Here is a 144,179-nt window from a genome sequence, read left to right as displayed (position 1 = left end):
TCTTTGATGTAGAACACAAAGATTGAAAATGTGATGCTGTTGCCTAGTGGGAAACTTTAATCTAGATTAGGATTCAAGAGTTCCTAGAAAGAGTCAACAAAGGAAAAAACAAAAACAAAAACAAAAACAAAAAACCTTAGTCCAGTATCTTAAAACAAAACAGGAACCTGACAAGCTAAGAAAAGGCGAGCAAGTAAGACTTATCTTGGATTTAGCAGCAGAGCCATCTGAAGCACTGAGTGCCGTTTTATTGTGGGGGGGTGTTGGGATGGGGGTACATGTGAAATCCGCTGCTACGAATGCACTCAGCTACTGAAAGAAAATTGCCCTAGTGTTGGGGAAAAATCTTTCATTTAAAACAAGTTAAAATTAACCATCACATTAATTTTTAAAATCCTTCTTTGTACCACAGTAAGGGATAAAAAAAATTATATATTGTTCACTAATTTTTCCTGGTACTGTATTAATGTTATCTAAACATTGCTGACTTATGCATTTGAACCTTAATACATAAAATGATCTCAAATATTTTTATCATTTAGACATCACGTGATGTCTAAAAACACACACAAATGTTTCATAATTGAAGCCCTAATTCACCATACCTTTCCTTTTCTTCTTGCACCAGATCCTGGGACACAGGCTGCTTTCTTGTTCATCCTTCATCCCTGCCCCCCTGGTCATAATCATGTTTGTTTTGAGGAATTTTACCCACGATCACTCTAGAAAACCTATTTCATCTCTGTTCTCTCCTCAGGCTCCCAAGTAAGCTCCTTCAGTGTTCCCCATGTTCACTGTCCCCATTTCTTTTTTTCTCTTCAATTTCCAATCTGACCTAGAACCTCACCATCCACTGAAATGACTTTCTTATGGCCAAAGCCAGTGGATTTGAAAGAGGCAAGACTGCAGGCAGGTAGCTGAATAACTTAGGAGGCTATTACCTGAAACCCAGGTAGAGAAAATGGCATCTGGAAACAGTGATGTCTGAGAGGGCCAACAAGAAAGGCTGGATTCCAGGTGAATGAGAAAGAAGTCACGGGTGACTGAGTGGGGTGATGCTGCCACTTCCTGATGTTAGGAATGGCAAGTTTGTGTTGGCGAGGGGAGGAGAAAGAAAGGGTCTTATTAAACTGGTTCTGTACAGGGAAGGTCATACTAAAGAGGAATGAGGACTCTCCCAAGCCTGGTGTCAGACTGATGGATTCCTCCTTCACAATAGGCAGGACAGTTTGGCCCCTTAAAGATTTCTGAAAAGTAAAACAAGCAACCAAACCTTCTTTTCTCTAATCAAAGATGTTATTTCAAACCAAAGAATAAAATGCAATATCAAAGCAATACGCGTGAGTGGCAATGACTGAGGCTGGAATTTTCTCAGTCCAGACGTGCTGAACTGCTTCTGCTTCAGAAGACTATTTTGCCCTATGAATAACAGATATCATTTTTGAACTTTTTATATACTAGAACTTAAAAGAGCATACTAAGAATTTTTCATACATTGGCTCATTCTTCATAGCAGTTGTACAAGATACAAAATTAATGTAATCTCCATTTTAGAGATGAGGATACTAAAACACACACACACAAAAATAAGTTAAATACTTGGCTGAGGTCACTCAGCTGGCAAGTGATGGAGCTAAAAGTTGAATCCAGGCAATCTAAAGCCAGAACCCACCCTCCTAATTGCCCAGGTGTCTGAGTGTCAGTCACCAATTTCTGGGACTTGGTTTCTTGGAGGCGGTCTAAAATGATCACAAGCTCCTCTAATGAGATAGCTCTGCAGATAAGGAGGAAGGATCTGAAATCTGGGGAGCCTGACTATGGGTCAAACCTAAGAAAGTGAAGTGAACAAGATTACTAAAAAGCTTCCTATTGCATCCTGGACAATGGGATCCTCTCCGGTTTTAAGGGGGGCTCCACTGGTTTCCCTGCTTAGTGAGAAGAACAAAAGAGCTATCCAATCAGAGAATATTGGGAGGGGGCAGTGTCTCAGTGTATCAGAGCAGGGGTGAAGGGGCAGTTCCCAAATGCAAGGTCTCACTGATCAAGGAAGATAAAATCAGACCTTTCACAGCAAGAGAGAGTAAATGGTTATACTGAGAGAGAGCTGAGGTCTCAACAAAATGATGACTCCTTAAGGTTTACAGGACTGTGACTCCATTCAAATGCATGTTTCAGCTTCTTTTTAAAGCAGCATTTTTTTTACATTTATTAATATGATTATAAATAAGGCCCACTTTCTCCTTCCCTGATGAATATCACAAAATTTTCTCTCTCCTTCCTAAGTGTTAAGAGACTCTCTTCTCCTTACTTAAGAGTCCCAAGGCTACAACTTCCCTACTGACCAGAGGATCTCAGGTTGTCCTTTTGAGGATAAAAGAAACCTTATAATCTTGGTGTGTTAATGAATTGGGGTGTGGTGGTCCTCTGACTACTGGTTAGTGAGCATTTCTCCTCCCTTACTGCCATGCAGTTGTCGGAAATAACAAAGATTTATTTTTAAGTTTTGTGTCTGTGGTCTTTTTATCATACCAATTGGACATCAGCTTGGCAGAATCTGGAGCAACGCAGAACCTGATAGTGGCGGACGTAGGCTATGGAATGTCCTCTTTACATTGTTTCTACCACCCAGGATGCCATAGTTAAGTTCTGCCCCTAAGCTGTTTTCAGATCAGAAAGACTTGATTTTTCTGGCAGGGATCATAAACTGGAGGTGTCTGTCCAGAATCTATGTCAGCTCTCTCTGCTTCTTGTCTCTTTCCTAACTCTTAAAAATGTGGCAACTGTTTTTGTCTGTAGGGTAAAGTGACTTTCTGTAGAAACTCTTCAATCCAAGAGTCAAGAAGGAAGGTCTACTCTGAGCTCATTTTGTTTTAAAGCAACATGGAGCAAGGAGAACCCTAGTGGCCAGAATGTATTTTCTACACATCTTTCTTCGTTAAAAGGAACTCTGGCTCCTTGGAGGAGTGGCTGATTCCGGAGACTACCAGGTTCATATCAAAAGAATTCGGAAGCCTTCTAGAACAAGCTTTCATGGCCAAGAATGGTCAATTTGAGCATCACTAAGAATAATAATTTCAACATTAAAACATACCAAATGTATTTAAGCCTTGTATTTAAAATGATACTTTTAAAACATCCAACTAATTGGTCACTTTTGGTAGGTGCTAGTGAACTGATTCATTAAGTTTGAAAACTGGTAAATAGGGCAAAGAATTAATCATTACTCCTGTATTTCCTATCTACACTGTACTGCAGGGTAACCAATACTTGATAAGCCAAGTTTCTTTTTACAGAATTACACATAGAAAGAAGGAACAATATGATTAGAATATCACCATCTTGCAATCTCTAATGAATTAACAGGTTTAGTCAATGATCATCAGTGGCTGCTAACATCACAAAAAACACAATTGGACTTTATGTACCACCTGATAGAAGTACACACAGCACCACTCATAAAATTGTCTTAGAAATTAAAAAGCCCGTGTAAATCCGGTTAATCACTAGATCTAATTTTTTGTCCAATTTAAAGGACAGAAGAACATGTTAAATGACAAGACTGGGATGCAAAATCCAGTGGACAGTGGAAACCATGGGAAATACAACCCAGTTTCTTCAACAACAACAACAACACACACACACACACAAAACTACAAGGGAAAAAAAGAGAGAGAGATACGTGGGTGTGTTAATCAATGTTCTCCAGAGAAACAGAACCAACAGGATTGATAGAGAGACAGAAAGATAGATAGATAGATCGATTGATCTAGAGAAGAGTGAATTATTATAAAGAATTGGCTTACATGAATATGGTGACTGACAAGTCCTCAGATCTGCCGTCAGCAAACTGGAGACCCAGGAGAGCTGATGGTACAGTTCTAGTCCAGAGGCCAGCAGGCTCTAGACCCAGGAGAAGCTGAAGCTTCAATTCGAATCCAAAGGCAGGGAGAAAAAATGATGTTTCAGCTTGAAGGCAGTCAGGCAGAAGGAATTCCTCCTTATTTAGCAGAGGGTCAGCCTTTTGTATTCAGACCTTCAACTGATTGGATGAGGCCCACTCCCATTAAGGAAAGCAATCTGCTCTATCCAGTCTATTGATTTAAATATTAAACTCATCCAAAAAAAATTAAAAACCTAACTGTCACAGAAACAACCAAAATAATATTTGACCAAATGTCTGGGAACCCATTAAAAAAATAAATTAAAAGAAAAATCAGTGGATGTTAAAAAAAAATGGGTAATGGTTGATAGGGAGCTTTATAATGAAGGGATCAAGCTTTCAGTGTGCTGGAAGCCACTTACCAATGTTGTCCATCAAAATGGAATAATGGGACATAATGCACATCCTGATATGATGGATTACGAAGTACATACTACCACCTATGATGTATTCTTGCCAAAAGGACCCTATCAAGTAGTTAGTTCTAATTTCCATCATACAGAACACTTAGAAGCTAGAGAAACAAGTTAAACCACTCATTGAGGAAGCAACTATCCAAATCTTTTTGTTGAACATCCCACAGCACACCTAACAATTTCTTCATCAAATCAATGGTGTAAACGAGTTGGGGAGAGAGGGGAGGAGCATTGTTCTGGATTAAAAATGCTGGAGAGACATAATACCCAAATGTAATATAGTGACCATTGTTTGGGAACAAACTATAAAAAAATATTTGGTAGACAATCAGAGAAATATGAATAAGGAATGGGTATTAGATAACGTTAAGGAATAATTTTTTATTTTGTTAGCTATTAAAGAAAAATCATTATTTTATAAGATGGATTTTGAATTATTTAGGGGTGAAATGATACGATGCCTGAGTTTTGTTTTAAAATATTCTAGACAGAAAAAAAAATGCTTGTTGATAAAAGGTTGTTGAAACTGAGTGAAGAGTACATTCTAATATCCCTCATTTTTTCTATTTCTGCATAATCTTGGAAATTTCCAAAATGAAAACAAACTGAAACATTATGTGCCCATTCTCCATAATTTGGAATTGATTTGGAAAGTTTGAGCCCAAATTGTATTTTCTCTTAATAGATCCAGGGGTCATACTGGACTTCTGTCCTCTGCTTTTCTTGAAGCTGACCCTCTATTAGACTTTAGGTTTTATGATTACTCCTCCTGGCACTAGCCCAGAGATCTAGACACAACAACTGATGTTTATTAAGTGGACATTTTCTTTTTCTTTGAACTTCCAGAGAGAATTCTCTCTCCTCATCTTCAATTTCTCCCTCTCTAATGGATTCTTCTCACCAGCATTTAAGTCTATTAACAGCTTAAAAACTATCCTCTAAAATTAATTAATTAATTAAATAAGAACAATCCTCCTGGGACCAGAGCTTCTTCAGCTTTCATGTACATAAGAGTCACCTGGGCATCTTGTGAAGCAGCAGATTCAAGTTCAGTATATTTGAAATAGGCCCAAGATTCTGTGTTTCTAAGAAGGAGATGAGATGCTGATGTTGCAAATCCTTGAACCAAACTTTGAGGAGAAGAAGCCTAGATCTCATTTCTAACTCTACCTACTGCTTTATTTTCTTCCTTCCCTTTGGAGCCAAACACTCATCTCTATTTCCTTATTTTCCATTCCTGCTTCAGTCCACTCCCCATCACCTGAACAAAACAGTTCCCGCTGAGTGCCACACTACAAATCAGATGTGTATTGTCTGTCAATCTTCATCGTACTGGACCTCTCAGGAGCATCTGTTGTGGATACTCTGAAGTCATTCTCTTCCCCTGATACTGCCACTCTCCTGACTGTCTTCCACTCTCTCAATCAGGGTTTATTCTTCTTTGCCAAATCATCTTTACATATTGGAAATAAATTATTAACACTCAGTCCTGGTTTCCTTTTCTTCTCATTTTGCTGTTTTTTGTCTCTGTCTCTCTCTCTTTTCTTCCCATCTCATAATACCTTATCTTCAATTATTCACATTTCTTTAATGATTTATATGCTGACATCCCAAATTTATATTTCTAGCTCAGACCTCTCTGGTAGTTTTAAAACATGTCTGTCAGTTCTTTGACATGCCTTCTATCAAAGTTGGAGTCTAATTCCCCTTGGCTTAAGTATCGCCTGGCCTTACGACTTTTACCAAAGAGAAAGTGTGTAATAGAATATGTTGGCCGTGACACTGCATAACTTCTGAATTTAAGTTAGAGTAGGTGATATAACTTCCTAAAGGCTGCATGCTTTAGAGTCCTGAACCACTGCACGAGAATTCTGGTACCCTGAAGCTTCCTGGGAAGATGATGAAAAGAAACTCTGGTCACTTCTTTGGACCTTCATTTTCTTGGGAAGATTCTCATGTACGTGTAAAATTCTACTAAAACGTATATGCTTTTCTCTTAGTAAACTGTCTTATATCAGTTTAATTCTTAGGCCAAGCTGGAGATTCTAAGAGACTAGAGGAGAAATTTTTTCTCCCCTCTCTCAGGGGTAATTAGGTTTATGTATTTTATTTTTAATGAAGGTACTGGGGATTGAACCCAGGACCTTGTGCATGCTGAGCACTCACTCTACCACTGAGCTATACCCACCCTCCCAGAACCAAGTGTTAAAATAATTATCTCTGATGAAAGTGGAAGAACCATTAAACTCTGACATGAGTTGTTAGTGAAAGTAATTTTTATTTTCCTTTAAAGGACATTTAAAGAATTAGGTTCACAAACATTTATGAATCTAAGTAGTAAAGACAGTCACTTCTAAAGCTAGGATGATGTTATGGTAGCTCACAGAGAAAAAAGTGACAATGAGTGTGTATATGTCCATGTATGACTGAAAAATTGTGCTGAACACTGGAATTTGACACAACATTGTAAAATGATTATAAATCAATAAAAATGTTAAAAAAATAAAGCTAGGATGAAGGTCTGAATGGCCCATTGTCTGTGAAGAATCTAATTTTAAGGACAGATATAGGCCTGAATTAGAAATATTTGCACCCAAAGCAATGTTTCTGTATATACTCCTCACCTGCTCATTCCTACCAAGAAATAAATGGATACATTTTCTTTGGACTTTATATCTCTTGGCCTTGACTGGCACTAAGGATGGAAAGAGTGAGAGGAATTAAGAGAATCTTTGTCAGAGTAAAGGAAAGAGGGAAGAGCAGAGAGGGGAAAGAAGGACTAGAAATGCCCCAAATCTGCTCCCCAAGACAGGAGGAAACAGAGAGGAAATGACAGACATGTTAAGAGAGGTTATATCTGGGATGAGGTCGTACGGAATCTTCTTTGGGAGTCTTCCATCAGCACACTTCTATCTCAGAAAAAAGAGCTGTTTGCCTTGTCTTGAGAAGAACATTGGTCACAAATGTAAATAAATTTTAAAATGCCATCACAGTGTAACATCTAAATATATAGTTTTATACAGCTCCATGTTAGGATGTGCTAAACCAAAGAATAAATTTCTGAGAAGGAAATACAATAATTAGTGTTTGTGAGAGAGGTGGGGGTGGGCAGAGAGAGAGAAAGTAATCCTTCAGAAATTCTTCTAGAATAAAAGCAAAGAAAGAAAGAAAAGAAAAACCATGTTCAATGTCATCTATACTGCAACATATTGGAACATAAAATAAATCAGTATCTCTGTCTCTAGATATTTTAACACAATAAATAACTCACCTAAGGCAATGCATTTTTAGTAAAAAAAAAAAAAAGGCCCAAACTGAAGCACCAAAGTAATTCAGAATGAACATAAACAGCTTCTGATATTAGGATCATTGAGTGTGATGTGTTTTGAGAAAACAGCTCTCTCTGCTTTTGACAAATACCACATCTGAGATGACATCTGAATAATTAATACATTTAGCCCTGATAATACATTTTCAGAAGGAATGTGTTACCCTGGATACAAATTTTCAAATAGCAAACAGCACTTCTTGTTGTCAGTTCCCATTATGTGTCTTTTATCACCAATTTAGCCAACTGCCGCTATGCAGGCAAAAGCAAACATGTAACAGATGTTCCTAGAACTTAAAGCATGAGGCATTTTCAAACATGGCTAGCTGCACTGCTTAAGGAGGAGAGGTGTCTGTGCTGGAAGATGAGTTTACCTATTAAGAGTAGTTGATAAAGGAATAAAATCTACCACCTGCTAGTTATGTGATGTTAGGCTAAGTTACTTAACTTTCCAAGCCTCAGTATTGTCATCTATAAAATGAGAAATCATCTGTATTAGATAGTTGTTACAATTAAACAAGCTAATCCATGTAAACCCTTAACAACAAACATACTTGGCACCAGGTAAATGTTCAATAGATGTTAGCTATTTATTATTTCATTTTTATTGAAGAGATTTAGAAAGCAAGGAAATGATTTGAAGTAAGCAAGTTGGTTTGGTGCAGTGATTTTCACACTGTGTTCTACAGAGCTTCTGCTTGGTGGCAAAAACAAACAAACAAAAAACCACTGTGTGAGTGTAGCTATAAAACTCTCATCTCAGCTTGAAGCAGAGAAGTTCAACTTTTATCCTTTGTATATTGAAGTTCTGTGTAAAATTTCAATAAAAAATAAATACTACTATTTTACAGTAATTTAAAATAACTGATAATGGGTAGCGCCTCTGACTGCAAATCACTTGGACATGTGGAAATGTGGCTGGAGGCCACCCTCTCTGTGTGGTGAGAAGCAGCTCAGTCTCACAAACGCTACTGAAAAGGAAGCTGCAGGTACAGGTTGAAGGTAGCACAGGAGAGCAAGAACAACCAGCGGACTAAGAAAATCACTTCTCTTCAGGGAAACCATGTTCTCACAGTCTCCCTCTCAGGTATTATGTAAGAAACCACCTCCAGTAGATAAATAATCAACTCCTTTACATTAACGTGTTTAAGTCCTGTCACTCTAGGGTTGGATGTACGCTTAGAGGTCGTATGTTCTAACTGCTCATCCAGGTACATGGAAAGATTGATAGCAGTTTAACTATTAGCATTTCAGACCTTTCAACTGGACTATAGAGTACATCTACTATGTAAGTTAAGCACCTGTTTGTTAGTCTGGGGCAGAGATCTCAGTCCCCTGAAACCTCACCTCTGGGTTTGGGTTATGGGTTCTGCCTGAATTGTTTCACATTGATGGAGATATTTTGCCAGGAGCTTTGGGCCATGTCAAAATGGAGGATCTCAAATCCTCCAAAGTTGTTCCAAGGAAGGAGGGTCAAGTAGAGTAGGGTGACCAACTGCCTTGGTTTGCCTGGGACTGAGAGGGCATCAGGACTGTCTCTCTAGGTGGGACTGAAATCATCTAAAAGCGTACTCATGATATGTCTGGTGGTTGGTGCTGACTATTGGCTGGGAATTTAGCTGAAGTCATCAGCTGGAATACCTTCACATGAACTCTCCATGTGGCTGCCAGAGCATCCTCGCAGCATGACAACTAGGTTCCAAGAACAAGCGTCCTGAGAGAACCAGGTAGAGTTGTGTCACCTTTTATGGCCTAGCCTCAGAAGTCACATCGCATCATCCAGTCACTCAGATTCAGTGGGAAGAAAGGAAAATTATTCTCTCAGATCCTTCTCGCAATCTTTTGCATCTAATAAGTACATTTCTATCCTGTGGGTTTTAGGGTTTTCCCCCTCTTTGGTTTTTGGAATTTTATGGGCTGAAATTCCTAAATGGTGGCAAAGACCGAGAGCAATGTGGCTGGAAGTTCATCTATTCATACAATTCAGGTGAACTTTATAACTTTGGATGACTTTGTATGAATGCATAGTGGGAGCTGGCTACTGATGTGGTAAAGAGACAATCATCTTAGGAGTCAGAAATTCTGTCTCCTTCTGCTGGCATCTCCACTGACTCATCTTGTGACGTCTTGTGACATTGTGTCTCAAGTGCCTCATTTTTTTAAATTATTTTTATTGAGTTACAGTCATTTTATAATGTTGTGTCAAATTCCAGTATAGAGCACAATTTTTCAGTTATACATGAACATACATATTCATTGTCACATTTTTTTGTCACTGTGAGCTACCACAAGATCTTGTATATATTTCCCTGTGCTATACAGTATAATCTTGTGTATCTATTCTACATATGCCTGTCAGTGTCTACAAATTTTGAACTCCCAGTTTATCCCTTCCCATCCCCCACCTTGGCAACTACAAGTTTATATTCTATGTCTATAAGTCTGTTTCTGTTTTGTATTTATGTTCTTTTTTTTTTTTTTAGATTCCACATATGAGCAATCTCATATGGTATTTTTCTTTCTCTTTCTGGCTCACTTCACTTAGAATGACATTCTCCAGGAACATCCATGTTGTTGCAAATGGCATTATGTTGTCTTTTTATGGCTGAATAGTATTCTATTCTATAAATACACCACCTCTTCTTTATCCAGTCATCTGTTGATGGACATTTAGGCTATTTCCATGTCTTGGCTATTGCAAATAGTGCTGCTATGAACATTGGGGTGCAGGTGTCTTTTTGAAGTAGGGTTCCTTCTGGATATATGCCCAGGAGCAGATGACTGGGTCATATGGTAAGTCTATTCCTAGTCTTTTGAGGAATCTCCATACTGTTTTCCACAGTGGCTGCACCAAACTGCATTCCCACCAGCAGTGTAGGAGGGTTCCCTTTTCTCCACAGCCTCTCCAGCATTTGTCATTTGTGGACTTTTGAATGATGGCCATTCTGACTGGTGTGAGGTGATACCTCACTGTAGTTTTCATTTGCATTTCTCTGATAATTAGTGATATGGAGCATTTTTTCATGTGCCTATTGATCATTTGTATGTCTTCCTTGGAGAATTGCTTGTTTAGGTCTTCTGCCCATTTTTGGATTGGGCTTTTTTTTTTTCTTATTAAGTTGTATGGGCTGCTTATATATTCTGGAGATCAAGCCTTTGTCTGTTTCATTAGCAAAAATTTTCTCCCATTCTGTAGGTTGTCGTTTTGTTTTACTTATGGTTTCCTTTGCTGTGCAGAAGCTTGTACGTTTAACTAGGTCCAATTTGTTTATTCTTGCTTTTATTTCTATTGCTTGGGTAGACTGCCCTAGGAGAACATTTTTGAGATGTATGTGAGATAATGTTTTGCCTATGTTTCCTTCTAGGAGCTTTATTGTATCTTGTCTTATGTTCAAGCCTTTGATCCATATTGAGTTTATTTTTGTGTATGGTGTAAGGGAGTGTTCTAGCTTCATTGATTTACATACTGCTGTCCAGTTTTCCCAACACCATTTGCTGAAGAGACTGTCTTTATTCTATTGTATATTCTTGCCTCCTTTGTCAAAGATTAGTTGACCAAAATTTTGTGGGTTCATTTCTGGGCTCTCTATTCTGTTCCATTGGTCCATATGTCTGTTTTGGTACCAATACCATGCTGTCTTGATTACTGTAGCTCTGTAATATTATCTGAAGTCTGGGAGAGTTATTCCTCCAGCCTCTCTTTCTTCAGTAATGCTTTGGCAATTCTAGGTCTTTTATAGCTCCATACAAATTTTATTATGATCTGTTCTAGTTCTGTGAAATATGTCCTGGGTAATTTGATAGGGATTGCATTTAATCTGTAGATTGCCTTGGGCAGTGTGACCATTTTAACAATATTGATTCTTCCAGTCCGGGAGCATGGGATATCTTTCCATTTTTTTAAGTCTTCTTTAATTTCCTTCATCAGTGTTTTATAGTTTTTCATGTATAAGTCTTTCACCTCCTTGGTTAGATTTATTCCTAGGTATTTTATTACCTTGGGTGCTATTTTAAAGGGGATTGTTTCTTTACTTTCTTTCTCTGTTGATTCATCGTTAGTGTAAAGAAATGCAAGTGATTTTTGAATGTTAATCTTGTAACCTGCTACCTTACTGAATTCTTTGATTATTTCTAGTAGTTTTTGTGTGGACCTTTTAGGGTTTTCTATATATAGTATCATGTCATCTGCATATGATGACATTTTTACCTTTTCTATTCCAATTTGGATCCCTTTTATTTTTCTCTCTTGCCTGATTGCTGTGGCTAGGACTTCCAAGACTATGTTGAATAGAAGTGGTGATAGGGGGCAGCCTTGTCTTGTCCCAGATTTTAGTGGGAAGCTTTTGAGTTTTTCACCGTTGAGTACTATGCTGGCTGTAGGTTTGTCATATATAGCTTTTATTACGTTGAGATATGCTCTCTCTATACCCACTTTGGTGAGAGTTTTTATCATAAATGGGTGTTGAATTTTATCAGATGCTTTTTCTGCATCAATTGAGATGATTATGTGGTTTTTGTCCTTTCTCTTGTTGATGTGATGTATTACACTGATTGATTTGCGTTTGTTGAACCACCCTTATGTCCCTGGGATGAACCCCACTTGATCATGATGTATAATCTTTCTTATGTGCTGTTGGATTCTATTTGCTAATATTTTGGTAAGGATTTTTGCATCTATGTTCATCAGTGATATTGGTCTGTAATTCTCTTTTTTGGTGGTGTCTTTGCCTGGTTTTGGTATCAGGGTGATCAAGTGCCTCATTTCTGAAATAAAAGTGATAGCAACACTTGACCCAGTCACTTGAAAACTGTAGGAATCAAATACGGGAAGCATGAGAAACTGCCATGGAAACATAAGGCTTTGCCATACTCTATGAATGTGTCAAGTTTAGCATCTGCTGTCTTCAGGAGGACTAAGTATAGAAGGAAAGGCAGGAACAGTCTTGTATGGGAATGCAATACAGAAGATTTTTGAAGCCCTGTCAGATCTGTAATTAAGACCTTGAACCAACCAATTGCTTATGCCTGACTTATTGAATTAAAAGATTTTTATCAAAATGAGGGCCAACTAACAATTAGATGACAAAGCTGTGTTTAATATATTAATACAGCAAAACTATAGGTACACAGAGGCCCAACTATACTTATTCTTTTTTGAACATAACACAGAAAAAGCATACTTCCTATGTTTTTATACAGTGCAAAGCTTAGCAAACTTTTAAATTTATTCTCATCTTATTTAACCAAAGTTCCACTCTGCTGAAATTCATGATGCAGAATATGGGCCGTATTGTAGAAAAGGCTATACTGAGAAACTCAGACTTGAAAGGTAATGATCACAAGATGCTGTGGAAAATGACTGTAAAGAACTGAATGAAAAATCAGTAACACTAAAAAAGAAGTTAAATCTCCCAAATTAATAATGAGTCTGGTGCCAGAAAGCAAAAGAAAAATACCATACAGTATCACTTGTATGTGGAATCTTAGAAAAAAAAGGACACTATGAACTCATCTACAAAACAGAAACAGACTCACAGACATAGTAATCTTATGGTTACCAGGGAAAGGGGGTGAGAAGGGATAAATTTGGAAGTTTGAGATTTGCAAATGTTAGCCACTATATATATATATATAAATAGATGGAAAAAAACAAGTTTCTTCTGTGTAGCATAGGGAACTATATTCAGTATCTTGTAATTACCTGTAATGAAAAAGAATATGAAAACGAATATATGTATATATATGCAAGACTGGGACACTGTACTGTACACCAGAAATTGACACATTATAACTGACTCTACTTCAATTAAGAAAAAAATGAGTCTGGTAAAGAAGTCACAGATTGAAGGGGTAATGATAACCACATTGATGGATAATGAATTTGACTTCATTTCTGTTCCTACGACAGCAAGTTTATGAACAGCTCGCAGAGGTATGAAAAGCAATTTGAAATATAGCTATCCCTTGGGTTTGGAAAGTTTGCTTTATGCCACTTTGTACCGGTTTTTGCTAACTGAGAGAAATCCGGATAATTTCTGCTTTTACCAAAAAAAAAAAAAGGCAAAAAGTGAAAATAGCATTCAGCGTTTGCCTTGAAGCAAGCAGTTATGGAGGCAGCATGCACCTCAAGCAGCGACAGTAGCACCACCAAGCTCCTTCCTGGGAGTTTACACTCAGCATCTCAGCATCAATCTGCCATAGCTTTGACCTGTGTCTGTGAGCATCCTTGCTTTCCCTCAATTTATTTTGTGCACCCGTTAGCAAGAGAGATGAACTAAGGTAACTGTTTCTTCACCATTTCAATTTAGGAAAGGCTTCATAGCAATGCTCTACTTTTGGATAGTGGGGAAGACCTGTTCAGGGTAAATCAATGCTTGTTTTGTGATTGCTGTGCTAAGGAAATTGCCTACCCAGGAAGAGAGATGCTCTGGGTCTCAGCTTCCAGGATGGGCTTTGAGACCTTCTCATCTGGCTTTTCTCCCAGAATTGCCTCAATCCCCCCGAGGTTTCATTATCACTTTTTTTTTTAATTACATTTTTGTTTGTCTTTCTTTGGAGGGGGGGAGATAATCGGGTTACTTACTTATTTATTTGTTTGTTTAATGGAGGTACTGGGGATTGAACCCAGGACCTCGTGAATGCTAAGCATGCACTCTACCATTGAGCTATACCCTCCCCCTGCCAAGGTTTCAGATTATCACCTTCTCATGGATGTGCCTCTCTTTATCACTAACTTCATCCACTCTGCGAGCTCCAGATTCATGTCACAGATGGCTTACTGATTACAGGGTGACAATCTGTCCCATTTTGCCCAGGAATGAGGGTATCTCCAGGATGTGGACTTTTAGTGCTAAAATTAGGCAAGACCCAAGCAAACTGGGACAAGTTGGTGACCTTAATAATAGATAACTCTACCTGGTCACCTGTGAGGCACCTTATACTCAACATATCCAAAATTCATTGAGCATCTTCCTTTTCAATGTGATTCCTCCCACTATTCCTTCTGGCAGTGGGCAGCACCATTGTCCACACTGACTACCATGTTAGAAACCTTGGAGTTATCACAAATCTCTCTCATTTATCTCCCACACCAAATCAGTTGAGTCCTCTCTATGGCTCTTTTATTGGTTTAACTTCATCATCTTTTGCATGGATTATTGCACAGAATGGAATAGAATAAAAAAAAAGATATCTTAAGTATGTTTAAGTACTTGGCAACATTGGTGAAACATTAACTAATCACAAACTACTCAGTGCCCAAATGTTTTGTGTTGGGCAGTGTGTTCAAAGATCCCATTCATGGCAAATGCAATGAGATCTGAGGTCTAGTGCCAGGTCAACATAAGCTATAAAGTCAAAGACATTCCAGAAGGCCCTTTCTGGCCTAAATGAGGATGTTGGGGGTCCCATGAGCCAAAGTTCTATGGAGGAACAAAAGGATTTGTCAAGCAGGTGCTTATCAAAGTAAAGCTCAGAGCAAATCTAATAAAGACAGAAGTACTAGATGTTGTCTATTGCAACCCAGCCCCCTATTTTCTGAATTTTTTGCATCTCTGACATAAAGAAGTGAAGTCTTGGGTAAATCTATAATAACAGGGTCAACTGAATTTATTTCTTAAAGAAATCAGAACAGACCTGACCTTGCTAACAAGGTCACCCCCAAGTCATTGAAGCGGTGACTAGAGACCAGATAACAGTTAGGCAACAGGGTTGACTCATGAGAAAAGCATCTGTTTTGTGATTTTGAGGCCTCTAACAACTTCCTGCATGGAGATTCACTTCCCAAGGTGTGGGACTGGAATGACAATATGTTGTCCTGATACTACATTTAAGTTTCTATAAAGTCCAAGATCTCAGCCTAAATATACTGCTGCCGCATCCAGACTCTGAACAACCTGACCCTGAATTCTGTCCCATGACCAACCTCAATGCCTACTATTCCTGCAAGCATAGAGGAATGTTCAGCTATGTCTAAATCACCTGCCCAGCACTTAACCCATACTGCCTTTTTATGCCTCCATATTTTTTGCTCATATATTGCTCATATATTGCTTCTACTCGGATCCCCCTTACCGACCGGGCATGCAGGAAACCTCACCTTGCTTGAAATTTATCACAAATGTCTTCTGCTCTCTGAAATCTTTAGTAAATTCTTTTCTAATTCCTCCAGGCAGATTGGCTTTCTCACACAGAACTTGATACAGATTCTTATGACAATTGTTGTTTTTAATTTTGTCTTATTGTTAGTTTTCATGTCTGTCTCCTTTGGTAACTCCTTCAAGGCCAAAGCTTGGTCATATCCATTGTTTGGGTCATTTCATTCCTTTCCTGTAGGCGCCCTTAACCCCTCATAGCTTTGTCCTTCTGCAATACCAGCCTTCCTGTGTCTTGTCCTGCCTGCTCCCAACACCCACACCAGAACTTTTCAAGGAATTTGTTCCCTTCTTATCCAGGTCTTATGCTTTACTAGCTACTACCCTCCATACACTTAGAGTGAGGGAAGAGTAAGGGTAACTCCATCACTCCAGGGCAGAATGCTGGCATGAAGGCAGGAGCCTCCTCGGCACAGTGCACTTTCCTTTAGCACCGCTCAGCTACATGGCTCTTCCAGTTCACTGACGACTGGACCAGGTGTCTGTGGTGCTTAACACTCAGGCTTGTCTGAAACATACACTCATTTCCCTGCTTATTATAACAGACTGGATAGTTTGGGTGTGTGATGGACTCCCTCTGTTAGATGAGGCTATAAACAAGGGCAGGGATGCAACTAGAAGTGGTGGTTGGGGGTAAAAGGCCATTGTGTTACTCAGTGTGATTGCTGGGAATGGACAAAACAGTGAATGACTGGAAGAGACAAGAGCCACACCAGGCCCCACCTGCTGCATGATGCTCATTGGACTAGCCTTGTCCCTCTCTCTCTGGCAGTCTTGCAGGGTGGTCCATGAACTTTATCAAGCAGCTTGAGTTTTCTCCAGGAATAGGATAAAGGGTGGAGCCCTATGGAATGAAAATACTGTGATCTATGCCATGGCTACAGTTAAAGGAGTGTCTGGGTTGTGTAGTAAACTATAGGGCAATTCTGCCAGGGGAATCTGGATAGCCAGTTCTCCCGGCAATGGATGGAGGGAAAGCATAATCAGTTCCTACAATATACCAACCTTTTGCTTTCATTATCTTATTGAATCCTCAAAAGAGTCCAATGAACCAGTTATTACTGCTATTTCATAGATGTGGAAAGTAAAGTCGATTTATTAATTACTGTAACAGCAAATTAGTGACGGAGCCAACACTGAAATTCAGATTCGTCTAACTCCAAAATCACCATGACATAATGACACTCAATGACACCATGACACCCAAACACATATCCAAAACACAGTTCATTCATTTATTCAAAAGGTATTTATTGTGCTCCCACAGGAGGCAGGCACTTGCTGGGGATATATTAATAAGGTAAAACAAAACAAAAACATGCTTGCCTTGTGAAGTGTACAGCCTAATGGAAGAATACACAGTCATCATACAAATAAATGTAAAATTGCAGTTGTGAGTAGTACCATGAGGGAAAAGTCCATGGTGCTACAAGAGTGTGTACTAAGGATCTAACCTAACAGAGTAGACATCTATCTTCCCCTGTCCAACATTTTCCTCTTCTCCTAGAAACTGCCCTTCAATTTCTCTCTGGCAAACCACGCCTTCCCCATCCTCTGACAATGCAGTTCAGGCTGGACTCACCCCGCCACTGACTTCGTTGACAGTCACATGGCCTAGTCCTGATTAGTGAAAGTACAGGCCTTTCTCACTATTGTGCTTCACTTTATAGCATTTCCAGATATGGCATTTTTTTTTTTGTAAATTGAAGGTTTGTAGCAACCCTGCACTGTCAGATGATCAGCCTTTTCCAGGATTATTTTTAATTAGGGCACATTGTTTTTTAAGACTAATGCTATTGCACACTTAATAGACTTCAGTATGGTGTAAACATAACTTTTCCATGCACTAAGAAACCAACAAATTTATCACTTGTTTTATTGCAATATTCACTTTATTGTGGTGGTCTGGAACCAAACCCACAATATCTCTGAGGTATGCCTGGACTGCACCCCCATACCCACAGCGACTGGTTCAAGAATGCTTCATGTGACTCAGGCCAGGCCAACCAGAGTGCTACAAGGGCTTTTCCTGGAACCATTAAGAATAAGATGCACTTCTTCAATTGACCAGAGAAGCTCAAACTATGTACTTGAGGCTGCCGGTGGCCACGACATGAGGAGAACAACCTGAGACAGCAGATACAACCTAAGAATGAAGCTAACGGAGGAGGGTGGAACCAAGAAAGAGAGTCCAAGGATATTAGTTAAACACATGGACCCAGCCTTGTATCAATAAACATTTTAGGGGTGTGAGCCAGCTCAGTCCCCTCTTCCTACTTAAGCTAGTTTGATGAAGTGATTGATTTTTTTCCTTTTTTTCTTCCTTCCTTCCTCTTTCTTTCTTTCTTTCTTTCTTTCTTTCTTTCTTTCTTTCTTTCTTTCTTTCTTTCCTTCCTTCTTTCTTTCTTTCTTTCTTTCTTTTTCTTTCTTTCTTTCTTTCTTTCTTTCTTTCTTTCTTTCTTTCTTTCTTTCTTTCTTTCTTTCTTTCTTTCTTTCTTTCTTTCTTTCCTTCTTTCTTTCTTTCTTTCTTTTCTTTCTTACTTTCTTTCCCTTCTTGTCACTTGGAACTGAAAGAGTAAAGAATCCTATCTGGGCAGTCAGGGATGGCTTCCTTAAGGAACGAAGGTGATCTGAGATCTGAAGGAGAAGCAGAAGTTACTTAGGCAAGGAGAGGAGGGAAGAATGTCCCAGTCAGAGGAAATACTGAACTCTAGAGCGCTGAGTAAGGAAGGAGCATGTGATTGAAAGAGATGGTGAGAAGGCCAGGGTGGGTGGAATATGGTAAAAGTAATGCAATGAAAATGGATAAGCAGTTTCCTGTATACTATGATGAGGATTTTGATCTTTGGATTTAGAACCACAGGACACAACTGAGGGTTTTTAAGCATGGGAGGGGAGGGAAGGGTAGTGGTGATATTATCAGATATAAGTTTTTTTTTAATCACTTGGCTGTCATCCAGAGAATAGATTGAAGGATGTCAAGAGTAGACTGAAGAGTGAAGGATATCATTTCATTTTTATTCCTTCCCTCAATCCTCCTGCCACCCCTTCCCAAAAAAGAACAGATACAGTAAAACAAATTAGAATGCTACTAGTCACCTAGTGAAGGGGCAGCCTGGACTGGGGAAATAGCAGCAGAGAAGGAAAATGTATGGATTTCTTTTAAAAGGTATGAGATAGAATTTACATTTTATGGCAAGGTGAGAAAAATGTAAACATAAAATTTTTCTGTGCCTGTTTGTGTGTGTTGTGCTTCTGTATTAACCAGAACTCCTTAGGAGATAACATTCCTTCTTAATCTTGTAAGGGGCCCCGATGACCCATGACCCACTACCTGCTTTGTATCTGTAGATCTGGATTGTGTAAACTGTCTCTAATACGTCATTTAATGTACAGCCCTCTGACTCAAAAACTTATATAACTATGCTTTGACCTCTAACATAGCTTCCTGAGAGGCTGTTCCTAGAGTTATAATCTTCAGTTTGGCTCAGATAAAGTTTTCCATTTCTTTCATAGACTGATTAATTTTGTCATTGACGAACTGTTAACAAATGTGTGGGTATGGGGAAACCCATGAGGGATAGTGCAGTGATCTATCTACTGCTGGTGGCAGCCTGGATGTAGTTTCCTCAAGTGTAGAGATTTGAGGGGAAGGAGTATTAACTAGAACCAAGAGGAGAGAATCATGTGAAGTTGGCCTCCTTTAGAAAAGATGTGGCCTTCAGTGAGGAACACAACCAGTTCAAGGTCAGCTCACCGGGAGGGAGTCAGGGGAGTCAGTGCCCTGACCTTGGCTCATCCCTGTGTCCTCTTCTGGGATAACCAATGGCTGAAGCCCAGTGGAAGACAGGAACACAGTCCTTGTTCTAGGCCTCCCAGGTCTACCTGCTGGGCCATGAGAGGGGCAGAGCAGGGTGAAGAGTGGACTGAGAAGGACAATCACAGTGCCCAGCACAGGCTTCAAACCTTTTGCATGACCTCTGCTTTGAGGTTCAGTGCAATCTGAATACCATCTACCTGTCTTGCCTCTTCTCTAGTCTCTCACCTGTAAAATGGGAGTACTAGGGGATAACAGTGATCAATTCACAACTATGTAAAAATCCAACGAGTTAAGCTGTGTAGAGCGTTCAACTTGCCATAGCTCTTAGCAACAGTAAGCACTCTAAAATATTATCAGCAAGCCTTTCTGGACATATTCTCTTTTTCTTTTTTTCCTTCCCAAGTACACTAAAAACAAGATCTTTTTCCTTTTTGTTTTGTTATGCTTTGTTTTGGTTGACATCTCCACCATCCTGCACCTGAAAGAAGAGGTTCTCAATAAATGCTTGTTCAGTGAATTAACACTCACTGAGTATCTGTGCAGGCATTTACTCTGCATCATCTCAATTATTACAACAATCTATAAGGTAAGTATCATCCCCGTTTTACAGATGAAGCTAGTTGAGGCTCAGCAATGCTCAAACTTGCCCAAAGCAGATCAGAGATTCAAAGTCAGGCCTGTCTTACTCTAATACCTGTGCTGTCTACCCTATACCACTAGCCTTATGCAAGGAGAGCTTTCTACATAGAATGACCACTGGCCTGTGGCATGCCACCTCGCCACTCACTCCACTGTGAATCACAAAGGATAAGTCTCCACTTACCATAAGCCAGGTGACCACGTGTTCCTCACCTGCCAATAGGCTTTTGAGGCATAAGGTCTCTCTGAATTATCTTTGTGTCCCCACAGGTCACCCCATTGATTGGGTGCTAATTAATGTCTGTTGAATTAAATATATAATAAAAGATACGCTGTCTTCTCCCGCTCTTGCTAATGCCATTTCCAATGCACTTGGTCATTCCTGGGGGTCTGAGGAGTTCAGCCCCCAACACCCAGTCTAGAAAGGCCAGGCTTAACATTCATTAAGCAATTTCATGGCCAGGCATTGCTCTAGGTGCTTTACAGGTAATAACTCAGTTACTCATCTTGACAAGTCTGTGGGGTAAGAATTATCCTTCCCCCTATTTTTAGTTTCAGGAAACAGAAGTTCAGAAGAGTTTAGTGACTTTGTTCAAGGTCACACAGCTTGAGAGAGAGCCAGGATTTTGAATCCAAGCAGTCTGATCCAGAACCGGTACCCTTAAATGTTAATAATGAAGAGCTTACAATTTTCCAGTTGACACCCTAGCCTTTTCTGTCCCCTCCACCTCTTGTCGCTGCGAGCCCTTCCTTCCCTGGTCTTCAGCACTTCCCTGCTCACCATTAGCCTATGGGGCTGCTTTCATGTTATCTCTGCTTACTTATGGCTCACAGTTGAGAGCAAAACAAGGTGAAAGGATCTTGCCAGCATCTTTGTTGCCCACTTGCTTGACAGAGATGAGTCCTTCCCTATCTTTGTCAAGCACATTAGAGATGAAGCAACTGAAAGGGAATTCACTTAAGCTTACCTCCTCCCTGCGCCCAAAGATGTTTGTTCTAGATGCACCTGGTAACAAACCTAAACCCATACCTTTAAAGCAAAGAGCTGTTTACTGAAGACAATGGAAGAAGAGACGTAAAGCAAGCAGCACAAAAGCTAGAATGCTCTGTAAATCTTTGCTGGGCACAATGTTAATTTTATTAAAATGATCACTAACCCAAGTTATTTCATGGAACCAAAACAGTCATAAACTCAATTTTAAATTCATGATACTAATTTATGTTCTTTCACAGTTCAATAATTACTACCTATTTTCCTATCCTACTCCTACATCTTTCCTCCCTTTTATTCTTTCACTTAATTTATATTACAAAATAAACATAATTAATGTGAATTTGACATTTACACTGTCTGTACAAACAGCAGTAAATTTACAGGAAAATAGTAGCTAATTGATATGAAACCTTTTTTAGGTTGGGTTTCCCAGATAGAGACTCTGTGACAGAAATGAGCTAATTTCCTTGTTAGGGCGTGCTCTCAGGATCAACCCCTAAGGAAGGAAAGGCAGAAAGCAGAATTAGGAAATCTAGCTGAGATGCTGGCCCAACAAAGGCCTCAGCTGGCCCATGAGGTTGTTCTGCAGACTGATGGCCCTTCAGAGTTGTCCAGACTTGAGGAGAGAGAGCCTCTATGCTTCACATTTATTAGTTACTGGCTGCAGGCCAGCCCTGAAAGGACAGGTGATCTTAGGCGAGGCAGTTTTCTCAAACCCAGGCAATCACCAGAGAGGGCTGGCAGCTGAGCGCTGACTGCTCACAACACCCGTGGCAGCTGGGGGAATAAGTCCTTCGTTTCTGAAAGGGGCTCTAGGTGGTGCAAGACAGTATCCACCACAGAAACAATATAACCCATTGTCTGGTTTCCAAACTCTAAGAAAAGTCACATTGCTTCATCTCCTAAGTCATTCAAGTCCAATAAGCCTTCCTTTTTCAGCCCTATTCTGAGACCACGGCGGAAGGAACGATCATAAGACAAGACTCCTTTTAAAGCTGAATAATATATTTTGCATATATAGTACATTTTGCTTATCCATTCACCTGTCACACTTGGGTTGCTTCCATCTTTTGGCTGTTGTGAATAATGCTGCTATGTACATAGATGCACAAATATCTTTTGAGTCCCTGCTTTCAATTATTTTGGGCATTAGAAGTGGAATTGCTGAATCATATGGTAATTCTATTTTGAATTTTTTGATGAACCACCATATTGTTTTCAATAATGACTACACTTTACATTTCCACCAACAGCGATTCCAATTTCTCCACGTCCTTGTCAGCATTGGATATTTTCTGATTTTTAGATAACAGCCATTCTCATAGATGTGAAAACCTATCTCAGTGTGGTTTTGATTTACATTTTTGTAATGACTCATGATGTTGAGCATCTTTTCATGTGCTTGTTGGCCATGTAAAGATCTTTTTTGAAGAAATGACTAATCAAGTTCTTTACCCATTTTTAAATCAGATTATTTGTTTTTTCAATTATTGTTGAGTTGTAGAAGTTTTTTAAAAAATATATTCTGGAGATTATTCCCTTATAGGATCTATGATTGGCAAATATTTTATTCCAGTCCATAGGTTGCTATTTTTTTTTTTTAAAAAAGCTAAGTTTGATATATCTATTTCTATTACCTGCCTGGTCCCTTTGGGCATTTGAATTTGAATTTCTGACCCCTAGCTGATATTTTCTTGGTTGCAACATTGAACATGCCTCCCTGAAATTAACACAAGCCTCCTTTTGGATATTTTCCAAATTCTTCAGTTAATAGTTGAACAATTTCTTTGTTATATCATTTATACAAGTGGATGAACTCATCCATTACATTTTGAATCTACCTCATTTCATTTCTCATTAAGTTTAATTTGGAAAGTGTACCTTGCTATAATTCCCATGCAAATGTGATTTTAGCCTTATTGATCGTATTGTATCAGTTCTTTCTATCTTGTTCTAGTTTTCACCCACAATACTTCCATTTTAATCTTTCTCCCCAAAAAAGAAAGAGAGAATTTTCAAACCTGCAATTTCAGTGACACCTGATAAATGCTTGGTTAAATGTATTATAAAATGCATTATAAATATATTTCCATATTTTTAAATTATAAGCCACTAATTCTTTTGGAAGCAAAGTTAAGTGCATGATGGGAAACTGAGGCCATGAGCTAACAGACATGTGATATACTTTTGATGCTATCATTTCTTCTTTAAAAAAATGTTCCTGTGTTCTGTTCTGTTCCATGGAAGGCAAAGGCACAAACAACTCACAAAGCACCTAGCCAAAATAGGTCATAAGGCCAGTACAAATTCAAGGGGAGAGGAAATAAGACTCCACCTCTTGATAGGAGGAGTGGTAAGCACCTCCAGGGATGGGAGGAATTTTGGCTGTCTTTGCAGGCAATCTACCACAAAGATTATATGAGATAATGTTTATATAGTGCTGAGGACAGGGCCTGGCAGACAGTAGGCTCTTCATAATGCATTGGATAAAAGCAGATTTCTGAAAAACAAAACAAATTTCTGGTATTATATAGCTTGTGTTCAAATCCTGACTCTGCCACATACTAGTGGTTTGATGAGGAATAGTTTTTAAATTTTTGTCTCAGTTTTTCATCTATAAAATGATTATGATGATTATACCCACCTTACAGTTATTGTAAAGAGTAAATGAAATACTACATGTAAAATGTTTAGCAGAGTTGATTTAAAAAGGAAAATATCCTTCAGACTTATTGTGGTACATATATAAGGTATGGTTCTAGGTTAATTTTCTCTAGGTTATCATCTAGTTGTCTTATGAAATCATCCTTTCCTCTGCCTTTGTTTCATTTTTATTCTATATTAAATTATGGTATGTAATAATGTTTTATTTCTAAGTTTCTATTCAGTTACATGATCTATTTTGTGCCATTAAATAAATTACTGTTGTATCATTATGTGCTTTAGCATCTTGAAAATTACTTGTCTCCTCTTTGCTCTTCTTTTTGAAGCTAGACGTGCACCTGGGGCTGGCTGATCCAAAATCACTCACAGCTGGGATAGCCAAAATGCCTAGGGGCTGGTTGGGCCTTGAAGCTATTCTTTGATACTTTGACCTGTTTAGTACACTCTAGTGAACTTTCCATCAGCTTTATCTAGTGCTAAGAAAAATCCTATTGATGTTTTGACTGGAATGATGTTAAGTTATAAATTCACTTGGACAGAATAACATTCTTGTGCTATTCGTTTTGTTTTCTTTTTTCCCCTTCCAAAACCCTCTAATTCATATCATCGTTAAATATGCAGTAATGCGGTTGTTTCTAAATGTGTTTGTATTTTAATTATCTATTACTTTAATCATAATATTTGCAAGGTGATTAATGCTGGATAAGCATAAACTGTTTTCATTTATTCGTTTTTTTCCTTTCATATTAGACCTCAGCTACAGAAAATTTAGTTAATCATTCCTCTCAATTCATTGTTTAACATCAAGTCCAGCTATGCAATGCCTATTACTGGTTTATTTTAGTTTCTTTTAACCTCAGTTCAAATCCAGTTTTCCTTTCCTTATTCTAATGTGTTTGATACAGGTTATAAAATATATATGTTCTTGTAAAATACATACTTTTGTATTGCATGTCTCTGTGTTTTAATTTACATCAATGATATGTGTTATGTATTCTGTTCTATTTCTTCTTTCCTCCTCAGTATTAAGTTTTTATGTTTTTATGATCTATCCATATTGCTGTGGGTGTGTGTGTGTGTGGGTGTGTGTGTGTATATAGCTTCTACATGCAGAGCATTTCACATCCACCACGTTTATGTACCCATTCGCTAGCATTCCTCTGGCTCACCACTAACATAAACACTGCAGTGAATATCCTTGTGTAACTCTCCTTCAGATCCCTGCAAGAATTTCTCTGGTATTTGTATACCCTGAGATAACTGAGGCTGAAGCATGCACTAATTTATGTTCACTGAGTTCTGCCAGATGCTTTCCAGAATACCTGTACCAGTTTGCACTTCTTCCTCATAACCTTGCCAAACTGATATGTATCATCCTTTCCAGTTTTTGCCAATTTGATGAGTGTAAAATGGTGTATCATTTTTGCTTTAAATTTTTTTAACCTGCTTACTAGTGAGGTTGAGTATCTTTTCATTATTTGTTAGCCCTTTGGGCTTCCCTTGCTTCAACTTGCCTATTCATATCTTTTATCTCTTTTTCTATTCAGTTTCCAATTTTATTCCTGCTGATTTTCAGGAAATCTTTGTATAGTCTAGTTTTAATGCCCTGTAGATTTTAGTCATTGCTAATATCTTCTCCTAGTCAGTCATCTATCTCCTAAGTTTGTACTTCATTAAATAGGAATCCTTAAATTTTTTGAGGTTATAATAGTTTTTTTTTGGTCTCATGTTTGTATTTTTCGGTCTTGCTTAAATATTTTCCCCTGGTTCATAAAGATAGTCCCTGAATCTTCTATTCCCTTAGTAGGTTGTAAAACCCATTTTGAGTCCCCTTAGCATGTAGTAAAAAAATTCAGGATCAAGCTCGATTTTTCTCTGTATAGTGATCTGGTTTTCTCATGCTACCTAAGAAACAATCTATCCTTTCCACGTTGTTTTGTGATGCCACCTTTGTCAAATATCAAATTTCCCTATATTTCTAAGACCCCTATTCTGTTACATTGGTCCGTTTGTCTTCCTACATGAGCTCTATACTATCGTTATCAGACATTTTCAGTGAAATTATATTACCATTACATTTTCTTTATCCTTGTTGTAATAGGTATAATTTATTTTGTGGAAGGGGAAGTACATAGTGATTAGCACAACTTCTTTAAGAGTGATAGCAGTAAGTTTTATTTAATCACAGTTGTTTCCCTAAAAGGAAAAAATACTACTTATACCATAGGTGTCAGAGCATCTTCAGATCCATATCAAGCAGCTAGGATGTTTACTTAAGTCCTTTTCATGTGGATTTTTCAAGTTTGGGGTTTCTTCCATACGTTTTCTTCAGGCCCCACAACACAGGTGCCAGGAATATGGGCAAGTTTTATCAGGTCCTCTCGTATAATCTGCAGATACTGAAGGCCAACTGTAGTACACCATTTTATATAATGGACTTGAGCATGACCAGATTTTAATATCCACAGGGGGTCCTGGAACCAATACCCCTTGAATACCAAGAGAAGACTATAACTGTGTGGAGTTGGTTGACTATCTTAGCCATTAGCCCCGTTTGGAGGGGGTCTTGTCTCTACTCTTCCTCTCCTTTGATTTGTTTTGGATAGAATTCTTAGTATGCCTCAATTCCCTACAAATGGAATTCCTCTAAGTTTGGAGTTTCCAGACTGAAATTGCCATGTTACTATGGATACTTATTCTCCAAATGTTAATCTCTTCCCTAGGATGCTCCACTTCTATCCCAGTTTGTCTTTCTCCCAGTACCTTCCTACTAAATCTCCCTCACTCTACCTGCCTTGTGCAAAGAAGAGGTAGAAAATGAAATTTACAATCACCAATGTCCTGAGAAGGAGAATAGAGCATGGTAAATAAAAGCCTTTTCATTCTGCTGAATATTTGGATGGGTTTGAATATGCAAAAGTGGGTCTGGACCTTAGCTTGGAAGTAGACACCAGCCAGAACTATGTACTCTGCATAAGAATTTGCATATGGGGCTGCAATCAGGAAGGAGAGTGTGCTAAAGAGAAAGGACCCAGGAGAAAGGAAGAGAAACAAGTCAGCCAGAGTGTTGCTGAGCTTCTATATGGATGGGAAGCCAATAGAACAGCTCCTGGGGAAAGGGCTTTTAAGAAGTGCCTAGTTTTCAAGTGGAAGGAGTTCATTGCTGAGCTGGAAGTATTCATATCACATTTGTCACCCCAAATTTTCACTAAATTCTGATAAAAGGAAAAAGATTTCAAGTTAACAGATATACACACCCATGTGTGTTGGGGGGAGACGGGCGTTGTGGGGTTTTGAGTGTGCATCAACTGAGAAAGGGAATGGAACTCACCAATGGATCCAAGTGGTGCAGAATGTGAAACCCTGAGTAAGAAATGATGAGACAGTGCATTGACTGGCCAGTGTCCAGTGGAAGCAGGAACTCAGAGTCAGAGGTCATCACAGTAATAAAGAGGAGGAGGATGCAAAAGAGAAGGAGAAAGAAGATGAAGAGGGGGAAATAATGATCACCTGTAAAGCGTGCCAAGATTTGTTCCAAATGCTTTGCTTTACATACATAAGGGTGACCACAAGACTGTAATACCCAACACCTGCCTCCTCGCTCCCAGAGATTCACAGAAGTCTCAGAAGGGGCTTTGGACTTCCCACAGTAAGCAGTGAGCATTCAGGCCAATCCTGTCTAGGTTTTGTAACATAGGAGACTCTAGCTACCATCTAGATGGCTTTTAATTGAGCATTAGCCCTTACTCTCAAAAGTACTTCAAGAGAGACTAAAGGCCTGGTACAATGGTATATCACAACTTTCTTCTGGCTTCCATCCCTAAAAGTGCCCCCAAACTCATCATCAGAATGAACCTTTCTTATAATTTCCAGGGTATCATAATGATTGTGAATATTTTAAAGGGAAAATATTTTTTAAAAAATAGAAAGAGCAGCAGGGATAGGAGTGTGTAGAGCTCAGCATATTTAGTGTGCTTAGCATGCACGAGGACCTGGCTTCAATCCCCACAGTACCTCCATTAAAATAATAAAAATAATAGAGAAACTTGTGAGTCAATCTGTTCTTTTCGTGGATCTTGATCTATCATCTCTCTCTTGCCCCTGACTTTGACACATGCCAGCAACTTTCTGCTTTTTCTTACTCTCATTCTGGGATGCTCGGGCTGGTTCTTAGCTTCCTCTGCTAACTTTAATTCCTAGTCTAGTCAAGTTGGAGTTCATTATGCCCCAAATTGGTCTTATATCTCCCCGGGAATTTCCACAATGGACAAGAATGGCTTTCATAGTCACCCTGGGTCTCAGCCCAGTCTCTCCTAAGCTCTTGGCTGCCCTCTTCTGGGATCAGGTCCCTCAGCCACTTATTGTTGACCAGCAACCCCTAATGTCCCAGCTTCCCTTTAAACTGGACAGGTCAGGTAATCACAGCTGTATATTAGGGCTATCTTCTATCTTTGACATAGGATCTTAGCAATGTTATTTTAAATATATATATAGTATACATATCTGTATCTGTTTTTTCATATCTTAAATGTTGTAGCTATTTTACAAACAAGGAAGATTTTGTTGAAGAAAATATAAAGGAAATGCTAAGGCCTCTTAAATAATAAACTATTCAGTGAATTCAATAAAAACAGATAATATTATCCGGTACTATCTGTTAAGTTATCTCTTCTACAAATGTCACATGTAGGCTGCACATCATAACCATCTGTAAATATCTCAGATTTTTTAAATAAAATAATGACTCCCATTATTCTGGGATGGCTAATTTTTTAAGATTACATTGAAATATAAAGAGCAGGGGAATAAGTTCAATGTTCCTAAAGTTCCCAGTTCCTGGTTGGTCCCATAAATTATCTAAGAATACGTGAAGAATACACATTTCCTCTACACACACACACACTCTTTTTCTTTGCGATAGTACTAAGATACTACTAAATTGCTGAGGACCTTCTCAGACTTTCAGTTCCTTCTCTTCTTTAGCTATAACCATAGTTTGTTCCTAAATTAACAGCTCTCTTCTCAATTATATGGGAACAATTATGAGGCTGGGTAAGCAAGGAGGCAAAACAGAAAAAGGAAGAAGCAAAAGAAAAGAGAGTTCTCATACATTGCTGGTGAGAGTGTAAAATTATATAACTACTTCGGCAAACTCTGTGGCAGTTTCTACTCAAGTAAAATATCTGCCACTGTATGACTCAGCATTTTCACTCTTAAGTATTTACCCAAGAGAAAAGAAAACAAATGTTCACATAAAGACTTAACATGAATGTTTAGAGCAGCTTAATTGATAATAGCCCCAACCTAGAAATAACTCAAATGTTCATTAACACTGGAATAGATAAATTCTACCTGCAACAGCCTGGATGAATCTCAAAAAACATTATGCAGAGCAGACACAAAAGAATATACACTGTTTGATTCCTTTTTTTTTTTTAAATAAAGTTATCGAAAAGACAAGGAGGCAGAACTATTCTAGAGTACTAGAAATCAGAAGAGTGGCAAACTTTGGTGAGTGATTGGTGGTTACTGACTGAGAATGGGCATAAGAGAACTATCTGGGGTGATGTAAATATTCCATATCATGCCCAGGCAGTGGTTACATAGGTGTATACATAGGTAAAAAGTCAGTGAGCTGGACACTTAAGACCTGTGCATTTTACTAAATGGTAATTATAATTGTAAACTAGAGACAGAACAGATAAAGAAGAGAAAATTAGAAAATCAAACAATGATAGATAGGGCCATAGAAGAGACCTGCCAGTTAGAAAACGTCTAAGTTCCCCACCCATAATGCTATTGCATAATCCATGCCATTTAGAAATTAAATAATTAAGAAAATTGATTTTAATTCCAAATGATGTCCCCAAATATCGCAGTACTTTCCCAGGCTCTGCCTTTTGCTCAGCACATGATAAACACCCTGAGAAGCTGCATTTGGGCCCTGGAACCAGAATGGGCTTCATAGACTTACAACATACCCAATAGCACAAGACCCTGAGCTCAGAAATGCTCCACACTAGGTTTAATGCTCTGCTGTGCAGTCTTCAAATTCTTAATAATTCTATCTTTGAACTTGTGTTTTGCAAGTGAAGTTTGTTGGCACAAAGAAGCCGCACAGCAACAGAGGAGACATGCACAATATATGTGTCTGCTCTTTACTGCTGTTCCAGTCGCACATACTATTCATGACGCCCACAGGCACAGAATTTCTGTGGATTCACAAGGGGTGGGGGGACAGCTCTATAGACTCCAAGCAAGTGCAAGGCAGCATATCGCATCTATGGCCGAGTAACGAGGAAGGCCATCGCAGCCCCCAGAGGCCATGTTATCTGCTTGAACCAGAATTTGTCTCCAAAACAAAGAAGAAAAAAAAAACAGGCAGTGGTGTTCTAACAAATAAGAATCACCAAGGAACCTTATCATACCCTTTCTTACCTATGTTAATCCTTGTATTAGCCAAGTGAGAATGATGACATGAAAGGGAAATATAGGTAACTCATTTTTTGCTTTTTGCTTTCCTTTTTAGTCATTCCTTAGCCATTGGAAAGCTGAAGGTAGACCATGTTGGTAGAATGTATGTATATGAAAAAGTGAAATAGTTGTGCAGCCATCACCCCTATCTAGTTCTAAGACATTTCTTTCACTCCAAAAGAACCCCTGTACCCAGAGAAGCAGTCATTTGAAACTCTTATCTACATTTGTTCTCTAATTTCTTTAATTTTGGCGGTGGACTGGGCGGTAATTAGGTTTACTTACTTATTTTTAGAGGAGGTACTGGGGATTGAACCCAGGACCTTGTGTATGCTAAACATACACTCTACCACTTGAGCTATACCCTACCCACCTCTAATTTCTGTTTGGAAATGAATAAAAGAATCTGGTGGTTTTTTTTTTTTAATTAATTAATTAATTTTTTATTTTTCATTTAAAAATATGGAATGCTTCACGAATTTGTGCATCATCCTTGTGCAAGGGCCACGCTAATCTCTATATTATTCCAGTTTCAGTATATGTGCTGCCGAGGCGAGCACAAGAATCTGGATTTTAATTACATATTTTTAAAAAAAGAAGTAAAATAAAAACAGTTGAGTTAGTTTTGTTCAGTGTTTCACTGTCTGGTAAGAAAAAAAAACATATGCAAATACAGACCATGAAATATGAATTGTGTAATTTTGGTGATTCTGCATGCAAGTAAATGCTCTTATATTTGCATTTAAAACTAACATTGCATCTACATAAATGAATGGTAAAATTCATGCCAATAATTTATTTTAATTTTTCTTTATTTACAACAATAAAACACCATGATGAGTCAGGAGAGACTGAAGAAAAGAAAATCTTTATATTTTGGTACATTGAAGGGCACTTATTTTTGCTTTTTGATCAAGGGGTCCCACCATTTCTTTTTGCACTGGGCCTCTCAAATTATGTAGTCTGTGTTGCCTGGAGCTGAGGCTCTCAAACAAGATGTGTATTGGGTAAAGATGGCAACAATGAGAAAAATGGGGAGATGGGGTGGGGTGGCACCTAGGGGCCCCTCTTAACCTCACAGACTCAGTGCCTCAACTGCAGGAGGAATTCATCCTGACGCAAGAGGGTTAGAGAACACAAGCAGGGGTGGGGAAGACTGGTAATAGTCAGAGAACAGTTTGATTTTGAGAGTAGTATTGTGTGTTCTTTCTTCCTGTGTCATCTTCTAAGATGATGGCGTTGACCGGATATTGTGAGAAACTAACAGAACACTTCAGAGAAGTCTACAAGAGGACTGTTGTGAGTGGCAGGAGGCACGGTCTAAGGCTTGAGCTCTAACACCACTGTCAATACTGGTGGAGCATGGGGCTGGTGGATCTTTTTCCTTCCCAGAGTGGGATGCTGCTTATGAGGTCTCCAGGGTGTGGATGAGAGGAATAACTTTAGTATGGAGGCAACAACAGAGTCCGAGATCAGCTCATTTAACTGGGAGCCAAAGGGTCAACAAAAGCTGAGGGATCCCAGCTATACAAACCTGGAGATGAACTCTAATAGGTACTGAGGAGGTTTTAAAACATGGTCCCAAATGCTTAGGCACTTTTCCTATTGAGAGGTATGGTTCACGTCCCCACCCCTGAATCTGGGCTCTGGGTTGCTCAACCAATGGGATATGGCAGAGATGATGCTATAACAGTTTCCAGCCCCTGGCAGACTCCACTTCCTGTCTCTTTGAGATGCTGGCCCTTGGAACCTGTCAACTGAAATAAATGTGCGGCCTAAAAGTTGAGAGTTATGTTTTATTTGGCGAGAGAACTCGAGCCAGGATGATAGCCTCTCAGATGGCTCTGAGGGACTGCCCTGAAGAGGCAGGGGAGAAGCTAGGATATATAGGAGCTTTACAACAAATACCAGGTAGCTGGAACAATAAAAGATTATTATCTAAAGAAAACCAGGCATCTCAATTAAAGAATTTAGTGCTTTTCTACATATGGGAGGAAGCAAACATTTGGGCTCATTGAATTCATTCCTTTGACAAGCATCTAGCTATCTAGGGCCAGTATCTTGCCCTTTATTATTCTGAGTTCCCCTCAGAGTGCACCATTGTGAATGGCTGCAGAAGCTGGGCTGCAGGCTTGGCTTCTGGCGGGGCAGCGGCAGGCAGCCGCTGATGACTTGATGGTTTCAGCATTCTTTGTTTACTGATATGGTTTGCAGTATTTTTCATTCACAAACCCATCCATTATGCTATAAGAAAGTTGAAGCAGCTTGTGGAGAGGCATACGTGGAAAGGAACCATGTCCCCCATTTGTCATCCCTAGCTGAATCTTAGCATCAGTCAGCACCAACCAACCAGCCATTAGGATGAGCCATCTTGGAAGTGAATCTTTTAGCTTCTAGATGACCTGTTCTAGTTGGCACTGCATGGAGCAGAGATGAGCCTTTGTTGAACCCTACTCAAACTACAGGCTTGTGAGCCAAATAGAGGACTGTCGTTGCTTATAACCACTGAGTTTTGGCATGGTTTTTAATGAGTCAGTAGATAACTGGTACATTCCTTGGGTTATACTGGGAGAAAGGTGGACATGATTTAGGACTGGGATTCTAACATTTTCACCTATGAGAGGTCTGTAGAGAATAGAGGTTAAGCATATAGACCCTGGAATTAGATTCTCTTGGTTAATATTCCCAGTTCCACTATCTACCAGTCGTGTGACTATAGGCAAGCCATTTATACCTTCTATACCTCAGTTTCTTCATCCATAAAATAGGACAATAATGACAATGATAACCCTACCACATTGTTGTCGAGGTTAAATGAGCACTCGAACAATATCTAGCACATAGTAAGCTGTATACCATTATTTTCAGGAAAAAGGCATCTTCATCATCTTTAAAAATTATTCCTTACTGGTGATTTTACTCTCTGGAGTATCTGGGCTTGAGAAAATACTGTTTTACTTTTTACACATTTAGTACACTTCTGTCTTCAGATTTCACTATCAGTCTGCCTCTTTACATAATGTAATACAAGATAATGTTTTATTTTGTTTATAATTAGAAAAAAATGAGGAAAAAAGTCAGCAGCGCCACGGTTATAGGGCTGGAGCTCACGCTGAAAGCCCACCCAGTGGATTTGAAGCTCTCAGGTAAGCACATCATCTCATGCCTCCATTCCGTAACTGCTACTAATTTAGTATTACTTTGTTAATGATAAATGTTATAAATGAGCTCTGGATTATGGGAACACAGGTATTAGTTATGTTTTTCTTTGCACTTTTCTGTACTTAACATCTTTCAAAAAAGAAAAAAATACATATTTATTACTTAAAACCTGGAAAATACAGAATAGTAAAATAACTTACTCATAATTTGACCACCTAGAGGTTGCTTATCCATTTCTTAGTGAAGGGAAAATGGGTTAACCATCTAAGGGTTTTATGAAGATTAAAGAGGTGCCACCTGCAAGCAGAGGAAAGTACTGCACTTGAAAATAAATGATATCAGATCCTTCAGAATAAATCAGGAGCTATACAGGGGTACTTGACACAGATGCAGAAGGGTAAAATTTTAAGACAATCAGAGTATTACAACACAATGGTAACAATTTATACAACACTTTTAATTCTATATGAACATGTTTCAGAACTTTGACATTCTAATTAGCAGAGCCATTTACTTCAGAAAATATCCACTCTCATAAAACAATTTTACTTTTCTTTTGGGTCTGTAAGTAGCAAAATGCTTTTTGCAAATTTACTTCACCCAATTTATGAGTAATAAAGTTATCTCTACGGAAATTTCTGCAGGTTTGTCTACCTCCTCTGACCCAAGTGGACCTCTCGGGTGACCAAAATTATACTCCTGGTTCTTTCTAGATGGAGGCAAAAGCATGGCGTTTTCACCAGAAGGAAGGGGGTTTCGAATCGTGGTTTGGCCACGTAGCTTGAAGCAAAGGCAGCTGGAAATTTTGCTTCTGCAACAGAAACCCCCAAAATGCAGAGGATGAGGAAAGAGGGTAATAGCTCAGTGGCAGAGCGCACGCTTAGCATGCAAGAGGGTCATGGGTTCAATCCCCAGTATCTGCATTAAACAGACAAACAAACAAAAAACACAGAGGATGCCTGCCCTCCAGCCCCACTCAGTGCTAGCTCACAGCAACACTGTCCTGATAAGGGATCCTCTTGCCTGGCAGTAAAAACTTCCATTCAGCACTCCATCTTGGGTCTCTGTTATTTTCCTCCATGACGAGGTGCCAGGATGCACGCTGCTGTACAGACTTTCGGCAAGTGAGAGAAGCAAGAAAATGGAAGGATCATGTAACTTTACCTCACTGAGGTAGGAACTGAGTTTTTCAGCTAGAGTAATAGACGGGTTAGAAGGCTTCAAGAAAGAAGTAAGGGTTGGGGATCATTCTGAGAGAAACAGGAGAAGCTGACCTGAGAAAAGACATAGATCGAGAACTGAAATTGGAAACTTGTAAATTTGTAATAGGGTCACTCAGCATGTTTCTGGGATTTTTCTACTGGAGAGTCCCTATAGAAAATATAGAGAATCCTCTGAAAATAAAATCACTACAAAGGAATGGTTAAGAACCTGCGAGACTTGGGGAGTTTAAGAGCATTTAAAATACAGTCAAGATTTGGCTTTATTAGACAATCAGATCTAGCAATCTCCTCAATTCATTAGCATTTCTAAGGGAAAAAAATACTACAAAGAAGTCTCTCTTTAGTCCAGGAATTCCCCTTAAGCTAGAAAGGTAGGAGGGAGGGGTAGGCAGGAACTGAGAAGGCCTGAGGGAGGAGAGGATAACCTTCACAGACCTCCCAGGGCAACAATACCCCAGGGCAGGATCATTCCCTGAGGGTGAGCTGGAAATTTCTGAGGGTATTTTTTTTGATTGTTACAAAGATAGTATTTAACAAAAAGTTTCTTCTGTATAGCACAGAGAACTGTATTTAATATCTTGTAACTTCTCATAAAAAATATGAAAAGGAATATATGTATGTATATGTATGAGTGAGACACTATGCTGTACACCAGAAATCGACACATTGTAAACTGACTATATTTCACTTTAAAAAACCAAAAAACAAAAAAAAGAAGAAAAAAATAATAAAGCGTTTAGTAAAGATAGATTTAATCAATGTAACTTCCTTTAAAAGATAAACACTAAATATTTCTTCCTTGGCTTTAATGTACATTGAATTTTCTAAGAATGAAACTAATGAATAAACTGAAGGGAAAATGTACCTCTTTTTATGGAGAACTTTACCAAGAAACATTCAGAACTTTCTAAATAATACCAGTAGTAATATGTCACCTAATGTCATTTAAATCAATATAATACACTTGTTTTCCTCTGCACTTGTACCTTTTGCAGTCAATAATAATACATATGGGAACAGTTAAGAGATAAACTGAAGCATATTAAAAGTTTTTAAGAGTTTGAGCAAAAATTGGTAAGAACTAGGCAGCGTCCAATCTAGCAGACAGAAAGGAGCTCTGAGAAGCTGGACAACGTGGAAGACTTTTAGCAGCAGAAGGGTATGGGAACCAGGAAATTATAAAAGGCAAAAAAGTTGTTTATTGTTGCAAGGTTACTTTCCTTCTATGGATGGCAGTGGTCTACGAGGCAGATTACCTAACTAGTGCTGATCAGGTGATTCCTGACTGACTGGTTTAAGATTCCACTTCTGGGAAAGCAGAAACCATACGTAAGTCTTGGTTTGGCAAGGTGGGCCTTGGCATCAGTGATTCCATTTTGGGCCTGTTTTATTTTTTATCAGTACAGATATATGACTATTTCTTTATGCATTCCATTGAAACTCTGACTAAGCATTTACACATTGAACCATGCTTCATTATAAATTACTTCCAGTTTATCAAAGGTGCAACACAAAATATTTATTATTTTTAAAAGGGAGGAAAAAGATTAAGAAGAATACAGCACCCCAGAAAATACCCTGATTATTGTCACCTTTCTGTTCCATACAGTTTTTCTATAAAACCTCAGGACCCCAACCCCAAGATGGATTCAGGCCCTAAGGCGTTAGCCTGCTGTGACTCCCCTTTGCCAGGCAAAGCAATAAAGCTGTTCTTTCCTAATTCTTAAAAAAAAAAAAAGGAGGAGGGTGTAGGTATGTAGAGCTGAGACCTACTGCCCAAGTGTAAGATCTTTTCACTTTGGGATCAATAGACCCTTTCAGAACATCATGAAAACCAGGAGACTTCATTTAAGTCTACATATAATCATAAACATTTACACAGGCACCCTATGCTTTAATATATGCAAATAGAATCTTTCTTAAGGGGAATTTGGAGGGCGTGTACATAGTTTAATAAATAAGCTAGGCTTGTTAGGGTATAAACAGAAAACAACTTTATTCCTTTGCAGTCTTGTGTATTTAAACCCTCTCTCTAGAATGGTTCTTGCTTGTCTTAGGACAAAATCTTGGGTATGTTCCAGAGTATTTTTACTGTCAATTTCAGATAATAAAAAGGCTAGTGCAGTCCAATGATCTATATTTCAAGCTCTCACCTATTCAAGTTCTCTCCTTCCTCAAGCTCTAATCTTTTCAGGTTTTAAACCTTTGATGGGGGGAGGAGTATAGTTAGTTTCTTCACTACCTTCTACTTCTCTTATCCTTGATGTCAAGGTTGCATTGCCCCTTGTTTTTTTGAGAGGGGTGTTGGGGAGAAGAAACAGGGACAAGGGGCAGGAAGGTCTCATAGTTCTAATCTGGTGTTGTTGCCCTCTGGATTGGACAGATTCCAAATGCTGATTCTCTCCCACAGAATGCTTTTCTAGATACGTAGTAAATCCTTCCCACTTTGAGACACGTTAAAAACCTTATTTGTAGGCTCCAGCTGGCTCCTCTAGCTGGCCATGTGCCATCCTCCCTTGACCCCTGGTTTTGACAAGGATTCTCTCCTTGACCACACTCTAGCCAAGCACCTCTGAACTCTCTCTCAAGTAGGCCTCAACCTTGGCCTATAAAGACTTGAACAAATACATAGTTTCTAAGAGCTCAAGGCCATATCTCTAGGATGAGCCTCGGCCCCTTAAAGTGCCTCCCTAGAAAACTCAGTGCTGCCAAAGAATTAACTGTTCCAGCCAACACCTGAAGATAAAGCCCTGTCTCCCAGTTTCTGCGGAAGGGTAGACATCTAACTGATAAGGGCCAGTTAACAAATACAGATGGGTTTCACAGGAACCAACCCACCCTTCCAGTTCTTTATAATTTTTCATTTCCCTAACTCCACTAAGCCCCTTGCTCTCCCCTCTCCCTATTCCCTCATTCTCCCTTTAAAATGCCCAGTCAATGCACCTTTGTACAAACTCAAAGCTGAGTTCAGTTCACACTGGACTCTTTTCCCTATTGCATTAGGATAGTACTGATTAAAATTTGTCCTTACAAATTTAGTGTCCAATTTTGCTTTTCTTTGGTAGTTTCAGGGATTTCCAGTGACCCATCTCTCTGCTGAAGTCACCACACTCTTCCAGGTGGTCATCTTGGGTCATTCTTTGCACATGGCACAAATTGTGCCAAGCAGATTACAAATTCTCGCCCCTCTTGGGTGGGAATGTTAGCATGGTAATGAAGCAAAGGTAACTCTCAGACACCTACAGGTCTCCTCTGCTCAGGCACATTCCCGTGGTCAAGTCAGAGCTGGCTGGTTCAGAGCAGTTGACCATGGCATAGCTCTTAAAGCACAGCTGCAAAATACCTATGTCAAATACCAGGTGCTTTGGAAACAAGCACAGGGATAAGGTAAGGATCCTTTAGCTCTCATAGGCTGGTATCGATGACAATACAGCAGTGTTAATTATATTTATCATGTTGTACATTACATTCCTAGGACTTACTTATCTTATAACTATAAGTTTTTACCTTTTGACTACCTTCATCCAATTCCCCCTCCCCCTACCTCTCCCACCTCCCACCCCTGGTAACCACAAATCTGATCTTTTTCTATAAGTCTGTTTGTTTTTGAAATACAACTCCTGGTACACAACATGGTGATTCTATATTTCTATACATTTCAAAATGATCACCATGGCCCTTCCAACATGTAAGAAAACAGTGAACCAGGAAGCAGGCTCTCACAAGACACTGAATCTGCTGGTGACTTGATCTTGGACTTCTCAGTCTCTAGGACTTAAGAAATGAATTTCTGTTGTTTATAAGCCACGCAGTCCATGGTATTTTGTTATAATGACCCAAACAAACTAAGACTGGGATTTCAGTTTTTTAATAATTTGTTGAAAATTTCCTTATGGCCTAATATTTGATGATTTTCAGTGATGTTCAAAATATGCTTGAAAGTATGTGTAATACTGCCTTTTTGGGTACAAAGTTATATATAAAGACACATATACATATAATCTATTATATATAATCATATACATATAATCTATATATATATAGATCACATAATCAGGTATCATGATACTAGATTATATTAGTATACAATGTAATATATGTTATATATACATTATGTAAAATACGTAAAAAAATCACTACGGTAAACCTAGTTACCATCTATTAACATACACAGACATTACATAATTACTGACTATACTTTCCACACTGTACTTTTCTTACTCACGACTTATTTTGTAACTGGAAGTTTGTATCTCTTAATTTCCCTCACCTATTTCTGTCCTCTCCTCAACCGTGCCTACAATCAAATTTTGACTTTTATAAATATATATGGAGCCATGGGTATCTTATTCCTTCTTGCATCCTCAGCATTTAGCCCTGTGCCTAGGTCAGAGTAGGCTTTATATGACTTTTTTTTTAAATGAATGAATGAATATGCCATTGGCAAATTTTCTGCATGCAAGTTAAAGCAAAGAATAAAGAAAATTTTAAATAAGGTTATCTTTCTGTTTGTTTTCTTTCTCTCTTACCAATTTTATTTTCTTATTCCAATTCTTCTTTTCTCTCACTCTTTGAGTCACTAACTTTTTGCCTCAAAGCGATTGCCCTCCTTCACCTATTTATTTTACTTCTAGAAGTTTGGCTGAATTCATTCTTTGCAGTAGAAAAGAATGCTAACTGTAGGGAGACTTCCAGAGTCTTTCACAGATTTCCTTTTCATTCTGATGAAGTGAAAAGAGCTTCTGCCCTGGATGATAGAGAAAAATTGGATAGAATAAATTGCTTCCTTTTCAATTTATTTTCCACAAAAGAAATCCTGCTTTAAAGGGAAACTTATTTATAGATAGAATAAGTGACTGTGATTCTTCTTTGGGCCAGCCACAGTGTTGACACAAAAAGAGAGGAAAACACCAGAACTGTTACATTTACCCTATTGGTTGTTTCAGATGGTCAGTTCCTTTACCAGAAACTGAAGCTCTTCCACAATTGACTTTGGCTATCACGAATGAAAGAAAACATTGCATAGTATCAGTCAGCCTAAGGACAAAGACCCTGAATTCATAGCTACTCCTTAGACTGAAAGTGACATAAAAGTAGCACAAACTAGTAAAGTAATATAGGAAATTTATTTGCTTGCCTTACTGTGAAGTCCAGAGATGGTCATTGCTTCAGGAAGGACTCAATCCAAGGACTAAAGGATGTTAGGGCTCTCATTATGACTGCCTTGAGAGTTGGTTGGCAGGATGGAAATTCCAGAGTTTTTCCACTGGAAATTCCAAATTTACACTCTCTCTGGGTTCTAGTAACCCCAATAGAAAGAGTGCTTTTCTGACAGCATCTGTAGAAATGTCTCAGAGAAGATTCTGATGGATCTAGCTTGAGTCAGGTGCTCCAAATCAACACTGAGACCATTGAGATAGTATTCCAATTAGTCAGGTCAAGGCCCCAGATCCACACTTGGAACTGAGGGGTGGGGAGGGGCATGGCTAATGAGGTGGGGCTCACAGAGTGGGTTCCTTCAAGAAACTGACATTCTGTTTTCAAGTGAAACAAGTACTGGTCAGGCCCCTCTCCCAATATTTTTTTTAAAGGTCTCTATTTGAAACATCTTTCAAGTTTGATAACTTTAAAAATGGCAATTCCTCAAACTACTCTCATATCCATTCCAATATTTACTAAATTCCTATCAGAAATCATCTCTTTATTTCCAATCATAATCACTCATGCTCTAATTTATAAGCACATTTACTTTTGTTGGAATCTTGATAGAGATGTCAAACAGCTGTGACGAACTTTGCTTTAAAGACTTTATGGCTTCAAAGAGAATTAGAAAGAAAAAGCAAGAAGAAAAATGGATAAAAAGACACAAATAAAATAGATGTAGAGTTAACTCCAACAGTGAAGAAGCATAGCTATGACTGAGACAATCAATAGCCTTAGTTATCACTGGAGTCAGTGCTGGAAATGACTGAAATTAACACTGGGATTTTAGGGCTTATTATGGAAACTTAGCTGAGTTTTATTTCTTGCCCACTTGAATTTATGTTATGAAATTCATACTCACTTCATGTCCCAAATTGATTCTGCAATTTCCATCTTCCACCTAATTTGTTTCTCTGCCTTGATTTCCTAACTCAGGGAATGCCACCAGCATCAACACAGGTGACCAAATTAGAAACCAGTTTTTTCTTGCCTTATTTTCACAAACATTTAAACATAACATTCTCTGTATCCACTCTTGAATCTGTTCATATCTTTCCCTGTCCATTCACCTATTCACTCACTCAGTTCCTCATGAAATCTAGAGTTCAGTGAGTGAGGCATATATGAAACAAATAGCCATAAAAATAACTGTTTAATTTATAATTATGATCACTGCTATAAGGGAGAATATGGAGGAACTAGGGGATCAGGGAAGACTGCCTAAGGAAGTGACATTTAGGCCGAAATTTGAAAGCTTGTAAGAATTGGTGGCAGAAAGTAGGAGATAAACGTGTTCCTGCCAAAAGGAACTGTTTGTGTGATGATCCTTCACACAACCACGGGGAGTTAAAAGAATCATGGAGAATTACGGTGTACAGGTGAAACTGAAAGATGGCCAGGGCAGTTTCAGGGCATCATCTTTCACCTGGATTACTGCAATAGCATTTTAGCTTTTGTCTTCCTGGAGTTTCATTTTCCTAATCTCTTCTCCAGAGGATCACAAGGAGGCTCTTTGTAAAGTATAAATCCAAACATGTCTCTTTCTTGCTTAAGATAAAGACTCTCCAAAGCCTTCAGTATAAAAGCCTAATCTCCCTAGGTCAAGGCCCATGGGATGTGGTCTCTGCGTTGTTCTCTGGCCCTCCCTCTTGGTTCTCAGCAGTCTATGTGATGGCAGTTGCTTCTTTTGCATATTTGGAAATGCCTTGCTCTAGCTTATTTTCATCCTTGCACCTCTGGCCGTGATGCAGCTTCTAACTGGAAGGCCCTCCCCTCCTGGAATTCTGTTCAACTCATCAGACTCAGCTTTTTAAAAGCCTTCTTCTTGGAAAGCTACCTCACAGCCCTCTGTGCATGCCTCCAACATAGCACTTGGCACAAAGTCTTGAAATCCACTCACCTGACAAATATTGAGTGGTTACTATTGTTAGGCACTGTTCTAGGCACTGGAGGATACAGCAGTGAACAAAAAAGTTATTATGTCATTTTTATCCCTCAGGCTGTAAGAATCTAGAGGACAGATTGTGTCTCAGTCATTTCTGTATCTCCAACAGATAGCATAGCAACAGTACCTAGTACAGTTAAATCAGAATTGAATTAAGCTAGTATTTAAGACCAGGTCTGCCTGATTCCAAAGCCCATGATCTTTCCACTACTATGTGTAATCTAGATAAATCTGAGTCTATTAAAGTAAAAATAGTAATACTATTAAAGAAAAATGGCAGCGTGTATCACATCTAACTAGGACCTGGTTCATTGTAAGTACCCAATAAATAATATTATTTTGCCAAATCTTCCTTTTAAACTACCATTCTCGGCTCAATAGGTCACCCACTGCCATATTACCATAATTTTTCTATCACTTTCCTTTCCTTCCTCTCCAAACACACTTGCTAAATTCAGAAACATTCATTGCTATACAGTTTATAGTAGGAGAAATTAGATATACTCTAAATGTTCTTCCATAAGGCACTGGTTAAATAAGAAATTCTTTCAATGGATTATTACACAAGTCTTAAAAATAAGTTAGCACCAAATGTACTGACTAAGAAGGATGTCCACATATTACTAAGTTGAAAAAAGAAATTGCAGAACAGTATGTATAGACCAATTTTTAAAAAATACATGTGTATGACACATGTATACAGAGGAAAACATCTGCAAGGATCACAGCAAACTTCACAAAAGTTTTAACTCTGAAGGTGTATTAAGGTTTTACTTCTAATTTACAGGCTTTTGTATTGTTTGATTTTATAACAAACTTGCATTAATTTCATAATTAAAATAGGAAGAAAAAAGTGAAAATACAAAGATACCCTAATAACATAAACTATTACTATATTAATTCCTATGAATTTTAAGAAAAGCCAGCGGTTAGTGTGAACACAGCTTCTAGTCTTAGTGAAGTTGAAGTAATCTATGATTACTCTAATTCTGAAAATTAAAGGCTGAATAACAGGTATCAAAAGGAGAAATCTTTAGTTTTACTTCCATATCTGATATACTTTGATTGGCTTTTGATCATGACATTTAACCTCCAGTCTGTAACCCTATATGCTCATTAGGCAATTAGACTCAGTATTACAAGAGGCATTGATGCACTTAAGTAGAATGATTTGGCAGGACTGCCACTCAGTTGCACTAGGAAGCTGTTGATTCACTGAAGTTTCTAAAGTACATGATGGATTTCCTATCATAAAATGGGTATTCAGAGCCCAAAGTGGAGAGTGCTCCCCAAAAATGAACTTAGAAATCTAAGAGGATAATACTAGGGAAATTCCATCACAGAGACTATTCCTAAGCAGTGTCCCACATATTTATTGTACCTAGAGTCAGGAGGTAGCAAAAGTAGCCCAGCTCTTGACTCAAGTTTCTCTCATCTCACCCAGTCATTAACAAGGTGCAGGGGGTGGTGGAAATTACATCTCTAGGGTTCCTTGTATTCCATTTCCAACGATGACAGGGGAAACAATATGTTGAAATAGATCACAATTTTTTAAAAAACACTGCAAAACGTTTTCTTCACTTTATCTACTACAATTTACATACATTATATTCCTACTGTAGCTTTAAAATTATAGATGTCACAAGAAGAGGCTGTGTTTTAAATGTCACATATTGAAGAGAATATTTAAAAATTTTGTTGATAGTTGTGCTCATGCTAATGGTGTTCCTCCATACCTCCTAGTAAAGAGGGAGAAACACAGATGTGGAAGTGCCAATTAGGGAAACTGGGCCCCCTATAACTGGAGCCAGGAGGAATATTTGTCAACCCACACATCGACTTTGATTATGAAGTAAGTGGTCAATTCTCCAGAAATGAGTTCTACACACAATTGAAAAAATCATCAAAAGGAGAAAATGCTTGGTAAATTTAAATTTATAATCATGGTTAAATTGAGTGGAGCTTAAGAGGATCAGAAACCTTTTCTAGTGGAAGGCAGGTTAGAAAAGTAGCTCAAAAATAATAAAGATCAGAGAGGAATTAAATACAATAGAGATTAACAAGACCATAGAAAAAATCAACCAAACCAAAAGCTGGTTTTTTGAAAAAGTAAATAAAATCGACAAACCTCTGGCCAAACTCACAAAGAAGAAAAAAGAGAGAGCACAAATTAGCAAAATAAGAAAGGAAAATGGAGAAATTACAACAAACAAAATAGAAATACAGAATATCATACGAGAATATTATGAAAAACTCTATGGAACCAAACTGGATAACCTAGAGGAGATGGACAAGTTTCTGGAAACATACTGTCCACCAAAATTGAATCAAGAAGAAACTGAACACTTGAACAATCCGATCACTAGAAAGGAAATAGAAATAGCAATTAAAAACCTCCCTACAAATAAAAGTCCAGGACCGGATGGCTTCACCGGGGAATTCTACCAAACATACAAAGAAGAACTCATACCAGTCCTTCTCAAACTCTTCCAGACGATTGAAAAGGAGGGAACACTCCCAAACTCATTCTATGAAGCCACCATCACCCTGATACCAAAACCAGGCAAAGACACTACAAAAAAAGAGAATTATAGGCCAATATCACTGATGAACATAGACGCCAAAATCCTCACCAAAATTTTAGCAAATAGAATCCAACAACACATAAAAAAGATTATACATCATGACCAAGTGGGGTTCATCCCAGGGACACAAGGCTGGTTCAACATATGCAAATCAATCAATGTAATACATCACATCAACAAGAGAAAGGACAAAAACCACATGATCATCTCAATCGATGCAGAAAAAGCATTTGATAAAATTCAACACCCATTTATGATAAAAACTCTCGCCAAAGTGGGTATAGAGGGAACATATCTCAACATAATAAAAGCTATATATGACAAACCTATAGCCAGCATAGTTCTCAACGGTGAAAAACTCAAAAGCTTCCCACTAAAATCTGGGACAAGACAAGGATGCCCACTATCACCACTCCTATTCAATATAGTCCTGGAAGTCCTAGCCACAGCAATCAGGCAAGAGAAAGAAATAAAAGGGATCCAAATTGGAAAAGAAGAGGTAAAAGTGTCATTATATGCTGACGACATGTTACTATATATAGAAAACCCTAAAAGGTCCACAAAAAAGCTACTAGAGCTGATCGCAGAATTCAGCAAGGTAGCAGGTTACAAAATTAATGTTCAAAAATCAGTTGCCTTTCTTTACACTAACGATAAATCAACAGAAAAAGAAAGTAAAGAAACAATCCCCTTTAAAATAGCACCCAAAGTAATAAAATATCTGGGAATAAATCTAACCAAGGAGGCGAAAGAATTATACACAGAAAACTATAAACCATTGATGAAGGAAATTAAAGAAGACTTTAAAAAAATGGAAAGATATTCCATGCTCTTGGATTGGAAGAATCAATATTGTTAAAATGGTCACACTGCCCAAGGCAATCTACAGATTTAATGCAATCCCTATCCAATTACCCAGGACATATTTCACAGAACTAGAACAAATCATAATAAAATTTATATGGAACCATCAAAGACCTAGAATTGCTAAAGCATTACTGAAGAGAAAGAAAGAGGCTGGAGGAATAACTCTCCCAGACTTCAGATAATACTACAGAGCTACAGTCATCAAGACAACATGGTATTGGTACCAAAACAGACATATAGACCAATGGAACAGAATAGAGAGCCCAGAAATGAACCCACAAACTTTTGGTCAACTCATCTTCGACAAAGGAGGCAAGAATATACAATGGAATAAAGACAGTCTCTTCAGCAAATGGTGTTGGGAAAACTGGACAGCAGCATGTAAAACAATGAAGCTAGAACACATCCTTACACCATATACAAAAATCAACTCAAAATGGATTAAAGACTTAAACATAAGACAAGATACAATAAACCTCCTAGAGGAAAACATAGGCAAAACATTATCTGACATACATTTCAAAAATTTTCTCCTAGAAGAAATAAAAGCAAGAATAAACAAATGGGACCTAATGAAACTTACAAGCTTCTGCAGAGCAAAGGAAACCAGAAATAAAACAAGAAGAAAACCTACGGAATGGGAGAAAATTTTTGCAAGTGAAACCGACAAAGGCTTGATCTCCAAAATATATAAGCAGCTTATACGACTCAATAAGAAAAAAAATAAACAACCCAATCCAAAAATGGGCAGAAGACCTAAACAAGCAACTCTCCAAGGAAGACATACAAATGATCAAAAAGCACATGAAAAAATGTTCAATATCACTAATTATCAGAGAAATGCAAATCAAAACTACAATGAGGTATCACCTCACACCAGTCAGAATGGCCGTCATTCAAAAATCCACAAATGACAAATGCTGGAGAGGCTGTGGAGAAAGGGGAACCCTCCTACACTGCTGGTGGGAATGCAGTTTGGTGCAGCCACTATGGAAAACAGTGTGGAGATTCCTCAAAAGACTAGGAATAGACTTACCATATGACCCAGGAATCCCACTCCTGGGCTTGTACCCAGAAGGAAATCTACTTCAGGATGACACCTGCACCCCAATGTTCATAGCAGCACTATTTACAATAGCCAAAACATGGAAACAACCTAAATGTCCATCAACAGGTGACTGGATAAAGAAGATGTGGTATATTTATACAATGGAATACTACTCAGCCATAAAAACCGACAACATAATGCCATTTGCAGCAACATGGATGCTCCTAGAGAATGTCATTCTAAGTGAAGTAAGCCAGAAAGAGAAAGAAAAATACCATATGAGATCGCTCATATGTGGAATCTAAAAAACAAAAACAAAGCATAAATACAGGACAGAAATAGACTCATGGACAGAGAATATAGACTTGTGGTTACCGGGGGGGGGGGGGTAGAGGGTGGGAAGGAATAGAATGGGATTTCAAAATTGTAGAATAGATAAACAAGATTACACTGTATAGCACAGGGAAATATACACAAAATGTTATAATAAATCACAGAGAAAAAAATGTGACAATGAGTGTGTATATGTCCATGAATGAGTGAAAAATTGTGCTGAACACTGGAATTTGACACAACACTGTAAAATGATTATGAATCAATAAAAAATGTAAAAAAAAAAAGAAAAGTAGCTCAATATAGTAACCATTTTTATTGTGTTAAAGAGATCATTTGAAAATGAATATACATATATATATATGTAAGACTGAAACATTATGCTGTACACCAGAAATTGACAACATTGTAAACTGACTATACTTCAATACATTTTTTTAAAAGAGATCATACAGACTAGTATAAAATGTTTTAAATTAATAAGTCAAATGTTATGTTAATCCTTACATAGACAGAAGAATTTTTAAACTATGGGAAATTTTGAATATACAGAATAAAAAGTGGATATAAAGCTGTATATACACTATGATACAAAGATACAACATGGAAAGAACAAATACTTAAAAGGAATATTTGAAAATTTAAGAGCCATTATTTCTGGGTGGTAGGTTATAGTTAATTTTGATTGTTTATATACTCCTGAGTCTGTCAAGCTTTCTTGTACAACTTACATACTTAAAAAATTGGAATTAATGAACACCAAATTCATCAATCAAATGTATCCTTAAATGTCATCATGATTAAAGATGATACAGATCTTTTGAAAGTTAAAATTATACTCTATCATTTTCATTTGTTACATAACTTGAAAAAACCTTTTATTTCTTGTAGAGCAGAGTTGTTTCTGAAACATTTCTCTTCAAAATGTTTTTATTTTCATTAACCAGCCCTTCATTCACCCAGGAAATATTTATGGAGTGCCTAATCTGTGCCCAGCATCGTGCCAGGTGCTGGGGACACAGCAGTGAACAAAAGGGGTAGGGATTTCCACTTCTGAAACCCACTGAGGAGAGGGACCCTTTAAATGAATCAAGACAAAGTTGCGAAACTTCTCAGGAAGAAAGAGAAGTATGCAAATATTTTTGATTACACCAAGGAGAGTCTGTGTGAGTTTGATTTTCTTGGAGTGATATATTTGAGCCTCAGCTTGGTCTGTCTGTGCACTTGGTCCACCGGAGCAACAGCAGCACCACAACCATTAGTAATAGAGAATATAAGAGGACCACTATACCTTGGCAGTGACCTCAGAGGCTGGTCAGGCTGAGCTGGTGCACAGGAACAGGAGCTGAGTGGGTTTTGGATGCTTCATTCATCCATCCATGCAGTCATATTCATTGAGGACCTCCTATGGGCTGAGCACTGATTTAGGGGCAGGAGATGAATACAACACTGTCCCCAGCCAGGGTCTTACCATCTAGAAAGGAGGACACAAAGGAGAACAAACAATGATAAAAGTGAGTGTAAATCCACATGAGAGTCCAGAGAACAACGTTCCAAGCTTTATCTGATTGTTGTTTACCTGAGTGCCATTTGAACAGAATCTCTAGGGATAAGAAATAAGAATTTTCAAAGTAGAGAGTGGAGAGGAGAAGGGCAATTAATAAAAGGGAATCATATCTGCAAAGAGTATTCAGGAACAAAGGAAATTCTGAAAACTGTGAATAGTATGTGGCTAAAACAAAGACTAAAGGTGGAGAAGTTATGCATTTAACAAGTATTTATACTGTGGCTGAAAACGTATTGGTTGCTATGAATAAATAGGAGTAAGACATAGTTGCTGCTTTCAGGGATCTTTGAGTTCCACAGCAGAGACAGGTAAGAAAATTGGCAACTACAGTCTAGTATAATAACTATAGGGGAATGATAAGGAAGGTCCTGGACACCTTTCCAGGATCAAGGTTGAGGTAGAAATGGGTAGATAATCACAGAGGTAAGCACAGAGTTGCACAATGGGAACACAGAAGAGGAACACTGGATACACACAGTTTGGAAAGATTCAAGATTTCCTATACAAATATTTTATTTTGCTCCTGAATTGTAGATTTGGGGGCAATTAAGTTTTAAACATTAAATTATTATAAAATAGTATATTCAAATAGTACAGTAGTGGATAAGATTAAAAAATCCTGATTTGATGAGTATAAGTTATTCTTTAATTACTTCTATATAAATATACACACTGAAAAAAATAGATGCTGATAGCATTGTTTTGCCACATACTTTTATCTCTTAACATATTGAACATCTTTGCATGTCAGTATATATTGGCCAACCTTATTCTTAATAGCTGTATAGTATTCTACTATATGGATGTCCTTAATTTTTAACTCAGTACTCAGTTGGTAGACATTAAGGTTTTCTGGTTTTCACCATTATAAATAAGTTGGAAAAGAAGACCTTCATTTATACATCACTGTATACTTGGGCTAACATTATTTTGGAGCAAGTTACTTAATCTCTTTGTGACTAACGTTTATAAAATCATTGAAAGAGTTCTCAAACTTACTTAAAATTCCTTACATAGGGCTTGGCTAAAAAAGTTCTCTCAAACTACTATAATGTTATGATCATTAGTAAACTAAAATAATCTACTGTGTGAGAAATTCTTTGGATTTCACAAAATGAATAAAATAATGGAACACATGTCACTGGTTGGAGACAGGTTCTTATATTTTTTAATTAGCTTTTTCTTAATGATTAGAAAAGTATCATAGGCCCTTAACAGGTATAAAGAATAAAATTAAGATCTGCTATTATTCTGCCACCTAGAAGTAAGCATTGTTAACATTTTGGCATTTAGTCAGTCAGACTTTATCCTTTGCGATATACTTTTTTTAGACGACAAAATATGGACAGTTTTGTAACCTACCGCTTAAATTTCTTAATGGTAAGCTGTGAACATCTTTTCATGTGACTGTTTTTTTCACACAGAAATATAACATTTTTAATGGCTTCATACTCGATGCATGTACCATAATCGATTTACTCATTGTCTTTATAGTCATTTAGGTTGTTTACAATTTTTTGTAATTATATGCAATTTATCAATGGATATTTTTATAAATTGTTGGACACCTTTCCTATTACTTTACTCAACAAATTCTATTATTTTACTATACAATTTCTAAATTGTAGAATAGCAGTTGATATGGTTAATGCAAATGTCTATTCTTTCTACCTTCATCTAGGTTTTATTTCTTAAATCTTTGCCAATCTGCTAGGTGAAAAGTAGTATGTCACTGTTAGTTTTATCTTCATTTTTTCTGATTTCTAGTGAGGTAGAGCATCTTTTCATTTAATTACTGACATATATATGACTAGTTTGTTCATGTCCTTTGAGTTTCTAAAAGAGCTGGTATGGTTATCTTTTAATGATTTGTAAGAGCTCTTGATGTATTTATTATGTAAATTAAACATTATTAGATATTAAGGATAGCAGCCAAGGGTATATAATTAACTATTAACCTTTTTGTCTTGCATGTTACAATTGTTTCTCTATCTCACTATTTTGGTTTTCAGCTTTATTATATCTTTTACTATATGAACGGCACAATATATGTGTTCAAATTATCAGTATTTTCCTTTGTTCCTTGAATTGACTTTATGTTTAGAAATAGAAGCAGAAGCAGGTCCTGTTCCAATACAAAAGCTACTTCTGTGGAAGCAATGTGTGGTGTGGGAGAAAGAAATGTGAATTAAGACCCAGGCCGACTCGAGTTAAAGTCTGGTACAGCCAAGTTATGGTACCCAAATTTCAGGTTGTCTAACCTGAATCCGTTTCCTCATTTGCAAAATGAGAAAAATAACGCCCACTTCAGAGATTTATTTAAAGTGCTTGGCACAGACAAGGCATCCGGCAAGTGTTAATTCTACTCTCCTTTCACTTAGCAAGGCATTGTTAACTGCCAAGTGTCCATCTCCCCTACCAAGACTAAAAGATTGGGAGGTGTAATTTTTGGTGACTTTACATTCAAATATTTTTTCAGGGAGCTTTTAGAAGCAGTTCGTTAAACTACAAACCCCATAATGCGCATAAAAGAACCATAAAGCTCCCGTGTATGAAGCCTTTGTGGCTTGGAGGAAGGCGAAGAGCCAACTACTTTCTATTTTCTGGATTTTCCCTCATTAAGACACCCTCCCTCAACGTACTCCCCAAACAAATATGGTTACTCTTCTTCCCGTTGGAAGGCTAATTTCACATGTTTCCAAGTGAGCCTTCAGTTAGAAGGCGAAAAGGTATCGCAATTAGAAAACAGTGACGCGCACAAAATTCATCACACAAAACCGTATGAACTGTGTGGGATAGAGACACTGCTGAAATATTCTTCCCTACTGTAGGTTTAACAGAGAAAACCGCTAATTAGCACGATTATGTCCAGAAGCCATTTTTATCCCTTGAGAATCTGGGATAAAATCCCAGAATCCCAACGAGTCTCGTCTCCTCAGTCACCGGCCTCCCCTATAGATACTACCTAGGTCCAAGACACTCGCGTATTCGCACACGACGGTGAACCCCCAGCTTCGCGGCGCCCAATAAGCACCGCGCCAACACTGCCGGCGCTCCGCCCGCCCAAAACTGCGTACAGGCGAGCATGTGATCTCCCAGCCGCCCAGGCCCGAGTGCGGTACCCCGCGGCTCCTCCGAGCATCGAGCCGGGAAGACGCCACGGCGCGCGCCACTCGAGCCCGTGCGGCCGCCTTCCACTCTCGCCCTTCCAGCGGCCCCACCATCCTAGGTTCCCCGGCGGCCCCGGACTAGGGGGGAAGGGCAGGAGGAGGGGCTCCTCAGGGAGCAGCGGGGAATTCCCCCTTCCACCGAACGTTCCCGATTGTTCACCGTCCTCACGTCAGCAGCAGGGGGTAATCCCCGACTCCAGCTGCTCCTGACGTCACCGCGCGGAGTCACCGCCCCCCGCGCACCCCTGCCTCCGGGGCCTACTCGAAGCCCCGCCCCCAGGCGTAACCACGCCCTCTTCCCCTCCCGCAGCCGCTCGACGTAGAGGGCGGAGCTTCTTTGGCCGGGGCGTGAGCGGTGGCTTCGGCCAGAAGGTTCTCTGGTGGAGGCGCTCCTCCTGCTGCCCCGCCCAGTAGGTTCGTTCGCATCACTTCTTTCACACCCTATCTCCCTCCTCCTTCTCCTCGCTCCGCCTTTCCCCTCCCTTCTCCTCAGCCCATCTAGTTCCTTCCCCGCCTCGCCACCTTCCACGATCTCGCGAGACTTGGCCCAGAACATTGCGGATCGGGTCGGCGCCATTTTGGGACTGAGACTGGTTGTGGGGGAGGGAAAAGCGGCAAAAGGGGATTATTCAAAGTACCGAAAACCTCCTCCCGGGATCGAGCGCAGCGGCACCCCCAGACCAGGGGCACCTCTGGTGTGGCAGAAGGTAACACCGTCCTCTGTGCTCCGCGCCAGGGTCTGGGGGAGGTGGGGAGGGGGTGCCCATGTCGGCGTTGAGGTTTGAGGGGTCGGGAGCGGCGTTGGCGGCGTGAGGTGTTAGGCTACCCCACGGCTAGGGGGTGGCGCGAGAGCAAGGAGAGAGAGGGAAGGACCGCTCCGGCAGGCCCCTCTAGATATTGACTCGGTCCGGTTGGAGCGGAGGTGGTAGTTGAGAGGAGGGGGTGGGTGGCTTATCCTTGGCGTCTGGCGTTGTTGAGGGGGATTGTTTGGCTGAGGCTGGGAACAGGTCGGACGCCTTCCGCGCTCCGTCTTCTCACCGGCCTCTCGCACGCGCCCGCTTGCTTTTGCACCGCTGCCGCTCTCGGAGGGCTGAGGCCGAGTTGTGGCCTTCGGTTGTTTCTCAGCAGCGCGCCCGCTCTGCCCGCCTCTCCGGGTCCGTGGCACTAGCTGTGGACTGAGTCGAGCGCTACCCTGCCCCTTTGCGTCCTGTGGGGTCCGAGGGGACCTGGTTTGTTTGAGGGGAGAACCACTCTTAACGTGGTTTACGAGAAGGGCTCGGTACTTCCCGCCCCCTCAGTGTTGGGAGAAACCTGTTTTCTTAATTCAGGAAAATGGGAGCCCTCACATCTCGCTGATGCCCTTTGAAGCCGGGTAAGTCTACCCCTTGGGCGAATTTGAGGAATTAATGTTTTTAACCCACTTCTCAGTCTTTCTACTCCGAGTGGGGAAAACGTACTGCTTTTTAGGCATTCTCATTTGAGGGGAGCGTCTTTCTTTTTATATCCCTCATTCTCGAAGTTGCTTTTAGTAATGCTCGGTGGCAGCACACCTGTCTATTCGTTGTCCTTTGATATTAAAAAGAAGATTCAGAGGGTCTTTTAAAAGACTGTGTGCTATTTTCATAGTTTGAGTTATATTTACTCAAAATATAAAAAGGTTTGCTTATATAATCCCTTTCCCAGTTGAAACCAGCATTTGCCCTCCGTAATACCATCTCCCACCGACCCCCCTCTATATATCTTGAAGTATTTTTCTTACAGTATACTTTTTTGGGGTGCTTGTTGGGTATAGAAGTGCATTTCTCCCCAGAGGTTGACTGTTTTAGATGGGGATTAATTTTTGGCTCAAAATGAAAACTCAGTGTGTAATTAAATTTTTTTTGTAACTTTTACAGGTGATTGAATTACTCAGATATGAAGATCATCTTCTAGGTTTTGTGTAAAAGGCCCCGGATATTTCAAGTGGCCATTTTGGAATTACAGTGTTTTTGGATAATTTTGCCCCAGAAGTTTATTAAAATTGGCAAGAATCATCTCTGAAGTGAATTGATAGTAGTGAACAATTCTACAAGCTACTTAAAAAGAGACCCAGACATTTCTTCAGTATTTTGGTTCAAACGGATTATATAACTGGTTGAATTATTTCAGCTGGTTGTATTTTTGCCTCCCCCCCAACCCCTCCCCTATTGTTGGTGTTCTTCAGCCAGAACTGTAAGATATGTTTGATTTGTGTACTGAGTAGTTTCGGCAGTTTCAAATTACTATTTAAATATTGCTGAAGTTTCGTGGCAGTTTATTTTTACCTTTATTAAAAGTTTTAGGAATTTTCGACCTCAACCCTTTTCATGTCACAATGGGCCAGCTTTTCTAAATGAAGACATTGAACGAATACAGAATTTTTTTCCTTTTGTCTTTTATTTACGTGGAAGTTTAAGATGTTGTGGTTTCCCAGCCCCATGGTAGTATTGAGATAGCTTTGTATCTCGGTTTATGCTGATGTTTGGGAATGCTCTTCAGATGTGAAATTTTCTTTTTGTTTTTGCTTTTTGGCTCATAAATTGGATATTTCAACTGGAGTGGATAAGTACAACAGTGACAAGTACATGGAATAATAAAGAAGACTTTAACATTTTAAATCCAAGGAACTTGGCTGATTCTGGAAATAGCCATATGAAAACTTTAAAACAGAAGTATGGGTAGCTGACTGAAGTAACTCTATGTCAAATAGTCATAGGTTGAGTATCTTCAAAGAACTTGGATATTATTTCAGAGGATACAAAATAAAAAAACAAACTGGAAAACATAAAGATTACAGAGAAAAATCCAACACCTTCTTGTGCAGTCCTGTTGGAATTTGTAAGTACTATCTGGTGAGCAAATCAAATGTCCATTTGTAAATTGTAATGAGAGTCAAGTATATCCTATGTTATTCTCGGAAGCCTTTCAGTTTCTTGCAGTAAGGTTGCTTGGCTTCAGTTTACTGGGCAGTCTGAGAAAAGCTAAGTAAATTGAAGTGGAGAAAGTTTAAGATTTAAGAATTTCAGGTCAAACAGTCCAAATTTGAAGTTTTTATGCTTCTAAAGTAAAAAAACAAAATCCATATGGTCAGTATGGCTTTATGGATCGATAGAAAGGTAGGAAAAAAACTCAAATAGCCGGTTTACTTTCTAAATGTGAGTCTAGACTGCATTCTAAATGCAGTTTTAGTGTTCCAGTTTAGAGTTAGGTAGTTGTTGAAAACAAATTATAGGGCTTGGTTTTTAATATGATTTTTCATGAAGTAGATTGTTTTAAGGTATAACAGTTCCTTTTAATACCTTATAGACATTTTTTGAGATATTTTGTATTTCATACTGTTCCTTGAGACCTGAGATCGAATAAGTCATATCATTACTAGGAACAGAAACTGAGAGGAACTGAGCAATTTACACTAAGAACCTTTAAAATAACTTAAAAAATGAGTATTTTTTTTTCCCTTAGGTAGGCTATACTGCCTCAAGTTTATAAACAAAGCTTGTTTAAAAAAAAGAAATCGTGAATATTAGTTGCTGTAATAGAAATCTTTTGGCAAATGAGAATATCATATTTTAATATTTGTATTTTTGAGAATTGTTTTTTATAGTTAATTTGTTAGTACATTTGGTTTTTCAGTTAATCATAGACATTCAGTAGAAGTGTTTAAAAATTAAAATTTATTTTTAAAGCAGTGAATATTAATAGATCAGTGTAGCCAGAATTAAAATTTATTTCATTTAATTATCTTTTTGAGATTAAAAAATTGTAGTTTTTGAACACTTTGCCAAGATTGCCTAATAATTGGTCAATTGCTCATTTATTTTGAAACAACTTTTTTTTGTTACACTGTTGAATCGTGTTAGCTCACTTAGAGCAGAAGTAGAAGAGTCCGAAGGAATGCAGGTATTTAGATATGCATAGATAGCATTTATTTTCTGGTGTAAAACTGAGATTAGAGTTGAATAAATCGCTTATAATAGGTTGTATTTTCTGTCAGCTGTGTGTAGTACTTCTAATTGAGTTTCCACCTTGATTTATATAAAATTGTGGTGAGAACCTTCCTTCCCTCCCTCCCTCCCTTGCTTTGGAGAGCCTGTAGTTTCTGTATTCTTCAGCTTAATGGATTTTCAAGTTTCTTGTCTAAGAACATGTATTTTTAAATGAAATTAAGAAGTTGAACTAGAAATGAATGACCTTTATTCATAGAAAAGACCCACATAACATTTACTATTTGTGATTATTTTTCTTTACATTTCTCCTTTTGATGTTACCCCAAGCAGTATTATCTTTGATAAAGATTACTCCGGAGACCAGGGTTTTTAACAATTAGTTTTAATCCTCAAATAGACAAACGTTTATGTACTTTGCTTACAGCAGTTGTTCGAGGAAACAGATTTCCGTAACTTGAATGTCTTAATAAATATTTTATTATTTTCTTGACATTGAAATACATAGTACCAGTAGGAATTGCTGGGTTCCTTCTTTTCCCCCATAAGTACCTCTGTCTCCCCAACTCCCATTTGTTTTCCCTCCTATGCTTGAATGGTAGATCTAAAATAATAATCTTAATTACTAGCATTAATAGATGATAATTGTGTGTATGTTTTGCTGTGTACTTTGGGTTGTACATCTTAATTCTTAAAATAATCTTATGAGGAAAGTACTGTTGTGGTTACAGTGCTATGGGTGATAAATTGAAGTTTTTAGGGAGACTGAGATGGAGAAAGTTACTTGGTTAGGATCAAGGTTAGGTTGTTTTGACCAAAACTCCAAATCTGACTCAGGAGCCCCATACTCTTGATGACTAGCCATACTTAATACTGCCTTCATGTGGATTTTAAGTTCTCTATGAGCGATATCACAGGTATTTTTGTTCTTCTCATATACAGCTTCTCTTTGGTTAATATTGATTGCTAATGGAGCTTTGAGACAAGCTGAAAGAAGAAAAACTTATTTTTGCTGTTTGTTAGAAGCTATTTGAACAATGGCTTTGGTTAGCTAAACGTTAAAATGGGATTTCAGGTTATGGAGTGAGCAGACGAGAGAAGAAAAATTTAGAGTTACAGGAGAAGGGAATAAGGATGGGAACCTCTAATCTGAAAGTAAAATTACCGGTGAGGATAGAACCTAAACCCAGGTCAGATTTACTCAATCACCTTTTCCTGTATAAGTTTTGATAAAAATGTTTAGATAACATTTTAGATCCGGGTAAGGGTAGTGATGTAGAAAAAGTAATTTCTGGGAGTTAGAAAGGAGATTTTTGGTCTAGGATTTGGAATACCTAGAAGAGTCTGTGACCTTGTATATTCATTCACTTAACCTCCTTTGGCCTTAGTTCCTTCATAAAACTGATGGAAATAATGTATATGAAAACCGTTTTGTTAATTTTGAAGTATAATATAGATGTGAAATTTTATTCTAATTGTAATATTGTAAGATTCTGTTTAATATATTTTACATGTCAAACCAGTGTTTATCATCATTTTGAAAATTACTTGTTTCTTTTGTTTCTGTTAATGGCATTAGCTGCATCCAGGTCATATCCTGCCTCCCCTTTCCAGTTTCATTTATTGTTCTTGCTTGGTCCTTGACTAAGGAAGTAACCTACCAACTGATCTCTTTGCCATTAGTTACATTCTCTTCTCTTAGTTTCTCCTGTGGCCAGAGAAATCTACTTAAATTATAGCTATTGGTTTTGTTATTTTAGCAGCCTGTAGGTTCATGTATTTGGAATATTTAGGGTAGAGCAGGTTGGAACGAGATGTATTTCCTAACCTCCCCATCCTTTAACATGTTATATGTCAGGGGCTTCTACCATGAGTTCTTTTGGCTACGTGAATGGGAGATGGTGGTTTGAGAATTCTCTGAAATTGATAATTTTGGGGGGTGCTGTGTATTTTTATAGACAGCCAAGTTCATTACTTTTTAACAGGAGCCTCACAAGAAACAAAATGTTAGAATTACTGGTAGACCTTTTGTGGTTGTCTCAATTTTACCTGCTTGCTTTTTCCCTTTTTGTCAGCTGTCCCACCCAGTAGGATAGTTAGAGGCTTCTGCTCTGTATTTCTTCAAGTAATTGCTAGTTTCTGTATCTTTTTATTCAAGGTAACCCACCAAGTTTCTTGTTCTTGAGTCATCTTTCTCTTCACAGCTTGGGGAGTGCAGTGTTTTTGGTCTTCATTTTCTGTACCCTTTAATTCAGTTTTTAGGTTACATTTTTTAAAAACCATATTTAAGTTTTTCCATACTTAAAAATTTTTAGCAAGAATAAGAGTTTAGAAAATCCTTCGTAAATAGGCTCTTTCCTTTGAAACTCAGAACTTGTAGATACATTTTAAAAAATTGTTAAACTGAAAAATTGTCATCTTTGTCTTTACATATGTATACTAGTAAAAACAAGTTAGTTTGCCTTTCAGAGAACATAAATACGCAGTTGAGTCTTGAATAACAGAGAGGTTATGGGCACTGACCCTTATTGAAGTGAAAAAATCTGCACATAATTATTATAGTCAGCCTTCTGTATGTGAGGTTTCTCAATATCAGCAGTTCTGCATCCACAAATTCAGTCAGCCGTGGATAGTGTAGCAGTGTAGTATTTACTGTTGAAAACAGTCTATGATAAGTGAACCTGTGCAGTTCCAACCTGTGTTGTTCAAGGGTTAACTGTATAGTTTAATATAAGTTAAAAATTTAAAAAACAGTATTATCCCACATGGATTTTCTCTGGGTCAGAAATTTGGGAGCAGTTTAGCTGAATGGTCCTGGCTCCCTCCATGTCTTTCATAAAATCTCAAGGGTTGTAGTCATTTGAAGACTTGACTGGGGCCAGATAAACTCCTTCCAAGGTGTACTCATTGGGCTGCCAGGTTGATGGTAGCTATTGTCTGGAGGACTCAGTTTCCTTACCATATGTGGACTTCTCCATCTAGTTGCTTGAGTTTCTTTACAACATGGCAGCTGCATCTGCCAGAGGAATTGATCTGAGAAGAGAGGTAGGTACAAATGCAGTGCCTTTTATGACCTACTCCCAGAAGTTACTTCTGCCACATTGTTTTCATTGGAAGCAAGTCATTAAGTCTAGCCCACAATCAAGGGGAGGGGATTTAGGCTCCACCTTTTGTCAAAAGAATTTGTGGTCAAAGTTAAAAACCATATTAAGAAGTAATCCTTTACAACCAGTAGTTGTCAATATAATTACTTAAGTCTTTGGCCCACAAATAGGAGATTGAGTTGTTTTAAGTTGAGAGAAGAAAGTATATTCTGGGGGGAGGGTATATCTCAATGGTAGAGTGCCCAGGAATGGGATTGCTGGTATATGGTAACTCTAGTTTTAGTTTTTTGAGGAATCTCCAAACTTTTCCATAATGGCTGCACCAAATTACATTCCCATTAACAGTGTAGGAGGGTTCACTTTTCTCCACCCCTTCTCCAGCATTTATTATTTGTGGACTTTTTAATGATGGCTGATGATAACCTCATTGTAGTTTTGATTTTTTTTTCTTTCCACTTTTAAAGCAGATTATTTTTGTTGTTGAGTTGTAGTTCTTTATATATTTTGGAAATCATCTATCATAATGAGTAGATTTTGATAACTAATATATGTCAATGCTTACCATGTTCTGGGCAGCGTTCTAAACTTTTTAACTGTCTTAACTAATTTAATCCTTATACACACTGTGTGTGGCAAGGTTCTATTATTGTCCTCATTTTGTAGATGAGAAAATTAAGTCATAGAGATTTTAAATTGCTTGCTAAAGTTACACAGCCATTGGGCGGTATTTCTAACTTTATACATTCAGTATCCAGATCCTAGACTCCCAACTATTATGTCTTAAGAGTTTTAGGGTAACAGTATGAGGAAAGCCAAATTCTGTTTCAGGAACTTAGAAGATACTTATTTTATTCTTAGGCAGCAACTGAATTTTATTTTCCTTAAACAAATCACTACTGTATCACATTAATAAACTGTTCACGTGAGTTTGTTCTCATTCAGGAATATTTTCCTTTTGGATCACTTCATAGCTAATGTTTATATAGCATTTTAATTTAGAAAGTGTTTTCCCAGTTATGTAAAATAAGTGCTATTTCCATATAATGGTTTAAGAAACTCAGTCTGAAATTAAATAGTTTATCTAAACTTCTCAGTAAGGGATGGAACCATAATTTGAATTGTTAATCTGCATTATTCTGTTACAGTTAACTTCCTTAGTGTTCTAAGTAGTAGGTCTTATTTTAAGAGCAATGCTGTCCGATAGATCTTTGTGAAATTATGGAAGCATTCTGTCTATACTGTTCAATATGGTAATCTCTAGCCACATGTCATTATGGAGCATTTGGAATGTGTCTAGTGCAGATGTGGATCTGAATTTTAAGTTTTATTTAATTTTAGTTCAAATTTGAATTACAGCAGATGGCTACTAGCTGCCATATTGGACTGCACAGCTCTAGAGCAGTGGTACAGAATCCAGTCAGATCGACATACTTTTTATAACAAGTACTTTTTAAAGTGCCTTATACTATTCCTGAAATAAAATATCATCTGATGCACCCTTTTTGGGTGATTTGTCCTTAGAAGAAAAGATGATCTAGTGTTCTTCAGTACTTCTGTCATTTAAGGAAGAAAAATGCCTCAGGCTGATTAATAATATAATGATTAATTGGAGTACATTTTCTTTATTTTTATAGTATTTACTGCCAGTGTAGTTGAATGGGCAGTTATCCAACATTAAAGCTATTCTGTGTTGTAGTGACATGGTATTTTTAGAAATGACCAAAAGAAAAGCAATTACCATTTTACCTTTACCATAAACTGAAGATAAAAATAAACATTCAGTTTGGGTTAGTGGACTTGGTCCTTGATGCAGAGGAAAAAAAATTATTGGATTAATTTATAAATCCTCAGACTGTAGAAAATTCAGGGTCAAGATAATTTAGGAGAAACACTACTAATCTTATGTTTTTACAATAAAAATATTTTAATAATTGGTCTTTGTAAATGAAAGAATGCCTGCTAAGTTTTTTTCTGGGGTATGAACATTTTTTTTTTCTGGAATACATCTTTTAATTTGAACCGTTTTGGAGGTGTATAGTTTGAATTTGCATTGTGGTTTTAATTTATATTACCCTAACGATGTTGAGCATCTTTTTATGTGCTTTGGTGAAATGTCTATTCAAGTCTTTTGTCCATTAAAAATAAATGAGACTTATTTTAAGATTTTTTTTGATACAAGTCTATCAGGTAAATGTTTTGCAAATAATTTCTCCCAGTCTATGGTTTGTCTTCATTTTCTTAACATGTTTTGAAGAACAGACGTTTAAGAATTTGTAGTAAAATTGGTTACTTTTTCATTCATGATTTGTTTTTTTTGTGTCACAGGAAATCTTTGCCTAACCCCAAGTCACAGGATTTCCTCCTGCTTTCTTGCTTTCTTCTAAAAGTTTTGTAGTTTGGCTCATATTTTTAGGTCTGCAATCTGTTTTGAATGATTTTTTTGCATGTGATGTGAGGAAATGGTTGAGGTTCATTTCTTTCTTTCTTGTTTAATATAGGTGTTCTGTTGTCCAGTTCCATTTGTTGAAAAGAGTTTGACTTTTTTTTTTTTATTGATACCTATGTGTTTATTAATATTCAGTTGTACATAGTGAATACATGCCTTCTATATACATATTTGGATTCAGCAAAACTCAGTACAGAATGTGAAGGAAAATTATGGTTGAATATATCTATCACTGGGGAAATTGCAGTCTCCAAACAAAACCTGTCTAAGTCTTATTAAGTAAGATTGACCTGACTTTGTCAATGCATAGTTTTGCTTTTTTTTTTTACATTTTTTATTGATTCATAATCATTTTACAGTGTTGTGTCAAATGAGTTTGACTCTTTATCCAGCTGAATCACATTGCAATACCTCTGTTGAATATCAATTGAACTTACATGTGTGGGACTATTTGTGACCTTTTCCTTGATAAGTTATGTATCATGTCAAATCTGTAGAACAGTAGCTGATAAACAGAAATGGTAGCATTTGGCTTTTTCTTTTTACTTTATTTTAAAACCTGGTGGACATCTTTTCTTTCCTAAATTCTTTTATAGGAAATTTGGATTGAAAGGGGAGAATTGTTTTTATGGGTATGTGAAATAAGACCTGTTGCAAAATAATGCCATCTTTAATTTGTAGAACAATCTTCTTTTGAGTGGCTTGAAATGTTAGATATTACCTAATTTTATACTTAAACATACTTGGAAAATAAATGGCATTTCTATACTGGAAAGGAGAAAGTAGTATTAATATGTTAAATGTAAAACATTGACTCTAGTGAATCTGAGATTTTTATTTCTTGAGTACTAATTCGTGCTAGAGAAGATGTTCATTGCCTCAGTAGATGTTTGAGTGCCTATAATGTGCCTGCACTTTCGTTGGTGCTGAGCATTTAATAGCAAACAAGGCAAAAATGTAAAATTCCTGAGCTCTTGTAGTTTGTTAGCTCTGAAGTTCTGTGAATACAGAGTAAACAGTTCCTGAATTTGAATCCTGGTTTCATCCCATCTAGGAAATAATAGCTATTTGATGTTGGCTAGGCCAACCTTTATAAGATTATTATTTCCTTCTCTAATAAAGCTGCTACTGCTTCACAAAGTTTTCATTAGAATCAAGTGAAATAATGAATGCTGAATGCTTTGAAATTGTAAATTGATAAACATTGCTAGTAATGTTGTTATGGCTGGGTTACATAGATACTAGTGGTTGGGGACCATATGATCTACCAGAAGGGAGACTAGATGGGAGAAATAGGTAAGTGTAAGTTGAAGGGACAACACTGAGCAGAAACCAGCTGTATTTAGATTGCATTTTATAACATGTTTAAAATTGTTGAACCATGATGCATTAGTCTTCTAACGTAATTTTTGTTTAACCTGTGATATGGTACCATAGTTTTAAATGGCATCACTATGCAAATTATCTTAAATTTAAATCTCCAGACCTCTACCCCATTTTCTATTCTTGTAATTTGACTAACCTTGACTTCTCCATTTAGTTTACAAATTTAATATACCCCAAAGTGCACTTGGGGTTTCTTGGCCCCATACTACCTCCTTTCTTCCCTAGTTCAATAAATGGATACACTGTCCACCTATTCGAGCTAAATTACCAAGGAATCACCTGTGATTTGTTCTTTTCCTCCCATCTAACCAATTAGCAAATCTATTTGCTCTATTCTATTTCAAATCTCCCAAATACATCCATTTCTATTCCATTGCCGCTGGGCTTATCCAAGCCACTAATCTTCTCTTACCTGAAATTACTAGTAACTTCGTTAATGTGCCATTCTTGCACTTCTATAGTTCATTATTCACACAGCAGAGTGTCTTTCCATTAGACTTGATAACATGCAGCTTACGAGCATCCACATTGTCCTCTTCCTTTCTCTGCAACCTTGCTTGCCGTCTTCCTAGACCTTTGGCCTTTCTCTTCCTTGAACACACCAGGCATTTTCCTTCCTGTTTTTGGACCTTTGTGTTTTTTTTTTTAACAAATATTAATTAATTAATTAATTAATTTGGGCCTTTATGTTTGTTCCATCTTCCTCTGTTTTTTTCCATGTTAGCTCAGTTTTTGCTCATGTGTTACATTCTGAGCGACTCTCTATAACCATTCTGTGTAAAGGGAGCAACCCCCTTACTGTATCCTTTGATTTCTCGTTACTCTATATTATCCTATGTATTTTATTCAAAGCAGTCTTTTAATTATCTTACTTACTCTCACTCATCTTTGTTGCATAAACTTCTAAGGCATTTACCTTGTCTCACTTGTTAATGCGCTCAGTGCAGTTACTTGCAGAGCAAAAGAATTGTTAACATCTTAGGTAATGTAGCCTTCCCCCAGAATTGAGTATATGCAGTTGGTATTTTTATTATATAACTGCTGTTTAACTGCTTGGGGCCTAGGTGAAATTTGTTAGAGGATTCTTTACAGCCAGGTTTCTTTGTTTTCTGATCATAAAGAAGCTGTTTTATTTTCCTAGACTTAAATAATTGTTACATGAGCTTCTAGTCTGTTTACTAGATTCAAGGCTGACTTTGGATTTGCTATAACCTTTCTGAAGGGACTGCCTGATAAAGACTTTTTTATTATGACCCTTGCCTTTTAAAAAACTTCCCCAGTTTTGAAGTGTTCAATCAGAGGGATTAAAATCTAGTGAAATTGCCCTCTCATGTTTAAAAAGGTAAAACAGGCTTTGAATTTCAAGGAGTGTCTTTGAAATATGTGGGTGGCCAATTTAGGCTTCTCATTTTCAGAAATCAGAAACGCCATGACAATTCATTTATATTAATTGGTGTCTTTATTTGAGAAGGAAACATCCTTTTACATTTCCTCTGCAAAGATGCAAATGCAGGTTTATGCTCACAGAGCTTTATTTTTAGTATTACAGATTCTCTGTTTGGTCTTGCTTTGGACCTTACAGATTCCTTGCAAGGAGGCTTTTTACTAAAGCTCTAGCAGGATGTTAAACTTTAAATCATTAGGTGAGTGATGAAATCATTGCTTTATGCACACTAGCCAGGTTGAAAACTACTTGAGAAATGGATTCCCCTGATAGTCAAGGTGTCTTAAGGACTTTCCTATGCAAACCTAGTTGCCTCATTTTTTTTTCTTCTTTAACTCAACTAGTAGTTTTCAGATTTTTCACAAGAAATACTCTTTGGTCTCTCTTCATTTAAAATGAATTTCTTTTATAGGCATATTGTGGAAATGAGGACAAGTGAGTAAAAATGTTTTCACCTTAGTCCTTTAAATTAGTACCTCCCAAGAACTGAATTTGATGAGAGGACAGCAGTCTGTATGGAGACAAAGTTGACTGGGTTGGTGAAAAGCAAGTTGCAAATGCTGTAGTAGCTCAAACTACTTGTCCTCTCCATCCTAGAAGACTTGTCTAGGAGATTGAGATCTGTATTTTGTATGGTTTGATATAAAGCTGTAGCTCAGGACAGTGCCTGACAGGTAAGAGTAAAGCTTAAATTCAAAATTTAGAGACATACTTGTTAAAGCTAGTGTTTTATATAATGCAAGATCTCTACCTAATGTATCTTAGGTTATTTACAGTATGTGTAGGGTGCGTATAGTGGTTAAGAATTTGAGCTACCACTGACGAGTAGTACTGTGGCTCTGGCAACTTTAGAGGAAAATGTGCTTTACATCTATGTGAAACCTGTTTTTCTTGTTTTGAAGAAAAGGTAGTATCAACCTCCTAGGGATGTAGTGCGGACTAAATGAGATAATGCTTATAAAGCCCTAAGCAAATTGTCTAGCAAGTAGTGTGTGCGTGCACACGCATGCGTGCATGTGTGTATGTATTTATTCATATGTATGTTCAGTATATATTTTTATCTTCATAGCCATTTATGTCCTTAAAGTAAGGTACCTGAATTTCCAAATCTTTCATACCATATCAATCATGATTTCATATCAAGGATCCTGTATCTGTTACCACTTTGTGAACTGGCTTTTTCATAGGATTAGGCTTACTTTAAAAATTCATTTGTTGAAACTTGTCTTCTCCCTTGGGATCCTGCTCTTCAGCCTAACTTGGCTTCAGAAAAAGATGGATTATGTTAGAATTTGAGGATTCAAGAAGTGGTAAAGTTGAGTCAGACTAAGAATTTAAAATTACTTTGAATACATGCACACAGTGCAAATGACAAATAGTACAAGAGTTTTTAGAGAAAAGTCACCCTCTTTCCTATTGCTCAGCAGTACTTGTTTGAAGAAACTACTCTTAGTTTTCTATGGGTTTTTCTGGAGAGACCTCATGTATATATAAGCACGTAATATTTTTTCTTTCTGAGTAAGTAGCATGATCCACCTTGCTCTATGATCTTTTTACTTAAGGAGATACCTTGAAAGTTACTCCATATTAATATACGTAAAGCTAACCCGTTCTTTTATTGGCCGCATAATACTTAACTGATTGCTACTGGTAGTATACATTAAGTTGTTTCATCTTTCTTTTCTATACTATTATAAACAATGCTAGTGAATATCTTGTAAATGTGGAGTACATTTTGATAAGTGGAATTTTTGAGTGTAATTTGAGTGCTGTGCCAAATTGTTCTCCATAGCAGTCTTAAATTTCCAGTGCTAATGGGGAATCAAACTTTTTCCTCAGGTGTTGGCTCTTTTCTTTCAAATAAGAATGAAAAATTTTTGTGTATAAGATCTTTTCTTGTGGCCTCTATATTTCTCCATTTTTTAATTGAGTTCTTTTTCTGTTGATTTGTAGGAGCATCTTATGTATGAAGGAAAATATATGCTTTATGGTATTCTTTGTGTCCCATCCTCCCTCCTTTGTTGCTGTGTCTTTCCTTTGACCTTGGTTGTGAATTTTGTCATATAAAATGTTCTTTTAGTTTATATGTAAATATATTTTTATCACTTCTGTGTCTTACTTTGAAAGGTTTCCCTTCCCCTTTCTGATACCGTAAAAATTTCCCCTACTTTTTCTATAATGACTTTGCTTTTTTTCCTTTTCAATCTTTTATCCGTTTGATGATTATTTTGGGTAAGCTTTGAACTAGGAAAGTTTTCCCAATTTTTCTCACATACTGAATTTCCATATGTGTTGGGTGTATGAACTTTTGTTCTCTCCAGCTGATACTTCTTTCTATTCACATATTAATGCTATGGTGTCTTAATCACTGGCTTTTAAAGTGGAAACATATGTGGGAGAAACCTAAATGTCCGTCGATGAATGGATAAAGGTGTGTACGTACACACACACACACACACACACACACACAGACACACAGGAATATTACTCAGCCATAAAAAAGAATGAAATAATGCCATTTGCAGCAACATGGATGGACCTAGAAATGATCATATTAAGTGAAGGAAATCAGACAGAAAGATAAATATACATCACTTATATGTGGAATTTAAAAAATGATACAAAAGAACTTACTTACAAAAATGGAAATAGACTCACAGACATATAAGAAATTTATAGCTTGCCAAAGGGGAAACGGTGGGGGAGGAAAGGGATAAATTTAGAGTTTAAGATTAACAGATACACACTACTATATATAAAATAGGTAATAAGACCTTCTGTATAGCATAAGGAGTTATATTCAGTACTTTGTAATAACCTGGGGGGAGGGTACAGCTCAGTGGTAGAGTGCATGCTTAGCATGCATGAGGTCCTGGGTTCAATCCCTAGTACCTACATTCAAAAAATAAGGAAATAAACCTAATCACCATCCCACCCCCAAATGAAAACGAACAAAATATCTTCTAATAACCTATAATGGAAGAGAATCTGGAAAGGAATATATATATACATAAATATACACATATATAGAAAACAATCACTTCACTGTATACCTGAAATGAACACATTGTAAATCAACTATTCTTCAACTAAAAAAAATGGAAAACTCTATTATTAGGTTCATATACCAAAAAAAAGGAGTTATGCTAAATAAAAAGGTGTTTAGGCCTTTAATCTGGCATTAAGGAGACTATTCTTAGTGTTTACGATTCCCTAATTCTGGAAAGTTTGACATGCAAGTTACTGAGCCCATTCTGTAAATAGGAAAGTTATATATATATAGACATAGGTATATATTCCCCCCCACCCCCCAACCACACAGCATTCAATGTCTTAAAGCTGCAAAAAAAACCAGCTAAAAGAATAGCCCACAATGCTGGCAGGTGTGCAACAGGCACTCTTGAAAATACTGAGGAAATTGCATCAGTGGGACATAAATGTGCATCAGTGGGTCGTTGTGGGATGCTCATGCTGACATGATGCAGAGGGGCTGGCTCTGAGCTCCAGGAGGGCTGCTAGCCACCTGAGTCCAAGGACATCGAAGACAGAGGGGGTACACTGAGGTCTCAGCAAATCAGACAGGAAAGTTAAATTTTAAAAGATTCTCTGCCATAATTTAGATGAAAAGACTGGAGCAAGGCATTTTTATTTGAAACTCATTAGGAACTAGCTGTGTCACCTTGGGTACAACCTCTTTAAGCTAAAGTTTTTTTTTTTTTAATTTGTAAAATGGGAATTAAAATACCTTTTGTTACTAAGAGGAGTAATTGTGATGTAAAGTTTTTTCTGTCTCTACCTCTTTCAGTCCTGAAAGTCAAAAAGATCTACTATTCATTGCTGATGAATCTACTGATGCGAAGTTTCAGCACAAAGTAACCAATTAGGAATTAAATTGATAGCATATTCATTGTAGTTTAATCTGATGGCTTTCACATTTTTGTAGTTTGAGGATAATTATTACCGTTATTGCACCCTTGTTTTTTAACGTGTAATGGCCACTCCTGGTACCAGGGAAGAATGAGCTCATTTCACACCCTCACTCCCTCCTGTTCTTCCTTCAGTCCTTCATTCCCTACTGGTATGTGTTCTTGTGGAGAGTATTGTTTAAAGCACTGGTTTGGAGTATCTGCCCTGTAAATAACATTTTTGTTGATGAATTATGTCATTCAGAAAACAGATATATCAGATTTTTTTTATGGGAAGCTTAATTGCATTTAGTGGAATAGCATACACAGATAGTGAATCTTTTGGTAAGAAACTTGTGGTGAAATTGGTTAAGCTTTAAACATTGGATGACAGGAGGTTGTGAATCTTACAAATGCCCCAGCTCATTGCTTAAAGAAAATTAATAGGTCAAAGCCTAGAGATGGTGAATTCAAACATAGCCTGGTGGTCTTATTAAAAGTTGTGGAAACAGCTGAAAATTTGAAAACGTCGAAGTAGGTTGAATGTGAGGAGCAAAATAGGAAATTCGCATAGAGAACTTAGAAGAGTCGACTCAAGGGTTTGACTTAGGACTGACCTACGCAAGTATATCTGGAAGCTACTTAAACCAGGGAATAGAACCATCAGAAAGGAGTAGGCGAAACAATTCCAAAGATTTACATTGGACCAGGAAAAGTTTATGTTCCCATCAGCCCAGGTGGAAAGACCACCTAATAGATGGAGTATGGGCACATTCTTCAGAAGGATTACTTCCAGTCAGTGGGGCAAAATTAACTCTAGACTACAAGCTTTTTTGGATTCACCCTAACAAAGATTTTTGCCAGTCTGGTAGGTGAGTAGTTCCAGTATTTTAATTTGTATTTCTGTGTTATGAGCATAGATGGGCATCTTCTGTTTAATAGTCATTTAATTTTTTAAAGGAACTGTCTGTGTATTTAGCTGGCAAAAAAATGTTGATCACTGGTCTTTTTCTTTCTGGCTGTTAGGAACTGCTTGATTGAGAATGTATTTATCTGCCTCATGTTTTTGTTCATTTTTTAGGTGTCTCATTTTTGATATTTTGGGTATAACTTTCATGATCCAAAATATTTTTTCCTTCAGCACTTTGATTGCTATTTTGTGTTGTCTTGTAGTATGAGATGTTTTAAGAAGTTTGATGCAATCTGCTTTTTTTTCATTGGTGGGAGAAAGTTCTCTTTTTTTCTCTCTGGAAGTTGCTCTTTATCTTTGGGGTTCTGAAAATTCCATTTGGCTGGTTATTTCTTGAATTATTTGTTTCCTTTGTGGTCATGGTTTTTAGTGATCTCTTTCCTATTGCCATCTTCCTTAAAATGTTTGGACTTCATATTTAAGAATGAGGTGAAAAAAAGCTGCCTAGGAGTTTTTTGTATATGAGCAGTGCTTATTGAATGTCTGTTATGTTGAAGGACCCGGAAAAACCAAATATATTTGTGGTGTCAGTGCCCATGTTATTAGCTCTTTATTTAGAGCATATACCCCCACTCCCTTTTTTTTTTTGAGTGATTGTTAGATACTCTGTGTTCATATACCAAACAGTTCTCCAGTTTTTTGTGGGCATATGACTGGATGTTCTACAATTTAATTCAACTAGAATTTTGTGACACTAATTACCTGGATTAGTTTAGACTGCAGGTTAAGAGCTCTGTCCCATAGGACTGCCTCTCTACCCCCACTTTCAGATACCAGTCTTAAGTAGTAGATTCTCATGTCACCCTCACTTCTGTCCCATTTGGGTGCAGATTGGAGAGTCCCACAGACACATTCCTCCTCTCCCCTCCCCACCCCTCCTTTGATATTTTGCTGTAATGGCTCACAGAATTCAGGGAAATGCTGTTACCAGTTTATTGTAAAGGTTATTATAAAGGACGTCAGACAGGTGAAGAGGTACGTAGGGTGAGATCTGGAAGGGTCCCTGTGGAGTTTTGTGTGTGCTGCTGCCTCAGCATGTAGGCATGTTCACCAGCCTAGAAGCTCTCCGTATCCTGTATCCCTTCTTTTAAGGTTTTTATGGGGGCCCATCAACTAGGCACAGATGATTAAATCATTGGACCCAAGTGATTAGCTCATTGTTACTAAATAGTTCTTGGGAACTTTTTTCCCGGTTTTCTGTTCAAAAAAAGTTTTCATTTGAATGTTTTATTAATAGCAACACACACGCACTAACATGCACAAGTTCTAAGTGTACAGCTTCGATACATCCTCAAAAAGAACACACTGTGTTAACACCATTTATTAGCATCCCCAAGTCTCTTACTTGTGCCTGCCTCATTTGTTTATCTGTTGGTGTACATTGAGATATTTCCACCTCTTGGCTAGGGTGAGTAGATGTGCTGTGAACATTGGTGTACAAGTATCTGAGTACTCATTTTCAATTCTTTATGTTGTACATACATGGTAGTGGTACTGCTATGTTATATGTTACATGTTTACCTTTCTGAGGAATCATCAAACTGTTTTCTGCAGTGCTTGTACCAGTTTACCTTCCCGTTAATAATGTACAAGGGTACCAGTTTCTCCACATATTTGCCAGCACTTGTTATTTACCTTTTTTTTAGGGGGGGCACAAATGTCTAAGTCCTTTGCCTGTTTTTAAATTGGGTTGTTTGTCTTTTTGTTGAGTTATAAAAATTCTTTATATAGTCTGGATATTAGACTCTTGTCAGATATGATTTGCAAATATTTTCTCCCATTCTGTCAGTTATCTTTTTACTTTCTAGATAATATCCTTTGTGTAGAAGTTTTAAAGTTTCATAAAGTCCAGTTTCTGTTTTCTATTGCTAGTTATGCTTTGGTTGCCGTATCAAAAAATCTGTCGCCAAAGCCAAGGTCAAGAAGCTTTACCTCCATGTTTTCGTCTGCTAGTTTTATAGTTTTAACTTTTATAGGTCTTTGATCCATCTTGAGTTTATTTTTGTAATAGGTATGAATAGATTTATTTATGTAATAAGTATGAATTTTGTAATAGGTATGAATAGGGGTCCATTGGATTGTTGTCACAGCCCATTTGTTGAAAAGACTATTCTTCCCCTCATTGAATGATCTTAACACTTTTGTTGGAAAAAAAAAATCAGCGATACATGTATGACTTTTTCAGGATTCTGAGTTCTATTCCATTGGTTTATATATCTATCCCTATGCCAGTTAAGACATTGTTTTGATCACTGTAGCTTTGTAGTAAGTTTTGAAATAGGGATATATGAATCCTGTAACTGTATTCTCCTTTTTCAGTATTGTTATGGATGTTTGGGACTTCTTGCAGTTCGAGATGAATTTGAAAATTCATTTCTGTTTCTGCAAAAAAGTGGAATTTAAATAGTGATTATGTTGAATCTATCGATCACTTTGGGTAGTTTTTCTATCTTAATATTTAAGTTTCCCAGTCCTTGAACTTAGCTTGTCTTTATATTAATTTAGGTCTTTCAAATTTTCCTGTAGCAACATTTTGTATATTTTAGTGAACAAATCTTATACCTCCTTGGTTAGATTTATTTCTGGATGTTTTGGATGCTGTTGTGAATAGGCTTTTTTTTTTTCATTTCCTTTTTAAATTGTTACTGCTAATGTATAGAAATACAACTGAGTGTTCTGTGTTGATCTTGTGTCCTGTGATGTTGTTGAGTTTATTAGCTAGTTTTTTCATTAGGTTCTTTTAGAATTTCCCATATATAAGATCATGTTATCTGTGAATAAGTATAGTTTTATTTCTTTGTTTTCAGTCTGGATGCCTTTTATTTCTTTTCTAATTGTGCTGGCTAGAACTTCCAATACAGTGTTGAATAGAGTAGAATAGAATAGAGTATAGTGGTGAAAGCAAAGTATCTTTGTCTTGTTCCTGATTTTGGGATTAATGCTTTTAGTCTTTCACCATTGAATATGATATTAGCTGTGGTTTTCTTATACATGTTCTTTGTCAGTTTGAGTGTTTTTGTCATGAAAGGGTGTTAGATTCTGTCCAGTGCCTTTCTGCACCAGCTGAGATGATCATATGGTATTTTCCCTTCATTTTGTTAATGTGGCGCATTGATTTGAGGATCCTTTTTATACGAGTTGCCTTTGGAGATTCTCTTGTATTTGTCTTTTGATGGTTTGATTATAATGTGTCTTAGTGTGAATCTTTTTGTGTTATCTTTCTTGGAGTTTGGTTAGCTTATTGGATATATATAGTCTGTGTCTTTAGCTAATTTCATAAGTGTTTCACCATTGTTTCTTCAAATACTCTTTCTCCCCTCCTTTCCTCCTGATACTTTCATTATGTGTATGTTGGTATGCTGAATGGTGTCCCACGGGTCTTTTCAGCTTTGTTCAGTTTTCTTTTTTTCTTCCTGTTTCTCAGACTGATAATTTTAATTGACCTTTTCAAGTTCTCTGATTGTCTTTTCTACTGGCTCAGATCTGCTGTTGAAGCTGTCTAGTGAAATTTTTATTTCAGTTATTGTACTTTTTGGCTGCAGAATTTGTTTGATTCCGTTCTGTAATTCTAGTCTGTTTATTGGTATTCTATTTGTTGGGACATTGTTCTCCTGGTTTCCTTTAGCTCTTTGTATTTAAGACAATTGATGTCTGTGCTTCCTCAGGCACAGTTTCTGCTAATACCACAAGCCCCACCCCCCCACCCCCAACCCCGAGTGGATTATATTTTATTGTCTCTTTGCATGCTTTATAATTTTTGTTAGAAAATTGAACATTTTGAATATTGTAATTTGGAGACTCTAGGAATCAAATATTTTTACTCCCATCCTTGGAATTGCTTGCTGTGGGTTGTGGTTGTGTATTTGATCTAGTGATTTTTCTAAACTGTTTCTGTAAAGTGTATTCTTTGTCTTGGGTAGTTTCTGAAGATTGTGATCCCCTAGTGTTTTTAGTTATTGTTGAGATAAGTAATATTTTAATGAAATGTAAATTAATGTGAAAAACCCACGATGAAAAAGTGTAAAATTACTAGGATTATTATATTATCTTGTCTGAAGTTTGTAAATCCTTCACACATGGGCCAAGCAAGAAACTAGCTTATTGCTCCCAGCACAGTTGAGACAGGTTGCAGTCTTTAATAAGATTTTACTAAAGTTCAGTGGTTACAGAAAGTAGTTTTCAGTGCAGTACTATAGCAGTTTTATTCTGTTTGTCCATGGATACTGCTGTTCTTAGAGCTCTTCAAACAAGAGCCATCTTTACCTTATTCTAGTGTTTTGTTGCAGATGCATGTCTGGAGCCAAAAGGGAATAAAAAAAGAGAAAGGGAAAAAATAAGAACTATCCCAGTCTTTGCTTCTTGGGATCTGTGTTAGGGCATTTTTTTAATGTTCAGCCACACCGTTTGTAATTCTGTCTTAGCCTTCACTTACTACTGCTTTTGCTGAATCTTGAGTATCAGGCAGGGGTGAAAGCGTAGGGTTTTCTCAGGTTTTTTTTTGTTTTGTTTTGTTTTTTACCTGAGCATGCATCTTGCTCTGGGCAATTGTGTGGTTTTCTAATTTTCCTGATCAAAGGGATTTTTTTTGCAATGCTATAATTCCCCCCCAAAATTCCCTCCCAGGCTTTGGGTATGCTGTTGTTTACTGAATTGTAAACCTTTGTCCCTGGCAGCGTTGGGGGTGAAGGTTGTTCATTTGCCTTACAATGTTTTGGAGGATTGCTCTCTGCTTGGCTACTTCTCCTTCCCTGTTAGACAAAACAAAGGCAAGTTCCTCTCTTCAGTCCTTAAGTAGCCCCTACACAGGTTTATACAAACATTCTGTGAGAATAAGGTTTACTCTGCTCACTGTGGAACCAGAGACCAGAGTCCTCCACTGGGTCTTCAAAATCTCCTGGAGAGATGTGCCTGGGAGAGATGTAGATCAAGAGCAAGTGAAAAATGCCACAGAGCTTTACTATCATTTAAAAAGTTTCCGTTTTCTTGATTCAGTATTTGCTTAATTGCTGAATACCTTTGATTTTTTTCAGAGTTGTGATAAAGTTGATTCTGACAGACTTCGCTTGATTTTTTTTTTTGTGTCTGTGTGTATATGGAGGGGTAAGCTCTTGGATTTCTGTATTTCGCCATCTGTATCCTTCCTGTATTTTTTCTCATTTAAATGCTCAAATTGTCCCTGATTTGGCCAATGTGAACCCATTCAAGCTGTTTTCTGTGTCCTTTTGATATTTCCCAATCATTATTTAGACATTTCCTTGGTTTTTGCCACAACAAAATGTTCCAGACTTTTACTAGCCGTAGAATCAGCTGTTTATTTCTCAGCTGGCTTCTTTTAGTGGAAACTGATTTTTAGAAGACAAGACCTGGATGTTAAGTGTGCTCGTTGCTATTGGAATGTCACTGTTCTCAGACCTGGCCCTCTCGGTGCACAGAGTTGGGGGAGAAAAGAGGGAAATATACACGCACACACACGCACATATAGATACATACACACATAAACAGAAGTATTTATCTTTATAGTATATAGGAACATCAGTATCCTAATATTAATGTGACTTGAATTAATCATTAATCATACTGACACAGTGCAGCACAGCATTCAAATTTTCACCCTTTCCATTATTAGTTACTGCCTTCTTTAGCAGTATGAAACTTACTAGTTTTCATTATTCTAAATGTATTTACTTATTTGATCATTTCCCCTGTATATAACCAATTGTAGCCGCTGCCACCACCTTCACGTGGATACCCTTCTCTCTGTGTTTAATCTTTTGACTCACTGTTTAGCAGCTTCCTTCCTACCACATGATGCCTGCCTCTTTTTGGGCTCAGTGCCGCATTCCTGGATATCCCTCTGTATGGACATCCTTTCTCACCCTGCTTTGATGCTGACACCCTGTGCTGGGCCATGTGTTGATACCTTCTCATCTCTCCTCTGGCTCTAAACTTAATTTTGACCCTTCCTTGGCTCCTGTGCTTTGCCGCATGTAATGGCTTTAGGCCTAAGTTGGGAAGAAGACTCACTTTTTAAGTGAAATCTGTTAATACTTTAAGCTTACACTAAAGGAATATTTCCCAGGTTTACTGTTAAGAGAATTAAGGATGAATATGAATAGTGGTTGTCTGGTTCTTGTCTTTCTAATGAAGGAATATTAGCAGTTTGGCTTATGTTTGAAACCCTGACCTTATTCAGGGTTGTTATGTAGATAGTCTGGTGGTGAAGTTTACTAGTGTTTTAATAACTTAATGGTTTTCAGGATGAATTTTTTAAGGTAAGTAGTAGTTATCTTAATTTTAGAAGTAACTGAGACTCTGATGTTATTAAATAGCCGAGGTCATCCAGCCTAGTAATTGGTTGAGCTGATTTGAATAACAGGCCTCTTAGATTCTGAAGCCCTTGTTCTTTTTTTAAATAATCTGTACTATCCCTCTAGTTAGAATGCCTTAGCTGTTGGTTGATTGGGGGTGTTTTTACAGACTTCATGACTTTTAAAGCTTATTTATTTGAAATATAAACCATTGTAAAGATAGTAAGTTTGATCATTCTGATGAAGTCAATCTAAGTTGTTTTTTTTAAAAATTTTTTTGGTGGGGGGACTGAGTAAGTTTTTTATTGAGAAAATATTTGGCACAAATTGGTGGATTTAGAAGTAAGACAACCAGAAATAGGAAAATCCCATCTATTTGTGTATTTTTTGCCAAAGTATATTGTTTTTTTAATTCAAAGAGCCATATTTGGGACTTGTAAGTAATTTTTTTTAAATTAGACATGGACACTTAAAAATACACAGAGTTTACATTTGGATTATTTCAGAACCAGTTTTCCCCTGGTGAATTTCTACTGTCGGTGCTGAACAAGTTGTAAATTGGATGCAAGATGGGAAATTAGGATTTTCATTAAAATTTTAAATGGCAGCATTTAAAAAATAGTAACTCTTTATATATCCACACATATGGCTTTCAGGCCTTATAATGGAATCTGGTAGAAGATTCCTAATAAGCTGGAATCCGTGGGGTGTTACTGGGGTTGCTGACTTTCCCACCTCCTCATCCTCTCCATCCCTATCCCCTTTGGTAGTCATCTCTGTGTGTGCTGGTTGATATGTGTAAAGGAAATCCATAAACATATTTAGTATATTTCTGTTATTGCTGTTTGTATTAGCTTACTAGGACTGCCTTAACAAAATAGCTTAAACTGGATAGCTTATACAGAAATTTATTTTCTCATAGTTCTGGAGGCTAGAAGTCCAAGATCAAGATGCCAGCAGGATTGATTTCCTTTGAGGCCTCTCTCCTTGGCTTGCCAACTTCTTGCTACTTCTTCATGTGATATTTTCTCTGTGTATGTGCCACCCTGGTGTCTCTCCTGTATCCAGGTTCCTTCCTCTTAAAAGGACACAAGATTGGAATAGGAGCCCACTGTAACAGCCCCATTTAAGTTAATCATCTATTTTAAAGATCTTATTTCCAAACTAAGGTATACTAGATTTCAGCATGATGAGATTTTGGGGCAAGGGAATGGACACAATTCAGCATGTAACATACAGAGAAAGGAAGGTTAAATGAAGTCAGATGTCACAAAGCACTGTTAAAAGAAAATAGGGTGGAGCTTTTAAACTTTAACTTGCCTTTGCACATGTAGGGGAGTAGTTTCTTTTTCCTTCTACCCTCCTAAATTCTCTGGCTGGAGCCCTGTATTCGACTGACAAAAGACACTAACAACAACAACAACAAAAAGATTATTAGCATGTACTCACATCTGGCAATATCTAGAGATGACTAACTCAAAGAGATGATTAGACTTTGGAATCTCTGTACCTCTGTTTTCGTAGGGGGAAAAGGGCATTTATTTAAATGGAAAAGCAAAGGAGTTCTAGGAAAGGTAGATAAATGGGCCTTTAGGAGTGTGACAATGTCTGGGTGTGGTGCTGAAGTTTTTGGGTGGGGGAGGGGAGTCTCCCAGAAGAGAAGGTTAGAGTTGCTTCAGAGAAGGGGATTGATAAATTTTGGGGAGAGGTTCTGCTTTTAGGTAGACAAGGGATTTCAGGTACTCACATGCTTTCAGCTTAATTTTTCTTACATCAAAGTGGCGTATTTTGGGGATGGCATATCCTGATACCTTTACACACTTGTTGTGTAAATGTCCTAATATTAACTAGTATTTTTTACGTTTTTCCTGAGCAGGAAAACTTATGCCATGAGCTATCCGTGCTTTTTTCTTTAAGATAGATTTAAATTAGAATTCATAAAGACATTGCAGAAATGAAGAGCTAATAGTGGTGGTTTGCCTCCCAGAGATAGATTTTAGTATTTAACTTCTCATTTAACCATCATCTTGAATGAGACCCTGTTTAAAATGATAAACTTTAAATTATTGGTTATTTTATTTAGGTTCTTTGGAGTTTTTTGTGAATTGTTACTTGGAACAAGATGTAAAAACAATTTTTCGTTCTCATTGAGTTATTGGACTTAAGGTTTTAAAGAGTTTCCAGAGAAAAGTTGTTGGAAAAGTAACATCCTATTACAAACACCACAAAGCAGTTAGTATTTAGCTTCACGTCAAAGTAGATAATAAAAGTCTTTTATAAATCCTACAACACTTTTATTCTCATTTTTATTTCACAAGACTTCCAAATATAATGTAAAGTGATGGTAGAATTAGAGCTCAAAATGTCTGAATTTTTGCATAGTTCATTTTGATTTAGAGACACTCTTAAAATGTTGCGTTTGTTTCATAAGTGGTTTTTTGCTTTTCTGTTTTTTTTTAAATATTTATTTATTTATTTATTTGGTGAGGGAGGGTAGTTAGATTTACTTACTTATTTTTAGAGGAAGTACTGGAGATTGAACCCAGGACCTTGTGTATGCTAAGTGGGTGCTCTACTACTTGAGCTATACCCTCCCCCCGTTTCATAAGTGTTTTATTGGAATTCATAAATTGTATCAAGGTTTCTTTCTGTTTTTTTTAATCCCTGACACATGAACATGTAATTGAACATTTAAACATTTTCATTACCATAGTGAGTTAACCATCTGTATCTCTTTCTTGTATCTGGCCTTTTTTTTTTTTATTAATAGACTTTAATTTTAGAGCAGTTTCAGATTCACAGCAGAACTGAGCAGAAAATACAGAGTTTGCACGTAGCCCTCCCCACCCACACAGACACACTCCCCTACCCTCAACATCCCTTATCAGTGTGGCATACATGGTACAATCGATGAACCAACATGGGCACATTATTATCATCCAAAGTCCACAGTTTACATTAGGGTTCACTCTTGATTTTGTTCATTCTGTGGGTTTTGAAAAATGCATAATGACATGTAGCCACTACTATAGTATCATATAGAATAATTTCATTGCCCTAAAAATCCCTTGTGCTCCATCTATTTGTTCCTCCCTCCCTTCCTCTCCGTAAACCCCTGGAAATCACGATCTTTTTATTGTTTCTGTAGCTTTGCCTTTTGGCCATTCTTAACCTTTATAAACCAGTACAGTTTGGGATAGAAGAAGTAGAATGTTTCTGTAATATATTGAGAGTTTTAAGAAATTGATAAGACTTTAAAAAAATTCTGCCATAGCACTTATATTTGAAAGAATTTTGAGAAAGGAAGACTTACGATGGTATTGATCATTTTGCTTTTTAAAATTTCACTTTTGAGATTATTATGCAATTGTAAATATAAAACATTTATTAGTAAACTGAGACATTTTAATGTTGAGAAAATAAGAGTTTTTTCATTGACTACTAGTCTAAGCACTATGTTGAAATGAGTACAGTTGCCCAGTTGGCTTCTGCCTCATTTAAAAAAATTAGAAATTTACTATGTTTAGATTGGGTTGGCAACTTGAAACTTTTATTGATGTTATTGAGAGAAGCTCCCCAAAAGTTAAATTTAGAATGCAGAAGAGCAGTGAACGCTCATTGTGATGATTGTAATATTTTGTGGGGGTAATTAGGTTTATTATTTACTTACTTACTTAACTTACTTATTGATGGAGGTACTGGGGTTGAACCCAGGACTTCATGCATGCTAGGCATGCACTCTACCACTGAGCTGTACCCTCCCCACTGTGATGATTATAATTAAAAAATACTTTTTAATTATGGAAATTTTCAAACATGTAAGTAGAATATTTATACACCTCCTTGTACTAATGCTTATTAACATATGGACAATCTTGTTTCAACTATATCTTTATTCAGCATTCCCTGGTTAATTTTAAAAGCAAATTCCAGATGTATCCATTTAATTGTAAAGATTGTAAATTAGTGTACGTCCTTTTATATACAGTTGGTTCTTGAACAGTGGGGGGGTTGGGGTACTGTCCATCCATGCAGTTGAAAGTCTGACTATAACCTTACAGTTGGCCCTCTACACCTGCTGCTCATTCTTGGATCCGACCTACATCGGGTTGCTTATTGCTGTAGTATGTGTTGAGTGGAAAAAATCTATGTGAAGTGAAGCCTCACAGCTCAAGCTCAAACCCATGTTGTTCAAGGGTCCACTGTACCACTATCCTGCTGTTACCACATCTAAAATGATCAATAATTTCTTAATGTCATTTAATAGTTCATGTTCAAATTTTTGACCGTTGCTTAATTTTCACTTCTTAAAAGTTGGTTGGTTTGAGTAAGGATCTGCGTAAGGTCCACGTGTTGTATTTGATTGATCTGCTTATGAAAGTCATTTATTTGTTGAAGAAACCAGATCATTTGACCTGTAGAATATCTTGTGATCTGCATTTGGTGGATTACTTCCCTCAGGTGTTCTTTAACTTGTTCTTCTATGTTGAATTTCCAACTAATTGGTAGTTACATCAGATTTCAGATTCCATAGGAGATGGGAGAAAGAATGCATCATAGATAATGCGGCCTGCATGTTCTTGTGTCACATCAGGAGACATTTGCTAGTTAGTCTGTTTGTGATAAAGTCATTGTAATTTTAAAAAATAAGATTCTTTGAACTATGTTTATAATAAAATTATTCAGTTTTAAGTGCACAATTTGATGAGTTTTGACAAGTGTGTACATTTGTAAAACCATCACCACAATTAGGGTAGATACCCCATAGTTTGAAAATTGCCTCCTTCTCTTTGCAGTCGTTTCCCTTCTCCCTAGACCCTTTACCCCGAATCCAGTGATCTAGTTTTTATCACTATATTTTTGTCTTCTCTAGAATTTCATTATAGTTGAAATTTTGTAGTAGTTGACTCATTGTAATTTAAAGGGGGTGATAAGAAGGTAATTTTGTCCAGGAGCTATACAGATCTAATGTCTTCCATTTTTATATGACAGGGACTTGCCATGAGGTGTTGAAGCCTTGTTTCGCTGAGTTGGAGAGACTGGACCTAAATGGCGCAGCATGACTTTGCTCCAGCCTGGCTTAATTTTCCTACCCCACCATCATCAACAAAGGTATTCTTTCTTGCATCTCTTTTCTTTCTGTCTGCATCTAGTTCATCTTCTGTACAGACGTAGTTAAACTGAAAGCTTAATGTTTTTGCAGAGAAATACTTTTTAGATTCTAAGTTATTTCATATTTAATCTATTGCTTTTTATTTAAAAAATCAGTTTTCAATATACCATCAACAACTAAACTATTTACTTCAAAAGTTGTCTCTTGTGTTAATCAGATTGCTGCATTTTAAAATTCAAGCCAGTTAAATAATTGAACATTACTTTTGCATTTTGTTTTCCTATACTATTCTTCTGATAACTTCCTTTACTTACTTTCCTATAGATAATATGTTTTTTAAAAAAAGCCAGGTTTTTGAAGTCTTTCCTTATAACTGGAAAGACTTCTTTTTCAAATAAATAAGACTTTGAAAGGCATATTAGTGAAATTTCAGGAGTGATGAGAACTTTGCAGTATTGTTACATATCAGGACTCACTAATTTTAAAATGTTCGTTTTATTTTTTTATTTTTTATTGAGTTATAGTCAGTTTACAATGTGTCAATTTCTGGTGTACAGTACAATTTTTCAGTCATACGTGAATATACACATACCCATTTTCACATTGTTTTTCACAGTGAGCAACCACAAGATTTTGTATATAGTTCCCTGTGCTATACAGTATGTTCTATTCTATATATGCCTGTCAGTATCTACAAATTTCAAACTCCCAGTCTGTCCCTTCCCACCCCCCTCCCCCCTGGCAACCACAAGTTTGTATTCTATATCTATGAGTCTGTTTGTGTTTTATATAAAAATGTTCATTTTAAGTAACTAAAACAGAATATGATTTGTATAAGACCTGGTGGGCATTGAAATTGTCATTTACTTATTAGATGTGTTAAGAGGGACCTTGGAATTGATGAGACTTGATCTCTCTAGCTTAATAGCTGTCTTCCACTTTGTTTTTTCCATAGTGCAGAGAAATCAAGAGAGGGTCTTGATCAGCTTGCCTGTTAATTAAGTTTTGCCATGCATGCTAAGGCATTCTTTTAGGACCTTTTAGGGGTATACACAGTTCTTATGAAAAGTTCATTAAAACAGTTCATGGGAACAATTTTATAATTTGGAAAGTTACTCCCCAGTAAAGACTTGTCAGATTATAATAAATTTGGCCCATAATATGTTGAAAAAGCTGCACTGGAGTAATAAAATTCTCCTAGACAAGGGAATTTTAATGTTTGAAAATGGCTCTTAATGATCATGTGACCTGACTTTATTTTACTATTGTGATGAATTCTCTGGAAGGTTAATTGACTTGCTTTTTTCATGTAATTAGTGTGAACCTAGACTGGAATTTAGGATGCATTTTCTGTTCTGTATTCTTTTCATAGGATTAATTTTGGAATTTTGTAAAATGTTTAAACATTTTATTTCACAGACTAAAATGGAATCAGAATCGTTAGAAAATGTAGACTACCACTGTTAAGCAACTGAAATCACTTCTTAGACTCTTTGCCTCCTTTCCTCTTATGTTTAGGTCTCTGGAATATGCTTCTTTGTTGTTTGTTCCCCCGTGCTTTTCCTGGGTTCATTTCACTGCACCCCCAGCCTACTTCAGAACCTGCATACGTAGGAATTTTCTGCTCCTCCCTTTGTTTCCTTTTTCTCTTTAATTCATTTTCTCTGACTTGTTTTCATTTTTAAGCATATCAATAAAAAATTACCAGCACCTAGAGAGTTAGCTACGAACATAAAAAAGCTTGAAAATAATTTTTGTCTTCATTCAGATGTTAATCTGAGGTTGATGAAGATTGACTGCTGCTGTTAAGTGTGGTGAAAATCCTTACTGCTCTCTAGAACCAGACTCTTGATCTGGATACAGGCCCTCAGGAATGAAGATGATGATTTTGAGATTTGGGATTGCCTATTCTAAATTCTCAGTTATTCTGCTTTATTCTAAATTACCTCCAGAAAATGCTGTCAGTTGAATTGTTAAATAACAATATTTGAAACTATATCTTTAAACCTTGCTCCGAGAGGTTTTGACAAACAAATACAAATACACACCTTTAGTTTAGTTCTGTCTTGTCCTTTCATCACTCAAAATCACTATTGATGGATTCTCATTTATAATTAACCTCTTGTTTTCTGCCAGCGCTCTTAATCTTATCCTTACTAAATGGGGCAGAGATTAATTATTATTGTGTTCTCTATTTCAACTTAGTGGAAGTCTTTTTTATTTGTTTGAAGGAATTATATGAGGATTTGAGTTAAGGGTAACTTTTTAGTACTGCACCTGAGTAGATTTCCTAGGTGTGCAGAATTTTAGCCCCATCATGTGGTAATATTTTAAACTGCATGTGGTTGATTATGTCTGTGAAATAGAGCATTAGCTTTTGATTGGGACCCAGTAAAGAAGCAAATTTTACATAATGCTTTTATATACACATACGTATAACTAAAACAAAAGTCATATACCTGTGGTTTTCTTTCTCTTGTGATCTTCTGTTCTTTTTTAATTCCAATAAAAAATGCAAATTGCTACTGATTTCTTTACCCTCTGTAAGGGGTCCTGACCTGCAGTTTGAAAAGTAACATTGTATTTACTTCCCTTTAGTAATATAAGCAATGTCAGCATTGAAAATGCTTGCTATTTAAACTTTAGTCTAAGAGGGTCAGAAAATTCAGTCAGATTGGTAGCTGAGTTCATTAAAACTACTTGTTTACTGTGTAGTTTTTGTTAACTAGTAATTCAGATATTCTGGGAATCAGAAAAAAATTGCTAAACTTTTTAAAAGGAATTCAGAAAAAGATTTAAAATGTAATAACTAATGCACCTTGAATTACTACTACATGCCAGTCACTATGTAAAACAGTTTATAAAGGCTAACAAAAATTGTAAGATATAAAATACTGTTTATTCCCCCACTTACATATGAGGGAACTGAAGTTGAGAGAGATAAGTAACCTGTCCCCAAAGTGCTAGAGTTAGGACAGGAACCCATGTGTGCCTGACTATAAAAATTTTACCAGTTTAATAACTTTTCTTGATTATCAGGTAGTAGACTAATTTTTAGAAGTGAAATACCAGGGTGTTTTTATGCTTACACCAGAGTATATTTTTATCCTGGTTTGTATAAACAAATGAAATTGCTTTTTTCTTCTTCAAATATAGCATTTTCAATATCTAACTTCAGTGGTTACATACAGTTGACCCTTGAACAATATGGGTTCCAACTGTTCATGTCTACTTAAGTGGATTTTTTTCAATAAATATGTCCTATAGTACTACACAATCTGTAGATACGGAGGGTTCAACTGTACAGTCAGTTATACATGGATGTTTGTGCAGAGGGTTGGCACCTGTAACCCCGTGTGTTGTTCAGCTGTAAACTGTAATATTTTATTGAGGAAATCTACATAGATTACTTAATTAGTTGCCTATTAATGGACTAAGTTGCAAGAATGCCTAGGCATCTCTTGAATATATTTGTAGGGTAAATTCCTAGCAGCAGAATCAATGGATTAGAAGGCTTATACATTTTGGTAGATAATGCTAATTGCTCTCCAAAAAGGTTGTACCAATTTATAATCTTTGCAGAATTTTATGAGGGGGGCCATGTTTTTCAGTTTTGGCAACACTGGCGGGTTTTACATGTTTTAATCTTTGTGAAATTGGATAAAAAATGGTGCTTGATTGTTTTGATTTGCATTGTTTAATTGTAGCTGAGCATATTTGTGTTACGAACTTTCTAAGAACTAAGAATAATGTAATTTATTTCTTAGTGATTTATTTGCAATAACTCTTTGTATTGAGGGATTTGTTTGTCATATATATTGCAGATATCTTCCTAGAGCTTGTCTGTCTGGGTAAGTTAGAATAAAAGCATGTAGATGGTTCTAATGAAATAGTTAAACATACAAAGAAGCATAGAGAATAATTAAATGAACTTAACCACCCAAGAGTACTTATCCTTAACATTTTGCCCTATTAGCTTTGTGTCTCTTCTAGAAATAAAACAGTTGAAGTTTACTGTTTACTTCTTCATATTCTTTTTTCTGTCTTCATTTTTCCCCCAGCGGAAATGTATGTTCAGTGTATGTTCTTATATTATTACTAGATATGTGATATCAATAAATAGCATTGTTCTGTATGTTTATAAAATTTATATAAATAATTATCATTTGTATGTCTGCATCTTGCTTTTACATATCTTTGGGATTTTTCCCCGCATGCTGATATCTGCTGATTTGGTATAATTATCTTAAAACTCCTGTAGTATTCTATTTTGTGCCTCTGTATCACATTTCACTTGACTCATTGAGATTGTTTATATCTTTAGGCTACTAAAGAGAGTACTGCATTGAATATTCTTGTAATATCTTCTTGTACACATGAATAAGAATTCTTTAGACTCTTGCCTCTCAAACTTTTATGAATATGAAAATAACGTGGGGATTTTGTTAAAATGCAGATTCTAATTCCAGTAGATTTCAGAAAAGGTGCTAGTTTTAACAGTCTTCGAAGCACTGTTGATTCTGCCTGAATATGGACCACACTTTGAGTAGCAAGGCTCTTTTAACCCATAGTTAGGAGAAAAATTGCTGGAATTTAGTTCGCTATTGCCAAACGGCTTTTCCACGTGGTGTATGGATTTTTTACTCCTGCATGCTATGCATAACTATTGTCTTCACTTTATACTCTTGCCAAAACTTTGTCAGATTATCAGTTAAATTTTTTGCCAGTCTTTGTTATGAAATTTATTTTCACTGTTTCTTGGACATTGGCTTATATTTCTGTGAATTGCCTGTTCACATTCTTTGTTTATTATTTCTTTTGGGTTGCCTTTTTTTTTTTGGTGTTGGTTCAGGAAGTGTGTGTGTGTCTGTGTGTGAAATCTTTAATGTTTTAAAGTTACATTATTATTTTTCAGTCTCCCATGTATTTCACTGGATATATTCAAGTGCCTTATAGTACCTGTTGCTATTTTAAATGCTGATTTTGAAAAGTTTTCTTATAAAATCTTTGTTGCAGATATATTGTATCATGTGTTATGTTGTATCTAGCAGCCCTGATTAATTTTTACTCTGGAATGTCTTGGATTTTTTTTTTTAAGTGTGGACAGTTATTCATTCACAAGTAATACCAGTTTTCTATCTGCATTTTCAGTCCTGTTCCTTGTATTTCTTATTCATATTTTACTGTGCTGGCTGTATGTCAGAATCTGTCTACTGGGATTTTATCCTACTTTCAAGGTAATAGTAACAAGCTAGCCTGTTACTGTTCATGGATGCTGGCAGAAGACAGCAGGGTCAGAGACAGCTTTACTATTCATAATACAGCAGGTAGCATATGCATGATTCTGGCACTTGTTCTTCATGTCCCTTAAACCCTTTGAGAGTTGACATGGAGGGCCCGGGTTGTTGATAACCTTACATGGGGTGGGAAATCTACCACATTTATAATATTGCTCTTTGTCTCAAAGAAGGATATCACTTATTCCTCAATGTTGTTCTCTGCGAACATAACCCTGAGAAATGGGCAATAGAAAGAGTTGTCAAGACTTTTGGCATACAAGTAAGAACATGCAGGGATGCTTAGGGCCCATGGTGGATTGCTTAATCCCAACAGTCTACCCATCAAACATGCATGTTTTTGGCCGAACTTGAATTTTCACATGATTGTACCACTCTGTCAGCTATTTTGATTAATGTGATGAACAAATTAAATGGATTTAATTTGTCTTATAACAGTTTAATGAAGGCTACTATCAATGTCCCAAAGTAGCATGGTAAGACCAGGATTTAAGCAATTGTGAATAATGTATGGGGGGAACAGTAGATTTTTTTTTTTTTTTTAAGCCAACCAGTATATGGTTAATGCCACTCTATTGTCCATTGAAATCCACCCAAGGGAGTATAAATTGACTTGAGTTTTGATATATTACTTACAGTTTTAAGGGCAATAAGATGAACCAAAAAGCAACCCTCATCCTCAATAGAAGACAGACATTCCATGACATATTTTCCCCCACATACGAGCATACTACCTGAAGGGACACAGATCACTCCAGTTTGAGATTTGTTGTTAAACTTGATTTGGATTGCTGTTACATTTGCTTGGTTACACATGCACAATGTCATCATTAGTTGCAACCTCAGTTGCTGTACAAGGCATAACCTAAGACCACTCAGGTGTTAGGAGAATCATGTGAGTTTTTATTAGAACGAAACAAAGTTGTGCAGGTAGGGAATATGAAATGTCTGTTGACTACTTTGAATATTGGCCCATTGCAGGGTGATCATTTGATGAAAGATGTACTATTAATTGGACTGTTAGTGGTCTGGAATGCCAGAAACATGACATAGATTAAATTGAAGGGTGTTTTTTACACATTCGTGTTCAGGAGCTGCTGTTGACATCTGGCACAGCAGAATTGTAAGGGCTGTACATGGCCACATCAATTTTTTTTTTTAATTTCAAAAAATGTGGGTGGGGATACAAATCTAGCCGTTTATCCTGAGCTGCTGTTGGATTCACAATGGTGCTGATTTTAGGGGACAAGAGAGAACGTTAATTGTTCTCCTTTCTCCCTGCACCTTCTGGGGTCAAAGATACTCCTTCTGCAAGTGCTAGGGTTTTTGCTCCCCCTTAACAGCCTTGAAATCGGTATGTCCCCATTCCCATAGCTCTAACTTCACTTTAAAAAAAAAATCCCCTTCCTGCACCCAGATTTTTTTATCCAGAGGAGCCAGACATGAGTGGGGAAGGAGCATTTGTAAATAATTTGCAGAGACTTATTATAAAGGTCTCTCACCCTCACCTTAGTCCACATTGGGTATTTTAGGGGGGACTCGGTAAGAAGTGTGCACAAGCAGATTTAGTCAAGAGAATCCAGGTGACCAGACCAGATTGTTTGAATTCCTTTTTGGTTGGCCATTACCCTGAGGGGTGGCCTGGCCTGCATTTGCTCTTAGGAGAAAGAAAGAAACATCATGTTCAGGGATAATCAGGGCAGAGTCTTGAATTTTTAATGTAGGTCTATATACTCTCATAACTCTTCACAAAGAAAGAACATCCCGATTACTACCCAGGAAGTGGCTAAGAGGATATAATCTCTTTTTGGCTACGCTGTGTTCATGGACCAAACTGTCTTACTAAGATTTGTGAAGAGATGAGGGACACAGAGTTGTAGGTTGTTGAATTTTGAGGAGATTGTTAAAATGCTTTTGAAAGCAGATGCCTGTGGTTGATAGTATGGAATGTCCACTGAGCACTTTGAAAAATGGACCAAAGCAGGGTGACCCCTTTGACAAAAGATGTACTATTAGTGGTCTGTTAGTTGTCTGGAATGCCAAAAACATGATAGAATGTGGATTAATTTCAAGAATCACAATAGTGTGACCAGAGTTAGCCTGTCAGACTGCAGCAGTAACACTATAATCTGAAAAAGTTTCAACAGTGATGAGACTTCATGGATAGCTCCATGAATTAGTCAGAGGTTTGAATGTAGTTCTCCTTGTGTAATGTGTTCTTGTTCACAGTTGAGACAAATGGATCACCTTTTGGCAGGGGTCACAAGTTGGCATGTAGTGGTGGCTTCTGCATCAGAAAGATAGGCCTTTATTTTGTAATCAGTCTGTGATAGTGGGTGTGTTCCATGTCTCGTGTGATGATGGATCTAGGTAGTGTGCCAAAGACTTGATCTGTATTCTTTCTTCAGTTGTTCTCAATTACATTCACTCTTCGTCAGACAGCAAGCCTTACTGTATCAACATGAGTGACTCAGATTGTCTGAGCAGTAGCTGCAATTTCCCGCAGTGTGTGACCCCAGAGAAGTGTTTTTATCTGCTAGTCTATAGTTTTTCGGATGACGGACAAGATGACTAGGCCATTGACAACAGACCAAGACTCAGAAAAATATAAAATGTCCTTAAGGATATTATCCAAGGCAAGAGTCACAGCTTTTATTTTATTCCATTGAGCTGATTGGTACTTACCCATTTTGTTTTCCAGAGTTGTTGGGCTGGATGGCAGCAGTGGACACCATCATCTTTTAACTTATTTGAACCATTAGTTCAGCTAACCAGGCTTAATCTCTGTGATTTGAGAGTCTTATTGAACCAGTGGCTTGTTATAGGTGGTAGAGGGGAATAAAGTTTATTCCAAAGGGTAGTTGCCACTTCTGCATGCAAAACTAAAATTATAGGGCCAGGCTAGCTGCACCCTTGAACACATAATTTCCATTTGATCAAGAGAGCCCTATTGGGCTCTTTTATTGGGTAGCCCTTAGTTTGAATTGTTCGTTTTTTAATAAGGGGTCAGCAGTAGGGCAAGAGCCACATTCCATTTTAAAAAGGAGCATACTTGGTGTGTGTGTTAGGCAGGTGGCTCTGTTGTACTGGGAAATAGCCTCTGAATATTCCAGTATCTATCAAGTCTTCAACCTCATCTCTGATTTTCTTTTCTTTTCTGGTAGCTTATACAGTTTTTGCTAGACCACTTGGAAGGGAATGGGAATCACCTGTCAACCTGTGACATTCCCTGAATGGAAGAATCTTGAGCATTTTCAATACAAGCATATAACATTTGCATCAACTGTAAAACAAAGCGACAGTACATTAAATTAGCCTAGGGGCCCCACCTGTAAGATCACTTTAATTTCCCTATCCTACTGCTGAATTTTTCTGAACTCTTATCAGTCATTTTGGTGCACTGGGATACCTCTTCCCACTGTGGGGACACAGACTAAGAAGTTTAGTACATGCATATTAGGGCCACAGTCTAAGCTTTCAAGAGATTACATGATTTCTTTAGCTGGGAATATGGGAAAGTAGAGAGTGAAGGTGAATAGTTGTGAATTTTTGTTTTCATACATTCCTCATTCTTTAAATGAAGTCTAATTCTTTAAATGAGGTATTCTGTGCCCTTTGTACTAATTTGTTTTTACTTTTTTTTTTTGATAAATTTGTTAAAACATTTGCTTTGGAGAAAGAGGAGTTTGGAAATGTAGAGAACTTAAAACTGTAGCTTCCTTTGTCATAATTTTCTGAGTTGAAAACCGTAAGCTGTTTAAATCAAATAGTGTGTGATACACAATATTACATTTTCTTATAAAAGAAATGCATATTTTGCCTTGTTTTCCTTACAGGCATTTTACCTTTAAAGTTTTTGTGTAAATAGATGCAGTTGTTGAACTTTTTCAGAATGGTGCTCTTGGGGGAGGGTATGGCTCAGGTGGTAGAGTGCACATGCATGAGGTCCTGGGTTCAATCCCCAGTAACTCCTCTAAAAAGATAAATAAATAAACTTAATTACCTCTCCCCCAAAGTAAAAAATAAAAATAAACACACACACAGAGTGGTGCTCTTGTTTACATTAGAGAAGAAATGTAAGAAGAAAATAGACAAACAGTGGCATCCATCTTATGTTACCAATTACCAAACACATTGAAAATAACTACAAAGTCTTAGCCATTTAAAATTCTTAGAAATAAAGTCAGTATTAGCTAGTTTTTAAAGTTATTGTCAGGTGTGTGTGTATATGTATATATATATGTATATATGTATACACACCCACACACACATATTTACCGTATGCTTATGATTTGTTTCAGTCGTCACTGAATTTTGAGAAGCATTCTGAAAACTTTTCATGGACAGAAAATCGTTATGATGTGAATCGTCGACGACACAACTCTTCCGATGGCTTTGATTCTGGTATTGGACGTCCTAATGGAGGTGAAATTTGCTAAGGAACAGTAGAGTTTAAGAATAATTTTCTTCATGTTCTTTTAAGAATTGTTTTGATTATGATTGAATCTTTAGGTGTAAGCATCTTCTCTGAATTTACAATACTTTACCATTATCAAATAAGGTAACTTTGGAAGGAAAGAAAAAAATGGATGGCGTACACATGGAAGAAATGGTACTGAAAACATAAATCATCGAGGGGGATACCATGGTGGAAGTTCCCGTTCTCGTAGCAGTATTTTCCATTCTGGGAAAAGCCAAGGACTACATGAAAACAACATACCTGACAATGAAACGGGGAGGAAAGACGACAAGAGAGAACGCAAACAGTTTGAGGCTGAGGATTTTGTAAGTTTCTTGTAATTTTAATACAAGCGAGGTTTCTGTAAGTGCCATTTAAGCATCAAGTTCTTTCTCAGGAGATTTTTATCAGTACAGCTCATCTTCTACAGACATCACACTTGATAGGTTCAGTGATTTTTAACCCTTAGATTTTGTGAGGCTTTTTGTTCATAAACTACCACCCCCTACCCCCATTTATTCCTGTGTCCCACCATGTGGTCTTTTAAAACTTTAGATAAATTTGTCATTTTATTCCTCATTAAATTTAAATAATTTCCCTTTTCTAGACAGTATCTATACTAAGGTTAGCTTTAGAGTACACATTCAGTGCTCAGCTCAGTTTTCTTTTTAATACCCTGAGCGTCACTTTTTGAAATACAAATTTGTGCTTTGCATTGAGAATTGAGTGATAACTAAAGCATCCAGCAGTGAACACCTAACAGAAGAGCTGAGAAACAGTCTGATTTTCCTCTTCCCTGCTCTTGACCTTATGCTAAGAAAGGATGAATGATTTTTCATATTGATGCAAAAACTACATTCTTTTGCATTTGCTCTGTTTTTAAAAACATTATTATTTTGGGGGATGAGTTAGGTTTATTTATTTATTTTTTAACAGAGGTACTGGAGATTGAACCCAGGACCCAGTGCATACCTCGTGCATGCTAAGGATGCACTCTACCACTGAGCTACATCTTTTCCCCTGCTCTGTTTTTTTTTTAATTCACAATTTTTTCTTCAGGTAAATGGGGGTGAGGAGAATATTTTAAGACAATTCCCTTGTTTTTTCCTAACTCTGAGGGTAGATAGAACCATTTTAATTGTTGGCTAAGCAGAAAGTAAGGTTTATGAATAATTAGTCTTTAAAATAGTTAGGGGTTCATTATATAATGTCATTTTGTTCAGTATTGAGATTACTTTTAAAAGGATTTTTTTTTGTTAAATGTGAGCAGTTTAAGCATTTGTTGTTTTCTTTTTATTCTAATTTTTTTTAGCCATCTTTAAATCCTGAATATGAGAGAGAACCAAATCAGAATAAATCTTTAGCTGCAGGTGTTTGGGGTAAGTAATTTTTGATCTATCTTTGAGGGATATAAAATGTTATTTTTAGGTTTCACTTTTTTTTAATAAATAGTAGATGAGAATTAAACTTTATTTTAAATACCAGATTTTGATGTGCTAAGCTACAAAAAAGGTAGCACTTATCTTTTAAAAAAGATACTGGGGATAGAAAAGAGCTTGATTTGAGTAGTTGATCTGCACATGTTAGTACCATTGTGTACACTCAAATATGAGGTTTTTTTATTTTAAAAAGGTCGTATAAGTTAATTTAATGAATTCATGTCATTTTGAGAGCAGCCTGATAAACAACAAACTTAGTTTAATTTGTAGTTTTTCAAAGTTGAAAACTTAACTGGAAAGATAAGTGCTTTTACTTATAATTGATATAAACTTAATTTTTTTACCTATGAAAATGATTATACGTGGAGAGTATTCAAAATAATTGCCTGTCGAACTAGTTATGTTTGAGATTATTTGCCTTTTTAATTGTCAAATATAATGGTATTTTTTCTGGTAATAACTCCCTTTTCTTTAAAACTGCTGAGAGTTTAATTTGATGGTATCTTACAGAAGATTAAACTGCACTCATATATTGCAACTTAGTTAGCTTTTTAGAGATTCAAGTGAAGTTTAAAATAATGGAAAAATTTAAATTATGAAGATTTGATATCTGTCTGAAAAATAAATTTAATTATTTGATACCAAATTCAGAGGTGATGTATCCACTTTGGAACTTGTACACATGTTTATTTGTATTTTTCTATTGAAAATTAATAACTTACCAAAACAAAAGGATTGTGGCTTATGATAGCATACTAGTCCTAACAATAAAGGCATTATTTTAAACTTTGCCACTTCCTGTGCTGTTCTTTACTGTATTTATGGGGTGATACGCTGGGGAATTATTTTGTTTTGATCTCCCAATTTATTTAAGGGCTTCTTGGGGGTGGGGGTGGGGGTGGTCAGACACTTGTTAGAACCATGTAAATGGCATTGTTTTTTCTGTATTGCAAATTAGTATTTCTACCACTCTCCCCAGGCCTACACGCCCAGACACACACATACCCAACCAAAAAAATCTCCCAAGCTCCTCTCTTAGGTATGTTTCCTTATTATTCAGTTTTTCTGGGAACAGCTGATTGCAATAAGAATATAGAACCACCTGAAAGGTGTTAAATAAAATCTCTAAGAAATTAGGAGTAATTTGGATTTGATTAAAATGAAAGTAAATTAAAAAATCAAGAATGTTAGTGAGCATTTGTCATATAAAACTACCTATAGATACTATTGGTAATGATCCTTGGTTAATTTAATAGTTTTAGAAGTGATTTACAGGCAAATACATCTTTGAAAATATTGAGAATAAAATGTATTAATATAAAGATTTTGATTCTACTGTTTCAGGGTTGGTCTAAGGATTTTGAGCACTAGTTGAAAAGATGTTTAAAAGGAAGATGTACTCTTTACTGTGTCTTAGGTAAACTTAAAAATGTGTTTGCATTAGAAAGAAATGGTTAATTGTGGCTTCGTTAACTGTTAAATTCCCAGTACTTCCCATAGGAATACAATGAAACTTTCATTGTATTACACTCCACGGTTCCTTTCTCAGTTTACGCCCTGGGTTCCCAAATACTGTTTTCCCCATTGCAATATTTAAAATAGCTATGTTCCTGAGGAAGACATGAGAATTTTAGGAAGGACTTCAGTAGAACTTTTCTAGTGCTACTTCTTTCCAGGTAAGTCAAAATTTAATAATGGAAATATAATATGTATTAAAAAGGAAACACCACTAGTTTGTCCCTGAAACTGTCCTTTTGTAGATCAAAAACTGCAAGTCTAAACATAATATCCCAATTAAAAAATACTTTGCATGAGGGTAGTTCAGCTATTAAAAATTTAGTTAAATATAAATTAATGCTACGTAGAATCTTAATTAGCTTTATTGAAACACCCTGCAGCTTATATCTGTGACTTCTGTAGTGTTTTGATCTTAATCAGATTAAGTTGTTACGCATAAAGTTAGTACTTACTGAATTAATTTTTCTCATATCCCTAATAATTTAAACTAAGACAAATTCAGGTCACTTCATTGTGCCTGTGAGAATTTTAAAATAACTTAGTTGTGTGATTTATTTGGCGGTGAGAAAGAGAAAATGATTTGTATTGACGTGTTTGTATGCAATTTGAGACATTAGTAACTATTGATTAGTGTGTTTCAGATATCCTACTGGTTATTTTGTGTTGACATAATATGCCAGCAACATATTATTAGCGGAGCCTGACATTTGGTGCTTAAGATACTAAATGATGGAAAACTTCAGTCACTAGTAATTAACTTGAAGCATAGTCTTTCAGCTCATTTCAGCATTTATATTTGTGTTTATTCCTTGATAATTTGGCGAACTTTTCTGCTTTTTTGCTCATATTTGATAAACTACTTAAGAGCATCAAGGCTTATTCTAAATAATTTTTTTCATTTGTTTAACATTCTAAATCATAGGAAATTGGTGACCAGTTCTTAGGTTGTTTTCTAGAAAATTCTAATGATATTAGCCACAGGTCAAGTGACATGATTACATTAAATGAGGTTAGGTCATGAAAACAAGTGGTTTTGAAAGTGACTTTGTAAATGGAATTAAGAGAAGGGAATAATCTTTATCAAATTACTTTGTAAAGAAGCATTCTGTTGGTGGATTGTTTATGTACTGAAATGACTCCTTTAATGTCTTATCCTAAATAACTGTTAAATTTATAACAATAAGAAGAAAAAGGTTATGCAACACGTGTTCAAGATAGAGAGGGAAAAATTAATAGTTTGATTAGACAACTTGACACAAATAACTTTTATTTGGCCAGAGTTAGAAGTATTACTTGTTCATCATTTAAGTCGTTTTTAGTTTAGAAGTGTATTTATTTAAGCTTGCTCTTCTTGATATGAGTAATGTGGGGACCTTATTAAAGGAAAGAATAATATACCATTGCTTTGACATAAATAGTGAAACACATGTGATTAAAACTGTCATGCTGCTGTAAAACAAAAAGATTTGTACATTAAATAAAAAATTCAAAGCCAGCAAAATTCAAGCAGCATCTGTCTATATAAAAATAATCTTAAAAAGTTTCTTTATTAAAATTAGTGTTCATTTGGAATTTGTTTTGATTGCTGTGGTATAGATTCTTTGAGTTTGATATTTGTATATGATTATGTTTAATGTGACTAAGTTTCTTCAAATTAGTGTGAAAACTTAATTCAAATACTATTTACCCTTCATCTGGCAGTATGCTTTGGTTCACATATTAAAGTTGCCTCTTACGTCAAGATGATGAGGAATTAGTAACTGGTATCAATGTGATAGTGAAGGAAAGGGTGAACCTTGACTTGGTAGTGCACGCTTATAAGCCTCTTGTTTTGACCCTTCAGTATAGGCTTATTATTAATATTTTTAGTTGGGGATGGTACACATTTTGAAGTATCTGACTAGCAATACTTTAATTTCCATTTTCTCCAGTAGTATAAAATAGTGGTCAAGTGCATTGGTTTTAGAATCAGATAGGGTTGGGCCCTAACGTTTGGTCTATTGAGGAATTAAGATGTCAGCTCTGACTGATGCATGTGACTGATTTACTTTGTATTATGTGTGGCAGTATTTTAATCTTCCAAAGAACTGAACCACTCCCCTCCACCACTGGCTTTGTATTTAAGGAACAAAACTATCATATTCAAAGATACTGGGAGAGCATGAAATAACAAGATAATAAAGGGATATTTAAAGTTAGTTATTATCATATTACAATTGTTTGTGAGGTTAGAAGAAAATAATGATTTGAAAATCCAAAGCTCATATTTGCCTTCAGGTATTTTTAAAGCAATTTGAATGAGAATAACTGCTTATGAGCTTGAGATAATAAACACATAACTTACAGAAGGAAGTCACTGAAGTCACTTTTTAATTCTTTTATGTAAGTGTTAAAGTCTTTCATCAGTACATAAATTTTCTCTTTAAGAGAATGAGCAATTAGGGTCTTTTTCGTGTAGCTGACCAGTTGATAAAGTAAATGGAGAAAGTGTAGAAGGAGACAATGGATACTGTTTAAATCCATCAGCTTCAAACACTTAATTCAGAAGGTTTGTTTCAGGAGAAATTTATGGAGATAATCTATGAACAGATGAATCAGTTTATAAGTAGTATAAAATAGATACAAATGATGTAAATTTAAGTTACCAGTGCTGCCCTCCCCTTTTCTATTACTTATATTACATTAAGAATACTTTCTTTCAGCTCATATGTTCTAGTATTGACATCTGACACATTCTTATAAATTTAAGCTCTTAGCTGGGAGGGGATCAATCAAAAGCAGGGGATTTTGGAGTCCAAGTACTCAATTTTGGTCAGTCAGTGTCATGGTAGCAGCAGTTCAGCAACCAGCAGCTGGTGGTCTTGGAGAGTATCCCTGGGGTGTGGCAGCTCACCCTGGGAACATAGACACTGGTAGCAGACACATTTGGGAACACTCCACCATGTGAACACCAGTGCTGGGGGCCACCATCCTGGCTCATTAGGCTAAGAACACGTTCTTAAATGGGCAGGTTTATGTAGTATTTTCAGCATAGTTATGTAGGACGTTGGTTAGTCTTTGTTGTGTTTATTTCTGTTATATCTTCCATACTTTTATGGATTTTAGGTTTAAATTTTAGGTTTAAAATTCTTGAAAGGGGACACTTTCAATTTGAAATATGATTGGAACCCTGTTATTTGAAGATGATACGTGACATTTCTGGACTTTTTTTTTTCTAGTACTTGTTTCAAAGTAAACATTTCACAGTAACTCTAAGACAGGAGATGCTGTTTTTCATTTTACAGATGAGAGATTAACTGGTGAGGTGGGAGCATGTATTAAAATTCTGTAGATCTGGTACAAAAGGACATGGTCTTAGTCTTTGTACTAAAATGTTTGAAAATGAATGCTTAGTAAGTATATCAGCACTATGCCTGCTTCTCTTTCCTCCCACGCCCTATATACTCCGTTTAGGTACCTTTACCATTTTTTACTTTACCACCTCTCTTCTATGACTGATTTTTCTGAAGCTTCATCTTTCTTCTTTGTAGGATATTCTCATTTTTTGCACCGAAGACCTCTTTGAGGAAACTGTCAGACTCTTTCTCTTAAGTGTGTAGAAGTCACTTTTAGGAAAGGTGAAGTTTATAGTCAGGAGCTACATTGGTTGAGGCTTAAACCTAATGTGCCTACTTTACTATCTGTTCTCTTCTGTCTTCTAGTTTTGATCAGTGATGACTTTATCAGTCATGTTTGAACTTAGTTGTGGTGTACTGATAGAGCTGCCCCTGCTTCAGCACTTGGATTCCTCTGAGACCTGACCTTGCAAAACTCTTAACTGCCTTTAGCATTTCCCAGCATCAGCCAGTTATTCCTCAGATTCCTGAGTTTCATTTAATTTAGATTTTGAATACCAGACTGTTAAGATTTTCTCTTATATTTTAAGTATTGTTAATAATCAGGAATCTTTTTTGTTTTATTTATGCCTGTCACCATCTGTTTACTAGAAGTAACTGTGAAATTTAAATTGTTTAACACTATTTCTAGTATTCTTCATTGGCCTCAGTTTGAGATCATTATTCTTTATTTTCATTTTGACTTTATTATGTTCTTGAGAAAAACTGTGTATTGGTGATAAATGTCTGTGTCCTTGTGTGCCTGAAAATATTTTTCTTAGCCTTCATATCTTGGGCCTATGTAAGCAGCCAAGAAGTTGGAATGTTTACTCTAGTAGATTAACGTGTGTTTAACGTTTGGAAAGATGAACCCTATCTCACTTTGTTTATTTAGGTCATTATTCTTTGTTCTTTTATCCTTTTTAGCATTACAGTAAATGAAGCACCATAACAACACTGTATTCTGAAGAGTTTGAAGTCTCAGATGAACTTTGAGAGTCCCTGCAATGTCCCTACGAGTCCTTATTTTGTTTAGTTTTTGAGATAATCCAGTAGGAAGTTTGGTTTGAGGCAGGGCATCATTACACACATCTGTGCCTACTCACCATCTCACAGGATCATATCTTAAGCTAATTTTAATTTAGATTTTCTGTGATTTCTCGCTTTGAATTAATTCTTTTCTTCTAAACTCTTCAACTGTGAACCTGATGTTTTCAGTTTTTGTCTGGGAAGAAAGATGTACATCATTGCAATAATTGTGAAGGTGTTCACTGTAACACCTGTTTGATTACACATTAACTGATCAAACTCTAGGAGTAGTTTTTTCATATTTTAGCAACTGTAGTTGTCTTGAGAATAACTTTCAGTTAGCAACTGTTATTTCTAGTACTATCTTCAGAGGCTGGTATTGAGTTGAGTGCCCTGTAACTTGCATAGTGCTGTCAATGTAATTGAATGGCCATTAAATATTTAAATGAATTGATATTGTGAAAACAATCCATCTTTTCATTAGTCATAACTTAAGTAGAAATTTAGAAATAGAGGGACTGTAGTTCCTTTCTTACTGGTAATAACTTTGAGTGACATAAAAAGAATGAAAAGGAAAAGAAAAATTCTCTTTTCAAGCTGGAGATGAGGAAAATACACTGTATTTATATATTAAGTCTTAAGAGCCATTAGGATGAATTTGTAGTAAAAAATACCTAATGAAAAGTATACTAGAATGTTATTTTTGGCTTGGTCATAGTTACCATTCTAGGCCACAGTCTAGCTGAATTCATCTTTGTTACTTGACATTGATCAATTCTTGCTGTGATCAGTCTTTTTGAGCTTTATTTCTTGAACAGGAATATAGTTCATACTTACTTAGCTTAATTATTTTACCTGGGAAGCCACTGTGTTATTTTTAAATATCAAGTTTGGAATATACTATGCTTTTGGTGGTTTAATTTTAGAATCAAAATTCTGATGGTTGAATTTTATGCTAAAATTTAAACTCTATAACTATTGCTCGTGCTTTATTTATGCAGAATATCCCCCGAATCCTAAATCTAGAACTCAAAGGATGCTGGTCATTAAGAAAGGTAATACAAAAGATTTACAGCTATCTGGATTCCCAGTAGTAGGAAATCTTCCATCACAGCCAGTTAAGAATGGGACTGGTCCAAGTGTTTATAAAGGCTTAGTCCCTAAACCTGCTGCTCCACCTACAAAAGTAAGTTCTAAATCGTTAAACATGCAAATTTTAAGTTGATATCAGTTGGACTACTTTGGGGGGAAAATGTTAAAAATTTCACATCAAAGTGTGGGCATATTGGTGGGCTGCCGATTTCTAAGTGGAAAGTGCTGGCCCCCTGTGTGTCATTAATTTTATCTCTACTTGTTATGTGTGTGTTTATCCATGAATGTTATCTTGTTTTAGTACTAGTAAATGAAATCTATAAAATACTTCTTTTGTTAGATTCATGTGTGATAGATTTGCTCAGTAGTAATACATAAAATGTTCCTTCCTTGTTGTTCAGTTTTAGGTTTTTGAAACTCTCACACTGTGTTTTCTTGGTATTAGGCAAAAGAAACCTAACTTTATTTAGGCTTATAAAACTGAAAATAAAAAAGCAGTGTAGGTAGATGTTTTATCTGCATACCAAGTTTTGATTTTATTTGTAAAAAAGAAAGGAGAACCATGTAGGAATGATTAAGATATAATACAAAAATAATTGGTTTTATGAGCCACATGTAGTCATCTTTATTTTATAGTGTTCACTTTGTTTTCTCTCTCTTCTGTATAATCTCTGTTAGGTACACATTAATGTTTGTGCGTTTTTCTTTAGCCTACACAGTGGAAAAGCCAAACTAAAGAAAATAAAGTTGGGACTTCTTTCCCTCATGAGTCTACATATGGTGTTGGCAACTTCAATACTTTTAAGTCAACTGCCAAGAATTTTAGTCCATCAACAACTTCAGTGAAAGAGGTGTGTGTATGGCATTTAAAATTACTTCCAAGAAATGAAACATTGAACAAAAGGCACAGTTTCATCAAATTCATTAAAATGAGATACCTTAGTCTTTTCAGAAAACTTGACATAAATTCTACCCTTGATTTGCACTTTAAGTTGGGGTAATTTTAAAAATTTCTAACAAAATTTCCAAATATCCACAAATGTAGAAAAATCAGTACAGTGAAATACTTATATACCTAACCATCAGAAAGTAATTCTTGAGAAAAGAATTACGAAAATGGCTATTTTGACATTTGTCATAGAGTTATGCTATGCTGTAGGATTGAACCTTGACTAAAAATGAGAATTTGTAGTATTTAATCTTTTGGAAATGATGGACATTTTATTAGTGTTAACACTTAGAGGGGGCAGAGAGGAGGAAGAAGAGGGAAAGATGCATATTATTATTTTACTGACTTTGAATACCTGATGGCTTACATATTTCTTTCTCATTTGACCAGGTTTTTGAAACCTCTAGACCAGGGAGTTCCCTGACTAGTTTAGGGTCAGAAGGCATTTGTGACTATGTTTTTATACCTGAGATTGCTCTGGGTACTATGTTAACTCCTCATATGCTAGTTCTTAATCAGAATGTTAAAGCTGTGATGTAAGGGCCAGCATTCTCAGTTGGGTAATTGTAGCTTAAGTTCATTATAGTCTTCAGACATTATTGCCAATAGTTAGGCATTTTGATTTATTTTCATGGCTTAAAATCCCTGTGACACAAAATTCTAACATTCTGTTTTCTTTTGTACTCCCCAAGAAACAAAAGGACTCCAGTACATGTTCATTTGCTGCCCCCTCCTGGCCTCCCAAAAAATTTTCCCTCGTGAAATCCTGCCTGATAAACCTTATGTGTACCTGCTACGTGTAAATAATTATAAAATACTAGATCATATTGGAAGCTGTTAGTAGAACTCTGTGGAACACAATCCCCAAAACTGCTCTTTTTTTGTATTATAGAAATGTTTAAGCAGTTTCGGGATCCATTTTATATAATAGTATTTAAACTCCTAATTTAGAATCATAGTTCTTAGTGTTATCAGACCTTAATTGTTTATGGGATAAGAAAGTTCTTATGTTTACTTATTCAGTGGGATAGATTAAATATGGCAGGGTTAGAGGAAAATAGAATTTGAAATCAATTTTGTATTGTGAAAAAGGTGAAATAGAAAGTTGTGGTAGTTGTGAACTTTATACTGATTAGTTCTCTGTCTACATATTTATCGACATTTCTGATTTTTTCTTAGTGTAATCGCTCAAATTCCTCTTCACCTGTTGACAAACTTAATCAGCAGCCTCGCCTAACCAAACTGACACGCATGCGCACTGATAAGAAGAGTGAATTTTTGAAAGCATTGAAAAGGGACAGAGTAGAAGAGGAACATGAAGATGAAAGCCATGCTGGCTCAGAAAAGGTAATTGAACTTGCCATGTAATTCTTAGTTTGATGTTACCATGTCATTAGAATATTTTGGCAGATATAATTTAGGATTTTTAAATAAACTTCAAGCAGATTTTCATATCTCTGAAAGCAAGGCTAGCTAACTATTTGCATAAATAATGATTCCTTTCTGAAGTAGATTTTTCTTACTCTGTAGTTCCTGTTCAGAAATGAAATTTAAAAATTCATATTTGTTTTCTTCAGTTTGCCCTATCTTGCCTTCACTGCTTATTAGTTGTTTTTTTAATCTTTTTTAAAACATTTTTTTTCCTTTTGGTGGTGGGAGATAATTAGATTTATTTATTTGTGTTGTGTGGTGTTCTTTTGTTTTTTTTTTTGAGGTACTGGTGATTAAACTCAGGATCTTGTGCATGCTAAGCATATGCTCTACAATTTTAGTTACACTTTCCCCCCCTTTTTTTTTTAAATAAAAAAATTTGTTGTTTTTTGTTTGTTTTGTTTCCATTGGGGGGGGTTAGATTTATTTATTTATTTAAATGGAGGTATTGGGGATTGAACCCAGGCCCTTGTGCATGTTAAGCACATACTACCATTGAGCTATACCCTTCCCCCACAGCTTAGTTTTACATTTTATAAGAATGTCTCCTAAATGATTATATAAATATTACAGTTATATATTACCAATGAAAATTAACCAAGATCTATTAAAGTTTTTTTTTTAAACAACTCTTTTCTCTCTTTTTTTAAACTCCCTAAATATCAGGATGAGGACTCATTTAATTTGCATAACAGCAATAGTACTCACCAAGAAAGGGATATAAACCGAAACTTTGATGAAAATGAAATTCCGCAAGAGAATGGCAATGCCTCGGTAATTTCTCAGCAGATTATTCGGTCTTCAACCTTCCCACAAACTGATGTTCTTTCTAGTTCACTTGAAGCAGAACACAGGTTAGTGTGTTTACTTTTTTCTCTGTATTTTTTATATCCAGAATTTTGATATTATTATAGAAAGTATTTTTTAACAGATTCATTGAGATGTAATTTATTATACCATAGTTTTCTTTACTCAATTTGCTGATTTTTTTGGGAGTGGGTTATATTTGAGGTTGTATAACTGTCACCACAATCTAATTTTAGAACATTTCCATCACTCTAGAAAGACTGTGTGCTCATTTAGAATTTCTCCTCATTGTGACTCTGTCCTAGGCCACCACCAGTCTACTTTTCAGTACTTTCAAGCTTCATCCATGTTGTAGTATGTGTTTCTTTCTAATTCTTAAGTTATATACATATCTAAGAACTCATATTGCTTGATTAAACAAATTAGATATCAGTGATACAGTTCTCAAGGATGACAATTTTTATTCAAATGTATAAACTAAAATACAAAGTATGAAATAATCAAGCATATATATTACTAGTTTTATTATCAAGTTTCAGTGTATCATCAAGATGTTGAGAGACAGCTGCAGCATCATAGGGGTAGTTTTCTTGTCTAAGCACCAAATCAATTAGCAAAAATGAGTGCCACAGAAATTCAAGGGAGTCTGGGAGTAGATAACATTATGGCTTGAGCACTAGTCAGAAAGTTTTAATTGGGACCAAAATTAAGTCTTAAAGGATAAGACATTAATTTGGACATGGGTAGTAGGTTGTGCTTTTGGAATAAAAAGGGGTACGGCAGGGAGGGTATAGCTCAGTAGTAGAGCTCATGCTTAACATGCTCAAGGTCCTGGGTTCAATTCCCAGTACCTCCATTAAAAATAAAGAAAGAAATCCCCCCCACCCAAAAAAAAGCAGGTATGAAGGGATGTTGAATACATACCTAGTTTGTTTTAGAGGCAATGAATGGAATATCTTGACATGGGTATGGAGTCCTTAATGGAATTAGAGATATATTGAAGAGGCAGGGCCTTAGCTATTCAAGCTCTTTAAATGCTTCAGATGAAGAAATAGCTCAGGGAAGTGAAGGAGTTAGCCTGTGTTTTATACCTGGTTTGTGATAGAGTAGGAATTATGACCCAGGTCTTCTACTTCTAATTCTGTGCTTTTTCTAATGTAAGGAATTTGCATTTGTGGTCATGGTGTTAAGGTTAAGGAGTTTGTTCTTTAGAAAGTGGGAAGCCACTGAAAATATTTAGCAGAGGGTGGCAAAAGTGGTATCAGGGTGATTTGGTAGTAGTTTGAAAGAAAATGGGAAGAAATGCTAATGAGAAGGCAAAGTGCAAATTAGTGTCTTGGTGTATTCCTAATTGTGGGGAAAAGGGACTATATGGAGTATTTTGAAAGCTATTCTAGAAACAGTTAACAGTTTATAGCCCCTGGAGGGAAGGGGAAAGAGGAGAGAAAGACAGAAATATTTGTCTTTCATAACATTTGAAATAATTTGTTCTATCTGCATTATTATTTAGTCATAATTCAGTTTTTTTTTTTTTGAGGGGGTAAGTAATTAGGTTTATTTATTTTGAAAAAAAATTTTTTTAACGGAGGTACTGGGGAATGAACCCAGACCCTCATGAATGCTTAGCACACACTGTACCACTGAGCTATACCCTTCGCTAATTCAGTTTTTAAAAGTGAAACAAGTAAAAGTAAGGATTTAGCAAAAGCAGTTACGTTGTTTTTACCAACCCAGATCTGTAGGTTCTGGACTAGATGGTATTGAGAATGGAAATGCCATTCCACAGGGAGGTCATCTAGGTTGCAGTGAAGACAGTGCACTGGAAAAGAAACAGTAAAAGATGAAAAGGAATGTGAGCAATAGTAATTAATGATAATGGTGACATTTTAGTCCAGAGGCAGCAGAGTTTGAAGCAGTGTGTAATAACTTAGGAGGCAGAAACCCAGAATTTCATTTCTTTCTTTCATTTCTTTGCCATCAAGTAGGCAAGTTATTTTTACTTATGTGATTCTTGTTCTTCATGTGTAAAGTGTGGGTATAGTGTTAAATTTTATTTTGAGTCTCTGAGCACTGATAATTTTATGAGCTTATTTGAGAAAGGTATAAAAATTAAACAGGGTAGCCAATTTGTGACAGGCATGAAGATAAGTTAGGTGTAAATAGGAGTAACAAATGCTTGAAGACTGTAATTATTAAAACAACAACAACAAAACCCCCAGTGCAATCAGACCAGTACAAGATATATAGCCATGTAAGAAGCAGAAGCTTTGAAGTTACTAAGTCAAATGCAGCAGTTTTGGCTACAGTGTTTTTGCTTGCCCAACTGGAGATAGTGGTTGGTTCCCCATTAATCTTTTTTTGAACTTTGTTTGCCTGAGATAGAGATACTCTTTTTAAAAATAGAAAGGAAAAGGGAATAACCGTAATAGTTATTTTACTTACTTAAGTCCTGGTTGTGAGCTTTTAAAAAAAAATTGTCATTATGTTACTGTAGAATATACTGCCTCTTTCCAATTGAACTGTGTTGAGGGTGATGACTGGTATGACATAAGAGGTTATGGTGATATTGATAAATAAATAAATTATAAAATAAAGGTAGGGTAATGTAGCCCAACTTTTTTTTTTTTTATAAAGTAGAAAACCAAATGAGTAGCTGAGAACATGTTGGATTGTGGTAGTCCTAAAGAAAATGGGGAGGAGTATTGCTTTTACTTTTAGTACAAGAGTTGAACAAATTTGCTACAGTTTCTAGCTTAAAGAACCTTTTTCAGGTTTCCAGCCTTATAAAATCTCTGACACCAAAGGTAAAGCAATTAGGCAGTTCGTTTTGATCTTATTATTTAAGATAGTTTATTGGGCATAATGTTAACTATTTATTCATTTTCAGAAAGATGTTTGAAGCTTAAACTCAAATTTTATTTTGTATATCATACAGACTTTGCATAGTGAATAATGGATCATACTTTCTTGCATGTCATATAAATGGAATTATCTTACTTGGGTGAAGTTCTAAATTAAATGTATTCATTTCCTCCCTTTCCAGATTGTTAAAGGAGATGGGCTGGCAAGAAGACAGTGAAAATGATGAAACATGTGCTCCCTTAACTGAGGATGAAATGAGAGAATTCCAAGTTATTAGTGAACAGGTAAGACTTGAATCTTAAAAGTTCACTTTAAATTTCCCTTCCTTAATCAGAACAACATGTAACTAAGCATTTGAGGCGGGGCAGGGAAGTTTTATATTCTTACGTAGGAATTTATTAGACATCACACTTAAGGCGTGATTTCCCTTTGTTTTAAACAGGTCTGCTGTGATGACGATTTTAAATCTATGGGTATACAGTGCTTAGGAATTAGTGTAAAGACTATGTCTGATGTATAAAGAATATGTCTGATTTGTCATTTTCCAGACATTTAAAAAGTTTTTTAAACGTCTTGGGCATAAGTAGAATGCAACAGTAGCTTTCCCAAATACAGCTTCACCTTTTATCCTTTTCCTTGCACAAGAATATTTTGTATTCTAAAACATCTCGTTATATGTCTCCATAGTTGCGTTTTTGAAAGAGTATTCCTTTGAAAATGTTAGGAAGTGTGTCAGAGTTTTTATTTATTTTTAAAAATTCATTATAGTTTAAAAAAATAGTTCTGATCATGCAGAAATGTTTTTCTGTTTGGAGATGTTATAATTGCTAATCTTCAAAACACTAAAATGTTTTGAATGAAGTCTTTGAGGAAGTTAGTTATATAGACTTCATTGTCCTAATTAAAAATTTGTGGCAAAATACACATAACAAAGTTTGCCATTTCAGCCATTTTTCAGTACACAGTTCTGTGGCATTAAGTACATTCACATTGTTATACATTACCACCATTCACCTCCAGAGCTCTTTTCTTTTTGTGAAACTGAAATTCCGTACCTGTTAAACCATGGCTCTTCATTCCTTGCTCCCTCTACAATCCTTGGAAACCACCAGGTCTACTTTCTGTCTCTCAGTTTGACTACTTTAGGTACCTCATGTAAGTGGAATCATACAGTATTTGTCCTTTTGTGACTGGCTTATTTCACTTAGCATAATGTCCTTAAGGTTCATCTGTGTAGCATATATCAGTATTTCCTTTCTTTTAAAAGCTAAGTAGTATTCTCTTGTATGCATATCACACTTGATTCATCCATTCATCCATTGGTAGTCACTTGGGTTGCTTCCACCTTTTGACTGTTGTGAATAATGCTGCTATGAATGTGGGTGTATAGATATATCTAAAAAGTCCTTGTTTTCAGTTCTTTTAGACATACGCCCAGAAATAGAAATGCTGGATTATATATATATGGTCATCTATTTTTAACTTTCTGAGGTCCTGCCATACTGATTTTCCATAGCAGCCACACCATTTTACATTCTCACCAAAGGGGTTCTCCTTCCTTCCCTTCCCCACTCTCATTTCTCATATTTCTTTCTCCTAACACCATTTGTTGAAAAGACTGTCCTTTCTCCATTGAATGGTTGACTGGCATCTTTGTCAAAAATCATTGTGTATGCAAGGGTTTGTTTTTGGGCTTTCTACTTCATTGGTCTTTAGGTGTGTTTTTTATTCCAGTGTCATATTGTTTGGCTTACTACAGTTATAGAATATGTTTTGAAATCAGCAGGTGTGAAACCTCCATCTTTGTTCTTCAGAGATTGTTTTGGCTGTTTGGAATCCCTTTAGATTCCATATGAATGTTAGGACAGATTTTTCTGTTTCCACAAAAATTACCTATAGGATTTTGATAGGGATTGCATTGAATCTATAGACTGTTAAGATGCAAATACTACCCAAAACAATATTAAGTCTTCTAATCCATGTCTTTCTACTTATTGGTGTTTTCTTTAATTTCTTCCAGCAATATTTTATAGTTGTCAGTGTAGAAGTCTTTTGCCTCCTTGGTTAAGTTTATTCCTTATACTCATTCCTAAGTATTTTGTTCTTTTTAATGCTATTATACATAGAATAATTTTTTTTAAGAATTGTTTTCTTAATTTTCTTTTTGGATTGTTCATTGTTATTTTTGTGTATTGGTTTTGTATCTTGCAACTTTGCTATGTATGTTCTCACAGATTTTTTTGTGTGTGTGAAATCTAGGCTTTCTACATATAAGATCATGTTGTCTGTGAGAAGAGATAATTTTACTTGTTTTCCAATTTTGTAATTCTTCCTTCCCAGTTAATGTCAATTTTTTATTCAGAATTTAGTGTGAATCATGTTATTTTTTTACCAGCTGATGATGATAATACTGATGATAATAAATCGAAGGATTTTTTTGGTCATGTTTATTATATTGTATGATTTATAAACAAAAATTCACTTTAAGTGTATGTACAGTTGGGTGAGTTTTGACAAATGTGTATAGTTGTATGACTGTCATTCTGAAAAGTTCCTCATTGTTTCTCTTTGCATTTCAGTTCTCTCACTACCAGCTCTAGCCCCTGGCAGACACTGATTTATTTTCTGTTCCTATAGTTCTGCCTTTCCAGAATGTTTTACTAATTGAACCATACACTGTGTAGTCTCAGATCTGGCTGCTTTCATCCTTTTGAAACTCACCCAGGTTTGATGAGTAGCAGTCCATTGTATGGATTTATGGATTTACTAGTTTGTGTATCTCTTTGAAGGATTTGTTTTGAATCTGAGGAAAGGCATCAAGAAAAACCCATTTGTTACCATTATAATAAGGTAGTAGTCCAAGGAAAGCATGATATTGTCTGACCAAGATAATTGGCTTTAAAACCTTGTTATGATGAGGGCAGGTAGATACTGATAATTTTTAAATAATTAACTGATGTAAAAAATTTTTGCATACTGTGGGTTGGAGAGCAATGGCATGTAGGTATAATGTTCATTTTTTTAAACAAATGACAAAGGCATGGATATATTTATATTAATACTGACATGTTATTTGACATTTAGATGCCTGAAAAATCACTAGGCCTGACGCTGTTTATAAGAATATTTATATTGATAACAGATAAGAATCTGAATTCAAACTCTATTCAAATTCAGCAAACATTTATTGAGTGTTCACTGTGCCCAAGATACACTGGAGTTCACAGAGATGAGTTCCTTCATAGTGCTGTGGTTTAATGAAGAATTCATGGAGATAGACTCCCATGTAAAGCAGAATGTGATGGCAGTTTTCAAAACGTTCAAGATGAGGACGAGAGTGTGTCATGTAGATTCATCAGATGTTTCCTGAGTGTCTACCACATGCCAGGTCATATTCTAGAATTTTGGGAAAACACAGAAATTTTTGCCCACATAGAATTTATATTCTAGTGATTTAATCTAGAGGTTAATTCCAGTGCAGTGATCTGGAAAAGCAAAATTGAGTTGGAATTCATTTGGCCTTTACCAGGTAAAATGGGGGGAAATGACACCCCTGATACAAGGAGTAAACAAAGGCAAAAAGAGTTCAGGACATACTGGGGTTCAAAGTGGCTGGATCATGGGGTAGAAAGTTTTTATCCCATGCAAGATCATGATTACAATGATAGGTAGGGTGAATCTAAGTCCTAGTTTACCCTCGAGAGTCCCAGTTTATGCATGTTAATCCCACTGTAGTTATTAATGACAGATGTTTACTTTGATTCTCAAAAGTGTCCTAGTTTGAATGATAAATTACATGGCCACCCTAATTGTAAGTAACGTTGTATGTCTTAATACCCTTAGGTGTTGTGCTAAGGGATTTTGTAGTATTTGTATGAAGTAGGTAATATTAGTCCTGCTGTATAGATGACAGAACTAAGGCTTGTAGTGGTTGTGTTAACTTGCTCTAGGTCATACAGTTTATCAGTAATGGAGCTAGATGTTGAGCCCAAGTCTGGCTGAGTTTAATAGCCTGTGCCTTTAGAGTTTAATAGCCTGTGCCCTTAACCATGATATAAGGTTGAAAAAAACCATATGGTTATATTATGAAGGTCTTAGTATGCCATGTCAGGAGTATGATAGGAAACTTTTCAAGGTGTTTTTAGGCACATGAAACAGTTTGTACATGTGGAAGTACAGGTATAGTGTAAGGTGTATATTGGGATTGTAATTTGGAAGACTAGAGTCAGGGAGATAAGTTGGGAATATATTGTAATAATTGGGGGGGGGGGGATAAATGAGGGCCTGAAGTAGAGAAATGACAGTAAAAAAACATGGTCTCTATGAGACTTAACCTGGAAAAGAATCAGTAACCTATGAGCTGATAATTATCCTATCATCATTTTAGACAGGAATGCAAGAGAGGGAGCTGATTTTAGGAGACCTAATAGATGTATTTTCCCCCTTGGGAACAATACAGTTATTTAGAAAATATCAGAGATAAAGATCAGATTTGATTTCTATACAAATTCTTCACAGCTAATTTCAAGCCTCCCATATGTGATCTTTGGCCTTAATTCTTATTACCATACTAGTCCTTTAGTTCTGATTTCTCATTTTCAGAAATACATTTAATATATTTTTTAATATCTTAATCTCTGTGGCTAGTTAAAGACTTCCCTTTGTAAAATACCTTACTTGAATACTACTTACTGGAATACTTTGTATTATAGGTGTTCTACAAAGTATGAATAAAGCATATTGTGGGGTGTATTAATTGCCCAGTTGGGATAAAAAGAGCTGTTCAGCTTAATGGTTGTTGACTATTATAGGCAGCATCTGAAGGTATTTATTACAATTTTCATTAAGGAAATGAAAGTTTGGAAAGGTTAATCCCTTAAAAAGTGACAGAATTAGTTCACACCTATCCTGTCTGAATCCAGAATCTGCAGTTTTCACTAGACTGGTACTGCACACTGATTTTTTTTAATTGTGGCTTGGTAGATGGTAAACTCAGTTCTCTCCTAAAGGTAATGATTTATTCCTATGAAATACTTTGAATCAATTACTTTTATCTAACTAGTTTTTCAGAGATAATACCATAATCTGTGGAGTTTTTGGAGTAAGATACAGTTTTATTTCTTTTATTGTATTCATGATTACATTTAATTATTAGAGCATTCTTAATTTGAAAGTAACTCTTGGAGGATAGTTTGTTTATTCAATTTATTTTTGTTGACATTTTAGTTACAGAAGAATGGTCTGAGGAAAAATGGTATTTTGAAAAATGGCCTGATCTGTGACTTCAAGTTTGGACCCTGGAAAAACAGCACTTTCAAACCCACTATTGAGAATGATGACACAGAGACAAGTAGCAGTGACACATCAGATGACGACGATGTGTGAAGGATTTCCTAACAGCTTTAGAAATTTTAGTGTGATACATCTCTCATACAGTTTGGGGTGAATTGTAAAAATGAAGAACTATAATTTATGTAGTAAAATACCCCATTAGAAGATTTTTTGGGGGGACTTCAATATGAAGAAAACCAAGAATGTTGTGTTGGGCTGTGTTGAACATTATTTCTTTGTAAATGAATGTTGTAGAAATGAGGACTTTGGTTGATCCAACATTGACTTTCTTCATCACTGCAGCATTTCTCTGACTAGCAATGTGACGATGTAACAAATGAGATTTTCTCATTTAATAATAAAAAATTGTGTAATGTTTTGCAAAGCTTCTGTCTTAAAATGTCCAGGTCTTAAGAAAAAAAGGCAGCTTACACTGTTTTGCTTGCAGTCCTATCTTTTTCGTACAATGGAAATCCTCAAGTCCACTTTGTGCCGCCGCCCCCGCCCCCCCCCCCCAAAGGACAATGTAGCATGTTGGCTAAAACTGGAGCAAAGTGCACTAAAACATTAATCTCCTGAACTCAACTGTTGTGCTAGTCACCTTTTAAAACATAAATTGCTCTTTAGCCATTTGTAGTTAAGTAAATGTTACAGGAAAGACTTGCCACACTTTATTCCAAATTTTAAGAGGTGATTTTCAAGAGCTTTATTTGGGTATGTTGTCAGACCAGGATTTTCAGAGTTGATGGAAGAGTCTTGTGGGAAAACTTATTTTGATAAATTATTACACATGCAGAAAAACTGATCACACTGACTGGATCTGTCCACAACATGGAAAATAAACTGGATTTTCAGAATATTGTCGTTCTCTGTAGTGTTCAAGGTACTGGTCTCTAAACACAATGTGCTTTATTCACTTATTAAAATTATACTTTATCACAAATGTTGATTACCTTTTGAGTTTAGAAAAAGCTATGGAAAATCCTTTTCATTATCAACTACTTAATAAGTTTATTAAATGAGTGAATGTTAACCACTTTATTTTTCATTTGCACATTAATTTTAGAATCATTTCTGTTTACCCTTGATTGGAAGAGTAATTTGGCTTTGTGTATTTTGTTTTTTGATTTTTCTGGTTTTGTTTACTCATATTTGCTTTTAGCTTCCCCCATCCCACTCCCATGTTTAAATACATGCTTATTGTAAAGAGCATGATCTTAGAGCAAAATGTTTTAGGTTTTATATCAGATTGAGGTAATCCTCAATCTGTTTCCTCAGAAGGCTGCAGTGTTTTTGCTATTTCTTACTTCAGTAATCCTTCTCAGGCTCCCCAGCGTTATCCAGAAGCCAGATTTTTTTGTTCACACTGAGACTGGTGGTTATGGGAAAATTAAAACACAATTTCACCCGCCACAAAACTTATGAGGATGAGTTAGAGTGGTAACAAAGTATTTACCTTAAAGTTATCTTTTAAAATAGGCTTTTATTTTACAATATGCTACAAAGTCAGTCCAGTCACTTAAAACAAGAGACCCTAAAAGTACACTTTGACAAAGCTCTGTCAGTGTCACATTGACTGTCTTTGTGACTCTTAGATTGTACTCTTTGGTTAATAGATTAATGAAATCTGTCAGATGCAAGTTGTATTTGCTAACTCAAGCCAGAAGGGACCTGAGAAATATGGTTTACGTTTGAAATCTACCTTACTGAGTTTTCTAAACAGCTTTCAGAAAAGATTCTGTAATTTTCTGGCATTCTCCGCTTTCCATTCAATTTTTTTTTTGCCTTAAATCCCATTTATCAGTATTTGTTGTTTATTGTACATCTACGCATTGTGATATGGAATGTGTTAAGCATGGTAAGGAACAGTGGTATGTTTATTCTGTGTTAAAAGGTAGCATTAACCAATTTGGTTACTGAGTGGGTGAAGCCATACAAATTATTTTGATAGAATGGTGTGGATAAAACTTAGCGTAATTTCAAGTTGCTATCTAAATAATGGGCAGCTGGTTAAGAGTTTGGACTGTAATTGTTTGAAAGGGAGCCCACATACATTGTAGAAACTAGTTAAATTTTATGTCCAGTGTAAAACTGCCAAACCCAGGCCATGGGGGCTTGAAAAAAAGTACTACTTTTGACTGCTTCAAACTTGGTTTCTCTGCAGCAAGTTTTTTTTTTTTTTTTTACACCCACTCTATTGTGATATAAAAGGGCACAAACTACGTATTTATAGCATGTAATTTGATAATCTTTGACCTGTAAAGTCATCACTGCAATCAAGGTAGTGAACATAACTGTCACTCCACAAAGTATTTTGGTGTCTTTTTTGTAATTGCTCCCTTTTACTACTGCTCTCCACTCCCCCCACCTTTTTTGTCGGGGAGGGTGCTGAAATGTAATGAACAAAGTTCTTAATGAATTTAAAGTAGCATTTCAAAAATTGTATCTTGTTTTATATTAAGGATTAGAATAAGTTATTTCCTTAAGTATATTTTTATTAAAGTTGAAATGAATATAAAAGTGTTAACCTAGAAATAATCAGGTTGATTTGATAGTGTCAGGTTTACATTAACACTTTGATTGCTAAGTCACCCAAAGGTGAGTGACAGTTGTGTTTCCTCAGGGACCCCATCACCCAGATATGAGTGACGCTTTCCTTCATCCATTTATGCAGGATTTTACAAGCAGTTTGCAGCAGTATTCATTGTAATACAAGTGTTTAAAACAATTCAAATTATACTGAAAAGACAGACGTTAATTACAAGCACATGTATTGTAAGTGCGTCACATTGCATTGAAGTATGAATTTGGGCTCCACAGGAAACACCCAATTCACAGTGGATGATCATGTGTTAGTTAAAATTCAGTATGTTGAAGGGCTTGGTATCCAAACATATGCTAAGTTCCTTTTGCTAGTGTTTATAAGAGCTGTAGTTAGATTATGGGTATGTAAACCTTTTAAACTTACTTAGGAATGTGTCATAAATGATTTGTCAGCCCCCCAAAAAATAACCTTAATCTGATGTTAGATTCTATTTGGATGATCCATAATCCTACAAACTTTATAAAATTAATGTTTTATTAAAATACACTTCATTAGAATTTAGATATCTGGACTAGAAAAGGCTGTTGAGAAATTTTTCTTTAAAGTGAGATTTTTTAATTTTTTACTTTGGCTTATAAACTTAGGGATACATTTCTAGGGCTTTTAAATGATAGATATCACTAATTGAGAAGTGGAAATTGTTACTCTTTCTTTTGAACAATATGTTTCTGAAGGTTGTATTGGTTACTTGGCTGTTCGGGATGGGATGAGCAGGGCATTTCAAGCAATAGCAAAAATCCCTAAAAACCTCCCAAGTGCTGCAGAGAAGTTTTGATTATTCTATTTTGCTACTTGATTTCCTTGCCTTAGGCAGTGCTGAATGGTAGAACTTAGAAAATTGATGGGGCTCCCAAGAGAACTGGTTATTTTAATATATAATTTGAGGCACTATGGGGCACATGGACCTGGAAAGTTTGTAGTTAAGGGTTTGAGAATGTGCTATTCAGTAATTACCTACTTTAAAAGGTTTTTTAATTGAAATACTCTTGTTTTACTTATGAGACATAACTTGTGCAGTTAATTGCATGCATTTAATTTATTCTTCAGATTATATTTGTTTTGTAGAAACCTAGTCTGAAACAATGAAGTTTATAACGTGTTAAGTCATTAGGTGTATTGAAAGAACACTACTGTGGCATGTTTAATGCAGCAGCTTTCTGACTCTTGATATATGTAAGAGCCCATGTTGTAGTGGTTCCCAAACTTGTCTGCCCATTGGTGTCACTGGAGAGCTTAAAAAGAAAAAATGGTGATTCTAATGTATTGACATGCAGAATGGTGGAAATAACCATACCTGGATTTGAAACCTGGCCTTGCCCTTTATGTGAGCTGCAATCTTAATCCAGGTAAGTTAGCTTCTTGAGATGGTAATATCTAATCCGTAGAGTTATTGTAAGGATGAAGAGAATCATGTAGAACATCTGGTATAAATCCTGGCCACACAGTAGGTGTTCCATAAATTTTAGCTATTATTCACTACTGTTAATACCATGTTACTCAACAGGAACTCCAGTAGCATGTAGTACATTTTTTTTAATTACGTTTAAACAGCAGATATTACTCTAAATGATTATATATGGTGTGAAACATCTGGTTGAGTTCTCACGGTGAACTAAAACTGACTTGTTTTCATCTCTGCTTCATTTATTTGCCATGCTCAGTTATGAACTAAGCTTGATAGTCTGATTTTCCTTAATCTTTAAAGTGAGATTTACCAGTTTCCTGAAATGGAGCCATCAACTAATGGTAAACCATATTCTTGTGAACTAATTACAAAGATGGGCTTCAGTGCTTTCAAATCTTTAAAAATAGAACTGCCTTGGGCAGTCACATCATTTTATGTGATTTGTGGAAATAATTCTAAACTGGAGTTTGACTTGCTACCTCTACTCCATTTCTCTCAAGGTTTCCTGTTTTCTGGGATGCTAAGAATAAACAACTAATGGGCTGGAAAATTGTGGTGAGAGGAAAATGACTTTAAAGCTGCTTACCCTTAAGTGGACACTAGATCATGGAACAAGCTCACTAGGTCTAGGTTACTGACAACGTGAGAAAATTAGATTACAGGTATCAGCTTTTGTGACTCTAATGATATACTAGAGGGTCTTTTTAGTAGTGAATTTGTGTTGTCATAGCCTTAATGCAGCTTTAATGTGCGTGTGTGTTTAATGACTAGAGAAATGAGCAAACAAGCAATTGATTAACCCATATTTCTCTTCAATTAGTCTGGGTACTTTATAGTAGTTGCTTTCTAGGAAGTTGATTTGGTGAGGTGAAAGTATTAATTTTATTTGGAGTTAGTATTTTCCACTCCAATTTGGACTTTTGTCCTGACACAGCATTTTTTATTATTTTGGTGAAATGAGTTGTATAGTGAGCCATTTGGCAGAATGAATAAAATCTGGATACTGAGAAGTAAGGCATACAGCGATCATCTTTATGCCCAAATAGAGGCATAGAAGCTCTGTGCCACTTATCAACTTGCCTGTAATTTCCTTATGGGAAATTTTTTCTAAATTGGGTGTTAGCCAACTTTCTGTAAAGGGCAGATGGAAGATATTTCAGGCAATGTAATTTGTTGGAGCTACTCAACTCTGCCATTACAGCATGAAAGCAGTGATAGACAATATGTAAGTGAATGGATGTGTTCTGTGTTCCAGTAAAATTGGCCATCTCAGAGCAGTAATTTGCTGATCTGTCTTCTAAATCTTGAGGACCAGACCTTTGAAAATTTATCTAAAGTGAAAGTGGGTTGTATTATTCAATCTTCGCACCATTACCTGGATGATTTTTCGGTCTTGCAAACTACTTACAAGAAAATATTTTCCCCCTTTTGTAAAGGTGATTGTAGTTTTGTATCCATCCAGGATAAAATATATTGCATCCTGAATCACATTGAAAGAAATGCAGATTTATCATTGCAATACAAATAGAGACTTTTTCTGAGAAAATGGGAAAACCTTAGTAAAAACACGCAGTTTTAGAAGGACAAACTTTTTCTCTATTCTCCCCTAAAAGTGGAGTAATTTCTTTTCTGACTTGCTCCATCAGCATTCTCTACTTTCATGTTCATAAACATAAAAATGTCTTTTTTATGCTCAATTGGATTGTGCCAACAATAATATAGGCCGTTTATTTTTAAAGGAAGAGCCTTTAGGCAAAGCCTTTGGTGGAAATTAGAGCTTTTCCCTGAAGTGACGGAGTTTTTGATGGAGTATGTTATGTTTGTTCTGAACATGAATTAAGAACCAGAAGAAACTTTACCAGCAATAGGAAATAAAATAGGTCAAGAGCTTTGAAACAAATGAGGGTCCAATGTTTGGTATTAGAAGTTTCTATTACAAGACATCAGGTTCCCATCAGAATTTGGGGGCCTGCATTTGAAGTCTGGTGGATGCTTGTAGGACAAGGCCCAGATAATAACTCAGATAATTGCTCAGTATTGGGTGTTCAGGCCAACAATTTGACACAGAGAAGAGGACAATACAGAAATTCTTCCTGAGGTTGGAGTGAGGGAAAGATCTCGTGTCTCTGATGGGGGAAAAAAGGAAAATCAGTGTTTTTTGTTGCTGTTTTTTTATTGAATACCTTCAGTTATAACGTGTCAGTTTCTAGTGTACAGCACAATGTCCTAGTCATGCATATACATACATATATTCATTGTCATTAAAATCAGTATATTGAGTCAACTCGAACCAGCTATAAGGGAACACCTTCCTCAGCTAGTGAAGCTGCAAAATGATACAGTTAAGCCACTCTATAGGTGCCACATGGGCTCTAAATCCATAGGAAAGGATAAGGGACAAGTTGCAGCAAGGACTGAGAACCCCTACTATATCTTGCTAGAGACAGGGCTAAACAGTCTAACTGGCTCCAGAGTTCAAATAACCTGCTCTGTCATCTAACCTTAGGTTAGAAGGGGTCTGATCCAGAATGCAGAGTAAAAAAGTATGGAGATATACATCCTCTGCTGGTTTACATTTATATTTGGTCAGTGTCTTCTTTAGTAGTAAATACTGCTTGTATCTGCAGCCTTACCAAGTTAAATAATGAAGTCAGTAAATGAGGGCCTGCTTGGCCAGACCCTGTGCTGGAAATACAAAGAATAAAGATAACCCTTGTGCTGAAAGTGATGGAAACTTTGTAGGAGAAACATGTTGCAAATGAGTATTGTGGTTTTTTGTGGTGTGTAGGGTTAGTTAAGGGCAGGTTTAGAGGGTTCAGGGAAGATTTTCCGGGGAACATTATAGCTTGTTTTTACTGAATAACAATTTATTAAGAGTCACAGATGGCAGAAGGGAATCTGAGGCAAATTTTAGGGACTATGAGTTCGGGAAAACTTAAGGCTTTCAGTACAAGTATAGGAAGAGGAGATAAAGCTGATGAGGCAGCAGGAGGTCGATGACAAAGGATCTTGATTCTGTGTTGACCCAATGGGGAGCCATCAAAGACAAATGAAACTGGACCATCAAGACTAAATGCTCTGTTGAGCTTTAAAAACACTTAAACATCAAAGTTCATATGTATGATTTTTTTAAACAGCAGGGACAGGTAGGAGGGAAAGCTTGCAAATGCCTCATTCAGAAGTGAGTAGGTGAAGAGTTGTCTAGGTTGAGGGGTACACATTAGTAATGAAAGAGGCAAACTATAAGAGGCATGTTGGGCGTAAGGTTGAACAAGGATCTGGCTTTCACAGAAGTTCCCTAAGACACTCCATGAATAATACCTTATTATGTAATGATGTTAAAAAATTAGGTTCTAATAAGTAATTTTTCTCTTCTGATACATATATATTTTCTTTCTTCCATGTCCAAAGTAACTCATACTAAAAAGCAAATAATTGAATAATTACTGGACAATTACTATAAGCAAAATGTAGTGTTAGTGAATGAGGAGACTCAGAGATAAGAAGACATGGCCTTCCCCAAGAGACATGATCATTTTATCTAAATATCTATATTTACATCTATATTTAACTAAGTCCAGGAGAGGTAAGTACTGGATTCTTTATATAAATAGATACTTAGGTACATTCTCAGTACCTGAAAATTTGTTTTAAAAAATTCTCTTTGAATAGGTGCTTTAGGTATTTCTAAAAATACATTGAATTTACTTTTAAAGCATGTTCAAACTCTTCATAATGTATATGCACTTTTCTGTGGTTTATTTCACCATTGAGAAGAAGGAAGTATTTCATAACTTGTAGTGTTCTCTAAGACCAAGAAATGCTACTATTAAAGATACTTTGAAATAAATACATCTTGACTTTGGAGGACATAAACAAAAGAATTCAGAAAATGTTCTAAGCACTGTCAGCATCACCAGAATCATTCACACATTTTGCACCAGCCCAGCAGTTTCCCGAGTCTTACAAAGAGCAGAGCCTACCAGTGTGGCTATTCTGAAACCATAGTCGTTTGTGTGGTTGTTTCAATGTGTCAAAACTAAAAATCACATGTCTTTGTTTTATAAGATACGACTTTAACAAGAGAGTTCTAGACTAGACTAATACTGGTTGTTTGCCTTGAGTTTTAGCTATTGATTTTGTAGGCAAAGTTTCTGCAGAAATTGCCGTTGCTAACCTTGGCAAATTTTTAAGCTGTTCTTTTTCAGTTGGAGATAATTATGAAGAGAAGTTAGATTTTCCAAGCATGTGTCTCACTGTAGGCTGGGTGGCTCTTCATGGGTATTTGTCTTTTTGAACCTGATTAGCACAGGCGTTCTTGGGTCTCAGAAGTCCATTGATCAATTGCTTTGGTGCCAGGCTATTCTGAGCAAAACACAGACACGTGTGCAAGGGGCCCCAAAAGATAAGGCAATTAGAGAGCAGGTAGGAAAGCTGGCTTTAAGTATTTGCAGGACTATTAGGAAAACGGATTAATTAGGTGGTTTTTTTGTGATGTTAGTTAAGTTACCTACATATGTGTGTTTTAGTTTCTTTAGGTGTAAAATGGGATACTATTTGGAGCTGTCTCATAAAATTTTGGGGAAGACCAATAAAAATCCCAAAACACGTAAAGCCCTTCTGAGACGTGGCATGTAGTCAACAGTCAGCAAATGTGTTGCGTGAATAAACATTATCTTCTGTTTACCACGTCGTTTTAAACATGTTTTCACTGAACCCTGCACCAGTTGCTGGTGTGTGGTGGGAAGGATTAGTGCTCTTCATTTTCACAAGCTGAAATCCAAGGAAGTTAGTAATTTGCCCAAAGTCATCTGGCTAGCATGTGGGTACACTGGAATTTATGAATGGGGTCTTCTAATTTCCTAATTTAGTGTAATTTCCACTATGTCAGCATAGCTCTCTGAAGGGCCAATCCAAGGATGTTGGAGGAGGGATGCAGATTTCAGCTCACTGAATGAAAAATCTTTCTACTAGCGTTCTTACACGGTGGTTTGCTTGAGAAGGAGTGAGCATTGGCAGTAGTCAAGCAGGACCTCAGTGACCAATTTCGATAGGTATTACGGAGGACTCCTTGTATTTGGGAAAATCTTAACCTAGATATCTAATGGCCCTTTTGACTTAGATTGTATGGTCTTACATAGATGAAATTTGTTATTTCATTCTTTTAAAATTGTCATTATTTTTCATTGTGACTCATTACAAGGTCATAAATAACTTAAACTGCTTCTCTTTTAGATGTTCTGTGTAATTTCTTTGTCTCATGCTTTCTGATAGCACAATATGAGTAACATGACCTGGGATATTTAGTCTTCGGTATATGTCCCATTGCATCACACAGAATATTAAAAAGACATCTACTCAAGAGTTGAAATCTAGTAAAAATAATTTTTACTGTTTTATACAGAACATTCTTAAATGAAGCTGGTGTTTTTTCCTTTTATTATTAGTCCCTGGTAGTGGAAAGATACAATGATTACTAATATTGTTTGGTGCCTTCACCTAAATTCATGCTAAAGTACCAACACTTTTACCCATTTCTTTTGTACTGTTGGTGCAAATGTTCAAAACAGTTTTTCCAGTATAAACTATGTGATTTAAAGAAGATATTCAGTGCTTTGACTGTTTCAGCGCCACTTGTGTTTGTTGGCCAGCATTCACATAAAGAAAATATGCTTCGATAATTAGTCGATACTGATACCAGACGACTATCAGCAAAACAGCAAGTTCAGCAGCATCGATAGATTTAGCCATTTGTAAATGGCTTCAGTCTTCATGTTTGCAGCTAAAATTTTAATTCAACAAATTACCATATCGTTGGAAAATGGCACTCGTGTGATTTCTTTACTGAATTTTCAGGCATTCAATAGCGTCAGTTGTATCAGGGCTTTAAATTAAATGCCTCTCAGCTAAGGTGTGGGTTTCTCCAGTCAATACAATACTAAAACCTGTGAGATGCTTCTCATTTCCAGTTTAGAAAAGCTGAAACAATTTTGGCTTTTAAAGAGCTCAGTACATCTACGTTAAAAATATTTGTATTAGTTTCATAGGGCTGCTATAACGAAGTACCACAAACTGGGTGGCCTTCAACAACAGAAATTTGTTATCTCTCAGTTCTGGAGGCTGGAAGTCTGAAATCAAGGTGTTGGTAGGGCCATTCCCTCCCTGAAGTCTCTAGGAGAGGATCCTTCCTTGCGTCTTCCTAGCTTCAGGTGGTTTCTGAAAATCCTTGGCATTCCTTGATTTGTGGCAGAATAACTCTAATCTCTGCTTCCATTTTTACATGGCTGTTTTCCCTCTGTGTGTCTGTATGTCTCTGTTTTCTTATAAGGACGTCAGTCATTGGATTAGGGCCTAATCTATTATGACTCATCTTATTCAATTACGTCTGCAAAGATCTTGTCTCCAGAACGTGACATTCTCAGGTTCATGGTAGACATTAATTTGGGGGCATACTATTAACTCAGTACGGTACTCAATTCTTTTTTCTTTAAACTCTTTTTTAAAATTCTCATCTCAAAATGATGCTGCAATTTAAGTCTCCCTACAAAACTTTTTGAAAATGTTTTGCTGCATAAGGCACAGTAAGGCAGGTTATAAACAAGTATAAAGCCAAAGGGAAGATAGTACTTTTGTTTTGTTTGTTTATATTTTCCCGTATCTTTGGAATAGATTCCCCTCTTCCGTGAGTTAGAAAACATTTGGGTGTCAGTTTCATCTCTCAACATCTTCAGATGTACATGGCACAGCTGTGCATGGAAAAAAAAAACCCAGTGTTTTAAGCTCCTTATTTTTAAGTCACTATTCTTAAGCATAAGAAAAATATATAGTTAGTTAATTTTCATATAAAAATATTAAGTTATGAAATTATTTTAGGTAAAAAAATCTAGAATAGTTTTCAGGAATTTAAAAATACTGTGAAACAAGATACCAAAATACCCTTGGTGGTGTTGTTCCCATAGAGGTACAAGAAAAACTTGTGGGCTTCAAAATCATATATAATGAGTTTGCAGAGATCATAGCAAGTATAACTGAAAATAGCTAGCAGGAGCCCAGTAGGAGCATGGAGAACAAACTGAGTTAATCTCTGAAAATGCATACATTTTTACCCTAAACCAAATGCATTAGAAATTTCTAAAAACCCCCCAAAAACAAAAAAACACTATACAAACATATTCCATTTGTCAGCAAAGCAATAACATTATCACATGTCACGTAAGTCTCTGGAAAACTCTAGTGTGCATACATGAGAAAATGAGCGTGACAAAAGCAAAAACATGTTAGTATTATAATGAAAATAGTTTTCACCTCAACCAACCCCGAAAGAGTCTCAGAGACTGTCAGCGTTCTGACCCTACTTAGAGAAAGACTGTCAAGAATAGATTAGATATGCTTGTATCTAATGCCAGTAATTAATTTAAAAAATGACATTCTCCTTTGCAGCGCTGAGCCCCCCCCCCCCCGCGAACCAGAACTTGAGCTCACTCACCAAGGTGAGTGGTCGTGTTTCGTTTATCTTTGTATCCTTATTCATAAGGATACATAAGCTCCTTGTCTATAAAACATATTAATAGTGTTCAACAAATGTTTATTGAAAAAATTTGAGGAACTTCAGAAACCATGGTGAAAATATTTTTAAATCTTTGGTGCCCTCAGGTGGCATAATACTGCAAAGCAATTTAGGAAAAAATATTGCATGCATTATTTTTCAATCTTGTGACCAATTTGGGTTTAGGTTGCTACTTCTGTGTATTAATAAGACTTCCACTCTGAATTATCTTGCAAATATCAGTCTTCACATACATTCCATTTCTACCTCCCATATTATGTTGATACATGTTGAAATAATATTCATTACTGAGTAGTTTCTCACTAGAGTTATGGAGCTGACCAATTTACATACCCCAGTTTCTCACTCTCCTGTTGCCAAGGAAAGTTGAGTGGTTCCCATTGTTGTAGTTAGTTTCCTCTGATGAGAGAGGTGAGTTGTATACTTGGTAGAGTTCCTAAGCCACCTCTTGCCTATGGTTCAAATCTTTATTATTTCACCCCCTTATGGGTCTGCATTTCTTTTGAGAGAAGGCATTTATTTCATATTAGGGATTTCCAGCATATTTTAAATTTTCCTTTAATTTAGTTTAATTTTTTCTTGTTATGCCTCTTCCAAAATATGAGTTTTTTGTTTTTTTTTTTTACTTTATGAACTTGTAGGCTTACATACTCCAAATCAAAAGAGCGAGGGTGACCATATTCACAGTAAGTGGAAAATGTAGACATTCATCCCAGGTATTATTAAGAAATTTGGCAAATTTGATGACATGCCTTAGATGTATTGAGTTCCTTTTACTACCTAAATTATTAAAAAGACAGAAGATCATTCAATCACTTTGATGGTCAATGTAGTGGAAAGAACTAAGAGTGAGATTCTTGGTTTTGGGATGGCCAGTTCAGGTTCAATGCAGTGTGAGGAAATGGGAGAGAGGTTTTTTTGGTTTTGGTTCTGATTGTTGGTTTTTGTTTTGTGGCAGTTCCTCAAAGTGATTAAAAGGAAAGACTGGAAGAACTAAAACAACCACTGGGTGGGGAGCCAGAAGGTATGGGGGCCCTATGTGCTCGATCATCAAGTAATTAACTTCTTCCCTTTTGTGGTGGTTTTAAGTATCTGAAAATCTCAGGAAATATGCATGATATCCTATTATCTGGGTGCTTCAGAGAGGAGCTGCAGCAGAGGTAACAGGGGAGGGGTTTGACCCTGGAAGGCCCTACAGGTTCCTGCTCTGTTACAGTTCACACCATGGAGCCTTAACTTACTCACTTTCAGAATGCAAAAGCTAATATTTTGCAGGGTGCTTATGAGGATCAAAAAACCCCAAGTGCATGTAAAATGTTTCCCAGTGCTTGCCATATAGTAGAAATGACTGTACTATTAATCATGATTCTGCTGGTGGCAAGTGACAGAAACTAAACTCAAGTTTATGCAAGCAGAATAGGAACGAACTTGATTGATGAATGGCAAGGAAGAACAGGGGACAGAGTCAGGGACTCAGTGTTACCAAGACTATGAGTACTCCCTCTCTACCTCTCTCCCTGTCTCCTCTCTGTTTCTCCCTCTCCAATACACAGCTTGCCCTATCTCCTGAGGTTTACCCTTCTGTTGGTAGCTTTGTTCTTTGGGACTGGGTGTGGGTGTGGAGAAGCCTGCACAGCGGAGGTGCACAGGGTCCAGGCTTACATCTTCTGTGATAGGCAGAATAATTCCCAAAGATGTCCTTGTCATAATCCCAGGAACCTGTGGGATTTACACAGCAAAAGGGAATTAAGACTGTGGATGGAGTTAACTTGTTAATCAACTGACCTTGAAATAGGGAGATTATCCTGGATTATACACGTTTGCCCGGTGTGGTCACAAAGGTCCTTAAAAGTAGAAGAGGAAGCCAGGAGAGTAAGTCAGGGAGATGTGACTACTGAAGGTCAGAGTGATGGGATATGAGAAGGAGCTGACCGTCGTTACTGGCTTTGAAGACAGAGGAAGGGATCACAGGCCAAGAACTGCGGACAGCCTTCAGAAGCTGGAAAAGGCAAGGATCCTCCCCTAGAGCCTCCAGAAAGAATACAGCCCTGCTACTGATTTTAGCCCAGTGAGACCCATGTAGGACTTCTGACCTACACAACTGTAAGGTAATAAATTTGTGTTGTTTAAGCCTCTAAGTGTGTGGTAATTTGTTAAAGCAGCTATATAAAACTAACACACCATCCCACCTTAGTTGGGGTGATTAAGATTTTGTGGAGCCTAAAATTTATGCAGTTTGGGTGCTTTCTTTAAGAAAAATTCAAAATTACAAAAGAAAGAGGCTTCTTTTTAGAATGAGAACAAATTGCAACAGATTATAAATTAAAAAAATGATAAATGCTACAAACTCACAAAATTCAGAAAAATAACATTTTAAAATTAGTTCACAGACATACCTTTATGATACTCTTTCTAGTACAGTTTTTGGCTGCATTTTCTCATTCTCTTATTTTTCAAAGTGGCATAGAAAGATGATCCACTCTTCGTTCTAGTGTTTTGACTGAGATTTATCTTTCATTATTGACGGTTTAGAAATGCTTCTTTTACTTTCACAACTTGTAAGTTTTTAGAATTGTTAAACTGAGAAAAACTCTATGAAATGTGTTTCACGTATGAATTAAATGTTAGATCTCAGGCATTTCAATTTTTCGTGTTCAGTGGCTAATCTTAAATACTTTTTGAAATGATGACACTTATTAACCAGGTTGTTGTCACTTTTCTTGTCATAAAGACACGTCGCAAATTATATACTTTAAGTTAGTATTTCATTTAAAATCAGGCAGAAGTTAATTAACAAGGACCTGCGTGGACAGGACTGGGTTGGGAGAGGAGCATATGGAGAGGTGTGGCCCAGCAAACGAAGGCAAGGTGCAGGGGACTCAAAGGGCAGGGAACAGGCGGGGCAGCGGTCAGCAAGAAGACTAGAGAAGTATACTGGAGCCAGGGAGGTAGGTGGAGGATGGTGTCAAATGCTGGCAAGTGGCTGAAGAGAGAAGACCCCATTTTAAGTTAAAGTGTCCAAGGCCTGAGACAGTCACTAACCACCTGAGGAACATTATGGGAAAAGGTAAGGTCATTAACACTAGTGTTGGAAAGCTTCGGTTTGAATCCTAACTCTGCCTGCCCCAGTCCATCTCCTCACACTGTACAGTGCTGCCTCCGCCGGCCAACACATATGATCCGCACAACCAAATCGAATTCCTGCAGCTGCCAACCTCCCTCTCCTTGAGGCCAGATGGGCATGTTCTACTTTGCACGGATTCCATCATTTGGCCACTTTGTTGGTCTAGAGGGCATGATACATACGTAGAAGCCCTTACTAAATTCACCCAGCGAGCAGTACACGATGGCTGGTAAAGCCGGTCCCTACTGAACTCTGAAGTGTCTAATGTGGGAAGCTGCCCTTCCAAATAGGATGGCCTTGGACACTATGACTCCCTCCAAGGAGGCACCTGTGCCATTACCTAAAAGAAGCGTTATGTGTTCATACCTGATGGGTCTGCAAACGTATCATGTTTATTAAATCGCATGAGGACACACGTGAACGCCCTGGCTGATCTGCCCCCCAGCCCAGTGGACTTAGTGGTCAGTGGTTCAGATCACGGAGGTCAGGGTGGGAAAAATTACTTATTTTGAGAATCATCATCTCGGTCTGTGTTTTCTCTTGCGTGTGCTGCTGTGGGATCCAGTGTAGCCAGAAAGCCTCCAACCGAGCCGGCTCCATGCGAATGGGCCCCTCTACTGAGGGATCGTGGGGAAGAGCCAGGCATGTAAGGCTGTGAGAGCCGGCCCGAGGGGCGGGGTGAGGGAGGAGGTCGTGGAGGAGACGTGACCCCGCGCTGGCCCCGCAGCCGGAGGCCCCGCCCCTCGGAACGTGCATCTCGTTGCCTTCCCTGCGTCAGGAGCCGCCCGGAGGCCTCGGCCTTGAGCGGGCGATGTGTTGTTGCTGAGACCATCTGGACAGCCTATGTATGTGACTGAACCTCATTAAAGACTTTATACAAATGTTAAGATTATGACGGCCAGTGCGGAGATCTGCTCGTCTTGCGGCGCCCAAGACAAGCCTCCTATGTAAGTCCTGTTTCTTAAACCCGCCACCTGCCCGTCTGCAGTGAGTGGCCTGCCTCTTCCTTCGGGTTCTCTGTACTCCATGTTTAGGGCCAGTTTTCGAAGCAACACTCTTTCTTTCTTCCTTTTGGTCTCCTTTTCTCTCCGCTGTGCCTACAAGCCTTTTAGTACTTCTTTATCCTAGAACAAACTCTTCCTTGATCCTGTCTCTGCCTTCTTCCCTTTGCTCTTTGTATGTTAGCAACACGAAGAATCCTTCACAAGTGAGTCTCAGATGTTTTAAGAGATTCTTCCCTTGTGCAGTTGCTGAGCTTCAGACCTCCACATTACTCTGACAAAATCGTTATTTTTCGAGCTCACAGCCTAATTCCCTGAAGCCATGCTCTGAGCCACGCTGTTCATTCTTGCTGCGTTGCTTCAGCGCCTAACCCAGTGATTCACCTCGGACCTCTCCAGCTAGGGCTAAGTGGCTCTCAACAAATTATAATAAAAATTGCTAAAACTTAAGAGCTACCATCTATTAATTGCTTACTGTGTATTAGACATGGTGCCAAGCATTCTTTATATATTGTTTTGTTTAAATGCATCCCTCAAATCCATGCTGTGCTCTGGTTGCTTCTATATCTGTGTGTCCCAGTAGATAGGAAGCTCGGAGAGGTCAGGGTCGGGATGCTCTTCATCTTTATGTCCCCAGCACCTAGCACGGTGCCTGCACCTAGCACAATGGCTGCACGTAACAGGCACTCTGGCATTCGGGAGAGTTTGGTTTGATGGGAAGTCTAACTCTCCTTTTAGACTAGTCTAACCATACTTCTGCTTTTTCTGTTTTGTTATATTCATTAATTTGGTTTCATTTTTAGGTTCCATGTATAAGTGATAACAGAGTATTTGTCTTTCTGACTGACTTATTCACTTAGCATAATACCCTTCAGGTCCATCCATGTTGTTGCAAATAGCAAAATTTCATTAATTTTTATGCCCAAGTAATATTCATTGTACACATACAGCACAGCTTCTTTCTTCATTCATCTGTTGATGGACGCCTAGGCTGCTTCCATACTTTTAACTGTAACTCTGATGGAGCCATTATTTCCCAGCCTGACCTGGAGTAAGGCATCCCTCTAGTTGAAAGGTTGGCAAAAATTTTCTCTAAAGGTCCAGATAGTAAACATTTTTGGCTTGTGGGCTATTTGCTTTCTCCTGCAGCTACTCACCTCTACTTTTGTAGTGGGAAAGCAGCCATAGACAATATGTAAACAAGTGAGTGTAGATATTTTCCAATAAAACTTTATTTACAAAACCAAGTGGCTACCTTTGGTCTAGGCTTGTATCTGTCGTCAATAGGCTGGTTTACAACATGAACTTTCTTTCTAAGGGTCAGAGCGAAAAGCTAGAGGTACTCACTATTCTTCCTGATATTTGTCCCCAAGTGGATTGCATATTCTTAAAGATTTCTGGAAAAGACTGTAATTTGAGAATATGTTTATATCTTACAACCTATGAAGTCTGTAAGGTCTTTTTTTCCCTGTGAAACTTACGTTCATTCTGCTTTTAACTGAAATATGATTCTCCTTATTGTACTTAATCATATAAGTATTAATGCTTTATCAAATAATTATTAATCTTGTGCTTTTAGATAGTACTATGGTTTTGTATAGTTTTATAGTGTATCAGTTATCTTAAGAAATAACTTAAAATTATCTTCAGAAAGAACTGTCACTTTACAAGCATATGACTCAGAACTTGGTGAATTAGGCAGATATTTTTTAGGCTACAAATGATGAAACTGAAGTTTTCTTCAGACTTAGGTTGATCAAGTGTGTAAACAACACTGGGGAGGAAGCTGTTTCTGTCCATCTCCAAACTCTGTCCATTTCTGTGTGGTTCTGTTCTCAAGCAGGCTTTCCCCTCACAGCTGCCCTGGGAAGTTCCAAGCTTATATGCTTTCAGGCAAAATCTAGTGAAAAATAGAAATTCTGTTTAACAAACAGTTCCAATACAAGTTTTGGGTCTGACACGTGTAGGCCAGTGTTGGTGGCCTGCCAATCCATGAGTCACATAGGCCTGGGGCATGGCACATGCTGATTACCCAAGCCTGGGTCATATGCCCTTGGCTGTGTCTTCTGTATTCCCCATCCTAACTGCAGGGTAGGAAGCTGGTGCTGTCCTCATTTTAGTTTCTTTTGCTGCTGTAACAGATTAGCATGAACTAAATGGCTTAAAACAACACCAAAATATTATCTTGCCGTTCTGGAGGTCAGAATTCTGAGATAGGTTTCACTGAGCTAAGGTTAAGGTATCAGCAGGGCTGCATTCCTTCGGGAGGTTCTAGGGGAGAATCCATTTTCTTGCCTGTTCCAGCTTCCAGAGGCTGCCCGCGTTCTGAGGGCCCAGGGCCCTCTTCTCCCTTCAAAGCCAGCAGTCACATCACTCCGAAGTTTGCTGCTGTTTTCATATCTCCTCTTCTCCTCTCCTGCATCTATCCCTCTTTCACTTACTAGGACCCTTGGGACTACACTGGGACCACCCAGATAAACCCAGGATCATCTCCCATCTCAAAATCCTTAACTTAATCCACCAGAAAAGTCCCTTTACCATGTAAGGTGACACACACACAGTTCTGGGGGCGAGGACATGGACATCATTGCTGGGGGCATTTTTCTGCCCACTATCGTCCCCTAAATCAGGGAGCTGTTATCTAGATGAAGAGGGGAGTGGATGCCGGGCAAGTGACTTGGGTTCTGTTTTCCAGTTCATTTATTTAGGTGCTGTGTGATTTGGGTAAATAATTTAATGTCTTTAGGTATTAGCTTCTGCACTGGTAAAGCAAGGAGGCTGTGGTGGATGATCTTGCTTAGATCCCCATGCACATCTTGTATCTGGTGATAGATTGAGAGTATCTGAACACACATGTGAGTGTGTGTGTGGGGGAATGGGAAGCATCTGGTATTGCTGGTGGGAGTGTGACTCTTTGGGGAAAATAGCTTTCATTATCTAATAAACCATAAATTTTATGCCCTTTGATCCAGCACTCCTAGGAAAAAGTGCCAGGATGCAGAGATAAATAGTTTTGGTTCTTTCTTTTTGCTATTTCGTATGATTTTATATTTCTATGTATATATATCAGTATTTTTGCCACCATATTATATGTAAGTGATATCTGTGTATATATCACATATTTATGGAATATGGTAGCAAAAAATCACTAGAAACAGCTGAAATGTTCATAAATAAGGGAATTTTGAATAAATTATGATTTGAATTTTGAATAAATTATGATCCATTCATACTATGGATTATAGTGAAACTATAAACAAAGAATGAAATATATCTATATATTACCTGAAAAGTTGTCTTTAAAATATTATGGAGTGAAAAAAGAAAATTGTAGAATATTATCTATAGTCTGATCCTATTTTAGGAAATTAAAAAAAGAAAACAGTGTATTGCATGTATATTTGTATATCTTTGTATGAAAGTAGAGAAAGTTACGGAAGGACTCAAGGTTGATTACTTCCAGGGAGGTGGGATTGGATGGTGATAGAAACATGATTATCTTTACATTAATTTTTAGTTACTTAAATTTTTTTAAAGTTTATCTTTTAATTTTTAATTTTTTTGATGGAGGTACTGGGGATTGATCGCGTGCATGCTAAGCATGTGCTCTACCACTGAACTATACCCTCCCCTTTAATTACTTAAGTAATTAGTGGACTCATATTTTGTAGGTTGGCTCCTTTGAGTATCACTCCTGGCCCTCCTCCCTTTCCTCTCCCTTGTTATGTGTTTAGTTTGTGAGCTTCCTGATATTTTCCGTGTATTTGCATGGTTACATATGTACATGGGCAGAATTTGTAGTATTAAAAAGTACATGACACCATGCTGTGTGGATCTTTCTACAATACACTTCTTCATTCCACAGTATTTTTAAAAAATATATGCCTGATGGTACATGTAAACTACTTATTCTTCTAAATTCCTGAGTAGGATGCCTTAGCATAAATCCTCAGCCATCTATTTAGCTATTCCCCTGCTGATGGGGAGTTAGATTGTTCCCATTTTTCAGCTATTACAAACAGTGCCACAATGGCCACTCCTGTGGCCTTGAACATATGTTCCTGTTTCTATAGAAGAGTCATCAAGTAGTAAAATCGCTGGACCGTAGAGTATAAAAATTTTTTTTAAAGTTTAAAAATATCTGTGCCAATTTAAAAGTGTCTGTGCCAATTTAAAAAATAAAGCTATTTTTCTAATTTCTAAAGCAAGCATGTATTACTTAGGTATTCAAAAATAAAGAAAATCTGTAAAGGTGTTCTTTAACTCTCTCTATCTGCAGATATGCGGGTGAGACTAGGTGAATTTTCAGCTGTCTGGGCTCTCTCCTGGGAGCCCTCCCACCTGCTCAGGAGATGGAGAAAGTTGCCTCAAACAGCAAAGTCTAAGTTGCCTCAAACAGCAAAGTCTAACAAGTCTTCAGAGAGCTTATTTCTGTCCACTGATTTTTTCCATGCACATCACCCTTACTTGACAAGGGTGAAAATTTCATAAATTTACTATTTGGTGTTCTCTTCACCATTCTAGCACGAGAGAAAAGCATCTCTGAGTACCAGAAAATAAGACTTGAAGTAAGTGAAAATATTGACTAAGGGGGAAAAAGGTCTCTGAAATTCACAGAAAAGTATAAAATGGAAATGTTTCCTTATGTGACATCACCAGTGAACGCAGAACATACTCAGAGAGGTTAATGGGATTTTACATAGACATGAAACTACTCAGATAATGAATTTGTTAGCTTACCTGAGGGTCTTAGCACTAAGACTGTAATTCTTTTACAGTGTATTGTAAGTGTATCTCTTACCAGCAGAGGGGGCCAAAGAGCTCTCCATGATTTAGAAACCCCTGGGCTACAGAAAGAGCAGGTCAGAACCATCTTTGCTGGACTAATGGTGCAGAATATACAATGTTTACCTTTGGTGTCCAAAAAGCAATACCATAGCTTTCATTTTTTAAAATTAATTTTAATTTACATGTAGGATAACATGTACATTGTTTAAAATAAACCAAAAAATTAATACAAAGAAGCTTTTTGTATATAAAAATAGAAAATGATAGTAAAAAAGACTCCTACCCTCTCCAACCCTTCATTCTCTCCAGTCTTACTCCCCAGAAGCCTGTGGAAAAATATGTATCTATTTAATAATACAATAAAAAGTACAGATTTAAAAAGTACAGATCCTTCACTAATGGCAACTATAAGTAGTTCATGGAATATCCTGCCAGAGAGATTCCATGTGTTGAGTCTTTTAACCAATGTAGTAATTCCAGAGAAGTTATTATTCACATGGTTCAAAATTCAAAAGCTCCCAATAGGAATTCAGAGAAAAGGCTCCTTCCCATCTGTGTCTCTCGGAGTTCACATATTAAGCTCTATTTCTTATTTCTCCACTTAATAACCTGAGACATTAGCTGCTGGCTTTACAACATGGTAGATGAACGTTTGCTCTCATTCTCCCAACCCAAACCCTTCCCCCATCTCCTGATATAAACATAATAATCACATTTTTTGATAGACAGTATTCTTTACTGCTGAGCTAAATACTGAAGTAATTTTTTCACTTTTTTTAAAATTAAAAAATTTGTTTTCTGGGAGTTAATTGCTTCACTTTTTCATTGACGTAGCTTTTCTACGCACTTGTCACTGATTTTTCCATGCACATCATCAGATTTGTCAAATGCCAGTGACGTTTTCCAAATTACCAGATGTACTGCATATCTTTTTCCAAGTCTTCTCGCTGGAAACGGAACTGCTTGTGCTGTGAGCTTGCAGGGCTCTCATCCTCCAACCTGCCTTTGCTGCCCACCCCACTGAATCTCCTCGTGTCCGAGTTCCATGTGTTAAATGAAGAACCAAGGAGGCCACTAGTAGGACGGGGCTCTAGTGCCTTGGGGCCTACAAAAGCAAACTGAAACCTATGCCTGTAAATGCTTCAAGGTTAAGAAATTGAAACCTAGGGACTGCCAATCACAGGGCTTTCTGCTGCAGCCAGTCAGTAATCTCCTTGCTTTTCTTCTGGTTTGGTGCTGCCTGATCCGAATAGGTTTTTTCTGAAATCAGCTCTTAAAATTTTTCATAGGCCTCAGTTTATCTTCTAACGCACGTTTTGCTCGTCTTGGTTTAGTCCCTTTTGAGTTCCTTGCAAGTCTGAACATGTCTTAATTCTTGATATATACTTTGGTGGGATATGTATTTCCAGGTTGGTACCCTTTTTCCTGCAGAATTCCTCCCTTGCCTTTCAGTCCTTCTGGTTGCAGTTGAGAAGCTTGCTGGTATTCTGATCTTGATCCTCTGTACGTGACCTGCTTTCTTCTTTCCAGGAGCTTTGTTTATCCCTAGGCCTGTGGAATTTTGTGAAGATCTTTGTGTAGATTACTTGCATTTACCTTGCTGGGCAGTGAAGCGTTCTTGGAAATTGTTTGTGTTTCTTTACTTTCTCCCCTCTAGCAGGACTTCTGCTGTCACGTCCTCTCCTGTAACTTTGTCCCTGGGGGTTTATACCTCTCCTATGCCTTTCCTGTTCCCATAGCAAAGTTGCCAAAGGATCTAGGAGATAATATGGGTGCTTGGTTGGCTGTTGGTAAACCAGGTGTCTACGTGTCATCACTTTTTGAAGGTTTATGTGAATCTGTGGAAAGTATCTTTTGAAACACCCAAATAGAACCAGCAGAATGTCTTTAAATAAATGGTTCTGTAAGGGCAATGTTTTAGAATAGGCCCTTCTCTTTGACCTTGCCCCTGCCTTGATACCAGAATTAAAGTGGCAACTGTAGACACGGAAGGGTCACATTTCAGAGAGGCTGACGAGGAAGAACTAACAGGACTTGGTGACTGCCAGGCTGTGGAAGAGAAGACCAAAGAGCAAACAGGACTGATTGTGACCGCTATGAGCCCGGACCAGGTTGGGGTAGACAAGTGGCCATCTTTCTCCAGTGCCCACGCCACCCCTACAATGGCATTCCTTTCACCTGGGTGCCGTCTCCCAAATCTGAGTGTTACCCTAGGTGGCCCCTTCATGGGCCCAAAGTCCCAGACTCCAGTAGGCTTCCTTACCCTTCTCTGCCACCAAAACTTGACTTACATTTTTATATCCTCTCCCTTAGACCTGTTCAGCACACATCAGTTCTCTCTTCTGTTCAGTGGTTCTCAAACCAGAAAGTGTAGCGGAATTAGTTAGGGAGCTTTAAAAAATACAACTGTCCCAGCCCTACTGTTACTGAGTCCGAACTTGTTCTGCTTGCCGCACTGCAGGCCAGTAAATCGGGGGATGAGGTGCTGGGGTCAAGAATAACGACTTTATTTGGAAAGCCAGCAGACTAACGTTCTGGAGAACCATCTTCCCTAAGTCACAATTCAGGCTCCTTTTATACTAAAAAGGGTAGGGGGTGTGGTTGGTTGTTGCAAACTTCTTGGTGTTGAAATCCTTTTGATACAGGAAAAAGAATGTGGGACGAGAGGATGGCCATGTCCCAGGTCTTGGTTGAGTCCCTAGGATGCGCCCCACCAAGTGTGGTCCTTGGCTTTGCGCAGGAAAGAATTCAAGAGCCAGCTACAGTTGAGTAAAGGTAGATTTATTCAGACAGAGACATACTCCATAGTCAGAGTGTAGGCTGTTTCAGAAGGCAAGAGAAAGGCCACGAAGTGTGGGGGTTGGGTGCTCAGTTTAAAGTAAGAGTAGATACACACTCCATACACAGAGTGCGGGCCGTCTCAGAAGGGAGAGCGGCAGCGAGGCTCGGTGTTGTTAGTTTTGATGGACTTGGTGACTTCATATGCTAACAAGTAGGAGGATTATTCCAGCTACTTCAGGGAAGGGGCTGGGATTCCCAGGAATTGGGCAGTCACTCACCCTTGACCTTTTATGGTCAGCCTTGAAACTGTCCTGGCACCTGTGGGAGTACCATTTAGCAGCTATTGTATTTCAATGAGCGTACATTGAAGCTCAAGGTCTACTGGGAGTTGAATCTTCCACATCTTGGTGCTGACTGCTGTGTCATTCTTTCAGTGGTTGTGTCCTGCCCCTTCCCTCCTGTTTCACTTTGTTCTTACAGTTGTCCATGTAGTTCAGGTCATGATGTTCCTGTAAACCTCCAACAAGACAAACATTTTTCTCTGTTCTGCTACTTTTCATCTCTATGTGAATGGAAAGGTGTTATACCCTGAAAGTCTAGAGCCGTGCGAATGGGCTGACCTGCCTATTTCAGGCTCTAGGCAACATTCTTTCACAAAAGGTGCAGAACCAGTGTGACTAAGCACAAGAAACAGAGCACAGGCTTAGCTAAAGAAACAGATCTAATCTGGAGTCAGATTTGTCCTTCCCTATTACACTACTTACTCCGAAGTCCTGAGGCAAAGGCCCAGGACTCGGTATTTAAACTCTGCTCCCCAGATGCCCAGCTCGGTTTGGAAACCACTGGGGTCACTGATGGCTTCCCTCAGGAAGAGAATTACCCTCTCCTTAACAGAGACCCAGTGACACAAATGGGGACTCTAGTTCTGGCTTTGTCTTGTGGGTCTTTGGATTCCTTCCCGCCTGTGACAGCTCAGGTTGGTGAGCGACAGCAAAAGGAGAGGCAAAAAGAGCAGGTTTTTGTGCTGAGCAGCTGTCGTGCATGTGATAAGAAGGCCCTCGTCTTTAATTTAACTTTTTCACAATTTAATTTGGCTATTGCAGTGACAGGCAAGGGATGATTTTCTTTGAAGAGACTGGGAGGGAAAGGAAAGACTAATGGTTTGTGAAACTTTCAGTAAAAGGAAACAAACACAAGAGGGCACCAAATCACCTTTCAGAGGACGGTGTACACAAAATTCAGTAGGGCAAAAGAAGATGGTTTTCTTTCTTTCTTCCTTTTCTTCCTTCCTTCCTTCCTTCCTTCCTTCCTTCCTTCCTTCCTTCCTTCCTTCCTTCCTTCCTTCCTTTCCTTTCTTTCTTTCCTTTCTTTCTTTCTTTTTTAATTGAAGTACAGTCAGTTACAATATGTCAGTTTCTGGTGTATAGCGTAAGTCCCAGTCATCCATATACATACATATATTCGAGATTGTTTTCTTGAAAAATGTGATGTGTTTGTTAAATGTCTTCTAAAAAGGGCAGCCCTAATGTCAGAGCTGCTGTCACCTGAAATGACAGTTTCAGTCTTTTCAGCGTTTCCCCTCACATTGTCCCGATATCCCCATGTCTTCTCATGAAGACATACACATGCTACACTCAGTGTTTCCTTACTGGGAACCATCCGAGTTCCTCTCCCAAGGATTCCTAGCGCTGATCCTCCAAGGACAGACTGCCTCTTCTAGAAAGAGTCAGCTTGACTAGGACAATTCCTGCATCTTGACTGATAAGGAGCCGGTCTCTACCTGCGGGTCTTCTGGTCTGGAGTCTGCTGAGACCTCCTCACAGCCCTAGGACTGCAGAAGACCACGTCAGCCGTGTGTTCACAGGGGTGGCCCTGAGGTGCTGCACTGTCCTAGTCAAAGGCTAAAGTGTGTTTGGTGAGATATTTTGTTCTGAATCACGTAAGTCTGTTTCCTCTGCTAACTCTGGAAAATAATTCCCCAAGATATCTTATGAACTAGAACTTTTCCATAGTCCACCCACGCTGGAGGTGAAAAAGGCAATGTGTTGCATTTTAATTGTTCAAGTGGCAAAATATAGTTGTTTTTGGCAAGAGACTGGAGGTATTCATCTGGGGCCCATAGGAGCCTTGGTACCATGTGATGGTCCCTGGTAAATGCGTCTGGTGGAGGTTCTACCATAACCTGGAGCACTGGGCAATGGTGTTGGATTCCCATGAGCTGTGTGATGTTCAGCAGGTTACGTAACCTTGATCTCCTCATTTGTAAAGTGAAGGAGTTGGCCTCGATCGTGGCCCGTTAGCAGAAGCATACCTCTGAGTCTGATTTAAGGCATGTAGATCTTAGACCCTGTCCTCTCCCACAGAATCACAGTCCCTGAGGCTAGATCCCTGGAAGGTGTATTGGGTGGTGGGGGTGAGGGAGAAGGGGAACTCAGCCCACTCCAGGTGATTCTGCTCAGCTCCCCAGGATAAGAACATCCAGGCTGGAACATCGCAAGTATTCCTGCTAACTGACATTCATTCATTCATTCACTCATGCATTTATTCACCGAAAATTTAAAAAAAATATGCTGATGTAAAGGCCTATCCATTTGGAATTCAGATCCAGGAAAAGTTTTCCAGGAAGATTATGTTGACTGTGCCAAACACACACACTCACGCATACACACACACACACACACACACACACACAGTTCCAATTGCATAGTAATAGGCACGTGGTTAGGTCACATTAATATCACTATTCGTTTATTTTCTATTTTCATTTATTTGTCAGTGACCTGACAAAATGTAACCTCCTAGGACACATGAAGCAGGGAACGAGTGACATTGAATCACGTAGCTGATGCATGGAGAGCTCTAGGGAGAGAATCTCCAGTTCTGGTGCCAGAAGCTACTATACCACTGGCTCTCCGTGTGGTCTTGGCAAAATGTCTTCAGTTTCTTCATCTTTACTAAATTATTACTTTCCAGAGGGGATTGTAAAATCTCTACTGATGAAGATTAGGATCAAATGAGATAATGTGACTTTGAAAATTATAAAAATCCATAAAACCTAAATAGGAACACTGGTATTATTGCCATCACGAGTCCTATGAAGCAGAAGTGTTGGGAGTTTTCCTCTCAGGCTGCAGCTCTTAAAGGTAGCAACAGACGAGGCTGGATTTGAGTGTGTACCTGGTGAGTGCTCTCTCTGGGTTTTCTCTTTCACTTTCCATGAACCACAACAACCTACGTCTTCATATGCTCGGCCTTGGCTGATTCCTCTCCAAATTTCCCTTCATACGCACTCATCTCATCTACCAAAAAATGTACCCTGTGGGCCAAAGTACCTCAGCTGAAGCCTTTCCCATTATAGTTGTTTACTGTCTCTGTGAATGTTTAAGGTTTTATGATGAACTGTGACTTTGGACATACAAAAGCTCCATCTTGGTTTATTTGGGATAGGCTTTCCAAGAAAACAAAGGCTGTGAGCCTGAGAGACACTGACCCCAGTGTGTCCTGGGTGGGGATATCTTCATATCTTCATCCTGGGCTTCCAGTTAAGCCTCTCTCGCTCCAGGTATGGAGGGTCCTTTTCCACCCTCCTTTCTTCCTTTCTAGACTGAGGAGAGGGGTTGGTGCATTTGTGTCCTGTTTTCCAAGGAGGAGGGAACACAAACACTGTATTTATTGGGAAAGGCATTTCCAGATCAGATGGACCAATGAAATGGGCTTGGAGGTGCCGCAGGGACTGCTGCTGTTCCCGGGGAACATGGTGCCCTGTCCCCTCATAGTTTTATTCCACAAGAGGGAGGAGAGGCATTTGATGACCTTATTCAGGGTCACTCACAGTGCTAACATTCTTAGGGCTCTCTGTAAGATGCTGGAACACAATTTCTTCTTAAAATTTTTTTTGGGGGGTAGGTGATTAGGTTTATCTATTTACTTATTTTAGCAGAGGTACTGGGGATTGAACCCAGGACCTTGTGCATGCTAAGCACGCTCTCTACCACTGAGCTATACCCTCCCTGACAATTTCTTCCTAAAATTCCATACCTCTTGCGGTGGGAGACTTCTGGGATCACCAAAGAGAACTTCGGAGATGGCCAGCCTTGGACCCGGTACACCCCAGTTCCCCTGGCTCCCATGTCTTCTTAGTGGTCACCCTCAGAGGGCAGGTGGCCCCTTCACGGGACACGAGCTCTGCCATTAACAGCGATTCCTGCCAGAGACCCTCAGAAGCCAGCGTCCTGCTTATCGGCGCTGAACTGGAGGGATCTGTGAGTTTTGGGGCCAGTCTTCCTCACTCTCTGTGTGGTGGAGAACCTGCTTTTTAAAAACTCTCAATCCCTCACAGACTGATACGTGTGTAAAAAGGATTTTTTTTTTGTCTTTGTGAAAAGTGAAATAAAAAAACCAGTACAAGCCTCATTTAAAACAATGATTCGATGTTAAACAGTGATCCCATTACTCTGTGGCACATTGCTGTAAAGTTTCAGAAGACTTACTTTCAACAGCTACCTGAAACGAAACCATAACAAGCAGTTCCCCACCTGGGCCAGGTGTGTGGACAGTGCCCTGGGAAGCACAGTTGGAGGGCTCGGCTGGCAGCCTGCAGTCCCGGCAGACCATGGAGTGACTGGGCAGGAGCCCACTCTGCCTCGCTGTCCTCACCTGCAGTAGGGGGAATGGGGCGGGGGTGACGTGGTGTGTTGTGGAGTTGCTGTGAAGATGAAGTGGGCTTAGTATACACGGAGACCTCTTAGAAAAGGAAGTCACTGTTACTATTAAAGTGTGAGCCCCTTGGGTCAGTCCCACTGACAACCAGCTCCTTACGTTGGGGGCTGTTTGTGGCCCTGGGAGAGTAGCCAAGCTGGGAATAAGGGCGGAGCTGTGAGCCACCTGCCTGTGTTCTCCTCACTAGCCAGCAAGACGTTCCTTTCCTCACAAATACTCAGGTGAGTTGGAACTGTTGGAACAGCAATATTTCAGGCCTTTGCTTTTTCTGCCTTTTTGCTTTTTCTTTTTTTAACAGTTTGCCTGTAGTTTTGCTTGGAAAATGAGAATCTATTGAGCCAATGTGTTTATCTTCTTTATTTCCCAGTTAGTTTCTCTTTCCAGTTAAAATATACAACAATTTTTAGGCTCTCAGTACAGCAGGGGGATGTTTAGATCTAAAATAAACTGTTTTGTCAAACTGTTAAAAAACAGCAAGAACTCATTTTGTCCTTGTACCTTTCCCTTTATGATGCCAAATTTTCTCTTAGACTGAGAACACTCTTCCTTTTAATTAGTATAGATCATCTCATTTCTGGTGACATTTGAGGTTTGGACATGTCCTAAAGGTGGAATATATTAGTGAGAAGATTTAAATAACTGAGTCATCCTTTTTTATTTTAATTTTTTCTTATTTTTATTTTTTATTGAAGTATAGTCAATTTATAATATTGTGACTCTTTCTGGTGTACAGCTTAATTATATATATATGTAGAATATATATTCCTTTTCATATTCTTTTTCACTATAGGCTGTTACAAGGTATTGAATATAGTTCCCTGTGCTGTACAATAGGACCTTGTTTATCTGTTGTATATATAGTAGTATCTGCAAATCCCAAACTCCCAATTCATCTCTCCCTTCCCCCCTGTAACCATAAGTGTGTTTTCTATGTCTGTGAATCTGTTTCTGTTTTGTAAATAAGTTCATTTGTGTCATTTTTTTAGATTTTACATATGAGTGATATTATATGGTATTTTTCTTTCACTTTCTGGCTTACTTCACTTAGAATGACCATCTCCAGGTCCATCCATGTTGCTGCCAGTGGCATTATTTTATTCTTTCTTTATGGCTGAGTAGTATTCCATTGCATAAATATACCACAACTTCTTTATCCTGTCATCAGTTGCTGGACATTTAGGTTGCTTCCATGTCCTGGCTATTGTATATAGTGCTGCTATGAACATCGAGGTGAATGTATCTTTCCGAATTAGAGTTTTCTCCAGATATACGCCCAGGAGTGGGATTGCTGGATCGTAGGGTAAATCTGCTTATCAAGTCATTAGCCTAAAGCTGAAACTTAGAGCGTAAACACTCTAAACATGACCATTTTACTGTATTACATCAAAACTTGGCCTCATGTTTGCATTGGATTTTTCCTAAAATACAACAAAAAGACTAGGTGAGAAATTTCTGCTTACAATGTGAATTCTGTTTCTCCACTGGCTTCTGTTTTGTTTACAAGTTGCCTTTTCACAGGAAGTGTTTTGACTTGAGCACAAAATAAAGGCTGTGCAGTATTTCTGTGTTTAAATGTCCCATTCAGTCCTTGGGGAGAAAGTTGGTCAGATGAACAATTATTGGGCTGTCTGTACACCAGGACCTAAACCAGTAAATAAACCAGAGTAAATGAACCCCAGCAAGCTAATTCACCAGGATTTCCTTCTCCTGTGGTGATTCCTGAGCATCTCACCTGCGTGTGGCTAGCCTCACCAGCTCTCGAGTTAGAAAGGAGCCATGTGAGTGGTACTGATTCACAGTTCTCAGGGCTGCATGTCCACTGCAAGTGCAGGGGGCACTTGCTTTACAATGTCCACTGCCCCAGCTGGAAGCCGCCTCTAGAAGGGTGTGTCCACAGCTCTCTGTTTGCTCTTTCTGAGTTGCTGACTGACCTCTCCATTCCTTGAAGTCCTGCCTGAGGAAATGCCAAGCCGTGTTCCTTGACAATCTGCGGACTGCCACCCTGCCAACTCTGAGCTGTCTGCCATCCATGCGTACAGAGCAGTCTGCTGGGCCCTTCCTGAAAGTAGTCACTTCAGCTTCTGCCAAAAGGCCTTCTGTGACTGGAGTCCAGCCCTGAGTGCTGGGTGTGTGACTCAGGGGACAGTGGACACACTGTGCTGTTGGCCCCTCTTCTGTCTTTCTCTTCAGACATAGCCTCCTGAAATGCCTTCGATGGAGTCATTCATCTGCTAACCCACATTTCAAGTCAACTCCTTCAGAACCTTTCTTCCAGTTAGAGTTGTGTCCTTTTTGGATAATGTGATAACCAACCACTGGTATTGAATTTCTTGTTTAAGCATGAGGGAATGATTTAAATAGTTGAAAAAGTATTTATTTGAAATGGATAAATGAGGTTGGTTCCACTATTCCCTGCCCCCAGCCCCTTCCCAGGCACGATGCCTGTCACTCAGTGGTAGAGTGTAGGGTCAGCTCCAAGAGCATGAGTGGGACCACTCCACCTGACAGAGTGTCTGCTTCCAGCCCTTCTCTCTCTTTTTCTGTGTCTCTGATTAAACATATGTTTGATCTTCTCACTGTGTTTTTCTGGCTCTTCTCCCTTCTTTTTATATTTCCATTCCTTTCACTATTTATATTTCATTCTGTTTCTTCTGATGTATCTTCCAGTCCCCTCATGCTTTATTCAATTTTCTCTAATCTGCTGGTAGACCAGTACATTGTTTTTAACTTTGGTTATTGTATTTTTAAGTTCCTGGGTTTCAGTTTGTTTCTGTTTTAAATCTGCTGTATCATTTTTTTCTTTTTTCCAGTTCTGTGCTGAAACTGTTTTAGTCTTGTTTTTCTCTCTTTGCACATGTTCAGCATAGTAGTTTTACAGTCTGTGTCTGGTGATTTCGTTATCTGGGCTGCCTGTCGTGGTCATTTCTGTTTGCTTGTGCTGGTGGTGGTTCATATCCTCCTGCATCTTTGAGACCTCCTTATATTTGATTATGTGTTGGACATTGTATTTGAAAACATTTGTAGAAATAATCTGAGGCCTAGAATGATATCTTTCTCCAGAGAGGATTGTCTTTTGCTTCTGCTAGGTGCCTGGAGGTCCTTGGAGGTGCAACCCAGGATCCTGTTAATTTAATTGTAGGACTCTGTGGGCACCCAAACGCCTTGCAGTCTGGCTGCAGATGAGAGCAGGTTTATTTGCAGTTCGCACTTACTTCTAGAGGGCAGTTCCTGAGAACCAACCCCAAACACTGGGTGGATCACTGGAGCCACCTTTTGACACTCTACTTTTTGCCCAGCTGTCCTCCTGAGCTGTCAGAAGTGCTGACAAGGAGAGCTGGTTATAATACAGATTGCTGCTATCATCCCTGACCCCTCTCCCCCCAAAGTTTTGGTTCAATGGGTCTGGGCTGGAGCCTGAGAATTTGCATTTCTCAGAGGTTCCATCTGATGCTGCTGGTTTGGGGACCACACTTTGAGAATCCCTAGTTTATGGGATTCTGTAACTAGATTATAAATCTCGACGGTGGAGACTATAACTTATCCTCCTTGGTCTCTCTCCCCAACTAGCTCAGTGCCATGACCTACATAGAGCCTGTGGATGTAACACTCACACAGTGAATCAGTTCAGGTGTTGCTTTCGTGTGTCGGGCATTTCTTAAAGTGCCAAGTATCTCTAGCCACTGGTAGTAAAGAAGGAAAGAAACAGTCTCTGTCTTTTCATTCTGATGGGAGCTGCAGGCCGTGTGGCAGGGCAGGCAGGGGACAAGAATGAAGAGGTTGACCGTGCACTTCTTCATCTGAATTGCGACTGTGAGAGGGGACACTAGGAAAATCACAGTGGAAACGTGTGAAGGAGGATGCGTGATCAGCCAGGGGCCATGCAAGCGAGGGGAAGGGGCTGTTCAGCTGAATTTAGCCAGTGGGTTGTGGGATAAGGGGTTGGAGTAGAATTCTGAAAGATCACTTCAGGGAGATTGTGCTTGAGTTGTGTCTTTTTTTTTTTTTTTTTTACATTTTTATTGATTCATAATCATTTTACAGTGTTGTGTCAAATTCCAGTGTTCAGTACAATTTTTCAGTCATACATGGACATATACACACTCATTGTCACATTTTTTTCTCTGTGATTTATCATAACATTTTGTGTATATTTCCCTGTGCTATACAGTGTAATCTTGTTTATCTGTTCTACAATTTTGAAATCCCAGTCTATCCCTGCTTGAGTTGTGTTTTGAAGCCTGAACTTTTGTGTTTTAAAGCAGGACTCCAGGTAAAGGTGCAGCTCCTTCCCCCAAATGCTCTACTGAGAGAATGTAGGCCCCCTGAGAGTGCACAGGGAGACAGCTTCCCAATTATACGACGTTGGGGGACTGACTTTGGGAGACTAGCCCTTCTTTACCTAGGTGTTTATTGTTGGTCAGGGCAGCAAAAGTCACTTGGTAGTTCACTGTTCCTCATTTCAGAAAGATAAAAGGTCAGCTGATTCACTCAGAGCTCTTAAAAACAAGCAGAAGCAACGGGCCCTCCCTTCCTTTCCTCACCCTTCCCATGCTTCTTTCTCTCTCTTAGTAAAGGGTCAGTAAAGCTGACCTTTGAACCAAGGTTGTAACAAGGGCAGTCTCAGCTCGGAGGCAATGAATCTCATCATATAGCTCCATATTTAGACAAAGGTACGTTCTTTGCATTAGAGCAAAATGATGTCTACTCAGAGTCTGCAGTCCCTCACCTCGTGTCTCCCGAGTGCTCCCTTCGTTGCTAGATTCCTTCCTGATGACCTGGCCTGGGCTCACTTTCTCACCTGCTGAGAGCTCATTCTCACAGTAGCATAATTGTATAACTGTGGCTTATATTTTGCTACTACTTTGGGTACAGTTTGCTGCAAGTAAGGACATTTACAATCCCTGGGAGATGTTGAAACAGTCCCAAAATAGCAGACATGCAAACACTATGCCTGATTAGCTCCTACTTATTAAAACATATGGTTTAAGGACTGAGTTACCAATTTTATGTTTCCATAAAGTGCTGTGTAGTCTTGTATAATGAGGAAAATTGCAGAATACTGATGTTTATGGAGCAGTCAAATCTGTGGACTTTGCAGGCACAGACCGTGAATTCTAACTTGGAGTTTCATGTTAATGCAAGCTTTCTGCATTATTTTCAACATTTTTCGCTCTTGTAAGGACTGAACTGCTTCCCTTGTAGGATTATACCTCAGTTTGCTGTCCTTGACCTTGTGCCAAGAGATGTTTTTGGGTGCACCCAAAGTAGAAAAGGCTTAAGGTTTTCCTTTTGGAGTTTTTGTCCTGAAAGTCCAGTGTCTGGTTAGTAGATGGTGGTTATGGGTTGAATTGTGTTTTCCTCCCAAAAGATATGTTGAAGTCTTGACCTCTAGTAACTCAGAATGTGACCGTATTTGACAGTAGGTTCATTGCAGATATAATTAGTTAAGATGAGGTCATACTGGAGTAGGCGGGGCTCCTAATCCAACATGAGTGGTGTCCTTATAAGAAGACCATGTGAAGACACATGGCATGTGAAGATGGAGAGTTGGAGTGATGGGCCTGCAAGCCCAGGGGTGCTGAAGACTGCTGGCAAACCACCAGAATCTAGAAGAAGCAAGGCCCTGCAGATTTCAGAAGCAGCCCAGCCCTGCTAACACCTTGATCTTGGACTTCTAGCCCCCAGAACTGTTGAGACCACAAATTTCCATTGTTTAAAGCCATCCAGTTTGTGGTACTTTGTTATTGTAGCCTTAACAAAACCAAGGCTGATGATGTCTGTGCCTGTGGTCTCCTCCTTTGTATTTGTCACTCCCGGAAATGGCTCAAGGTGACCCGGATGGTATAAAATGGTGTGGCAGAATGAGGGCTGGGCAGGAGGGTAGGACATAGATGTGGGATCCTCTGCCTGGACTGTTTTGTCTCCTGTAGTGCTGACTGCTCCGCTCAGAGGCTTTCCCACCCCTCTTTGTCTTGGTTTAACCCCTTTGACGATGGGTGGGGGGATAGGCAAGGTATTTGTGATCCTGACACAGCCAATCATTGCGCTGCAACCCCCAGCACAGTGGCACATCACTTAGAGGACAAAGGGTCCTTCCTTGGAGTGGGTAGAGAAGGGCTGGGTGGAAGTGTAGGGGTGGGGTGCTTTCTCCCCTCTGGTAGCGCTGAGCTGGGACAGCAGGCAGCTATACAGACGGGTTCCCCATCTGCGGAGGGATACAGAGGGAGCGCTGACTGTAAGGGAATTGAGCATCTGTGGTTTTTGGTGTCCCCAGGAGTCCTGGAACCAATCCCCCGGGGGGGAACAGAGGAGTGACTGTATTTTTTTTTTTTTCTGAAGGACAGAGGGCCTGCTTTCAGCGGGTGAACCCTGGAAGCCCCGTGTTTCTGAGTCCCCAGAGCTCATGCTCAGGCCTCGCTTCCTGCAGTTCTGA

At 37.5% G+C, this 144,179-nt stretch overlaps 1 protein-coding gene and 1 non-coding gene across 4 annotated transcripts; one reads left to right on the top strand and one right to left on the bottom strand.

Annotated features, from left to right (window-relative positions):
• Window positions 1–30,884: 30,884 nt before the first annotated feature.
• Window positions 30,885–30,988, bottom strand: LOC116280112 (U6 spliceosomal RNA). Its single transcript, XR_004189446.2, has one exon. It is a non-coding gene; the product is annotated as a U6 spliceosomal RNA (small nuclear RNA).
• A 20,977-nt stretch (window positions 30,989–51,965) lies between these two features.
• Window positions 51,966–110,135, top strand: GPBP1 (GC-rich promoter binding protein 1). 3 transcript variants are annotated; one of them, XM_015240730.3, is made up of 13 exons: window positions 51,966–52,237; window positions 53,426–54,386; window positions 80,048–80,167; window positions 89,767–89,890; window positions 90,027–90,250; window positions 91,237–91,303; window positions 92,343–92,402; window positions 98,286–98,470; window positions 99,087–99,227; window positions 100,505–100,672; window positions 101,423–101,610; window positions 104,607–104,709; window positions 109,652–110,135. In XM_015240730.3, the coding sequence occupies exons 3-13, from the start codon at window positions 80,105–80,107 to the stop codon at window positions 109,808–109,810; spliced, it is 1,482 nt and encodes a 493-aa protein (XP_015096216.1). In that variant the 5' UTR covers window positions 51,966–52,237; window positions 53,426–54,386; window positions 80,048–80,104; the 3' UTR covers window positions 109,811–110,135. The 3 variants fall into 3 exon arrangements, with proteins under 3 accessions (XP_015096216.1, XP_006206082.1, XP_031531710.1); XM_006206020.4 differs by lacking the exon at window positions 92,343–92,402; XM_031675850.2 differs by lacking the exon at window positions 51,966–52,237 and having other exon boundaries at window positions 54,301–54,400.
• The last annotated feature ends 34,044 nt before the right edge of the window (window positions 110,136–144,179 follow it).

Source organism: Vicugna pacos, chromosome 3, assembly GCF_048564905.1.
Source record: "Vicugna pacos chromosome 3, VicPac4, whole genome shotgun sequence".
NCBI classification, from domain to species: domain Eukaryota; kingdom Metazoa; phylum Chordata; class Mammalia; order Artiodactyla; family Camelidae; genus Vicugna; species Vicugna pacos.
This window is presented reverse-complemented; position numbering and strand designations above follow the sequence as displayed.

What these genes read in the sequence shown, in the direction of transcription:
- GPBP1 (XM_015240730.3), top strand. Translation starts at nt 80,105, where the DNA reads ATGGCGCAGCATGACTTTGCTCCAGCCTGGCTTAATTTTCCTACCCCA. An exon ending in TATTGGACGTCCTAATGGAG is followed by an intron (nt 89,891 to 90,026) that starts GTGAAATTTGCT and finishes TTATCAAATAAG; the next exon opens with GTAACTTTGGAAGGAAAGAA. An exon ending in CAACAACTTCAGTGAAAGAG is followed by an intron (nt 99,228 to 100,504) that starts GTGTGTGTATGG and finishes ATTTTTTCTTAG; the next exon opens with TGTAATCGCTCAAATTCCTC.